The 144,179-nt window shown below is 34.5% G+C and overlaps 1 protein-coding gene across 1 annotated transcript; it reads right to left on the bottom strand.

Moving 5' to 3' along the window:
• Positions 1-50,840: 50,840 nt before the first annotated feature.
• On the bottom strand, positions 50,841-143,232 carry LOC145662050 (uncharacterized). The gene is made up of 7 exons (XM_081727382.1): positions 143,132-143,232; positions 88,371-88,709; positions 77,581-77,841; positions 74,829-75,122; positions 58,349-58,681; positions 55,074-55,394; positions 50,841-51,163 (listed from the first exon to the last, which is right to left on the bottom strand). The coding sequence occupies exons 1-6, from the start codon at positions 143,211-143,213 to the stop codon at positions 55,081-55,083; spliced, it is 1,623 nt and encodes a 540-aa protein (XP_081583508.1). The 5' UTR covers positions 143,214-143,232; the 3' UTR covers positions 50,841-51,163; positions 55,074-55,080.
• Positions 143,233-144,179: the final 947 nt, after the last annotated feature.

The following is a 144,179-nucleotide window of genomic DNA, read 5'->3' as shown; positions in this document are numbered from 1 at the left end:
TTAACACGTGAGTTGAACGCCGTCTGGGATCCTGTGGGTGACCCTGCGACATTTGTTTTTTTTAATTTGACACAGTCTAGGGTTTTTTTACACCTGTCTCGCCGATTCAGATTCTTACGAGTGCCTACAGACTTTGCAATGAAGATTGTGTTGATATTTTGATCCAACCGCTATTTTGCACAGACTTATAGTAGGGAGTCGAGGCTTGGTTTATCTTCTTTCATTTAACACCAACTTTCATACTATATGAAAGTTCGCGCCTTTCTATTTAAAACGTTTTAGTTGGACTCCGTCTGGGACCTTGCAGGGGACCCTGGAACAATTTATTTTACTTTGATACGTTATATTTTTGAAATGATGAACGACTTTTCGGGGTTTCAACGGATTTTATGGACACGCTTAAAGATTTTAATGAAATTGAATAAAGTGCTGCCCCCAAGCAGAATCCATGAGATCTCCCCAATTTTGATAATGTAACCACTTGAGTTCGTGTCGCTGTTCGGGCGGCCATTTATTTGTAACCGCCCTGGAGTTCAAGTCGCTGTTCGTGGTTCGTGGTCCTACCAATAAGTATTCTCCTGATACTTGAACTTACCTGGAGAGGACGATGAAGGACCTCTCCAAGAAGAGTTACAAACTGTTTCCAGATCGCTCGTCGGTTTCAATAATAAGATGAGCATTAGGCGCCGAGAGGTTCGGGTGTCTCGTCTCGAAAACCTCACGGACGATCAGACGGTCATCCAGACCATAACGCACACAAATATCACTCATACAAACAACGAAAACACACTGGATTAAATGGTACCATACTTATTTATTAGAACACTATTATATATATATATATATATATATATATATATATATATATATATATATATATATAAAATAACGAAAAGGAATGAACACAACACTGAATATGGAAAATAATTTTCGTCACTGAAATCACACTTTGCCTTTTCAGTGCACGATAGCCCTTTAAATATATAAGATTATAATTTGGATTTCACTGTAAATGCTTCTCTCACACCATTGACACACTTGGGGGTTAGTACTGGGGAAAAGTTGTCTGGATCGTCCCACGATGAATCCAGTTGCTGCGCCAACAACCATGCAGCGCAAAGATGAGTCTTCAACAAATGAAACAAGAAATCCTCCAAAGTAGAATGCTGATGTTGGAGGGCGCGTATATAACTTTTTAGCGCACTAGGTTTGTGAACCTGGGACTTCACTAGTTGGGGCTAGCCGTAAGAAAACGTCCTTCGCCGGCTAATTAGCTTGTGCCCCTTAACAAAAAGTTATATTTGAAGCTCGACGCGAGATGCGTGGTTACGGCTTCCAGACCTGGAGTCAAACTCTCTGAGCACCCAAGCTCAAGGAACGGGATGTAATGGTTAACCGAAAGTGTTGGCAGTTCATTTCAAAAATCACTCAGTTAACTCACCTGTATGCACATACAAACAGAATACGGAAAATAATTTATGTTAATTTTAGTCAACTGCCTATAACGCACTAGACACGGCCATAACTCTGGCGTGAGAAAGTACAGATAAGGGACTGCAAAACAACGCAGTTGGTGCCACTTTGGTTGCTGAACATCTGGTCAGCCCGTATTTCTCTAATCTATTATAATGTTTCCATAAGCGATTAAAGAAAGCACTTAATTCAGTTCCAATTAACTATAGAATATATACTGTGCATATAATAAGTCAGGAAGAAACACTGAAATGGTTAGTCATTCGCTGAAATGTTCTCACTAAAAACAACGTTTTAAATATATATATGAAAAACGATGAAAGACTTCTTTGTCCAATTGTGTGGGAAAGAAGCAATTCCCACCAAAGAAAGAACTTATATGCGTTGCAGAATAAAGTATAAATCGAAAATAATGATTACTGTCTTTACGAAATATACAGAATGTCCACAAAAAATCCTTCTATAACCTGGTAGCGGTTATAATAACCGGTTTTGATCTTACCTTGACCCAAGCTTTCAGGAGATATATACATCACCTCGACTTTGTGGGTTCAGGTTCAAGTACATCCCTAGCTAGAAAGTGTATTTGATTCTATCAGAAGCGCTCTGTCTTATCGTTTCTCCTGTTCAATATTGAGTCCCTTTTCCAATGTTTCCTTCGCATTGCATCTTATGAGTAACAGTGCTACAATACATCATAAATAATTCTGTATAAAAATGTCCATACGAAATAGTTTACACTTCAGCTGAGTTTTCAACGGTCAATTTTCCCAAAAGTGCACTACAGAAAAGAAATCAGTTTTTTTAAACATACTTTGGACACTTTTAAGAAATGATTTTTGATAATTGTTTAACATACCAAAAGTGTGTAGAAGCGTATCGAAATGTACCTGTGTCCAATGACTATAGATTTAGAAACGATTTTGAATATTGTTGTGACAATCCGATATTAACACTGTTTAAATTAATGGCACATACTGATAACTTTTAGGTACTTGGTCTGACATGACGTAAAGTTTTTCACTTTTAATATTTTTGTGTGTTTTATATTAATGTTAATGTTATACAATTGCACATATGTAAAAGCGAAACTTGAATCGAACCAGGGATCTCATGCATTCTAGGTACCCGCTCTGCCACTTTTCTTAAAAAAAAATCTTCCTACTATTTTACTTTTTGTCAACTGTTCAGGACTACCGAATACGTCAAGGAAATGATCACGGAAATATTGAGGACATATGAAATTCTAAAGTATCTCCTATTGGAATAGAACCGGGTCATGTACAATAAGACAACGAAACGTTTAGACACTAGTATTGTAACGCGCCAAAAGATGTTAGTTTAAAACTGCAAGCACAGGCATTAGGTGCACCACGTTTCGTAAGTCAGTGTGCCAAGAGACATCGTCCTGTGCACATCTGGAACTGTGCTGTTCTCATCACGATGTTACCATGTCTGTTATTTCATTAAGTTAAAACAACGGGGAAAACGTGAAATCCTGTGTGAAACTGGGCAGATTCGCCACAGAGACACATGATACCGCAATTGTACGGAGATACTGCAATGAATCTTTCGTCGAATGATTCCATCAGACGCCTTAAGACGTAGCAGTAGAACTAGCTATTGACAATCTGACCGCTGGAGACGAATTTGTCATCCACAACTTCTTGAATATCGAAGAACACCATATGCATGCATTTGGTCGCCGTGCGGACTTGTCTCGCCTTTTTCGGTTGTGAAGATAATGGGCCCTTCCACTCTGAAAACTGTTGCTTTGTTTCAAGTTCGTACCCGTACACCCAAGTTTTGTCATCGGAAGTGATTGATTAGCCATCCATGTCACGCTGACGAAATTCTTGCCAGATTTCGAGGCCGTTATCCTTCTGTTCTTGAGTCAGCAGCCTGAGGATGAATTTCACAGCAACAGGGCACATGTTTAAATTGCACGTAAGGATTGCCTGCAATGTTCCTTATGAGACACTAATGATGGCAGCAATGTTGTGGATTGTTTTCCAACGATTACCATGCACAAGCCGCAGAATGGTTTCAACATTTTCAGGTGTTATGCTTATTGAAGTTCGTCCTGATGTCTCATCATCTTCTAGTGATGTTCTTCCGCTATAGAAGCGCGCGTGCCACTCCAAACACCTCAAACGAGTAATTGCAACATCGCCATACACTTGCCGAATCATGGCAAGTGCCTCTGTGCCAGAGTTTTCCAGTTTTAGACAGAATTTCACCTTCGTGCGATGTTCAAATTTGCTGTCGTTCATGAAATCATAAAGCACGTAGTCATAATAACATCTTCTACACAAATCGATCCCAATGTACACTCATGTCCAAAATTATTGTCGCATGTCTATAAATATGTTGTTGCAGGAATATAATTTGATAACGAATTCGCCCGATATTTCTTATAATGTTAGTATGTATATAATCGGCAAAGACATGTATGTGACAAACTTCATGTCAAAAGAGCAGTAAATAAGAACAAAAAATGAAAATAAAGCTTTCTTGCTCATGTAACAACATTTTGTTTTACTCATTCTAATTTTCGTATTTATAATTATTTTCCTATGAAATTTATCACAAGTATACATTTTCCGATTATACACATAGTATCAGTGTTAGAAGTATTCTGCAAACCCATCATCAAATTATATTCATACAATAAGACAGTTATAGATATGCGAAAATAATTTTGGACATGAGTGTACATAGGACGATGTCTTTTAGCACACTGACCAAGAAAGATCGGCGATCTTTGTGCCTGTGCCTGTGCCTGCAGCTTTGTCCTGCAATCTGTTGGCGTGTTATAGAACTAGTTCTGAAACTTTTTGATACAACTTCGTACACCAAAACCACGGAACGACTATTGTGTGTTGAAAACTGCTTTCACAGAGACAGAACATATATGCCCCATTCATCGCAGAACTTAATAGCAACGAAGATATCAACTTTAGCATTTTAGTATATTTTTGGGGATTTGCAATATACAAGGTGTAACACACAGAAATAACGGGACGCTTCCAATAAATAAGCGTACTTACAGAATTGGTTCTCTTTGATGTTACCACCTTCTCCTTCATGATTCATTCGATCACCATTATTTCATATACACAATGTATTACAAAACTAAAATTAGAAGTGTTTAACGAATACAATTACGTATGTTGCAGTCTCTAGTGTAAAGTATGAGCAGAAATGTTATTAATTTCAGAAGAGTAGAACAACCCGGTTTTTTAAACTATACAACAAAAAGGGCGTCACTATAAACAAATAGGGAATCTCATGCTGTAATAAGAATATTGAGAAGTAACTAACTTCCGTATGATAAATAGCTGGAGACAAATATACAATACACACTTTTGTAGACTCATTACTCTTTCACTTAATTTGTATTTAAAATTCACATATAATATATCAACGTTCTGTCAACACCCACTACATCTCAGACGTTATATTTTAATTACTTGTCTTGAAATTTTATATATATATACAGGTATATATATATATATACAGTATGTGTGTGTGTACAACTGATTTATTTTAATGCAATTATTTTATATAATTATTCATACATTGAAGAATACATGTAAGGTTCCGCATGTCTTCACATCATGCAGTATCTATGTGTGTACTACACGTATTGGCAGTAAACAAATACAACACAGACGACAGTAACGAAGAGGAGTCGCCCACAAATGCCAACAGTCGGCAAGACTGAGATCAACGAAGATAGCCGACATTTTAGGATAAAGGACGGCCGCACACCTCGAACAGCATTAATCTCTCTAGGTTGATCAAACCACCGAAGTCCAAAGGCGCCTTCCATTGGGAACACCTTACCCTCTCACGATGCTTGGTCAATTGAGAGATACATTTCCTAAAAACCCTACGACATTTGGTCATTGGGTTCCTTTCTCTCTCACGACGCCCGGTCACCGAGACACACCTAATCACACAAACTCTCATTCCCTCTCACGACGCCTTGTCAAGGAGAGTAATCTCACCTACAAAGCCCTAAGACGCCTGGTCATTGGGTTCCTTGTACTTTCTTACCTAAAATATTAGAGGAAACTACTTAATGTAATACATATTTCTGTACTCAAGGGGGTTTTATAATAAAAAGGTTACGGGAAAGTCCAAACTCCCGTGTACCATGTTTCCCTCTACCTTACATAAATAGAAAAGTTTACAATATATTATTACGTACCGAAATGTTTGTGCCAAACGTGAATCGAACTCACGATTAGCAGTCCCGCGCTTTACCAGTGACATAACACGAACACCCCTGCTATGTTTCTTTTAAAGAAATTATTTCGATCCAAAATGACATTCATATTCATAGGAAATTTTGTTGTTTCTTTTACTCCTTTGTCTTTTCCTCCTTACTACCTATGCAGGAACTATGTTCGCTATATTCTTGTAAATATTCTTAGAAATATTTTTTTGTATGCAAACATAGGTAAGAAAAGTAGGTTCATGTTAGGGTATAAGATAAAATGAGGCTTAGGGTACTGAATGAGGATAGGCTTGAGTTAGACTTTAGGGCGGAAAGTATTTTAGTGTTTGTACTGTATTGAAAAAAAGCGAGATAGAAGAAGAAGTGCGAATGGTTGCTATATAATTTGGGATATATGAAGTAAGTTGTTTATGTGGTTTGGAGCGATTCAAGTTGATTGTAGTCAGTTTAGATTTTGAGTCAGAATATTGTTGTATGGTTTTAGAGAGAGTAAAGTCAGAGAAATTGGATGTTAATATTGAAGTGTGTAATAAGAGTATCATGAAAAGTAAGATGTTTTTGAATAGGAGTAGTGAACAGAAATGTTATAAGTGGTAAAGGAGGAGTTCATAAGATATTAATAAAAGGTATTGATTGATATTGTAAGATTGATTAAAGCAAGAGTTTACCTTAACTGATTTTAAAGGAGTAACAATTGGGGCAGTCGGTAACAATTGGCGCAGTCGAAAAGGATTTAAAGTTACGCTTCTGAAACAAGATGGCTTCTTTTGGCAATTTCGAGCCCTTTGATATAGAAACAGGGAGAATCCAGATCTACTTAGAACGTTTTGAACAGGTGGTTTTATCATCAGCCTTACCCGAAGACAGAAAGGTTGCTACATTTTTAGCAGTAATGGGTACTCCGGCATACGAAGAGTTACGAAATTTGTGTACACCAAACAAGCCTGCAGAAAAAACGTATGACGAACTAAAGAAACTCTTGTTACTTCACTATGGAGTCAAGACAAATGAAATGGCAGAAAGATTCAAATTCAATCAATTAACACAGTTGGAACATCAAACAGTGGCACAATTTGTTATGACTTTGAAAAATCAAGCTGCCTATTGTAATTTTGGAAGTTGTTTGGATCATTCATTACGTGACCAATTTGTATTTGGTATGAAAAATAATGTTGCTCGTAGACAGATCTTAACTTCACAGTCTCTAAATTTCCAGCAGGTTATGGATATAGCAACAGCTGTTGAAAATACTGAACAACAAATGTCCGTATTCAGTACTACAACTGAGCGCAATCAACATCCGGTCTATCTCATGCAAACTGATAGAGCAAAGATGAAGACAGGCACTCGGTCGGATTATTCCACTAGTATTAGTTCCTCACCCAGAAGTTCAAAGCAAACATCGGCAGGGTCTATGCCGTCAGGTTATTTAAGTGGAAGTGGTAGACAAGTTACACGATGCAAAAGTTGTCATCGTTTGCATGCAAGAAATAAGTGTCCTGCCTTCGGAAAACGATGTTTCAAATGTACAGGATTACATCATTTTGCGTATGCTTGTGTACTACAGGATATAGATGGAGATATTAAAGAATTAAATATAAATGACCAATTTTCGGAGAAGGAGCAAGAATTAGAACAACGACAGCATCAGAATGATGAAAGTTCTTCAATTTTAGCTAAAGAACAAGTCCAAGATTTGTACCAGATGTTAACAATGGACACTATCTTTTATCAAACACCAACAGAATCACTACCAGGTTCCACGTCCAAGGCACAAGGTCATGTTAGTAGTCGTTTAACAGATATTAATAAATCTCAGGATATTGGGAAGCGAAATAAAAAGTTTACTAAGAGGAAATCTACAACTAAAAAAGCATCTGTAACAATACCAACGGATTCTGAGAGTTACCGCTTACTGACGCAGTCTGAAGAAGAAAATATTACAATTGCGGATCAAGTGAAGTACAGTTTACCTAGAAAGGCTAAAACAGACCAGTATGAGGACAAGCATCAAAGGTCACGAAAGTCTAGGAAAATCTACAAGCGATGTCGGACTCTAAAATATAATAAGATAGAAGATATTACTGAATATATTGAGACGTTGAAGCATGAGTTACAGGAGTTCCTTTTAGAACATCTATTGATTTGGCAACAAAAGGTTCTTCAGTGGTATCACATACTAACAGACTTAGAACAAAAATTTAGAAATAAGAACAAGGAACAAAGATTAGCCAAAGACAAGGGCTAGAATTTCAGCAAGTGCTGAAAAGAAAGTTATATGTATGAGGGTCGGTTCTTTTTTTATGATACCCGGGGAGGATGTTAGGGTATAAGATAAAATGAGGCTTAGGGTACGGAATGAGGATAGGCTTGAGTTAGACTTTAGGGCGGAAAGTATTTTAGTGTTTGTACTGTACCGAAAAAAAGCGAGGTAGAAGAAGAAGTGCGAATGGTTGCTATATAATTTGGGATATATGAAGTAAGTTGTTTATGTGGTTTGGAGCGATTCAAGTTGATTGTAGTCAGTTTAGATTTTGAGTCAGAATATTGTTGTATGGTTTTAGAGAGAGTAAAGTCAGAGAAATTGGATGTTAATATTGAAGTGTGTAATAAGAGTATCATGAAAAGTAAGATGTTTTTGAATAGGAGTAGTGAACAGAAATGTTATAAGTTGTAAAGGAGGAGTTCATAAGATATTAATAAAAGGTATTGATTGATATTGTAAGATTGATTAAAGCAAGAGTTTACCTTAACTGATTTTAAAGGAGTAACAATTGGGGCAGTCGGTAACAGTTCACACGTATACTATACATAGTTTCAAAATATTGTGTCATTACACATTTCCATGAATGTTACTTCTTTCTATACTTATTAACATTTCAATATGTCTCATAACACTTTAAAGAAGCAAAACACATTTGCAGAAGTTTCCCATTTGCAAAGGTTTGCTTGGGGTTCGAACGGGACGTCTTTAATTTACAGTTTCTGAAGATACCCGAAGTTGAACTTAGAGAATTTTCAGCTTAAAACAGCCATAATCAATACGGTCATTCGTTTTGGAATATGATGTACGCGCAGAAACAACCACCAGTTATCCCACGTTTTCCCATTATTCTCTCTAGTATGACCTTCACGAATAAGGTTACTTATCCCATATGCGCGATCCTTTCTACTATTGCATTCAATGCATGACTGCGTAATAACTCTTACTTAATGACTCTCGATCTGTTCTATTTCAGTAGGAGGTAATGAACATCACGCTTTCGGTAGAACTTTTCAAACTGGTACTATAAAATGGTTTGACAATGAACTAAATCAGATATTCATGTTTTTCAATATAATATGAAAAAAGATTCTTCCTACAAATTTATATCGAATATCTGGGTAATGCATCCACTTACTTTGGATCATTCACACCAAGCGTGGAATATATTTCTCATCGAAAAGCTTTTATCAATACATGAATTTAATTAACGACTTTATTTGCAAGTTGCCAATTGTCCATTCATAGCAACTCGTCACTTTTTCGTCTTTAACTGCCCGACCATGTAATCTCTCCTGACTTGACCCAATATATATATACGGGAAAGGAGCCTTATTTGGGGAGGGTTTCTAATTTGGGGATATGGTGCTTCTCAGTCGGGACAAAGCATTGTACAAAGGCTCTGTGGAAGTTTCCAGAGCTCAGTAGCCGAATGGCTGCTGTAGTGGAAGAAGTAGTTTGAAGTGTGTATTTTTGGATTGCGCGAAAGTTTTGGACTATCGTCAGTGCTTTTAATTTACAGAGCAGTGATACTTGCTGCGAAGGCGTGACCCTTCGAAGTAAGAAAAGTCTGGAGAATTGTTATATATCGCTCTATTGTAAAGAATTACGGTATGAACGACCATAAATATATGACGAAAGTGAAAATAGGAGAGAGACTTATTTGGGGAGATCGTGCGGTGCCCAATTTGGGGATCCCCAGTTTTAGAAATCATTTGCAACAAAGAGTATTACATGACGTTTTTCCGTTTTCCAGATGGCTCCGAGAAGAGAGTGGGACCTAGGTCGTATGGTTGCGGCCATCAAAGCAGTCAGAAAGAAAGAAACTGGATCGTTTAAAGTAGCACGAGTGTTTGGAGTGCCACAGACTACATTAGAGCGATATATAGCTATGAAGAAAATACCTAAGGAAACGTTTACAACACCAATAGGAAGAAGACCGGTATTCTCTATAGAACTGGAAAAAACTTAGCAAGCTATAGCAAGATAATGGAAGAGTGTTATTGTGGACTCACCAGACGGGATGTCAGATGTCTGCCCTATCAAGTAGTGAAGAGTAATGACATTCCTAATTCGTTTTCACAGAAAGACGTAGCAGCGGGGAAAAGATGGCGGAAAAATTCATCGCTCGAAATCCAACACTTTCCTTTCCAAAACCTGAAGAAAATTGTATTTCACTCGCTATGGCACAACAATCAGGTACAGTAAACAGGGAACGATACAGTACAATTTGTTTGAATTCGCCTGTTCTAAAAGCTTGTGTTCAATTCTAGCTTCCAAATTAGGAACCTCACAATCTACTAACAAAAACTCCTAAACTGCATTCACTCAACATTTTTCACAAAACCTTGGAGCGATGTCACTGATTGGCACTTTGTATTTGTTAGTTAATATAACTACGTACACCATTCATATTTTGCTAGAACGCTGTTACAAATAGGGAACGTTCTATAGCTTCCTGAAAAAATCCTCCCCAAATAAGGCTACTTTTCCCTATATATATATATATATATATATATATATATATATATGTGTGTGTGTGTGTGTGTGTGTGTGTGTGTGTGCGTGCGCATGCGTGTTTGTGTGTGTGTGTATACTGTTTGTATGTTCACCCACAACTTCAACATAGCTGCACCGATTTCGATTATTCGTTTTGCGCGAAAGAGTATATTTTCCCATGGGCTCATAAAAATTACAATAGAACGTAACGAGAGTCTTTGGAGCTAGACTATACATTGATGCACAAAAATGCACTTATGTGCTAATTCACGAATTTCTGCAATTATTACCCTTTTTCTACCATCCTTGGTTAAAATTAGTAATGGAACAGTAGAAAGAATTGCTCCAATAAAAATGTTTCCAAAAATATTAATCTATTATTCATTTATTTATTAACACAACAGGCAGATCCCAATTAAAGTGTTGAAATATTACAAAATATTTTTACAACAGTATTTTAGTGCCTTACAAGACATTATACATATATTATATTTTTGACGTAATTTATTATAGACAAAACATATTGGGACTTCAACATTATGCTGGTTCTAGTCATTTTGGAATAGAAGAGACCTGTATTATTAGTTCTAATTCTCTTAAAAGGAACATGGAAGTTTAGTGTTGAAACAAAGTTTGAGCAATTGAAGATATTTTGAACTACTTTTTGGAGAAATGCCACATTGGCAATATTATACCTTTTTTCTAATGAGAAAATAGTAAAATTGTCTAAAAATGTGCTATAATTTTCAAATGAGGGATAAATTTATGTTATTTTGTATAACAAAATCGTAAGAAAGTTACCTTGAACCTTTTCAATTTGTTGCCACTACTTTTGTTGCAAGAGGGTCCAAGTTACGACAGTATATTCCAACTAGGAGCGTATATATGAATAATACGTTTTCAAGAGTGTTGCAATATTTCTGAATTCCTTAACCACTTTATGAATCCTAATAATTTAAAAGGATCATGAGTAACATTTTTGATGTGATTATTAAACGTTATTTTTTTTATCAAATGTAACACCGAGATCTTCAACTGTAGTAGGTTTGCTTTTAGAAAGATTACTAAACCTATAATCATATTTAAAAGTATTTTTGTCTTTACTGAACGATAATGCGTGAGATTAGTATATGATTACTCGAAGTTTATTGTCTGAATATAAGTTTGCAATACTTTCTAAGTCTTGTTGTAAATCAAGACAATCATGTACGGAATTTATCTTTTCGTATATTTGAGATTATCGGCAAACAACAAATTTTCACTACTGGGTATGTGATCTGGAAGTTCGTTGATAAATAATAAAAATAGTAAACGGCCTAAGTTGGAGCCTTGCGAAACTCCTGATAAAGCAAGAGTTCTCTAATTTAAATTCTTCATAGACAACTACGTGCTTACGTTCATTTTTATGATATAAAGCATTTAGTGAAGTCAGAAAAAAGCTATAATAATTCACTTTGGTTAACAGTATTTTATGACTTTCTTGGTCAAAGGCTTTCACACGGTCAATATATATTACGTCAACTTGACATCCTTCATCTTACGAGTCACCTGTACAGTCAGTGATTATTGCTAGATTAGTTCTTGTTGATTTACGAGTAACAAAGCCATGTTGATAGGTTGAAATTCCTGATGATCAATAATCTGTTTATACAATATCTGTTCAAATACTTTAGCACAATTATATAAAATTGATATTGGTCTAAAATTAATAATTTCATATTTAGTGTTAGATTTAGGTATCGAGCAGACTGACGAGAGTTTCCATTTACCAGGGAAGGTGCAAGTTTTAATGGAAGAGTTAAGAACAATTCATAAAGGATATTTATATATGTTAACACAGCCTTTAATTATGCACGAGGGTGTTTCATCAGGTAATTCTACTGTTAGGGACTTTAATTTTATTATTGTTATTTCATTTTTTCGTATAAATGATTTTCATTAACACAAATTTTCTAGAATTTCATTCCCGTTAGTTGACAAGGCATTTACCATAGTCAAAGTGGTCTGATAAAGAGGACACAAATGTGAAAGCGAAGTGTTGAGCAAAATTCATTAGCTACTTCGTCCCCCTCTTTTAACTTCAATATGCACCCAGAGGGATATTTAGTCATATTTTTAAGTAGTTCTAGTGTTCCTTAAAATTATTGTTAATATTTTCTTCCGAATTTTGGATGAATGAATTACATGCTGCCTTGATGTCTTTCTTAATATCCTTACGCAATTCGTCAATTTTATTATAGAAGTTCAATGAGTTGGTAAATTTATACTTGATATGGTACTTCGCTTTTGTTTTGAGTTTTTTTGAATAATTTCTTTCATGGACCAGCAGGATATTTATAACGTGAACTTTTTTTGGCGAAACATTTCTACCAAATATGTTATAGATAACATTATAAAATTTTCTTAGTAAATCACTAACGTTGTCATACTTTTTAAGCAATTAGAATCTTCCAACGAAAGTTCTTGATACAACTTTAAAACTTTTCTCTTTTCCTTTACTTTTACTGTCGACTCTTGTTTGATGTTTACTACCATTGCCTATCGATGCATGCCTTCTTTAACTAAAGGATATGATTCTCAGCTGATTCCCACTTCTGACATATTTAACAAGACTAAATCTAAGATTCGGTTATTTAATAAATCTAAGTCATAAAATTATGTATTTTTTTACATTTAAACTAACTTTTTTCAAAGTTAAATCACTAGAATTTCTCTCTTAACACATTGAAGTCACAAACCGAGACAAAAACTCAAGCTACCTTGAGAACAGCTATTTTCAAATCGAGCAAATAATTCATTATCACACTCAATGTTTGATTCAGGTAGAAAGTACACTACACAAATAATTAACTCCTGTATCTAAGAGGACTGTAATTTCTGAGTCTGAATTTGCCGAATGTATCGAAACTAGTGATGTGAGGGGGAAAATTGTCCATTTTTCGCTATTCTTACCATTCTACGCAGATATCAATGATCAAGTAACAATTCCTCATTAACCATAAAATTGATTGAAGTCACATATAGAAATGTTAAAAAGACAACGCCACTTTTAATGTTCGGTTACTATATGGCAGAAGCAATCAGACTAGATGTCTGAAATATATATTTTTGTTTTTTCGAGGCATGGAAATATATTTACTATAAGTGTCATTGCTTTCCAGTCATAGCGTTATTGGGCAGACATTATATTCTACATATGTAATATTTTACACTACCTCCGTATGCTGCAGCCACTGGTCACTGCTGTTCCACTGCGCCTGACGTAGTATGGAGACCGACCTAACACACCACCACCAGCGGTCCGGCGCTGCGGGCGCCACGACACCACTGCCAACCCATACATCTGACGTGTTGCCAACTGTATGCCGGATATGCCAGATTTTTTATCTAGATCAAATAGAGTGAGGCAAGATGCGTGAACAGTTATAGTGGTTGGTAATGAGTATAGTAAGACGAAGTAACTCATCGCCACCTTCGTGGAGGCAGCAGATAGGCTAGCGAAGTGTGGGGTTAATTCTCCATGGCGACATTCCAGAGGTGGTCCACTGACTGAGCCTGGGTAGGTCATCGTAAAGACCAATTGCTTGCACAAGCCTTCGCTGTTCTGCACACAAGCGGGTGTAATGGGGTGTAATGAGAATGGCAACGATGTAATGTAATGATTTAGCGGTCGGGCAACCCGTTCGGATAGTTGTCCAGGAGGAGCAGGTGTCTTGCCTCGATCTGTAGAACCAGCTGTCCTTGGCTAGATCAGTCTGACAGACAGAAGTATGATGTGTATATATGATAATCAGTGTCTTATAGTAGATCTTTTGTATTGCAAAAGTACTATTATTATGTATAAAATGTATTAAAAATAACAACTGTTCGATAAAACTGGTATATATATAACAAAAAAGAAATATATTTTTATTTTGTAAATTAAAATGAAATTAATTGTTACCTGTAAATGCAATGCTAATTGCACAGTTTTTTACGTTTTTTAATTACTTTATTGGAAAAACAACTACACAAGTCGGCTTGCTTATTAGTTATATTTAATTTCTCTTCTGAATGAATATATGAATAAATAAATATTTATTTGCCGAAAATGTTCAGTATTTGCTTTCATGACTTACTTAAACTGGAATTTTGGGTAGTCAAACATTTACAGTAGTTACGTTATGTTATCTTCACGTATTTATAAATGTTGCAAGTATGTAAATCCATAAAAGTAGTAGAGCTATGAGAAAACTTCGTCTTACGCTTATTAACCTGACGAAATATGATTTTGTGAGTCCAAAGATGAATTCTGAGGAAAGAATACATTGAAGTTTTTGAAACATGTTTGCAGAAATGAAGAATCATTAGATCTTCACTTCATAAAAATTTTTTCAGACAATATTTAATACAAATAAATTTTATAGCTAAGCAACAATGCAGGAATAAATTGAGTATGATTTTATGAATCGGAAAATTTTCATCACAAATTGAAACTAAGAGTGTAATAAAATTTCGGATACAAAGTATATTCTGCTTGCTATGTACTCATTGATTACTTAATATATCCGACAGAACTACTACACAACAGCAATGTATTTTGTTACTCTCAACAAACATTCAAATATCGAGAATTCAATTCAATTTCCTATTTGTAATAGTGATATCGATAATAGCTGTGGGAAAATGGCAATACGTGAGATTTAGGAAACTCTAGGTTTTAACAATTTCGTGCATAAATTTTGAATAACTTCAATAAAGTATCAACCAAGTGTATTGAAATATATTTTTTGAAACAGGAGATACCTATATGTCTGGCCGTACATTCATTTCATCATCAAGTGCAGGTTGACTTGAAGAAGCAGGGTAAAATCTACGACTTTATTCGTTTTTGAACATTCGATAACATCATGTAGAAATGTTTAAGTAAAATCTATGCAACTTCTGGACTTCAGCAACTGGAAATCTGATTGTTCCTTGTAACTCAAGAAACAAATGTCAAACCGTCCAATGTGTCCGTCTATCAAACCTCACAGCGGATTGAACAGTTCATTGTAGAGTACCTCATACGATGTGTATGCTTCATTAGAAAAAGTGGACTTCCTCGATCAGAAAACTATAAGTAGAAGGATACAGAAAGTCCAGGAGTGCAAGGAGTGTAGAATCAATGAAGTAAACATAGAATTAAGAAACTTGTATCTCTAAGAAAGAAAGTAGACACAAGTTGTGATTCATCTTATCTTGTTCTGTGGATGTTATAAACCTTGTTTAGAAATTAAATTAAATTTTTAAGTATTACGTCCCGCGCTTATCCCAGGTAGGCTAAAGGAAACGGTGATGATGAGAAATGAATGAAATGGTGGAATGAAGAAAGTGAGAGGAAACGGGAGAACCCCGAGAAAACCCACGCACACGGTTCTCATCGTGTCCACCACAAAGTTCACTTGGCGCGAGCTCGGATCGAACCGAGGACACCATGCACCAGAGGTGAACGCTCTACCACTGAGCCACTGTGGTCCCAGATCTTGCGTAGAGGAAAATAATTAAAATGTTCGTAGTAGTTTAAATATAAATCAGTAGCTTAGTTTTATGTGAAACTAATGTAAATAAATATGATTTTATATAGCAACAGAAACGTATCATTTTATATTAAAAAAACTAAATTCTATTGTTATTAGCACCAATGTATCTACCGGATAGACAACTAACGTCAACTCAAGTTAGTTTATTTTGTACAAGAATGTAGAGCCTGTGGTATTTATTTGAGATAAATTTAATTTCTTGGCGTTCTATGCTTTAAAACCAAATCACTTATATTTGATGTACAGATATGCAGGTGTTACATTTTCGGTTATTTATAATTGAAATAATGACTAAATACGTACCATGTTTGAAAAGTTTCATTAAACAAAAATTGAATATCTTCAAAATTTCATAAGTATTACTGTCACAAGAAATGTTATATAATGTCGTTTTCCTATTAAAAAAAAAGAAAAAAGAGAAAGAAGAAAGAAAGAAAGAAAAAGAAAAAGAAAATTGAGTGAATTTCTTGGATTTGCCTTATGGAACGCGTTAAGTGAAGCTACGTTTTCTCTCTCTCTCTCTCTCTCTCTCTCTCTCTTTCAGCACGTTGTTAGTATTTTATATCAAAGTAAGGAGCAAAACTCCAGTAACTCCAGTTATACCCATACAATGATCTATTACTTCTATTTGCGTGGCATACGAATTTCAATATAATTCAATTCATAATGTAAATATAATAGATCTATGTCATCCTAAACATTAGTTAAGAACATAGCCGCGTTTCATTCATTTTCTAGGAATTGTATAAAATGGAGTTAACACTTTTTGGTTTGGTAGGGTAAATTTACATCAATATTAATAATAATAACGATACTAATATAAGAAGAAGAAGAGTAAAGAGTGAGTGAAGACATTAACCCATTAGTGCACAAAGTGTATCAGCTCTTTTATTTCATTTTATTTGGTTTCTTTTCATGCAGGGGGTCCTATGAACAGATTTGGATTAATATGTTTTTGTTACGTCATAATAGGATAATTACGTAACGTCCAATAAATCGGACTATGTGCACGTTAGTCACATGAATCTTAGGACTCCTTTTATACTAATTCTCTATTTTCTTAAAATCTTACAATGAAAACGGCAATGTGCATAGTTTTGTATAACAGAACGTAGAACGCATATATATATATATATATATATATATATATATATATATATATATATATATATATATATATATATAAGTACAAAAAGGACACAAAGAAATCAAGATGTGTATACAATTTACAATTTTCTATTAAAAGAATGTTCTCAAGTCGCTAACAGACTTTCCTCAACGTTTTTCATAAACACATCTTCATCGGGTCGTGTCATACCGATCATGGTTTGTTTACTTACTTTCATTGTAGAGACACTGTTCCGTACTTCGTGAATAATGAAAGAGGAATGTATCTTCTAAAAATGACAAGGGAATCAATGCACTCGTTGAATTGAAGTTTCTTTGCCAATAACCAAGCATTCATAACTGAAACATGTAGGAAATAAGCCAATATTGGCCAGTACCATTTACGCCGCCTGATTTTGTACGATTCCACACACTGGCCTAGTAAATCTACTCCTCCCATTCCTTTATTGTACCTTGATATAGTGTTAGGCTTCTCCACAATTATCCTTGATTTCTTTTCCTGAGACCATCGACTTGTAGAACCCAACGTTTTTCGTAGTTCGTTGCCATCGTTACTACATTCCTTTCGTTCCACCTAAAAGGGTGACTTTTTCGCTAATACGATAGTCGTATGCACCTCTTGGTTCTTTCTTCATTTCTTTGATGTTCCTTAGATTCATCCGTGTTGAATTGTGTCTGTTGCACAAGTATTCATACTTCTCAGATGATTCATGAGATCTATGGAAGTAGAGTAATTGTCCAAGAATATTTCATACCCAGCATTGTGAGGAATGTTTGGTGAAGTTAGCAAAGATAAACGACACTTCCACCCAGTCCACTCTGATATTCTCTCCCTTTTACTTTTGCCGTATACAATAGTAAACCTATTATATAACTTGAAGTAGTGCAAATGGTCCAGTTTTCGTACCCAAAGCGGATGGGTTTTCATCTTATAAATTGTTTGCATAATGCTTGCCATAATAAGGGATCATATGTTCATCAATTGGAATTATTTTCTCAAGATCACCATGCTCTGGGAACGAAGACGAAAGTTTGCCTCGGTATGGTTTAGGCTTGTATAAAGGATCCGTATCAACGACTCATTGGACATTTATGAAGATACAATGTATGAAGATACAAGGAATATGTCTCAAATGAAGATATAATGTATGTGCTGTATAAATACATATAAAAATTAGATGTAATTTCGATATTCTACATAAAAGCAGATACTCTTTTCAAAAAAATAAATGTAAGGCATTTAATGGAAAGTAGTTCTGAAATTAACAAAAGGCTCAATACAAAAAAAATGAAACATACAATGCGTATTACCTGGCCAAAAATTAACCTTGTAGTAAATGCAAAATGTCACACATGCACAGCGTCCGATAAATCGGACGCCTAAAATTTACATCTCACCTACCATGTGCTAATGAAAATCTAAATTAAATATACAGTTAGTAATAAATGATATTTATACTTGTTATCATACAAAATTTAAGGCTTTAAAAACACTTCACTTTCATTTACATGTAAAATCTTACCTCGTACGTGAAACAGTATACTGCCTCCCCGTCATGTTTTCTTTTTCGACAAGTGAATAGATAATAGATTCACAAATTACAAAGAATATAGGGCTAAAAGCATATAGTTTCTTCGAAAAATGAATAAAATCCCGCGTCCGATTTATCGAACGCTGTACAATAATAGGTTAAATGGCGCTGTACACTAGACAATGCTCAAAGAGTTCTTTTCAGTAACGTGACAATTGAAGTTTTTTTGATTGGCAATTGATGTTAATTATTACTTTGGATATGTATAGACATCCATCTAATCTTCACATTGAAACTTATGAAGAATTAAAACGTTATGAAAAAACTAAAAGTCACCAATGCCAAAATTAGTGCTTTTATAAATAGAAATATGATTTTACTGGGTACTAAAATGAGTTTCTAAAAATGTTTTGTAAAAGAAAATTATAGCAAAATAACCAAGCATACAATATTCTGAAAAATATTGATAGAAAAATATGGAAACGTAATCCCTTGTAACAAGTCCAGTCACCCTTCGTTTCAATCGTTGTTGGAGAAATGATGGTTTCTCCTCGATTTCCACTCCGAGGACACGATAGTTCATATCGTAAATCTTATCTTAATTTTAATAATCTAATAATCAGGTGTGTTACCTACAGCACAGAATACTCAGTATTATGAATATTCGAAAATTTGATATGATCTTTAGTTCTCTTATTAGACATGTAGTCATCACGCAAAGACAAAACAGCAATTCACGCACAGTGTCTTACCTGAGCAAACTTGTCACAGTTAAGAAGAAACTAAAACAACATTAACTTTCGTATTATATTGTTTTGGTTCTCATTAATTTTAATATGTTACACAACTCTAAAATTTATATAAATGGTGAAAAAGTAGGAAAGGAAACAGGATTCAATCAAGAGTGAAAATGTTTAATTTCATAGCTCGTCACACTACCGATTACGCGTTGCGAACTCCGCTGAAGAAAATTATATTTAAGCAAACATTGAACTTTCCTAGCCATAGCGTGTCGTTCGACCCTCAAGAAAAAGAAATTAATATATGCGTATATACATCTTTGAGTACAAAATCTTAAATTACGAAAGCGAATATTTGCTTGGAGGAAAACATAGACACTAAGTTCAAAACAAGAAATGCTACATCCCAGTTCACTTCTACTTTAGTATTTTCATTGGTCCTGCTCCTTTACTGGGAACTACGTCTATTTTCCGCTCAATCGGCTACAAACATCCCTCAAAAGAATGATTGTCAGGATATACTCAATCGAGTTTAACTTTGTGTTTTTTGCCTAAAATTTTATTATTTTTAAAATCTTTTTGGGAAGATTTTCATACATGGAATGCTTTCTACTATCTTCACTTACTAATCATTCAACATAACTAAGAACAGAAGGAATGAACACGAATATAAATCTATACATAAAATGTTCCAAACTATTACCTCTCCAGCAGAGAAATTCCGTTTTTTACAAACATGGGAAACCCATGCAGGTTTGTTTCTCTCATAAATTCAAATATGAAATCCATTATGATGAAAGCTGTAAAAAGAAAATAAACATTAAGTTGAAACTTCTACTTTAAACATACCTTTCACATATATATACTTAAAACAAATTATACGCAGTTTTTATCATGTGAACAACAATAATCAAATGATCACAAAATCAAAAACAATAAAAAAAATAACGAACTTTTGATCGATAACTAAAACCAATCATAGACAATAGTTTGTGAAAATTAATGTACGTGTGAGGAGAATGAAATTTATAAACATTTAATACTTTATATACAGGAATGATTATCAATTCAGAAATACACCATATTTCAGTAAAGTAAATTCCCACGTTCAGCGGGCTTGCAAATCCAGACTACTAACCATGCAAACATTTATGAAACCATTTTACACAAAAGTCAAAAGAATGTTTGCGACTTCAAACGAAATGGTCCAGAGGCTTGGGTCAACAATCTTTCAATCAGATGTTTACGTGTTCAAACCCAGTAGGAAGTCTCTTTTTCTACGTGTGTTCCTATTTTCATATGGAGATTGAGAAGACTTCGTTGAACAATTCTTTGGCAATTCCTTTCCTTTCAAATATGATTAGAACGCAACATTATATGAATTGCAAATCTAAAATCCACAACTGAAAACAACATTTTAAGTATGTTCAATATTCCATTATTATCCTCTGATTTGTGGCGAAAAAATCATTTATAAATAGTGCGGATTTGAGAAGATTTTCCCCGAGGAGATTGTTAACATGCAGCGTAGGGAATACTGCTAAAACACTGGTAATCCAGATTGAGCACGATCGAAGATATGGTCCGAAGATTGGAATTTCTAAGCTTGAGAAGGGTCTCAAATTCTCCTTCACGTTATACCCTGAATGTACCACTGTTTCTTAAGAAATAGAATATTACATTTGTTTCTCGTTCTAAATTTTGAAATGGCAAAATCATAACTTATAGACAATTATAAGAAAAGCATAAAGAATGATGCTTAGGTAAATATTATCGCATAAGTTACCGATTTCTGTTCGAATTAGAACTTCAATATTTTTTCGGATTGCACTTTAATGCAAGTCCTCTATATAATCCCAACTGGAAAGGTATGTTTAACTCCACTTAATTAATCAACATTTTTATTAATATGTTTTCGTTGTAATACTTATAATATTCAACGTTTTAAATACTTCATTTCCCAAATCAAAATCTCGCAAAATGTGTACTTTCGATAGTTCATATTCGAAAATAAATTATCATTTAGTTTACGTAAATGCTGGATAGCTACGTTCTGAACTTCATACATTAACCAATAATAATAACAATAAATCATAGTAATATCTTTATCACAAAATTTTGGGCCTAGTCAATAAATGAGTTAAACGAAATAATGTGTTACTTATGTTTTCTACATAGACGATATATCTTTTTTGGTCTCTATTGGAAACTCTATTTAATCTAATCCAACAGGAACACAAACAAAGGCTACAGAGTGAAATATATTTTGTTTTGTCCGAAGTTTAAACCTATTTCCGCCAGATGTAATAAGTCTATTGATTTTTTTTTTATATTTGCGATATTCCTTACTTTGACGAATGATATATGTTATTGATATGGGTTCTATTATGTATTCGTTCATAAATATTATATTATCAAAATTATATACGATCTTTCATGAGATCGGGACCTCCATTTCTGGAACCTCAAGATCAGGGGCCGATTTCTGAATTCACAATGTACTCAAGGGACCTAGACCTTCCCGGTACCACCATCCGTGTCCACTAACTCCACGTCTAACACGGTTGCCCTACCATAGGAGGATTTTAATGGAATTTTCTCCATATTTTTTTATAACAAAAGATGATTGGGAAAGCCCAAAATTCCCGTGTACCACTATTAGCTCTACTCTAAAAAGACACAATTTTGCAATGTATACAGTAGTAAAAGTGCAAAGTTTGCGTGAAATCGATCAACATCTTAGGATGCCACTGACGCGATCTTTAAATCGTAATCCTAACTACATATAAAACTGAATGAACTCACGGACAAAATAACGGCTACTTCCGGTTAACGTGGAAAGTAAATTTGGCATGAATGTGTTTTTTTCGGACTAGCCTATAGGAAAATTGCCAAAAGTGAATTTTTTTTTTTAATTTTCAGGTGGTCTAAAGGGGGGATGAAGAAATTACCAGTATTATTTAAGTGGGCTTTTTCTTTCACATATAATCTCATATTTTAAGTACTTGGAATTGGAATAAAAACTCGAAATTCGGTATGCTTGTATATTTTTGTTACTGTTACCTCAGTAAATCACCTATAAAATAAAAATTTCGAATTTTAGAGTGGTTTTATGGGGAACTGAAAAATATTTTCCATATTATTTATGCAGGACACTTTCTACACCCCAAAATTATTGGGCACTTCTTATATGTCTACAATGATTGAATTTGGCATGATTGTAGCTATGTGGGATTAACTCACAGGAAAATTGATAAAAGTGAATGCTTTTAATTTTAGGAGGTCTAAAAAGGGATGAAAAAATTCTCCATGTTATTTATATTGATCTTTCTTTAACTTATAATCTTATGTTTTAGGTGCTTGAAATTGGAATAAAAACTTTAAATTAGGTGTGCTTGTACGTTTTCTATAGTATTATTTACCAAAATTACGAGAAACTAGAATTTCCAACTTTAGAGTGGTTTTATGGGGGAACTGACTTTCTCATGTTGTTTACATGGGACAACTTCTATACTCCAAAATGGGCTAAGATTGGAATTTCGAATAAGATTGGAGTGATTAAATTTGGCATGTTTGTAGCCTTCCGAGACTGACCCGTGAGAAAATTGCCAAAAGGAAGTATTTTTAATTTTTAGGGGTCTAAAAGGGGGATGTACAGATCTCCCATGTTATTTAAATAGACGTTTTCTTAAGATACAACATTTTATCTGTTAAATAGTTAAAATAGGAAAAGAAGCACGAAATTCGGTAGAATTGTGGGTTTAAGAGTTGCGAGAGCGTAGTCCAATTGAACCGGGAGTCTAGGGCGAAGCCCCGAGGTAGCCAAATTCAGGAAATATTAAGAACCAATGCACAAAATTCACACTTGATGCACAGACTGATACATGACATGCAAAGCCGTAGGCCGAGCCAAGATAGGGGTCTGAGGTTGAGGTGTTGCAAAGGAATTTCTCTCATATGTTCTTTAAACAGAGTTATAAATATGAACAATACATTGAAGCTTCTTGTGAGTCTAAATATTTCATAAAGTAACAGTTTCGAAAGTATTACCATCTAATTAAGTATTACCATCTAAGAATGTATTCTTCCATTATTGCTGTGTTCTTGGAGCAACATTTCTTGTTGCTGTGTTCTTGGAGGCCTACTTGTTGCTTACGCTAGCTGATTTGGTTGGTTTATTTGAATTTTAGCGTCCCGTTAAGCACAGAGGCCATATGAGAGGTGGGTCTACAGCTTAACATTGAATCTAAACCACATGAACTCTTACCGGTAATCGAACTCCGCACTAAATGTGTTTACATTGACCTTAAAGCTATGAGACTGTTCTCGTTTGTATTAGATCTCGCTTAGACTTCTGATTTGAGGAAATAATTCAGAATTCACTTATGATCATTTAATCAGATTATGCACTTGCATGCCACCATGCACGATTAGAAACAATGTAAGTAAAATCTATCTTATGGATTTTATAAGAATCATAAAATTTTCAGTGTTCATGTGTAGTTTTTCTATAGGTTTTTTTTTCTAGAGTTAGTGAGTTTACTTCAAAATGGATAGTGCACCTGAAGAAGGAAGAACAAAGAAAACAATGAAAGCAACATACCCAATTTTGTAACACAAAGGAACATGAATTACTTAACTTTACCGACATGGGAAGACATTATAAGTTATTTCCAATTCGCAGGTGTAGTGTTCTAGATGCAAAGGATCGAGTGTTTAATAAGAAACTACTCGTAGAGTAGCAACAAACAGCGATAAAATCAAGGATTGCATTGCCAATAATATCTCATGAAAGAATCGTGCAGTGATTCCTTATATTATATAAATAAAAAATACATTAAAATGGAAGACCAAGGCTTTTCATTGTTCTGTGGTAACCTTCAAAAGTTAAGCAAGAACATCTTTGACATTTGTAGTTACAGCAAAGATCTGTTCAAGTGCACTAGCGAAATGAATAGGAAGGTTCCAGTAATTGTTCGTGATATTCTTATTGATTCTTATTACGACAGGCTTAGGTAAGTGTAGTATAAGATGATACAAAGATTAAATGCAAAGGAGGGAAGAAATTTGAAAATAATGTGATTCAGTCGCAAATTTGATAAGATGTTGAATCAGTGTACTTTATGACTTCATCTTCCCAATCTCAAACGGAATTGGAAGGTTATCGCATTGTGCTGAATTTAATGAACAGACACTACCAAAAACTCAGAAGGAAATATATAATTGAGAGATTCCTAATGTTACATTTCAAATGCCCATTAGGTTATTTGTATTTGTAAGTGCACGCGACTCGATAGGAGTGTTACCAGTAATCTATCTAAAACTGCAAGTTTCCTGTTAAAATACAGGTGGTTAACAGAGTCCATTCACTAAAGAAGTTCTAACGAAAGTGGATGAAAGAATTAAAGTAATAAGGAGGATGCTGAGAATACGTTCTAAATTTATTGAAAAATAATTTGATGAAATTCTCAGCACGAAAGCTGTCTATTTGGATGGAAGGGGGAGTACAACTAGACGGATAAAAGTTATAGTATTATAAGTCATATTTTCTTGTTTGGCTAACCACTTTTCTTCTAAGCAAAACATTAGTTTCGTTTATCATTAGAACTATCACAGTTATCTCTTGAAATCTGTCATCTTTGAGAATAAAGCTCCTGACTTACTTCACATTTTCTGTTAATAGATTGGCTTATCTAAATCTAAGTTTTACGTCTCAGTTTATTTTCCTAGGCAAAGTGTCTTCGACCATTGTAACTTTCACCCGTCCAACTATTAGACAAGTAAATACTGGAAGAATATGCAGATTGTAATTCAGGAACACGTTCTAATTGCAGAGCCACAGTCAAAACACATTCATCACATTACATCGTTTTCTGTTACATCCATCGGCGTTAAAGACCGTATTATTTACTATTTAAATAATATTAAACCGAAAACTGAAAATTATATAGTTGTTGGCTGTGATGTGCTATAGTAAATACATTATAGGAAATTGCTGCTGTTCGTTATATAGAAGAAGAGATGGAAACCAATACAATGGTATATTGGGTAGGTGTTTGGCAATGAACTTCTACTCCGTCATCTGCTGCATTATCTAAATAGAAATTTAACAGGATTTTACTTATTTTCATATTTTATCGGTAAATACTTTAATTAGTGCTAGAAGTTGCCTGTAGTCAAATTTGAGAAAGTTCAGTTTCATTCCAATCTCAATCTATCTTGGCAAGTTGACGGCGTGACTTCCGAGTTATTAACTCTTACGAAAGATAGTAGTTATCATAGGCGCCGACTTGAAGAAAATATTGGGGGGGGGGCAAAACAATGAATAAATATGTAATCATATTCAGCCGTTTTCTACCAACTGCTTGGTAAAGGCCCCCTTCCCTCCACATCTCGGTCTGCTGCATCCGCTCCTTTGCTAAATTCATGACCTAAGTCAAATTTGTGTAAACGCATTAAAACAAATTCAAGTTAAAATTCTGGGAACTTCACTGCTCCACATTGATCTTCACTTCTCATATCAGTGTTACCATAGTGTTGGTTGAAGCTTCAGTGTTTTATTAACTCTTTTAGGATTTTTGGTAACTTTTGTGGATTTTTGGCATACTAAGATCTTTGACCTCTTATTTAGGTTCTATAACAGGTACTTGAGTCGTGTTTTATTAGTCAAGTCAAGGATAGACCAAAGAACACCCCAGATGCGTTTTGGAACCGGATGGTCAACTTGGCTGCGCCAAGTGGGGGCGGAAGGGCGTGACTTTTTATTTTTTTCTTAAGGCAAATTTCAAAAAATTTTAACGCCTGTAGTTTTCACGATATCAGATTGGAATTGGAAGTACCTTTGGATATTTCTCAAATTTTTCTGAGATCTCGACGTGAAGCCGAGTCCGGGCACGAGGGGCGCGAATGTTCCGAGGTGTTGATTTTTTCAGAAAAAAATTCAGTTTTCCCGATTTTTCCGGTTCAGGAATACGATACGTACATGTGTTTGGCACCGTTGTAAATGGCTTGTTATACTAAAGAAAATAACGTTTAAGCCATGACTCTAGGCTAAATAGTAATGACGCAGTAAATTTTTATAATAAATATATACGTATGTGTGTGTGTGTATATATAGAGAGCTTAAATTCAGACTTTCAAGAATTTTTTCTGCCCTTTGTTTTTAAGATACAAAATTGGAATTTTGCACACGTATTATGTACATAACAATGTTTTTTTTTTTTTTTTAATCAGATCCCTACGTCAACCCAGGCCTAGGCCAGAGGGGCAAAATATTTTGGTTGGATTTGCAAAAATACTTCCGAACCGTTGGAAAGGGCTTATTATCTGAAGAAAATGGCGTTTGAACCATGACTCTAGGCTAAATAGGAATGACGCAGTACATTTTTAAAATATTTTATACCTAGGTATATATAGAGTAAGTTCGGGTATTATGGAATACGGTACCATTTTTGTTTCGCTTGTAACTCAGTTAGTAATTGCACATTGAAACAAAAAGGAAAACAAGTATACGCCAAACCATAACTGATTGTGATTACTTGCAGAAGTCATAAATATAATAATTTGCTTCAGGATCGGCACAGTCATTGTGTGCTAACATTAAACATAATGAACGCTGGAACCAAGCTCACCCTTGTATCATCAGAAAAACTGCTATAATAAAAAATACACTTAGCATTGTTGTCATCATAAATGTATGTTTAATTGCCCAATACCGATAGATATTTTCGTAATCGGAATACCATACGGAATACGGAATACCATGCTTTTCTTGCGGGTATTCCATATTGCCCTCCACGCCACCTTGGAAACGAAAGAGCTGTTAAACGCATTCGAAGGCGTATAGGATAATGAGGCTTATCAAACTACCTCTGTATATCCAACGTCATAGTAAGTAAAGAATTGTTGTTCTATTACATTTCAATAGGAAAATACAGGTTGTAAACCACTCATCTGTAAAAGTATTCCTGAATAAGAAATCAGATTTTCACGTCTACGAACACAACGAATGTCACAATCACATGGAGACTGATTGTAGAGCATCATGAGGACATGAGGTAATAGTTTCTTTCCTCTCCGCTTGGAAGCAACACATCACAGGCGAGATAATGAGGTATTCCATATTATCCGACTATTCCATAATACCCGAACTTCCTCTATTTATATACATATATCAAAAGATGGGTCACCTTCAGACTTTCAAAAATTTCTCCCGACCTCAGTTTTCAAGATACAAGAACGAAATTTTGCGCAAGTATTATGTATATAACAAGATTTTTTAAAAGATTCAGATCCCTACGTGAACCCAGGCCCGCGCCAGAGGGGCACAAAAATTTCGATTTTTTTCGAAAAATTTCATGTTTTTTTTCAATTTTCTTATTTCTGGTGTATAATACGGACAAGAGAGTGGTACCATTGAAAAGTATGAGTTATCTTGAGGAAAACGAGGTATGAACCACGATCCTACGATAAATAGTAAGGTAGCAGTAGCTGCTTGCGTGAAAGTCTAAAATTTACCTCAGAAAGTGGAAATCCTAAAAGGGTTAAATGCCGATTTCAAAACGGTGTTTTTTATCGAATAAGAAGGCTGTTCCTAATATTGAATTAAAGGCACGACGTAATTTACGACAGAAATTCTTGCTCCTCTTTGGTAATTCTTCCTCAACAGGATTATATTGGGGAGCGAGGACCCCACCTTTGAATATTGGGGGGGGCAAAAGTGCGCTGCCCCCCCAAAGTCGGCGCCTATGGTAGTTATCAATAGTAACAAAATATACTTCAGCATGGATCAAGCACAACTGTTAAATGTTTTCAAGTTGTTCAAAGCGAAGATTCAAGCAAAACTCTAGCTGAGATAGGAGTGCTGAAAGGAGGAAATTGGAGAAGTTTGTAGTAGAGAAGAATTACATTGAGACACTGAACTACGAAAATTAAAGATGTGCAAAGCATGAGTGGTTGGACTGGGCATGGGTAGAACTCAAATAACCATCTCTCCATAGTCACTTCTGGATCATGTCTCTTTAGAGACAAGCTAAGATAATCGAACGATCACAGAGAAATTTATCATTTGTGAATAAAAAGTCGTCTTCCTGAACGCATTTGGTTTGATTCAAAACGAAGCTCCTTCGTGGCTAAGCGGTTAGCATGCGCGCCTTTGGCATGCAAGACCCGCGTTCGATTCCTGGTGGGAGTTCATGTGGTTCGGATTCCACATTAACCAGTAGGTCCCCTCTTATATAGCCTCACTGCTGAAAGGGACGTTAAACTCGAAATCAAGCCAGCTTTAAAAATATTTCGACTGAAATAGATGATTTTAAAATAGCAATATTTTTGAAAATATTATGTAATTGAATGTTTCGAACCAGAAAAGGAGATCTTAATGTACCTAGGTAATGCTTATGGGTATGAAGCCGTTTAACGAAAATATGAGTTTCTCTCGCAAAGCCTTAAAATGCCTAATTTATATTGCAAGGATCCCCACATCACAACAGACGCACGTGTCAACTCAACACGTGCTATTATTTATAAACAACATAGCAGACAGCAAGACAACGCGGAGGACACCGAGGAACGCCGAAAGCAGACGGACCTCACGGAAGGACTCGAGGTGGACAAATAAAAGGAGGAAAACCGAGGGACCCAGCACCAGTCGTCCAACTGATCAAATCACCTACACCGCCCTGAGGTCGCACTGGACTAGGGGTACACCCATCCTTCCCGAGGTCGCACTGGACTAGGGATCCTCTCAACAACAAAGCTTTGCGAAGCTGCTTTGAGCTGAGGGGGCTATCCTTTCAAACTCACCGAACCGGCAGGTGCCTTGGAGACTGCTTTGAGAGAAGGGGCACCGTGCAAAACACCTATACTCCTCTACTTGGACATTAACGAGGAAACAACATTATTCTCTTTGTAATCAAAGACGTTTTGTATTTATCAAATTTTATAATAAAATTGATGAAGGGGTAATCTCTGTCCATTATTGACTCTGCCAAAATCATTACAATATGGAGACCAAAAGACGGCGTCAGTGGTGCCTGAAGATGATCGATTTAATCCAAACTTTGCACGTTTGCTATATACACCTGGAAAAAACTTTTCCGTACAAGACGAAAATAATTTCGGGAAAAATGTTGAAAGTGATATTTTAACTCACCCTAACTACCATACCAGATTTATTGTCTTGAAAATTTCCTAAATTTAAGGGTTGTTCAATGCACCCTTCCCTAATATTCAAGTTGTGGACCAACATAACGATTGCAAAAATTTATAGCGGTAATCCTATGTACCCCTGAATCATGGCCTCTTGGGCCAGAGACCCTAATTTGCATCACGTCATGGTATGTGATATGAGCAGGGCAAAAAATACTAATTTTAGCGCTAGGAGAGGAGGTGGTATGGACTAATACTAGGTGCTCCTCTAGCAATCAATCAAATTGCTTTAATTTTTTACTGATATGGCGAGATGAAAGCTATGGAATAGAATGGAAGCGAGATGGAATACTACTCTCGACGAGACAATCGCTCTAACTATCTATTGCAAAACGCAGAGTTCAAAAATTCGCTTTCATCCATGAGTTTTCGTGTAAAGTAATAGACTGACGTATTAACATAAGATCTTGTCATTTCCATTTGCGTGATTCAAATAACGGATATTTACTATAGGGTTCGGTTCCTTCTATATCATATAGACTAACTTAGGAATAAGTGGAAAGTATCATATTAACATACTTACAATATTAAGCATATGTAAGGAAATCCATATACACCTGTATTTTGCTGTTTCGTGAATACTGGATTTCAGCAATGGCGAGATTCGCGTTCCTAACCACGCTGGCGAAATTATCCAGTAATCGAAAAATCCATTTTGAAGTAATGTCTTGCATAAATCCTAATGAGGTGAATTAACTACATACATACTTAGCTAGGGAAGACAATGTTGAAGAGTACTGTTTTTGAAGAACTTATAAATTAAAAATCAGTAATACTACATTTGTATGTCTCTCAAAACTGTTTTGTAACTTATGATAGGAGTTGTATGTGCAGCGAAATAAATAGATACACACCATTTATCACACATTAGTGAATAGAAGCGTTACAAAATTATTTCTTGCCTCATAAAACAGAAAGATTACTACCTATAAGAAAATGCTTAAGCAAAATTACAGCTATACAAGTTAATATGAATGCAGCTATAATTACAGCTATAAAAGTTATAATGAATCGTTTACAACTGATCAACCCGCGTTGCCATGGTAATAATAGAAACAATACATGTAAAGGTCGCAACAAAGTCAGAGTTAGAAACAATGGAAATTACCAGAAGTTCTTATGTATAATAACACACATAATAATAGGATATAATGCACATGATAATCGGATAATCAACTATGATCCTATATCCTTTCCACCAATCCGAATTTCTTATCAAGGACAGATGTTAATGACGAGCACTAAATGCTCGTCGTATTAAAATTCGCTCCTAAATAACTGAAGAATTAAATGTAGAAAACTTTGCTCGTCCTCTCTGGAAGTGAATAAAAGAAATCAAGTGAATCAATATTTGCGTTAGGACTCCGGGTACAAGTACAAATTTCTAAATTTAATTCGCCAGTTCCTTTTTCTTTATTTCCTTAAGTTTCTAACTTTTATTGTAAAATATGTCTCCTGTATGACAGTAGGTCTTCAGCAAAATACAAAAGTATTTACCCTTTCGCTGAAAACTAGGCTGCGTAATGATATTATATAAATTAGTCGTTGGGGGAGTACCCCTCCGAAAAATTCCGCGGGCACCCATCTGTATTTTGTGTGTGTGCGTGAGTATAGAGATACAAACATGGCAACTTTGGCGAATATCTACAGAAGCACTATATTGATTTCTACGGAGCACCGTAAAGAACAATTAGGTAAAATATTATGCTCTAAACTATAAATTTCTTAGAAAGTTTATTTTATATACTACTAGTTTTCCTCAAAGTATTTTATATACAACTAGTTTTTCTCCAAATTTCTTAGAAACTTTATTTTATATACTACTAGTTTTTTCCGCTATAGGTACCCTACTAACTTCCAGTTACACCAAATAATAATGTTCAAATGAAAATATGGTTGCAGTTTGTTAATGGTAGTATGCTTCATGTAGATTGTGGTAAAGCTTGTTAAATAGTGTTCTGTAATAAAAGTAAATGGTAATAACTGTCTGTGGTTTATGTACTGCGTTCACGTTACCCATGCATCATTACTTCGGAAAATCCATTGCGTTGACGAAAATCACATGCCGTCAGCTCATGTACTAAACGCACTTTGTAAGGTTTAAAATTACTGTGCACAAGGATTCGTTACACTAAACTCTGATAAATCACCTCATGTTAGCAACGTTGGATGTAAATGTTTGCGGAGTTTCCACAAAAGGTTGTAAGATATCCAAAGAAACTGTCTCATTGCTAGAGAATTTCAGTCTTCCTGAACACACACGGTCTATATCACTTCCACATTCTGCAAAATGTCGAATAGTTCTTTCGACAGTTGACTTCGACAACGTGTTACCTACGGGGAAATTAATTTAAATTACTGTCTCATCTCCATATACAATCGCTTGTGATCTCCTTAGCCGCACATCATTAGTAACATAGTACTTTCTCGTTCACTTCGCTCCATTCTGACTACTGATAAGGACACAATTGTACTTCCTTTCACACAAATCTCACCAACACTAGTACCTACATGCAGAATGTTCGCAAGTAGATAACAAGAGCAACCCGACAGTTATATTTTATAAAGGTAACCAAGAAAGTTTATGCCCTTTTTGTGGAAGTCTGTGTTCCATTTTCCCTCACGCCGTGAGTTGAACGCGAATGGAGATAAGGCGAAGGTCAGTTGTTAGTGTCGGTACATCCAACATGCTACCTGGTTGTGGCAGTTCAGTTACACCGTGAACTTGTATAAGAACAGAGTAAATATGAGACCTATATAGACTGTCATAAGGGCATATATGCTGTATGAGTTCAAACTGGGGTCAAACTCTGCTAAAAGTGTCGTGACTACGCGAACAGTGCAATGGTGGTTTAACAAGCTTAAGAACGGTGATGAAACACTCGAAGACGCACCACGTGCCGGAAGACCAACACATGTACAAAATGGAAATCTTCAGGAAGTAATTGAGGCGAACAGTGGCTAGACACGAGTTAATGGGACTACAATTCAGTGTGAGTTGAGAAACCATTCGGTAGCACCTCCATCAACTTGCAAAGTACTACAAGTGGAGTCGATGGGTCCCACATGATTTGACTCCGGGGAAGAAGGCAACGGGAGCAGACACCTGTGTTTCTATACTGTCTCGTCTGACGAAAGAGCTGTTTCTGACAGGGTGTCGACATGTGATGAGAAGTGGGTCCTGTATTCCATCGACGGCGCCGTCATAATTGGTTAGCATCCCATGAACCGGTTTCAAAACCGAAACAAGCACTACACCAGAAGCAGATCCTCCTGTGTGTTTGGTGGACTCTTCGCGGCATCGTGCATCGGGACCTGTTACCAGCTGATCAGAACATCAATGTAACTGTGTATTGTGAGTAGTTGAGCCGTGTTCAAGAAAAGCTCAAAACTCTGGAGCCAGCACTTCTGAATCGCAAAGAAGTCGTCCTGTTACAGAACAAAGCTAAACCCCACATGGCTAGGACGACCCGGGACACCATTTTATGCCTTGGATGGGAAACACTATTGCATCCGCCATACTCCCCGGGCACTGTACCGTTTGATTATCACCTGTTCCATTTCTTGGACAATAACTTTGGAGGACACCAGTATAAATTCCTAGTAGAGGTGCAAAATGAACTTGATGCCTTCTTCGCTTCACGGTCCACTAAGTTCTACCGTGATGAAATCCATTGCCTTCCATAACGTTGGTAGAAGGTCATCGATACTGATGGGGACTATTTTTAATCTTCCAGGTATTTCTTAAATGACATATCGATGTTCAAAAGTGGTGAGTGAAAAAGTGAAAGTACTTTCTTGATTACCTTTATAGTATTACCTAACGTTGCAGTCATTATGAGCTAGTTGATCTAATAAATAACCGTCTTTTCGCCTACTAGTAAGAACTTCTGATCCATGAACAAGAAGGAATTATTATTTCAGTTTCCTTTATTTAGGTTCTTCCTTAAACCTACGCACAGCTACATATAACCACTAAGGCTCCTTTACACTAATATTTCAATAACTGTCAATGGAATTACTCACTAAGAATACTCATTGTCACATGTGTTAAAATATAACGTTATACAACTAAAATCACTCAATTCTCTGATCTAGCTCACACAGCATAAACCATAGCAACTCCTAATCTCAAGGCATATGCCAACATTCTCAAACATTTTCCTTCTGATAGGGTGACCATAATTTTAACAGATAAAAACGGGACAACTAAAAACAAAGAAAAACCTTAGTGGTAGACCACTGTGTGTATATATATATTCTGGAAACCGAAACGTTCATATATACCTACAAACATATTTCGTGGAAACGAAGTTATTGTCTAAATTCAGAGTATAAACGAACACAACAGTAAATCCATAAATCGTATTGTATGCAAGTTTTCTGGTTAACAAAAACTCAAAGCTCGTTACACCACATAGGAATAAAACTATACAATAAACTACCAAAATCTGTTAAACAAATACTAAATTTGCAGTCTAAAATTTATATTCAATTATTATAACATAATCACCTATTATGTAGCATAGAGGAGTAGTTTAATGAGACTTTTTTTATAAGACAAAAATTAAAATTTACTTTCTGTGTCGAGCAAATATATATTACATACAAACGGCAGTTATTGAATCGTTGTGAATCGCGTGACGAAGATATGAACTCAAGACTTCCTAAGACGGATAATTAATTGAATACATCAATTACTCCAATCGTACTTGCTTGAAGTTCCTATTGCATATAGTAAGTCAAGTTTACTAACCTGGGAGGTCCAATGTTGCCATCTTTTCAAGGTAATCATTATGGTGGTGAGAAAGGGAGCCAATTAAGCCGTAGCTAACGATCACTAATTTTAAAATATACGCGTGATGCCCTTCGTCTACACGTCTGGAGACAAATACACGATTGTTGTGTCCATGCTTAAATTGCACAAGAGACTGCTTGGAACGCACACGATTCTCAGAAGGAAACACCCTTCTGAAGACAACGAACAATTTCTTGAGTTTTACTGACTTTTCCAGTGTTGCCAACACCCAACCAACACTCTCGCCCGCCGCGTGCCAAGCTATCAGCATTTCTCGTCATACCCGTAAGGTCTAGGTTTCTTATTTACTTCTTTCACTTGCAGAAAACGGTGGAAATACTACTTTTTCCCCTGCTGACTGGACGTCCGGGACACCCCGAAAACGGGACTGTCCGTGTCAAAACGGAGCGTATGGTCGCCCTACTTCTAATTATAACTACACTTCCAGCATTGGCTTTCGGACTTTAGCAGCTGACTGTTACATACATTATAACTGTTACAACAAAACTGAAATATGTATTTGTGACACTTATAAAAATCATTCAATCAATACATAAAGCATAAGATAAGATACACACTACATATACCAAATGAATTTTGCATCTGTCAATCTGTGTTTGCTTCATCACATTAATATTCAGATATAATGAAACAAACTACCGTAAGTCGGGGTTACTTTGCACTAGTTTAAGGAATTTTAAAGAAAATTTCATGTAACTTACAAACGTAATGATTTAGAAGACTGTATTTTAAATATACACTAGCTAGATATATGCATAAGGAAAACATTTGGGCAAGTGCATTAGTATACATTTAGTATGACCTAGGGTTATTGATATACAAACTTTGGTACAAAGTTACCCCATCGGTGGGGATACTTTACACAACATACAAAGAAGTATGTTCAACATACGAACATAGTGTTCCTGTGCAATGTTTTCACTTCGGTATTTATACATTTCACTTCCTACTCAAAACTGCATGCAGTCTACAAGTATTGTATTAGAATGATAGTACAGGTGTCAGTACTTAGTATGAATTATCGATATTTGTAAAGAAAATTATGTGTTTTCTGGTACTAGCACAGGAACCACATTCTGATAATTTAGCATATGCCCAACAAAAATGCCAACTCAGGAACATTAAAAAGTTCCCTTGAACTAATTTGCCTTGGTTGCTCTTTATGTCCAGGAATATCATCCCAAACGTAATCAGTGGAATATTTACGGGCTTTGGGGCTTTCAGGCTAAAGCGCGCCCAAATTGTATTATTTCTTTTTAAAAACATCTAATGTTAGTCATTTCTTTGCTTATAAATTTCACGCCCCTCCCAAAAAAAAGTCTAGTGATTAAAAAAACAAGCCTTTCTGAGTGAAGTCCCTCTCAAACTATTTACTGGGTCCGCCACTGTTCATAAATTATTTTCCAACAAGAAATCCATTCCAACTCTATCTAAGTAAGAAATTTAACTAAAATTAGAAGGCAGGAGGTACCAGCTGTAGTGATTTCATATCTAAGGGGTTACTATTGACCGCATAGGCGGCGATTAGGGGGCAAGACGGGGCAGTTGTCCCCCCACTTTTTTGAAGTGACCACTTAACTCTTTTAAATTATATTATCCATTTTTCGGTGATAGGCTAGAATCTTCATTATTCAATTGAAAAAAAGTACCAAAAAAGCTTTTTACTTATTTTTTTCTCAAGCCTGGAAGCATTGTGGAACACGTTACATATGCTTCCACGCCTTTCTGCGTCGAGACGTAGAGTGTGATGACGTTATAACTAAAAATATATTTTTTGTTATGACTTTTTTATTACTTTTTGCAGGGCTTACTTTTGCACCTAGAAGATTGAAATTTTGCACACACATTCAGTGCACCCTTAATATTTTCCAGATCCTTTTCAGATTTCTGCGATAAAACAGAGGAGCCCAGAGGGGCAAAAAGGTTAAAAAAAAAAAAGACATCTTTTTAACGAAGGTTCCTTTTTTCGCGATTTTTCCTCCTCAAATACATGATGTAGACATGTCAATGGTACCGTTTGAAAGGTTGTTTTATTCTAAAAAGAATGATTTACAAACCATGATCCTAGTATAAATAGGGATCTCAGGGAATTTTTACCTGAGATTCTTTTTTATACGGGAATCTGAAGTATTTGTTTCAGATCTCTGCGTTAAATCAGGGGAGTACAGAGGGGCAATAAAAGTACAAACAAGGAATATTTTTTAAACAAATAATCCAATTTTTCATGATTTTCCCACCTCAGATACATGATGGACACATGTGAGTGGTACCGTTTGAAAGTATGTTCTATTCTGAAGGGAGCAATGATCCTAGTATAAATAGGGATGTTTCAGGAAAATTTTATATTACAGCCGGGTCATCTGGGGCATTGTGGGAATGTTCTTAGCTCATTGATAAACATTTTCCCGCACTTAGTTTTCAAGATAGAAGCTTGAAATTTTTTATACACATTTAGTACACCCCTTCGTATTTTTCAGTTGATTTTGAGATCTGTGCATTAACATGGGGGGTCCAGAGGGGATCAAAGTTTGAAAAAGTCAGAAAAATCCAAATTTCCCTCAAAATTTCCCGCCTTAGGAACATGATGTTTAAAACGTAAATGGAACCGTTTGAAAGGTTGTTCTATTCTGAAGAGAATGAGGTACTAACCATGATCCTAGGATAAATGGGATGATGCTGTAACTGATTGACTGAAATTCAATAATTTACCTTTAAAAAGCTAGAATTTAAAATGGGTAATGTATATAGTTTCATTTGGAAATGTAAAGTTTTTGCATATATTACTGGTTCATAGAAAAAAATGATACCACATAATATTTGTCGTTGCTTAAGTGTGTTTTGGTTATTTGTCTTCCCGTGGAGTTAAGATAGCTACAGGAATTGCGTTTTAATTGCAATTCAAAGCAATTAATATTACAATTGCGTCGTAGCATATGCTTGTAGTATTTACTGCCTTTCATTTTCTAAGAGTAATAACATACATTTAATGGCAAGTGTGGAATTAAAAATGTAAGTTGTTCATTAATCCCCAGTTTCAATATAACTTCTACAAAACAAACCTTATTATTCACTAGTATGACTAATAATATCCTTTCTATTTATTTGTTTTGCAAATATGTTATTAAATAATCTGAACACAATTTTCCAGACAGAATTTTAAGATGTTCATGAGCAAGGAATCAAGGGTTAGTACCTAATGTGCGTCGCTCTTGTCAATTTACTTAATTAAATATGAAACACGATATACGGTATTTTAACTCAAAAAGATAGTATCCTATTAGTTATACAATCTTTTGTCAAACATAGTGTTAGAAGCAACCAAGAAAACTAACATTGATATACAAATATTCAGATCATATCTTGCCCCCCCCCCACTTTTAACGTCCAAACGCCGCCACTAATTGACAGGTGCAAAGTAACTCCGGTTAGAGGCTGAAACCGGCTTCTCCCAGTTTTATTCTTTTTATGACTTAAAAACGTTTCACACTTCAATTTCAACTATTGCTTCAAAATCCCATTATATGCAATAGTATTCTACGAAAGTGACTTAACTTTGACGGAAATTCTTGTAGGTGACATTTCAAATCTTGTCGGCCTTTACAGTGACTGCTTTCCATACCTCTACAACAACAAACCCTCCGGATAATTAGAAGTGAAGTTAACCGCCAACATTATAATCAAAATACAATTAGATGTTCTATCTTACGGTGGCAGTTGAAACTTCCCCTTTACAGTTCATGTTTTACCGACAGAGAATTGTGCAACTCTTTTCATAGTTTGTGCAAAGTTACCCCTGAAGTGCAAAGTCTTACGGTACTATAAAATGTTCTCAAAAGTCATTTCCTCCCTCTAAGTTAATACAGTTAATATTTAATAACAATTTATAACTTCCTTTAAGCGTTATAGCATGGTTGTTAACAATTTTCTTGGTTTAGTGTGAAAAATTATTCTACGCTGTGCGTAATGTTTTCTGAAACTTTCTTTCGCCGTTACGTGTATATTAAAACCTAAATCCACTGACTGACTGCTGATTCACTCATCAACAGAACTCCCAAACTATTACGCTTAGAACTCTTAAATTTTGTATAACTGTTCTCATTAGACTCTAGGCTGTATTTGAAGACAGAACTTTTTGAAGTATGGCCCTTAAGAGAAGATAAGGAGATTTCAATGATTGTGCTTCACCATACCTTCTAAACTATTAGGTGAAGAGTCTTGAAACTTCTCTTAAATTTTGTTTAGTAGTCTACGCTGCAATTAAAATGAAACATTTTAAGTGCTATCCATAAAGCGGATAAAGGGGCTTGAATAATTTACTGTCGTTTACCAGATCTCCGAAACTATTATGCGTAGAATCTTGAAATTTTGCAGAAACGTTTTACTTGCACTCTATGCTGTACATAAGATCGAAATTCTTAAATGCCCTAAGGTGGTATGAGGGGATTGAATGATTTTCTTGCTGTTCGCCAGATCCTCGAAACTATTAAGCGTAGAACCTTCAAATTTTGTACAATGATCTCCTTACATTTTAAGTTGTAGATGATATGGAATTTTTCGAAATGCAGATCCTAAGTGGGAATAAGAAGTTTAAATAATTATATGTTGTTCGACATATCTTCGAAACTGTTTGGCGTGGAATCTTGAAAATTTTGTGTAAATGTTTTCCTTGCACTCTGGGCTGTAGATAATATCAGCTTTTTCTAAATTCCACCCCTAGTGAGTTCGAATGGCTTCTTACCGTTCGCCAGTTCTTCGAAACTATTAGGTGTAGAGTATTTAAATTAAATATTAATGTCCTCCTTGCTCCTAAAGTTATAGGAAAATCAGAAAGTTTTGCTTTGCAGACTCTAAGGGAAATAAGAGATTTGAATTTATTTTTTTATTTTTTTATTTTTATTTATTTACTTATTTGTTGTCGTTCCATAGATTTCCAAAACTACTACGCGTAGGGTATTCAAATTTTGTACAAGTAATTTCGTGCACTCTAGACTGTAGATAAGCTGGACTTTTTAAATGTATCCACTAAGGAGATATAGGTAAGAGGGGATTGAATGATTTTAACTATTCACCAGATAACGAAAAGTATTAAAGGTATAATATTGATATTAACTTTTAACAGATTTTCAGAAATCTTGGGAATATGGACTTGACATTCGGTACAAATATTCTTCTGAACTTTAGGCCGAGGTTGAAGAGAGTAATGCAAAATGGTCTTCTAGTGGAAAGAAGGAGCCCTTAACATTTTCCTTCAATTTATGGAATATCATTGGAACATTTGCGTACAGAACTTGAATTTTTTCTTACAAATTTGCTCATTGAATCCTAAGTTGAAGATATAGCGGAGTTTTGGGAAAAAACGAAAAAGCGTTTTTGAACTGTTTTACGCTGTTCAGTAGATCTCTAAAATAGTTGAACGTAGGTAGTTGAAAGTTTCGTAGAATGTTTTTCTCAGACTCTCGACTACGACTAAAATAGAAATTTCTGAAATTCAAGGTCTAAAAAGGTTTAAAGGAGGGATTCACCTATTCATAGTCAAAGGAGTTGAAATTTTCTAACAAGGACTTTTGAGTATTTCTGCTCCGATGCGTAGATAGGTTTATTGAAATGTTTTATATCATTATGACGAATTCCTTTTGAAACGTTCATTATACAGCCATGAAATTTTATATACTTTATATTTTGACATACACAATGCAAATATCTCATACAAGGAGATAATTTTCATAAATATTGGCACTGGGAAAACTTTTGACATTGATGTTTTTGGAAAATTCAGTTTGATGGATACAAATTTTGAGTAACAATTTACACGTTGCTGAGAACATCTTCAGACTTCAGAAGACTTCATATGTAAGAAAATTATTTACGTTAGTTACAACTTGGACAAAAATTATTAATAGCTGCCTCTGAAAATACATGTATTGTAGTGACTAAACTTGACTACACATTTGCCTAGCGATTTCTATGGATTGTTTTCACATGCGAAAATATTATTTGACTCGGTTTTGATGTTGTGAAAAGTTATTTAGGGGAAGATCTTGTTTATGTAATTTCAAAGAAATTGAAATTGTATTAATAAGTACAGTATTTTGAATCCAGAAAAATGAATAAATGTTTCAAATATAATCCATAGTCCTTATTCTTACTGTGAGAAGAACAGGAATTCTACTAGAGAGTGATAAATGATTCCTCCCAGCTCCACGCACGCCTTCACTTTGAAATTATCAAGGTGATTTATTAATACTATAGGTAAAGATGATTTCCTTCAGTCGGTATTTCGTTTAGTCAAATAACTTAGGAAAGTGGACAATGGTAATTTGCAGATATATCCCAGATATTTTATAATAAAATTAGACTGATACAGCTTTTGTCAAATACTCGGAAGTAATTTAAATAATTATAGTTCCAATTTGACAAAGATCATAGTAAGTTATTTGGTGATAGAACTTATCCCTACCATTAATAACAACTAGGAAGTTAAAATAATACTATCTGGTGTACATGCAAAATAGAATTCTGTAGTACTGAACAGTGCTGAATATGTTAGTTATACATATTATTATGAAAAATATATTTAACAGTATTGAACAATTCAATAAAATTTGATTAGTTATTATGCAATTTATTATGTATGCTGATCGAAACAACTATAAGCAAAATCAATTAGTACCCAGACAACATGTACGTGTACGACACATGTGCTCTATCCATGCATAAACTGTACATGTGCACATGTGCATTTGTATAGATGATGAACACATACATAACACGTGCATAAGCCGCACACGTGAATTTGCGTGGATGAAGCACACATTCATAACTCGTGTATGTGCACATGTGCATTTGTGTGGATCATGCACACGTACATAACCAGTGACTAAGTCGTGCATGTGCACATGTGTGTTTGAACGGATAAAGCACACATTTATATAACCCGTGCCAAAGCCGTTACGTGCACATCTACATTTGAATGGATGAAGCGCACGTACGTAACCCGTGCTTAAGCCGTTATGTGCATATGTGCATTTGCATGGATGAAGCACACATTTATATAACCCGTGCTTAAGTCGTTATGCAGATGTGCATTTGCATGGATGCAGGACACGTATTTACCCCTGCTTAAGCCATTACGTGTACATGCGCGTTTGCATGGATGAAGCACACATTTATATAACCCGTGCTTAACCCGTTATGTACACATGTGCATTTGCATGGATGCAGCGCACGTACGTAACCGTGCTAAAGCCGTTATGTGCACATGTGCATTTGCATGGATGAAGCACACATTTATATAACCCGTGCTTACGCCGTTACGTACACATGTGCATTTGCGTGGATGCAGCGCACGTACATAACCCATGCTTGAGCCGGCATGCACATATGTGCACTTACGTAGATGAAGCACATTTAAATTACCGGTGGTTAAGCCGTTGTGTGCACATGTTCATTTGCACGGCTACTGCACGTGTGTATGATACGTCCATAATACCGTGCAAGTATATACTTTTACTTTCATTCTTTTACTGTCATTCTCATCAACAATATAAAGCAACCTACATTTTTGGTAGGTGTCGTTTTCCCTTCAGGCGGTGTTATAGAGACTTTTCGACGAATGATTGCTGAATGATTGTAAAAACTGCATAACGTCCGCTGAGCTAGAATACAAGATCAACAGGTGGCAGCACCGTACTGTTGTAACTACTGTCAGACAGTTCATAGGTTTACAAAATTATTTTCGTGACCGATTACAGCAGAATATGTTGCGTTATTTGTTACTTGTCAAACATGTCAAAGATACTACTTAAAGCTTTGCTCGTTGCAAATAATAAACTCTAAAAGTAAACCTCTCACTTACAATTATTAGTTACATGTGTTATACTTTGAAGGTGATGTCTTTGGTGTTAAACGTCGATTCTTTCCTGGTATCAAGCAGCCTAACCTCTCTTGTGTCAGTTAGTGTGCTAGCTAAGACCAAGTATTGCAATACGCATTTGTGAGCTAAAGCACACATACAGCACTTAGAGGGTGGACGGAAGTTTTCACTTTCGAAGGGCAAACTTGCTTTTTGAACCTCATCATTATTATCTTTTCATTCATTTTCATCTTCCTTTGGGCTTCGGCCCCAGGCTATTCCATAGTGATGGCGGACTCTGGCAATGCTGACGGACAATCAGTTCTCGGTCGACATACAGGAGTACCAGTTTCTCTTCCGACAAATATAGGAACTTCGCGTGCCCAAGCTGCACCCACTGGTACTACTAGTCGAACTCGACATTTCTCATGGGGTAGTCAACCTGTAGCGAGTACGTCCAAAGAAAGATATCCATCCACTGACTCAACCCAATCTGCAAAGAGATTTCGCGGTGGATCTCAATTTTCTAACGTCCAACCAATGGACATTGGATCGCTACCTTCAGAATCATCCTCTGTAATTCCAGAACCTGTTTACAATTTTCTCCTCACCGACTTTGACACTAAATAGACCCATCCTAAGATGATCTTTCTCCAGATCATTAAATACGTTCCTCGCGCTAATGTTGAACAAATAGTCCAGACTAGAAATGGATACATTATAAAATCCAAAGATCCTAATTTCGGAACCTATTTACGAAATAAAGCATCTTACGAAATCTTTGGGGAAAACGCAAAACTAACAAAAAAGTCAGATTCTAGGCCGAAACAACCACCACCACCTAAGAAATCGCCAATGTTATCTGTCGTTATTCGTGGTGTTCTCCCAGAGTTCACGGACGACGAAGTGCGCGAAGAACTTGTTCAAGAGGGCATCAACATTGACAAATGCATACGCATAAAAAACAATAACGGACCGACATATATGGTTCGCGTTTTATCACAAAACCAACAGGCTATTGATTACCTTCTGGCACATGGCGCCCCTATTTATAAGAAAATCCATAGAGTTGAGCCTTCTAAAACTCCTGGGCCAGTACCTCTTAGGTGCGAGAGATGTCAATCCTACAACTCTTATTTCACTAACAACTGTCCTAATCAACCGCGATGCGGATATTGTGGCAGCCAACATGAAACTAGGTTGTGTCAAAATCAACAACAACCTCCCAAGTGTTCCACTTGCGGAGAGGCGCACCCTACTTACAGCTACCGTTGCAAGGCTAAGCCCTCAGCAGAACCTACTCGCCCGGAGTTTACTGCACCTATTCGAAGTAGCGATAAAACAACACCTCCAGCCCAATCTACCCTACATCCGCTCAGTATCGAAGATTTTCTTCGCTATCTCACCATAGTGCTCCAGAACGTGATGCCATTTCAACGCGATCATATACTTCGCACCATTACTGCCACTGCAAAATCGTTCTTTAACATCAATATGCATGGTACATATTCAAGACAATATGCTCATTTTCAAATCGCGCCTCTTGAAACTATTGTTTAAATCTATGTCGTTATTGCTTGTAGTCATGAATTTCTTATTTATTAATATACGATCTTCCCAGCAACACAAACTCCTCTTAGAGCATATTTTACTAGAGGAACAAATTGATATTTTTGCTCTCAATGAAACTTCACTCAAACCTGATATCACAGCACGCCTAACAGGTTATCTCCTTCACCGACATGACTATAGAGAACCTGCTGTCAGAGCTCAAGGCGGAGTTGCAATAGGTTTCTCACCAAAATTACCATTTAGACAATATCACTTACAGGCTTGTATCAATCATCCAGAACACCTTCTTTTCTCCGTTTACTTTCCCTCCATCGTCATAAACGTTGCTACAATTTATATTCGGCCGAGACATCCAATTCCATTCGACTTTTTCAATTATATTGCCCAAAACTTTCGAAATGTCGTCATTATGGCTGATGTCAATATCCATAGTCGAAGCGACCGGGAACAACAACATTTTAGGAACTACAGAACTCAACAGTTAAATTTGCATATCCATGACTTACCTAGTCATACCCGGCCAAGTACTCAAACAACACCTGATGTTGTAATTACATCACTTAATCTAGTCGGTGACTGTACAATACAGGTTCTTGACGCAATTGGTAGTGATCATTGCCCAGTAAAACTAACACTGAACAAGGGGCATCTTTGTCACACTACTCCAGTGTTTAGGACTGTTAAACGTTATGATAAAGCTGATTGGAATACATATAGAACAATCATTGAAAAAGACATCAGACCTCTCACAGCACCAAGTACCGAACCTGAATTGTATCACACTATTTCACGGCTTACAGATACCTTAACTACAACTGCCCAAATATCTATTCCGGAGGACAAAATCCACCCACACAGACCAAAGTTACCGCCTCAATAGCTGGCCATTGTAAAACGTGCAAGGCAGCACATTCGAGAGTTCATCGTACTGGAAAGAGATCCATCTTCAGTGTCACAGACAATGGCAACGGGCAATTAAAAACTATCTCATTGCATATAAACGGAGGCACTGGATAAGTGCGTGCAATAAGCTGAGAGATGAGGCACATCCTACCCGCTACTGGAAGAAATTTCATCAATTAACGGGAAAAAACACTGTTACAACATATCCGCTCCATGTTAATAACATTCCGCTTCTTTCAGATGCAGATAAAGCTAATGCTTTTGCAGACCAACTGCAAACAGTTTTCACTCCAACCGAGTCTCCATGACAGAGCGAACGCATTGATATTTCAAGAATACATTCTTTACAACCTTCTACATCACATCAAACAGACATTAATCATCCTCTTACCAGACCAATCACTGCTCCCGAATTACATTCCGCTCTCCGACGGAAACGTAACACAGCACCAGGAATTGATAGTGTCTCGTATAGGATGCTGAAAGAATCTCCACCTCTATTTATTTCTTTGCTAGTATCTATTTATAATTTCATACTCAACACCGGTTATTATCCACTAGATTGGAAAGTCTCAAAGGTGTGCATGTTTCATAAACCAAACAAGCCTATTCATGATGTTTCTTCCTACAGGCCCATTCAGTTAACTTCTGTCTTCAGTAAATTGTTTGAAAAGATTCTCGTCAACAGACTACATGTTTATCTTAATGAACACAATCTGTTACCAATACATCAAGCAGGTTTCAGGTCTACCTTTTCTATTAACGACCAATTGCTACGCCTAACTACTGTCCTTACTAACCAGTACAATAAGGCTCTTCCATCATGTCTAGTCCTTATGGATTTAGAAAAAAAGCATTTGATAAGGTATGGCACTATGGCTTGCTGCGCAAACTACAGTCACTCCAACTACCCACTTGTTACATCCGTCTCATTTACTCTTTTCTAAGTAATCGAATAGCGTATGTTTCAATAGGAAGTGCCCTCTCTAGACCTATTTTTCCTCATACAGGCGTACCTCAGGGCTCCGCACTTAGCCCATTATTATATATCTTATATGCCTCAGATATGCCTAAACCACCGCCTAATGTCTATATTTTCCAATATGCTGACGACACAGCATTTTTATCAGTTGGGAAAACTATGCTTCAGATCAGCAGAAGCCTAAAATTGACACTCGACAATTTTCTTATCTGGTGCAGGAAGTGGAAATTAACTGTAAATTCGGAGAAAACACAAGCCCTTGTTTTCCTTGCACCTAAACGTAGAACTAAAGTACGCCGAAATCCTACTAATCTTTGTGTATCGGTTGACGGGCATTTTCTTCGACCAACCGCCTCTGCAACATATCTTGGTGTGGTATTCGATACCAAACTCACCTGGAAACCTCACTTTAAGAAACTGGCGCAAAAAGCATCAAGTCGATTAAATCTTCTACGCCGCCTTACGGGCACGACCTGGGGACTAAGTGCGGATGTCTTACTAAAGACATACAAAGTTTTTCTTCGACCTCTTCTCACATTTGGTCACATTGCCTGGTGTCATGCTTCACCTCAACTGTACGAGAAGTTAGCAATTATGGAACGCCATGTTATTCGCCTGGCATATCGGATTCGACTACCATATCCAAATTACATGACCTACGAACATATAGACTTTCCAACTATTTTCGAACATCTTGCTACACTTCGGACAAGATACATTCAATCCCGCGTTACAAATGCTCATCCACTATATCTTGATACGTTAAGAGTTGATGCCCGTACAGATGCTCCATCTCGATATCAGCACTCACCGCTCAACATCCTCACCACACTATATGTTCAGACAACTAATTTGGACGCCGCAGAGAGAGCAATATTTTGCATTTACATCGTCAGAGATCATCTACCTCATATTTTTCCATCTTAGCACATGTTCTTCACTCATCACTAACATTGGGCTATCATTACGTCTTACATCAGTCTCGAGTCGCCCCGAGACAGAAGATCTAACCTTCATGTGTCTCAACTAATGTTCCCAATGTGATTGTGACGTCAATGCACTTCATATCATTATCATACTTGTTTATATATGATATATCCAATTACGTTTATTCTTTAATTATATATATATTTGTATTTTTGCACCATTAATATGATACCTTGCACTATATTACATATTGTTCATTTCTCCAGACTAATTTTACGTTTTTTTTCTTTTTTTCAATTTCTTTTTTTTTTCTTTTTTTTTTGCACTGCACTTAGACCACCTAATGTATATGTATTAGCACCACCAACGTGTTTTTTTGAAAACCTTCGCCAACGAGAGGGCGTAACCCTCTAATGGCTGGGGTTAGATTGTTTTAATATGAAACCAAATATGATGGAATAAACAGAATAGATGATTAAAGAAATTTCACAAACCTAATTCCTTACCTTAAAAAAAAAAATTTGGTGTTAAAGATGGTGTTACCACTGTTTCCAATCTTAGCGACTTGTCGCTAAATCTAGCGGATTTGCAAAGGCGTCTGGCGACATAATTTTTACGAAAGCGGCTAACGACTTTTTTCAGCGACTTTTGAAGTGTCTTGGCGACAAAACTGGCGAATTTTTTTAAAGCGATTTTGCTTTTAAGAAAAATTAATATACATGATGAGCGATTGCCTCAAGATTGATGAATAAAACGAACTTGAGCGCAAAATTCGGGAATAACCCGTGTGGTCCATGACATCGAATCGCCACCTGCATACATAGCCCTACGAATGTGTGAAAAATTAGGGAAATTCCCGGTAGATTGCGACACCTGACAACGCAACCGCTCAATTGAAACTTCGCAGTTCTCGGGTCGGGATAGAGCGAGTGAATATTATTTGCGTGTAAATATTTTGAATATATCTAGTTGAAGTGTCTAGTGTATAGTGCATAGTGCTGTGTAAATGATAAATTAAAGTGTATTCTGTGTTGTTTTTCTCCCTTAAAAGTGTGGTGTTCTTTAATTAAGCATGGGTAAACCCCAATACCAACAACATTATCGAAAAGAATGGGAGAAAGAAACAGTATGAATGGTTGCGGCCAGTTGATTCCGATCGATCGAAAGCGTTTTGTGTCTACTGCAAAAGTGAGATTTATGCAAAGGCTACTGATCTGAAGAAAACATTCTGAAACAAAGAAACATAAGTTAAGATCCGATCCTTTTATCTCGCATAAACAGCAAAAAATTCCATTTAGGAAAGAAAGTTTGAAAACACACGCAGCTGAAGGTAGATTCGCTTTATTCATTGCTGAACATTGTTCAATATTAACTGTTGACCATTTGTCCGAACTTTGTAGAACACCTTCCACGATAGTGACACAGCAAAAGACTTACACATACATAGAACAAAATGTACAGACATTTTGAAAAATGTTCTGGCACCATATTTTCTCGAGAATTTGGTACTTCACGTTGGTGCACAGGGTTACAGCCTTATAATTGATGAGTGAACGGACATCTCGGTGTCAAAACTTTTGGGGGTAATTATACGATACTTCAGTGTTAGTTTAAAATGAGTAGTATCTAGGTTTTTGGCTTTGTTGGAATTAAGAAATGGCACTGCACAAGTAATCACAGAGACAATTATATCACTTCTACACAATCTCAAATTGAATCCGTCCAAACTGTTAGGTTTAGGAGTTGATAATGCAAGCGTTAACACTGGTGTTATCAATGGTGTTTTCGAAATTCTAAAAAGAGAGTTAAATCTTCTTCATTTAGTTCTGATAAGATGTGTGTGTCACTCATTACAATTGGCAGTGTCGCATGCAACTAAGGACACTTTGCCTCGAAACATTGAATTTTTATTGCGTGAAACTTATAATTGGTTTGCCCACTCTAGTAAAAGACAAAATATGTACCGGGATATTTATGTTACGATTAACGATGAAGAACCACAGGAAATTTTAAAAGTGTGTGATGTCAGGTGGATATCTCTAGAACCGGCCGTTCGCCGCATTTTGCAGCAATGGGAGGAGTTGAAGTTGCACTTCGAAGTGGTTCGATCCGCTGAAAGCTGCTATACGGCTGAAATGTTATTTCAGATGTATTCAGATGTGTTCAATAAATTATATCTAATTTATCTGAAAAGTGTTCTCAGCGAAGTATAAAAGACAACCAAAGCATTTGAAGCTGAAAACGTTGATCCCACACGACTGCTTGATGACTTAACTAACCTTATACATTTCACAAGCAGAAAGATTTTAAATCCAACAGCCGAGGTAGACCCTCTGTCTAACACGTGCGAAATAGATAATTTTGTTGACTCCAAACCCTACTTAGGATATGAATTTGAAAAACTGGCAGAGTCAATGGGTTCAAACCAAACAATTGAAACTGTACGTAAACGATGCGTAGATTTTACATAGAAACTGGTTAGAGAATTGAAACATAGGCTCCCTACTAATTTTCAACTCCTACAAAGCATGTCACAGCTCCCTGTAAATAATTGTTTGAATGTCGTTAAAAATCCAATCACCGATTTAGCGGAAGAGATGGGTTGTTCCCCATTGGAGATAGGTAACATCGAAAACCAGTGGCGCAATCTGACTGTGATTAAGTGGAAAAATACTGCGACAACAGTTGACTTTTGGATGGAGGTCTATGAGTACAGAGATTCAGCGGGGGTTAATTCATTTCAAGATTTAGCTAATTTCGCTATGGCAGTGCTATCTCTTCCTCATTCAAACGCTGAAGTTGAAAGACTTTTTAGCCAATTAAATATTGTAAAAACCAAACTGAGAAATCGGTTGAAAGTGGAAACTGTGTCGGCTATACTTCAAGTTCGAAATTCACTTAGAATCTCTGGAAAGAGCTGCCATTCCTATGAGATACCAGAGGCTGTCATTAAAAAATTGGAGTCAAAGCAGCGTACTCGCAGCCGTCGTCTACTGTGATATCCCAGCCTTCAACATCGGTAGCAGTAGAAGAGGATCTAGAAGAGGAGACAGTATATCTTTTCGAATAGGTAAGTCATTTCACTTGGTCTCTGCCTTTATTGATTATGTTTAGCCTATTTATATATGTTTACTTTATATTGTTCCAGAAAAACATTCTTTTTAGGTTTAAATTCGATAAATATCTGTTTTAGCGACCTTCTAGCGACTTCTGGACCTGAATTTAGCGACATTTTGTCAGTAAGAGTTGGCAACAGTGGGTGTTACTGCGTAAGGCATTAAATACATAAACTCTTTTTTCCATTGCTTCTCGAATATGCTTTTACATCACCTCTGCACTACGAGGAAATCACCTGTGTCTTACATGTAAATCACCTAGGGTACTGCCTGTAAATCGTCTCTGTCCTACATGTAAATCACCTGGGTACTGCGTGTAAATCACCTCTGTCGTACATGTAAATTATCTGGGTACTACGTGTAAATCACCTATGTGCTACGTGTAAATCACCTCTGTCCTACATGTAAATCATCTGGGTACTGCGTGTAAATCACCTGTGTGTTACGTGTAAATCATCTCTGTTCTACCTGTAAATCACCTGTGAGCTACATGTAAATCACCTGTCCTACAGGTAAATCACCTGTGTGCTACGTGTAAATCACCGCTGTCCTACATGTAAATCACCTGTGTGCAACGTGTAAATAGAAAATACGTGCTACTTGTAAATCATCTACGCAGTAGGTGTAAATCACTTGTGCAAGACGTGTACGTGTGAATTGCACATGTCCTGTGCACGTGAAGATGTTGAATAGGACTTGTTACGTATATGTGCATCACATGTACAGGCGTGCATTTATACAGATGATGCACATGTTGCATCCGTGCAATTGTACATATACTATACGGATACTGTACGTGCATTGTGCTGTCTGGGTATATACTGGAACAACAAATTGCATAGCATATAGTAGGTAATAACAGCAACGTTATCATAGAACTAATATTGCTAACACTTCCTGATACCTAATTCCAACGTTCATCTTTAAAATGAATATATCTTAACTTGTGTCATAAACTATTCCAACAACCACCACAAAAAATAATACACATAAAGAGATCTTTTATCATCGTCTTTTTAATCCCCACGTTAAATGACTCAACAATAACTATATACAAATAATTTCTGTTTGTCTAAAATAGAGTCCAAAGTAACTTAGGTCCAGCAATGTTTTCCTTTTTATAATATTTCAAAATCCTTAAATAGTATCCACTAATTTCTTTTATTCGATGCCTGCTATCAGATTTCACAAAAGTTAAAACATTTTTCTTTTATTAGTCGTATATGGGCTTAACTATATATAGTGAGTATAAATATGAATTCCAGAGGTCATGACTATATGTTTGCTGTAGAAGAGCGGCAAAAAATGAAAGTATAGATATTATCCATAAACCAACTTAGTCTGAAAGAAAAAAATAACACAATGAGCCACATTAGGTGACAAGTATCAAACAAAACACTGTATTTACGAAATACATTCTAATCGTAATTAGACAGTGATAACATATAGGCTTATCTAAGATAAGATAAGGTACGTGCCTTTAAGTAAAGTAACAACGAAGTCAATAGAAGTGTTAAATAAGAAATTTAAGAAGGGCAATAGAATATAATTTGTTTTGCTTGATTTAAATGAATTAAAGATTATTTAAATTAACACTCTAATATGCATCAAAGTTTAGTTCATGTGTACGCACAGATAGTAATGTTAGTAATTGTTTAATAATTCGGCAAGGATGTTATAAAATAGAGAGTCTGTTCACAGGTATCTTCATCCTATAAATATTAAATCTTTGAAACAAAAAAAAAAAACATCTGCACGTCTGATTAGCTGCTTTCGTTTTCCCCATCGTCTGATTGACTACTTTCGTTTCCGCCAAAATGTCGGATCAAAACATTGCTATCTTATTGGGCAGAGTGTACAGAGTAGGGATGACGTGACTGTGACGTATGGCTTCAAGATTTTGTTGCAAGGGCAGATCCTCTATTTTATAACATCGTTGTAATTCGGAACGTAAAGGGGAAATATATATATAGTTTCTTCCTTTTCTAAGTATGAAGTTCTTATTTTCAGATCCTATATTTAGTTGTAGGTTTATAAGTTCTGATAACTGTTCATCAGATTTTTACATTTACCATATTACCAATTATCACAAATGCTCATTCTTAAGCAAAGCAAAACTATCAATTTCCAAATAATATTAGCTAACGTTCCTTATTTGTAGGTTAAAAAGTTCTGATAACTGTTCATCAGAGTTTTACATTCACCATACTGCCAATTATCACAATTGCTCATTTTAAGCAAAAGCAAAATTATTTATGAATTTCCGAATAAAATTAGCTAACGTTCCGCATTTGTGGGTGCCCATTGTCTAACATTGATCAACTCTGAAGTATTGAAGAGTCACTTTAATATTATGAAAACCAATAGTCATAATAATTATGAATGGAAGGATCATTTTTCAGACTTCTCAGTCATCATAGTCTCAAATAAAATACGAACAATTCTCAAATAAGACTTTTTAATACACTAAACGTTATCACTAACTTTTAAAATGTATTTTTCAAATCATCTGCAGAGTGTAAAGAAGCTTATATTCAAACACAAGCATGCATTAGAATGAACTACTAATATTCTGCTGTCAGTTTTATGAGCAGTTTGTATTTTCTTATTTACATTAGGTATAGGTTTCAATAGATGTTAACCATTATTGCAGAAGGAATAAGAAAGGAAATTCAGGTATGATACTAAAGTAGCATTAAATCTGTTGGTATTTTATTATAAATTCATAATGGTAAAACATTATATTCAAGTAACGTTTAAGTCATCAGGTTTCATATGCTTCCTGCTGTTGCGACCCAAATAGGAAATCATATCTTAATACTCACTAGTCCAACTCTTTACCCTATAACACAGGAGACGTGGTGGCTCAGTGGTAGAGCGTTCACCTACGGTGCTTGGGGTCCCTGGTTCGATTCCAGCTCGCGCTGTGTGGGCTTTGTGGTGGACTAACACCGTGCTCGTAGGTTTTCTCGGAGTTTTCCCGTTTCCTCCCACTTTCTTCATTCCACCATTTCATTCATTTCTCCTGATCGCCGTCTCCTTTAGCCTCACCGGCATAACCGTTGGACGTAAAACTTGAAAGATTTCATTTCATTTCATTTACCCTATAATACATCTGGACTGATAAACATATCGTTCTTAACAATATTCCTACGATAATTGTTGGTATTTAAGAGAAGTATCGACTACTTTCTTGGTTTACAAAATTATATGCTTACAGTAACAAATTTATATTATTATGAGTGCAACAGCAAATCTAAGTATACGTGCAATAGTTGCTTTTCAGATAATTTTGTTTTGAATATTCAAAAGATCACTATATATTACGAGTTTCCTCTTTTTCTTTTTTAATGTTTTTCAAAATTAGAAAATAGTAAAAGAGTACATCAAAATTTTGTTCCTACAGGCATAGTTCTTAGAATTTAGTTCATGGTTCATCTGCCATGTATCATTTGTCTTTATGACTAAACAGCTCGTTACCCGACATCTTAAATGAGGGAGGGAAATCAACTCAGTATCTGAAATAAACTAATGGCCTTGTTCCTATCTTGCTTATCTTATTTTCTTCCCTACTACATTGTTTACTCCATGAAAGGAATCTTTAATTCGGTCACTGTTGGCAAACTGAATATGACCAGCCTAACAAACGTTTCTTTAGAGGTTAAAGTTTTTCCCTTTCCTTTTTATTTTTTTAATAATTTGGAAATGAATTGGCCTATAGAAGCAAATTGTTTGTTTTTGAGACATGAGACGTGGATCTACAGTTTAACATGAAATCCAAATCAAACGAGTTCCACCAGGAATCGAACTCATATGCCCTGTGCAGAATACATGCAAGTTTTGTGTAATAATTATGTCATCTCGAAGTCAATACAAATTGTATTAAAATCGATCACCTTCTTGCACGTTCTTAAGTAAAACAATCTTTTGAAATAGTCCTTTGCTCTTCATTGCACGCAATAAAATTAGTCACAATCACCAGTACTGTAGGTACTTGTACATAAGCGTTTTTCTTTTTCTACGCAATACAGTACTATAATTCTGTCGTGCATCAATCTACCACTGGTAGCCTTTTTTTTTTTTTTTAGCTGAAAGCAAGTTAAAAATATCGCAATTTACCTGAAAGAACCCAAGAACAACTGAAAATTTAAATAGATTACTAGCGGATAAGATGGCCACCTGAAATTATCTTTAAAGACAGTAATGGACACATTGCAGTAGACAATAATAATTTTAAAATAAGTGTTACATATACGTTGTTATTTGTGTCTTAAGTTAACCAGAACACTTTCTTGACATGTTCAGTCAGTCACATGAAGACAGAGTCAGTTTGCGAAATCATTTTTCACTTTAAGTGCAAGTCCAAAGACAAATAAAACTTTTTCTAACAAAAATGAGTGTTAGTCCTATCTCGTTTAATAATTAGTGTGCATGCAGTTTATACTAACTAACCTGCAGCAGTAAATCTCTGTGGATTAGAGACGTTTCTACAGCTTGTTCAAAAAGTTATGCAACCTTATGGGGAATCTCATGATTTATTGTTTTCTTATTCGTAAAAAATAATTGAGCAGCCATGGACTATAACAGCGCATGGTCACTCTAAAAGAATGAATCTGCTTCAACAATTATGCTTTAATCCAGGGTTTAAAGAAAGAATTGGGGAATAGGTGCTCCAAACAAATCTCCATAATGCCACTGTACAATAACTTCCAGGAAATAAGTAATGTAGTGGATGTACGGAGAAACAGTCGACCAAGGTTGTTAACAGAAGATCACTTGATATTCTGCGTTCGGAAAAATCAATGCCACAACTGTATCATTGATACTGGACTTATGAGGAAAGGTTCTATCTGGATGTATATTCAAAAGTCTCGAGTTTGGGCTAATGGCAATCCATATGTGGTGAAGAAGTTGTCTTTACATTTACTTAAATTCGTGTTTCGTGTGTGAGGAATAAAAAGGCAGCCGTTTCCAGCACGTAATGTAGAACATGTAAAAAAAAATAATAAGAAAAATTGTTTTCCCATAAGGTTGTGTAACTTTTTAAACACTGTCTAACTATTAAAGCCGTCCGTAGATGTTACGGTTATTATGATAATTTATAATAAAGAATACAGACAGCCTTGTAAGAAAGTTATGTTACTTTTATGTTAATTTATGTTACTTTTATGAAAAGTGAGAGCCAGATGATTTTTTCAATAGATTTATTTTGATCATTTTCCTTTTTCTTAATGAATAGCGTTATACTTACTTGCACATTAAGATCGCTTGTTAACATGAATATTAGTAGAGAATTCGACGTTGTTGTCCAAAAGTAACATAGAACATTTCCATGTTCCGAAATCTGTGTTGCTGACTGCAGTGATAGTTAATTCGCAATAGCCGTCCTTCCTATTCAACTCAAATATGTGAGTACTGTTGGTTCTTTCAGGGACCACATTCAGTCTTAATCCGTCGGGTCTTTGTAGTCGACAACGCTTTACTGATCTTGATGTTGATAAATTACACTGTATAGAAGCTTTCTTCCCTTCTGTAGTGTTCACATTTGCTTGACTAGAGTTTAATTGAAGCTCTATAAACAAAAAAATATTAGAAATATAAAATGTTATTAGAATCACATTATCAGTATATCAATAGTGATTAGAATCTTATAAATAACGGCTACGCAAATCAGATGATTCAAATACATGTACTAGTAATTAGGACAACACTATTAATGAAATTTATTTAACTCTTGGAGATACTTGTTGGTGAAGTTCCATTTCACTTCGTACTGCACTATTAATTTTTATTGTTCTTTTACAGTATGTTACCTTATTCCAGCCGCTTATAAATGATCTACTAGTGAAAGAAATCTCCATTACGAAATAATTGTTTTTCATGTCCTGAAATGATATTTTCTAAAAGAAATTATAAGTGTACTCTTGGATTGTGAATTCTTCGTAGTATACAAAAAACTATAAATGATGGAGAAACATTTCCTTACTCTGTCAAATCTTGTTCTTATATGTTTCTACCGTTATATTGATATAAAACATGCTCAGTTTGTAAAAAGAAAAAGAAAGCATGGAGAATCTAAATGGTGCATCTTCTCCAATAATGTCTTATTTTCTACCTCTACGTGGTTTTAATTATGTGGAGTTAGTTATAATTGTAGGTTGGTCTCCAGTAAGAACAATCAGTGGAATAACGTGGACGAGTTTGATTTGCTACAGTGTATACAACGTAAAGGTCGAAGTTTTCATTTTTGCTTTCCACCTCAAATTTTATTCGTCACTCTAAAGCTTTAGTAAGATGGTTTAATATTCGATAAAAGAAAATATTTAATTGCTTAGATTTGTTGAACATAAAGTCAGTTTAATTTTTTTGCTGTATTCCACAGACATAATAATTAGTAGTTCTAACCCTGAAGTTTATATCTAGGTACTAACCCGTTAATCCTAACAACATTGTGAATATTCTATATAGCAACAATGCTATCCATAATTTCTCTTATAGAAATACACATGGTGCGGTTTTTTTTATTATTCATATCTAAGGATAAACTGAGTAAGTCAAGTACATGGACATACTCGACTTCTTACTTTTGACCCTCTGCATCACAGCCCAAAATTGATGATTCATGAAGTAGTTCGTGAGATTTTGTTTCTTGGATGAACATAGTATATACGGGTACATAAAAGTACCGATATGTAAAAAAGATTTTATGAATCGAACTCTTTACAGATTCGCTCAATCAAAATCTATTTAAATTACACTGAAGCATGGTCAACTGTTGATAAGCTGCCATCCTTCATATTTCTTGTTAAATTTGCTTATTTTAGACTATTTGGATATTGGAGCACAATTAGTTACAGCTAATTACAAATTACTCTTCTCCCTCATCTTCAAATAAATCAGTGTTTGACACTGAGCAAAGAAATTTAAAAGGTTAAACCAGACATTATTATATGCACTTTGTAAGCAGAAATAGAACATGTTCCCAACCTATTACAGACCAAATCTCGACACACCCTTTAGACTATATTTTCTCATCTTTAAATAATGTTTTATTATTCCTAGATTGTATATATGCTACACTGCAAAGTCTACTTTACTTTGGTATGGAAAGTAACTCTGCACACGCTGAGAGTAGTTGCAAAGGCATGTTACCGATACTTATTTCATTCAAATATTTACTTCTAAAATGTGAAATACATATTTAGTCACATAACTCATGATATGATTATTATTTTCTTCTATTGTTTTATTTCTATTTTATTTATTTATTTATTTATTTATTTATTTTACTTTTCAAGTTTTCAATTATTTTTGTCTTCAAAATAATCGCAGAAAGTTGGTCGTTTGATTTGGAACTTTAGCGCCACCTTCAGCAATGAGAATGCATGCGAAGTGGATTCCACATTCCATAGCTTAATATGAGGTTCGAACCACATTAGTTCCCACCGTATATTATTAAACATGGGTATCCCGTGCTGAAAACGTGTAACGTACCTATATAGTCACATGAGGGTTCAATTACGGATAGATGATGAGCTTATAAAGTCCCTTTGGTGCAAAGTAAAGACACTTGTTTCCTACATTTAAGCTACTCATACAACATAACTGCCCATGGGTCAGTCTTTGGATGTCCCACAGGTCCCTTTCCCGCTCTTGAATATTTAAGCTTTTTTTAAATACGTTTTATAATGGAGATATTCATGGAATTTCCATTCAATTTCAATGCAATGTGCCAATCACGAGACAATATTAGGATGCCCGAAAGTCGTCGTTTGATTATTTCACAAATATGGGGAACGAATTCCTGATTAAGATTCCGAAGCATAAGCGGACATTTGGATTTCTAAGATGTTCATTTAGAAAAAATGAACTCTTGTGAGCATACAGGGATGTCTGTATGATACTCATCAAATGGTAGTCCAGGCAACGTCTTTATGCTATGTGGATTGAATAGCATTAGAAATATCCCTATCACACTTTCCCATAACGTTGAACGAAAATTTCTTCCGATATATTTTATTTTAAAATATCGTTGGGCTATTTTAACAGATGTGATTGATCTGTTTGTGTATAATACTGTAACATGTGAGAGTAATATAATGATCTGCAATGGTTAGAAACTCAAGTTTTTGATATGTGTTTGCGACAAAAATGTTTACTAAATTTAACTTCAAACTATCAATTCGTATTTTACGCTATCAATCTCTCCTAAGTTATCAATTTAGCTCAAAATATTTCTTATATATCACTGTAATCGTACTGTAGTATTTACAGAAGATTTTCGTATATTCTATACAATAGATTATTGTAAGAAATATTTTATTTTAATAAAATCGAGAATATAATGATCAGCATACACTGATAATATTATATATCCTTTCAATTCCATGTAGATAACTGTAAAGAATGGACACTTAACGAAAATGTAACTCAGGACTATGCGAGGATTCATTCTCATACTCTAGTATACGACAAAATATGGTTTCACAGCGTTTCATGTTAACACGATTTTTTGTTTTCTTTTACCTTTTACAGTAACGGTGTCCATTAGTTCTTCGCTTTGAGTTGTAAGCCCAGCGTAACATTTCCATTTTCCTGCAATTTTTTCTGATACATTGAAGAGCGTAATACCACATTCCCCAGCGTTCAGTCCCTCTCCACTGACTAAGTACTTATACTTAATCCCGTTAATAGTGTGATTACTTCCATCTTCTATCACATCAAACTCCTGGTCATTAGGAGTTGAAATTCGACAGTACTGGATATGAGATAATACTCTACACGCAATGTTCACGTTCTCTCCAACCACAAAATCTATGAAATTCTCAACTGCTTTCAATTCGATGGGGATATCTTTACCTAAAAAGAAAGAAAATCAGAGTCAAATTAATTCTCTATGTTTGGATACGAACTAAACACTTCAGAAGTCTATTATGTTTGACTTCAAATAGTGATGTCACCCAGAATTTAAATTAAAAACGGGGTAATATCAGGTTGCCTAAAAGTATTGAGTCTTTTGAGGACAAAATTAAGAACACACTTATTGTGATTTGAAAATAATGTATTTAAAATACATATGCACATTTTTTTCGATGATATGCAATTTCTGCGGCAACACCATAATCATCCTGCTGTAGAGTTTCTCTGGTTTCTGGTCAAAATCCAGAGAACAAGCAGACTTAACCTCTTGAAACAGACTTAACACCATTCAAGGAATTCTGGAGGGACCTATAAAAATGATAGTGCAAGGGCATAAAGTCTAAGCTATAGGTGAATGCATTAAAACCTTCTAGCAAAGTTTGTTCAATTTTTGAGAGTCTTTAAAGGTTGTGTGGTCTAGCGTTGTCAGCGTAGTACACGACACACTCTCTGTTCAACGGTTCTTTTCTAGCCAGTTTTTTTTTTTTTTTTTTTTTTTTTTATTGCTAGGTGCACTCGTGCTAATTGTCGGCTTTATATATTCAAATTTATCGTTTTGCTCGGCAGCAACAGCTCACGATGTACGATGCTCTTCAAATCCCAGCAAACGTATAGCATAACAATCTTGAGCGTCAATGTGGGGTTTGTCTCAGATTATGGAGACTTTGCTCCCTTCGACCACTATCATTTTTGCACATTGTTGTCTTAGACTATCTACATTTCATCACTCGTGATCAACTGTTTCAGAAATGACTCGAGTTTATTACGTTTAGTAAAGATTTGCAGATGGAGACTTGGTGGAGTGTGTTTTTGAGCCAAATCATGTGGCATTCAAAGGTCGATTTTTTTGTAGCCAACTTTTTCCAAATGGCTTAACACTGTTTGGTGATGAATGTTTAGGTTATTGGCAATTCTATGGCTACTTAATGCTGGTCTTGCTCCACTTTTGTGAAAATATCGTCGACTTTTGCTGAGATTGGCCTCACAATACAAGAAGCATCATGACCATCGAAATTCTTGGAACGATAGTGACTGAATCCTCTTTTAGGTGTTGTTTTGCTAACGTACCTTGCCCATACATAGGAAAACATTTTTCACAGCCCTACACGGCACTTGGACCTTTATCGAAATAAAAGTGCAAAAGTAGCGAAGTTCTCTGGAACATTTACTCATCTTCACAGCATAATAGCTTGCGTCTCTTCTAATAATTTCAACACTTTTCAAACATTTACTGCCTTCAACTGTTATCTGTGAAATGACGTTATGTTTGACCTGCTGCGACTCACATATCCTGCGATTTGAAACAATAACGTCATCTCGTGTCCAAGAGATTCAATTAATTTTAGACTACTTGGTATACAGCAAGATAAGAAGTTCCTAAATAAAAATAATCCACCTAGATAATGACTGTAATAATAATAAAAACAATGCTAATACTACTACTAATAATAAATATCAGAGAATTGTGCAGTACGCAAGTTAATACCTTCGTCAACGTGTTAAAATAGATTCAAATTGATTTTAAAACAAAAATTCAAGTAAAATAAATAGTCAATATTCTAAAATATCACTTTCAAAACAATGTAATTAAAGTTCCATTTAAAAATATATATTGCTACTTTTCAAGTATCATTATCTGCAAGTTGAATGTATATAATTCTGTTGTCATGTTGTTTAAAACATATGCTAGATATAAATATATCAATATTATCATTATTATTCCATTGACCCAACATCTTCGGAGAATTGAGAAGCTACGTGAATCAAGGAGTAGGTCAAAATATCTAGAAGTTATGGCGACAGGAGTCCATATCCTGGCCATGTATCAACCAATTAAAGACATCGGACTGGTCAAACCCCTTCGTATGTTGTAACGTCTGGGTTCCGACTTTAATAATAATAGTTAGAAAATTGCTATGCTCAATTATTGCCTCACATATTTTTAAAAGTACAGTATTGTAATGACTAGGAAATTATAGAATTGCAGAAACTATTTCTATACAGAAATTAATTTGATTTTCAATGACACTTTTTCATACAATCATTAAAAAGATTTGAATATGATTTTTTAAAACCATCACTTTAAAACTTTGTTTGAATATTTGGAAGTAGCTTCACCCCTTATATGCTCCCAATATATTATCTGCAGCGTATGTAGGGTGTCTCAAAAGTCTCTAACATAAGGTAACTTTGTTATTATCGGAGTTACAACAAAATGTAAGTGGACAAGCCGTCTCCGTCTCCAAATGTGATGTTTTCAATTTGAAGTGAAGGACGTTTTTAAATCAGACGAGCCGTTTGAGCTGTACAGTCTTTATGGGCCCAATTTTAAATTAAAATGTAATGTTTTCATTACCTTGATCCACATGATAAGTGAAAGAAATTACTCTCTTTTAGGCTAACGTGTCGATGGCCAGCCCATATTTCAAACATGAACTATTCATTTTATGTTGTGAGTCCAAGTAAATGGCAACGGTGCATTTTCGTTTAATATTGGGCCCATAAAGAGTGTACAGTAGGGTTAGCCGAATTTCAACTTTTTTCGAAAATCGATTCGATGAAGCCGTTATAGAGTGTCTTTTAGTGGGCAAAGTGTGCCAGGTTTCTTAAGAATTTTTAGGCATTGTCTTCATGTGCCGCATCGAGGTTTTATGGAAAATGTATGCAACCCTCACTACACGGTACAATATTTCACGTGTTTGGCTATGTAAAACACATATATTCCCGTTTTCTTTTTTTCTTTTCTTTTTTTCTTTTCTTTTTTTCTTTTCTTTTTTCTTTCTTTCTTTTTTTTTTTAGATTCAGCTTTAGAGGCAGCTTGAACTATAACTAATGCATCATTCCAAAGCCCACTTATGTGCAGTTCTTCGCTTAAATTAGCCAAATTTCAACGCTAAATCAAGAAGATTGCTTTCTTTGTTTGTATGTACAAAAAGTTGATTTATTTTGGTTTAGCCTAAGGGTAGAGTTTATTTACTTATTTATTTATTTACTTATTTATTTATCTTTTGATGTAATGCAATTCAATATCAACACTCTCTATCATTTATTCTTTGTCCAAAATAACCCAGAACTCACCACGAGGAGGTGACTGCACTTCGAGTTTCACCCACTTTTAGTTAAGCCCTGTCTAATTTTCTGCCATGTCCTCACTTACTTGCTTTACTTTTCTAGATGGCATAGTCTTTTCCTCGATCCGAGTGTTGGCATTTCCTTGCTGGAAATCAAAACAAAGCGTATGAATCCGTCGCGACTTGCCGGCCCACACACGTATTGAGAAGCTTGCGTCACCAAACGCACCATTCGCTCTACTGCTTGGATATAACATGGACACGCATTTATTTCTTCTCTGGGCAGTTTCACTAATCGCTATTGCAGCAATTCAAGATGCAGGAGACATTTAAACGGAGCACAAAACCTTGTTATTGATAAAAATATGATTAGGAGGGAAAAGAATAAATTCAGCGCAGCTGTTCAAGAAAGTAACGACATAGCCGGAAAGTCTGTTAGAAGAGTCTTCTTCGGTGGAAGAAAAGATTAGACTCTAACGCAAGCGAAAATAGGAAAACATTGGTATCGACGGCAGATCGAACAACACTTAACAATAGTGGAAGAACCAAGTTCGACATATTTGGGCAACGTCGTGCCGAAGTCTCGTAGTGGAGGGGACATCGCCGCGTCTGCGTACGAATCTCTGGAGGAAAACGGAACTGATCTGTCAACGGTGGTAGCAGCTGGTTATGGCGGTACACCAATCAACACGGGAAGATTTAAAGGGGCTCTACATTGTTTAAAAAACTAAATCGAGAACTTTAATGGACCGTTTATCTTCTTCACGGAAATGAACTATCGCTCCGTTAATTAATATGACATCTCGCCGGGGGAGCATCGGGTCCAAAAAACTTCCGGCATCCATCTGAAGAAAGCTTGACAAGTGCGAGGAAGCGCCCTTGGTAAAATACCAAACAATAAATCTTGACTGGATGGATGAATTTACAAAAGTTGAAGACCTCAGTGCGGACCAACAGTATTTACTAGCAATCTGCAGAGCAATTCACTCAGGATACTGTTCTTCAAACTTGGCAAACAAGAAACCCGGTCCAGTGGTACACTCACGTTGGCTCAACAAGGCATGTAGTATTCTTCGTTTGTACGTTACACAGCGAGACCTTGCGAGGCATTCATGTGTCTTGTACAATACATGTCATGGTGTATCCCCGGGTTTGATTTGCCATCCAGCAAAAGCCATCATGCTGTGAAGGACCGCGGCTTTATGGAATTTGGGAATCTAGCCCAATTTCTACCCATGGAATCTAAGCAGATAGTATTCTCTGTATTTTTCAATAATTCGCAGTTTTTAAAATAAATGTTGATGCGGACGATTACTACGACATGGTGGAGTGGATGACCTTGTCCCCCGCAGAACCTTCGCTCACCAAGATGCCCTCCGACGACGAGATTGAAGAAAATATTTACTCAGTTGCAATGCTCGGAGAAGAAATAACTACGTTACCCTGCCATGCCAAAGCAGTAGAGTGAATGGTAGGTTTGGTGACGCAAGCTTCTCAATCCGTGTGTCGGTCGGCAGGTTGTGAGGGATTCATACGCTGTGCCTTGGTTTCTAGCAAGAAAATGCCAACACTCGGATCGAGAAAAATACTATGCCATCTAGAAAGGTAAGGCAAGTAAGTGAGGAGGCAAGCAAATAAGGCAATGGCAGAAAATTAGACATTGCTTAACTAAAAGTGGGTGGAACTCGAAGTGCTGTCACCTCCTCGTGGTGAGTTCTGGGTTATTTTGGACAAAGAATAAATGATCGTAAATGTTGATAATGAATTGCATTACAACAAAAGATAAATAAATAAGTAAATAAACTCTATTCTTAGCCTAAACAAAAACAAATCAATTTTTGTGCATACAAGTAAAACAAAACACAATCTTCTTGCCTTAAGCGTTGAAATTTGGCCAATTTAAGCGAACAACTGCACTGCGAGGAACTAAGTGAGCTTTGGGAAGGTGAATTAGGTATAGTTCAAGCTGCCCGTAATCTGAATCTAAAGAAAAAAAAAACGAGAATATATGGGTTTTACAGAGCCAAAAATATGAAATATTGTACCGTGTAGTACGGGTAGCATACATTTTCCATAAAACCTCGATACGTCACATGAAGGCGTTGACTAAAAATTCTGATAAAAACCTGGGACACTTTGCCCACTAGAAGACACTGTTTAATCCCTTCGCCGGATCGATTTTCGAAAAAGAGTTGAAATTCGGCCCACCCTAGTGTACAGCCCAAACGAATCCTGCGATTTAAAAAATTCGTTCACTTTAGATTGAAAATGTCATATTTGGAGACGGTTTCACCTGTTGCATTGTAACTCTGATAGTAACAAACTTATCGTATATCATGGGAGTTTTGAAACACCTTATAGATAGATAGATAGATAGATAGATAGATAGATAGATAGATAGATAGATAGATAGATAGTAATCTGCAAGTGGTCTAGTTGCGGAAATTTGTCAGCAAAAAGACCACTTTCCATTCTCTACTTTTATAAAAGTGGCCTATTTGCTGATTGAGGTGGTCTATTGGCGGAATCTTGGTGGTCTATTTGCTGACTTGAGAAATTGGTGGTCTAAATACGTAATAAGGCTTGCCAACCTCTGCATTTTCTACAATATAACTATGTTCATTGCTTGGCAATCATGGGATTTAAAGTTTACCGCTAGTCGGCTATCTGGGTAAATCCCATTTCAGGGGTAGACATACATATCATTTCCATCAGAATATATACTTCTTCTCTAAAAATTTCCACCTTACTAGGTCATCACATTTTAATTTTCCTACGCTAGTGACTACGCCTTCTTCTACCCATTTGACAAAGTTCTTATCAGCTTAAGCCGCTAAGCGGTAAGAGTTAAATTCTTTTCAGGGGTATACATTTTCTAAATGAAAATAAAAAAGTTATATCGCTTTTTCACCCACCACCTTCTAACATCAATATGTCACCTAAGACGTACCTCGAAGATCAAAAATGAACCCCCAAAACATCGAAGAGCTTGCCAACCTTTCGGATAACCATGGATTCCATCGCGGTGAGCCCTGAAGAAAAGAAGGTATAAAGTGCATTCTGCAGCTCTACTAGGAATTTGAACTGGCGTCCTCTAAGGTGATTGTCCAAGGAATGTAATAGGTAATAATCTGAGGTGCAATGTCCGGGGAGTGTGGCGGATGCAATAGGGTTTTCAATCCAAGGCGTAGAATGGTGTTCTGGATCATCCTAGCCACGTGGGGCTGAGAGTTGTCCTGTTGTTCCTTTGCGATTCAGAAGTGGTGGCTCCAGAGTTTTGAGTTTTTCTTGAACACGGTTCAACTGCTTGTAACAGATCTCGATGCAAGATGCCGCGAGCAGTCCTTCTAAAACACAGGAGGACGTTCTTCGGTGCAGTGCTGGTTCGGCTGTTTTGGAACCGGTTCATGGGATGCTAACCAATGATGATGGTACCGTGGAGCTTCGTACAGGACCTACTTCTCATCACATGTCAACACCCTGTCCAGAAATGGGCCCTTCCTCAGACGAGAAAACAAACAAACACATGTGTCTGCTCGTGTTGCTTTCTTTCCCGGAGTCAATTCATGTGGAACCCATCTCCCCAACTCGTAGTGCTTCCCAAGTTGATGGAGGTGCTGCCGAATGGTTTATCCACTTACACAGAATTGTAGTTCCAGTACCTCGTATGTCTGGAAACCATTCGCCTGAATTGCTGGCTGACGATCTTAATTTTGTACATGTCTTCTAGCACGTGGTGCGTCTTCCAGTGTTTCTTCACCGTCCTTAAACTTGTTAAACCATCGTTGCACTGTCCGCGTAGTCACGACAATCTCACCAAAGGCCTTGCATATCTTCCGCCCCGCTGCAGCTGCGTTTAACCCGAGTTTGAATTCGTACACGCACTTATGACGTTCTGTGGAGGTCCCATGCTCACTCTGCCCTTAAGCAAGTTCACGGTGTAAGTGAACTGCCACAACCAGATAGTATGTTGGATATACCCACAACAACAACTGACCTTGGCATTATCTCCATCCGCGTTCAACTCACGGTGTGGGAGCCAATTGAACACAGATCTCCACAAAAAGCGACAGAATTTTCTTGGTTACCTTTATAATAAGTTGTCGTGGAAGCCCGTCAATACAGCTTTGTTAATATAGTCATCTTTTAATACTCTCAAAGTTATAGGACATTGATATTCTTGGATTGGATTTCTAAATGACGACAGTTTATGTTAGTGAAACTTTTTGCTTATTAATTCTATGAATTAAAGATACGCTGATTTTTTTTTTAAATTGAGATAAGAAATTAACAGTGATGCTTAGATAATTAGAAAATTCAAGTGCACTACAACGTGCTACAATCACTCTAAAAAAATATGCATAATTCAAGTACATTTCACATCATGATGTTCATTTTAAACGTGTGACTATAAGAAATACTGTATTCAGAAATTTTGCTGTATTTTTTTAATGTAACATATTTATCAATATACATATTTAAGTTATGTAAAATTTATTACATTTATAGAAAACATAAACTCAGATTTCTAATACAGTACTTTAATTCATTTTTCGTTAAATAGGTAAAGAACTCAACTATAGATGCTTAATGGTAAAGCGCTTATCTATGGTGCGTAAGGTCCCCGGTTCGATCCCGGTTTTCATTAAGTTGTTTTTGTGGTGGCAAACCGTGTGTGCATCGAAATTTCAAGAGGTTCTCCTGTTCTCTCTCGTCTTTATTCCACAATTTCGTTGATTATCATCATCACCGTCTCCTTTAATTTAGATGCATAACGTGAGACGTTAACTAAAGAAAACATTGTGTTCGTGGTTTCTCTCTTTCCTTCCATATTCTTCCTCTACACCTCTACGAGTAAGTCTATAATCTCGAACAAAATATACACTATGTTTTATAAAAATAGGAGACCTATGAAATTGCCATGGAAATATTTACAATCAGGAGGGAGAACACTTATTTATTTGAACACCAGGGAAATGAGATAATTTCAATGTCTAGTTCTAGATTGATTTTAAATTCACGTAGTAGAGATGATTGTGAAGCCTCAAAGAAATGCGCCATATTGAGTCAAATTTATTATTATTATTATTATTACGAAGTTATAGTGTAGCTTATCCTGCAAAATTGTTTTGAATGTTTACAACATGGGGTTGCTTTGATCCACCTTTCACCCCTTTAGGGGGAATTTACCCTTTACTAGGGGTAAAGCCATCGATTTATTCCTGATTGATCCCAAGCATTAAAGACTGTGAAGAATCTTAAAAGAAAATAGTAACTAAAAAAACTTTTATCAAAATCGATTAACATTTACCTGATGGATTTTTTAAAAATCATCGGACAGGATGTAATCAATCTCTTTATACTTCACTGATTTCAGTTCCTCCCAGAGGGGCTCAAAGAAAATATACGTCATATTGCGTCAATATTTTTTAAAACGAAAGTTATCCTAGAACATATTTATTTAAATGAGGTATAAATTCACCCTTCCATTCTTGGCAAATTTTCGTGGCGAACTGGGATATCATTGGAATCCCCTAAAAGAATTTTACATTGTGTTTTCTCAAAATCGAATAATTATTAATAATATTAATAGAATATATATGCAATTATTAATATATATACATTTATAACTAATGTAATGTACTGAACAAAAAGGAGAATGTCGTAAAATAAGTTACTAAATGTTTTATAAAATGAAGTACGTTACATTGTGTTTTTGCAGGGAAGAATTTGCTATTAATATTATTCCTAACATGAATATTTTGTTCTATGAACTATTATAGCTTTCATTCCTGTATACACTGAAATTGATGGATGTAACTAAAGGAAATTTTACAGTAATTTATTCATGTAATAATCTACTTCTACACTTAAGGTTTATAAGATGTTCGTGTATTAATATACTTCTAAAACAACTACTTATATTATCTCTTTAAATTCGACAATAGATTATTGTACAATAATTGTCCAAAGATAAGATATGCATATCAATCGATAAAGCTAGTTGAACCTAAGAAACTGACATCCGGGGGAATAAAACCTTATGTGTACTTTTCGAGAAACTTTGCAAAAATAAATATTTATGGTGGCCAAAAATGTTATTAGTGCCCAAAAATAGCAGACTCAGTAACATTACACCTATTAAAGTTAAATATATATATAAAAAGAAACTTCATAAATCATTTCATTATGACACCAGCAAGACGTCAGTACACTCTTTGGTTAAAAATCCAATAACTTAAAATTATCATTAACTTTAATTTTAATAGAATATATCAAAAATCCAGGATTGTAATTGTAATAATGTATCCCCTTTAACTAGGACCATATGAGTCTTTCCGCCTCGGACAAGGCGCTGATAACAACTATAGCAAATATATGAAAGACTTTGTGAATTGCCCACCCGCCACTTTCTAATTTTGATTCGGAACCGAAGCCATACATTCAGTTCCGTATTTACGTAAGTGCTATTCTGTACTCGAGCACAGGGCGGTGGACTTTAGTGAACTGCAAAACTTTGGACTTTTTTACGATTCACAATAAAGTAAAATTTAAAACTAGCAACTCGCAAAGTCCCGCGCAAGCGCGAGAAAATATCTCAATCTGTATAATTCGCTCTCACTACAATAGTTACTAATAAGCTAGGTTATCTGATTATTTTAAAGAAGTCATTTTCTCCCACACTCACCCCAAGGGGTGAGGACGAACTTGAACATAATGAAAACTGATACCGTTAAACTCAGCGGTCTCGAAAACTATGAATTCAACACTAATATCTGTTGCTTTATATTACCTTTAAAATCTCGCTCCTTCCCTGGGGTGTGAAGTAAGACCTTAAAGTTGAATTGGACTAAAACTGCCAGTATTCATCTCATTGATCTCAAAAGCTATGGTCGTTTTCGATTATTTCTAAAATGCTCCATCTTATTCTTATGGGTACTTTGCACCCCCATATCTCAGCTCAAGTGTGACCTAAGAACCTGGAACAGTCATTTGGATCATTTCTCTTAGAGCTTTAAAACATGGTTCTCGAGTTGAAACGCGCTACAGACAGACAGGCAGACAAACAGCTTATTGTATCATTAATATGGATGCTATTAAACCATTGCCGATGGTGAATAATGCAAAAGTTATTTTTCTTATAAGTTATCACCAATAATTATTGGTGTCTCAGTGATGGATGTCAGCCAATCCCAGCTTCAAAATCACTTCCATTAGATCTCTAGTAGGCTACTCTCTCTCTTTAGAAATTAATAAAATGTATTTTCTCCAGACAGTAAATTAAAACATAAATAAATAAATTACATGCCAGTATTGAGAGAATGTGTCACCAATGAATGAGCGGTTAAGCTCATTGCCTTGTAATCAAAGAGTTCTGCGTTAGATTTCCGGTGGGAAGACAAGAGGTTCGGATCCCAAGTTAAGCTGTAGATCCCGTCCTTGGTACGTCATCATCATACCATGGAAGACAATGGCACTATCCATGGGTTCAGCTTGTCTAGGAACCTTCGGGTCAAACACCTACCTTTGGACAGAATACCACATCGTAGTCATCATTGAGAGAATTAGGCTATTTAAAATTACGTTGTAACGTTTGTAATACCTAAACTGCTACTTAACAAGAGCTGGTATGTTTGCAAAATCAGAGCTCCTTCGTGGCTAAGCGGTTAGCGTACGCGCCTATGGCGTTTGATTCCCGGCGGGAGCTCGTGTGGTTCGGATTTCACGATACTCAGTAGGTCCACGTCTCATATAGCCTCGCTGCTGAACGGGACGTTAGACTCAATATCATAATCATCAATCATAAGGATGTGTGGTAGGGGGCGGCAAATTATGTAGAACACAGGGGCGCACAATTAATAAATACGGGGCTGCAAGCCTTTGCTTTCCGTTTGTTATTGATTATCTTGAATAATAAATCGTTTGTTTTGAAAACATAAAGATATATACAAAATTAAGTTAGTGTGGGTAGTGTGAAGTGGCCCTCTACGAAATTTCGATTCAAAACCAAAATCAATAACATTTTTTGTTGGTTATCGATTCTTTTGAAGAGAAATATTTTGTTTCAAAAACCTTCAAGAGATATTTATAAATAATAAAGTTGGGGGCAACTTCACACTGCCCACCCACTTTCAAATTTGTTTCAAAACCGATCTCAATCGTTTGTTTCTTGTTTGTTATTGATTGTTTAAAAAAAGAATTGTTTGTTTCGATAAACGTACTGAGATATTTACAAACCTTACTGTAGTTAATTTTCGGATTGGGGTGTAGCTAACTTTACTTTCGACTCTCGCATTTCAATTTTGATTCAAAATCCAAGTCAATCGTTTGTTTTTCGTTTGTTATTGATTCTTTTGAAGAAAAACTAGTTACCTTCAAAAATTATGAAGAGATATTTACTCTTTCACTGTAATTTCCCTACTTTTAAATTTTGATCCAAACCCAAAGCCAATCGTTTGTATTTGATTGTTTTGAAGAAAAAAATATTTATTTCGAAAATCATAAAGATATATTTACAAAACAAATTTTGAATATGGACAGATTTGTCCTTGTCCCTCTACTTACAAATTTCGATTGAAAACTAAAATCAGTCGTTTGATATGGGTTTGTTGTTGATTATTTTGAAGAAAGGCAGTTTGTTTCGAAAACATAAGAATATATTTACGATGTGGTTTGGATGAAAGTGGTTTGTTTCTCGATCGTTGTTGATTGTTTTGAAGAAAAAAATTAAAAAAACAACTAGAGATATTTACAGAATACATTTGACGGGCCACTTCACACCGCTTATTCTACTTTTAAATTTCGATTTAAAGCTCAAGTCAAGTTTGCTTTTCGTTTCTTATTGATTAGTTTAAGAGAAAACAGTTTGTCTCGAAAAATACGGTATTAAGAGCCATTTACGAAATAAAGTTGGGTGGCTCAACTTCATACTAGTCGTTTAAATTTCAAATTACAGTTTTAAGAAACTCAATCATTTGTTTTTTGCGTGTTATTGATTGTTTTGAAGAAAAATCGAAAAGCATTAAAATAATTTGATAATAAAGTTGGTGGTCATCTTCACGGTTGCCTTGCACTTCCAAATTGTATTCAAAGCAGAAAGTAGTAAAAAATGTGAAGAGGAACACAATCAGTAGCGTACGCAGAAATTCATCAAGGGGAGTAAAGACTTCGAAGTTCATATAATTTCAAGTGTTTATATATATGACAGAGTAATTAATATCAATTGAAAGTAGCACATATTTTTATGATAACCTTTAAAAAGGAAAAGGCCAAATAATAATACCCGATACGATACAGATTCCTTAAGAAACCAGTACGGTATTTCATTACTTTCTTTTATACTTTGATAGTAAGAAGTGAAACACAATGAATACAGATTAGATAATAACGCTTTAAAATTGCTTTATTTATTACAAGTTGAGAAGAAAGAAAGTAATACTATTTGATGGAACAAAAACTGAATAAAAATAGTGCTACATTCTCCCTTTATACATTAAACAAGTGTCACATACGAGGCACGTCCAGAAAGTAAGTTCCGTTTGGTAATAAAATTAAATTGTGTACAGATACAGAAAAATTATTTATTGCACAAAATTATACAACTCTTAAACTACTTTTCCACATAACTGCTGAAATTTTGCAGGCATTTGTCATAGCGTGGCACAAGGTTTTGTATACCTTCTTCCTTTGCCGCCTGTGTCTTCAACCAGTTGGTAACAGTTTCTTTCGGCTCGTCGTCATTGTTGAAGTGTTGACCGCTAAGGAAAGACTTGAGATGTAAGAACAGATGAAAGTCGCCGGTTTTCCTGGATCTTGTCATCAATCGCGTGAACCAGTTCTTCTGTAACCAAAGATGGATGCCCACTTCGTTCTTCATCTTGCACGTCACTACGTCCTTCATTGAATTGTCGGACCCATCTTCTCACCATTGAATCACTCATCGCATTTTGTCCCTAAACATCGCAAATTTGCCGATAAATTTCACTTGGTTTCACTTTCCTCGCATTCAGAAAACGAATCACCGCTCTGATTTCACAAGCGGCGGGATTTTCAATCAACACCGAAATTGTAAACAAGCACAACAAAGCCCACGTGACTGACAGCGATCTCCAAATGGCGCACGTTTCCTCTCCTTGATACAGAGCGTCTACCGCGCATGTGCGGAACTGCAATCGCAGCGCTGCAGAAGAGATAAATTGAAACGGAACTTACTTTCTGGACGTGCTATGTATACACCACGTGATGGTGTTTAGTTTTAATGGCATGATGTTTTTTCAATTATTATTGAAATCATAAGGGGTTAAAATTTATATCACTTCTAGTTTTAGTAGAGATATTACAGTGGAGAACCAACATATTCTTGGGATGCTTAATTGATTAAAGATGACCGCGTCTTGCTATATAATACCGTTTTCATTTTATGACTATCAACGTTGGAAGCAGACTCATATTGTTTTTTGTGATATGTACAGCAATACTTAATAATTTTCGAAATAAACTATTTCTTTAAATAGAATCAGTAACAACTGAAAAACTAACGATTGGCTTTGGTTTCGAATCAAAATTTGAAAATGGGGTCAGTGTGAAGTTAGTCCCAGATTTAGTTTTAAATATCTCTTAAAGTTTTTCGAAATAATTTTTTTCTTTATTCAAAACAATCAATAACAAATGAAAAGAAAACGATTGATTTTGGTTTCGAGTCGGATTTTGAAACTGAAGGACAATGTAAAGAAGCCCCGAACTTTATTTTCCAAATATCTCCTGAAGTTTTTCGAAACAAACTATTTTTTGTTCAAAATAATCAAAAACAAAAGATTGATTTTGGTTTTGAATCAAAATTTGAAAGTGAGGGAGTTAGTGTGAATTTGCCCCAACTTTGTTTTGTATATATCTCTTAATGTTTATCGAAACAAACGATTGTTTCTTCCAAAGAGTCAACAACACACAAAAGCAAACGGTTGATTTTAGTTTCAAGTCGAAATTTGAAAGTCCAGGGGGAGGGGGCAAAGCAACTTTATAGATGTATGTGAAAGTAGTGTCACAAATATCAAGTATGACTAACTTGTAAGATAAGAAAATTCTGTCTCTGTCGGTGTAATTTTCTGCATCTCCTCCCTAATGTTCGTAAATAATTTTTGCTTTTTGGCAATATAATTGTATTTTTCCATATTTAAACGATCGAAATCTAGTTTTCATTTCGTGAAAAAAAACAATGTGTGGCAAGTAAAATTCATTTTCGACATTAGAAAATTTTATCTATTGTGTATCGTTATATTGTAGTTTATCTACTTTGCAAGGTTGGCAGCCTTACTCCGCATTTAGACCACAAAAATACAATGTTGCAAACTAAATAGCACGTAATAAAACATTAATTTGTCAAGAAAATTAATCATGAGATGATTGAAAGGAACTCAATGTCAATTAGGAATTCATGTTCAGAAGTTGAATGTCACCATTAACTTACACTCGGTTTTAAGTATTTGATTTAAAACACCGGTCAAATGACATTGAAGTTTTCAGATAGGAGATGGTGACACTGAATTCTGCAAATAGACCACAAGCAGCTTTAATTATTGTATGTGTATTATTAAGCATTTTAATAAAAATATTGAAGTAAAAATTGCCATGTACAATCTCACCCTAAAGGGAAATATGTTTCAAACCTTATTTTCCTTAAACGTTTACGGAAAATTAGATTATTCCGGTTTTTCGCAAAATCTGGACCTTTTTTCCGCATATAGACCACTTTTTTCGGTTTATAATAAATATTTGCATATTAACCGCTCAATTAAGATGGAAAACCTATTTTAATGGCTAATAATGGCACATTAAACAATTACAGATACTCACAATAGTTAATATCATAAATTTTAAAAATTCATTTTTTTTCACTTTTCCCTCTAATGACCGAACATTATTCTTGACTAACACATTGACTTTTTTGTCCCAAAAATACAAACTTTTTTTATTTGAAGGTTGATAATATAGTTGATAAAGATTTAATTGTTCCTTTCAGCTCTCTAATGCCTATCAAACATCAACATTCTAAAAATAAAACACTTTTCTTTGTGATTTTCATAGTCGGCAAATAGACCACTTTGGGACATGTTTTTTTCAGTTGATAGCAAAATTTTGCAATGAAACGCTAGTCGGCTTTTACTTTTTTGGTTAATTCTAGGCAATTCACTGTACCTACTATAATTTATTATGCCGTAGTCCTATTTTTAGATCTATAAATTACGAGTCCGCAAATAAACCACTTTCAAGCAGCTATAGATAGATAGATAGATAGATAGATAGATAGATAGATAGATAGATAGATAGATAGATAGATAGATAGATAGATAGATATAGATATAGATATAGATATAGATATAGATATAGATATAGATATAGATAGATGTATACATATAGATATATAGGAAAATTACTTTAATAGTTAAATTCGATTTATAGTTCCTTAATTCTTTTTTCTCACTGGATTAATACAACATATATAACCTTACACAAATTAAGTAAAATATGTCTGGATGCTTAAGAAATTCAAAATTTCATTTCCATTCAAACGAACGCTGCGTATTGAATCCTATCCTATGTGAAGTTACACAACTCACTGTTATTGCCACTCATCTATATACACAATTGTGTTTTATATTATTCCTTTAATTTCTAGTTGCCGAGGAAACAAGATGAGACAATATGTTCATGATACGAGACAAGACGGAGGTATTCCAATAGAAATATATATTTTTGAGACGAGACAGGAGTTTCGTAGTACCTTTTGGAGAGGAAGCAGCCCAAATCTTGTTTTATTCGCAACAATACAAGTTACTGAATGGTGTCGTATGCGCTTCATATGTCTCATGATAAGAAAGTGTCTGGACCATTTAGGTTCCTATCCTATAATATCCCGTCACTTCAACCTATTCTGAAGCTCCATATAATAAAAAAAAGTTAGAAAATAATATGTTGAAACTACTAGTAATGGTAATTAGATGCTACGATTTAATACTTACCATTAGGTGTTTTGGTTACCATTGGATAAGCGACATATATTGGGATAGTAAAAGCACATTTCCAACGACCAATGTGCTCCTCTGTGTAATTTACAACTGTGATACCACATTGTCCTTTACTCAAAGTAGTACCAAATGGTCTAGTGTTATTGTTACCAATTCCATCCTTTACATCGTATCCTTTCCCACTAGGGTCCATGATAGTACAGTATTTGAAACTTGTTGTCCATCTTGGTTCGCAAAGAATGTGCAAATCCTTCGATGAATACGTTACACTATACACAACTGGTTCCTCTAATAAATAAATAAAAATATCGAAACATAACATTATAAGACATTTATTACTGTGTTTTATCTAATTAACAGTTGAAATATCCGTTCTTTGCACAGAGAGAATAGATTTATGGAAAATATTTCAATCTCGTTCTCCCTTACCTTAAGTATTTCAATAAAAATGTAGTGATAAAGATCAATAAGATACTCCACTTTTGACATAAATTCTGAAACACCCTATCGTCCTTGGGTATGCTCTTTAATCAAAGCGAAATAATAAAAAAAACATCTTGAGGTGATATTAACTGTATTCCAACAGCCATTTCACACTTGTTAACAGTTTTCCTGACTCTAAAAGATTCCACACTAATCTCGGTTGTTTGGGACACTGTTTTTCACTGCTTCCTACCGTCCGTGTCAATGAGGGCTGAACTTGAATTTAAACGGCATTGGAAGCAATAGTATCCATTTCAGTGACCCACAAAACTGTAGATTAAAAGTAATATCGATCATTTTCTACACTTAATTTTACCCCTTCTTAAGGACTTATATAAGAGTAGGGACAGACTGTGCGGTGTAGATGTTGGAGTAGAAAATGAAGTAGAGGTGATAAAGGGTTTACTATTCTTCGGTATGAGTTTGAAACAGCTATATCCGAGATTAGGAATGGAAAGGCAATCGGGATAGTTAATATCGAATCTCAATGGAATTCATTAAGAATATTGTAGGCAAGGGCAACAAAAATTTTTTTCGACTTTGTAATAAACATATGAGACAGGAAAGTGGCCAAAAGATTTCCCGAAGACGATCATGATACTAATGGCTAGCAAAGTCGAACTCAGAGAGATGTAAGCATTATAGAACTATTAGTCTCATACCTCATGCAGCAAATACTTTGCTTCGAATTCTGAACAGAAGGTTGTATTTAAGAAAAATGAAAATGTTGAGGAGGAATAGTTCGGTTTCAGGAGTGGTAAGGGCACAATAGACGCAATTGGATTATTAATGATAATCAGTAAGAGGTTTATAGAAAAAGGGAAAGTGATGTACATGGTATTTATTGATATAGGACAGACTTTTGATCGTGTGAATTGGGAATTGGTCTTGGAAGTTCTAAAGAAATTGAGTTGGAATGGGAAGATCGAAGACTCATAAAAATATATATGAACCAACAAGTAAGTATTAGAATACGGAAGGAAATGACCGAAAAGATCGCAATTAATATTTAGTATCTATCTAGAAAAGATAGTGAAAAAGGGTCTACAGAATGAAGAGTGCATTTCGATAGAAGTTAAAATGACTAAATGTATACGATTTGAGGATGATATGGCATTTGTTGTGAAATCCGAAAAGAAAATCAATAAGATGTTAAAAACTTGAGAAAAGAATAATATGCAGACTATGGGGAAGAAAATAAATGTTAGAAACACAAAAGCCATGGACATTGGAACGAAGTGTTTGGTGTCAAAATAAAAGTAGAGGGGAACAAATAGATGACTAGTTTTCGATTTCTGAGTAATATTACTATTGATGATATGAAGTGCGAATGTGAAATAAAGGCAAGAACAGGAATGGCAAAAGAACTTTTAAGAAAAAGAAAAGCCTATTTTTCTCAGACCTTGAATAAATAGTTGAGAAAAAGACTCATAAAATGTTTTGTGTGGAGTATTGCATTGTATGGGGCAGAAACATGGACATTACACAAAAAGCTCGAAGTTTCGAAATGTGAGTGTGAAGAAGAGTGGAGAGAATTAGGTAGGTCGAGTAGAAAAAACGAATGAGAGGGTGTTTTGAACAATTTTAGATATTATTCATAAGAGGGAAAAAACTGGTTAGCACGTTGGCTAAGAAGGAATTGTATCATGAGAGACATGCTAGATGGTATGGTGGCAGGAAAGAGAAGAAAGGGGCGAAGGAAACTACAATTAATGAACGATATAAAGGCATAAAAATCGTAGAAGATGAAGATGTTAGCAGAAGATCGTGAAGCATGGAAGCTTCTCAGTTGCGTCAAGTGACTTGTCAATAATTGCAGAATATCTATAATGATGACACCTCCTATAACTATGGGGCCGAAGCTGGACTTTAGTGGTATCTGGAGTGTAACTATCCATCTCAGCGATCCCGAAAACTATGGATTCATCACAAATATTAATCATTTTCAATTACTTTTACATATCACCACCTTCCTACCTCGTAGAGGAGTAAGTGAGGGTAAATTTGGACTTGTACAGCATCGAAAGTGCCACTATTCATATTATAGCCCCGAAAACTATGAATTCAGCATTAATATCGTTCTTTTCCGATTATTTTTATGCCACTCTCTTCCAACATAATCTTGGAAACTCTAGGAAGATAGGGTGTAGACAATGATGAATTTTTTCCTTTTATTCTCTATCAAAATAATTAGTTATTAATAAGTTAGAAATTGTAAAGCATAAAGTCATATTTTTTAAACTTAATTTATTTAATTACTCACCATAGAAAGTCACCTTTCCTTGTACAACATCTTCTTCTATTTTGTACTCCCTCCCTACATAGGCAGTATAAGTATAATCTCCAGGCAAAGCATCAAACGAATTAATCTCGACCTCACACTGGTCAGATATCACTGGGACAATCACCTCATTTGAATTAGGCAAATGGAATCTACAGTAAGAAGCATCTTTGGCCTTAATTATGGCTTTCCCAGATTGACCAGCCAAATATCCATCATTTACTAAACTAGGAGGGATTGGATCTTTCGGAAATCAAAGAATAGAAATGACATTATAAGTGAGTGAAATACAAATATTAATACAAAATTAGAACTGTTCATTTTTAATGACTTAACAACGTCAAGTATATTCTGTAAAACTACCTTATAGATGTATAGATTGCAGTTGATTTAGACATGTTCAAAGATAATACTACTTGTTCATTCATTTAACCTATATATGGAATACAATTGTTTGCAAAATATTTTATTCGTAAACAGTCGCTTCAATAATGATTTGATAACGTCACTGATTTTAGTTATTGATAGTGTTCAACATAAAACTCAGATTGACAATTACTCAAAAGAAACAAGATATATAGAACAACGAAACATACAAAATACTATATACAACAAAATAATAAGCATACATGCAATAAGGTTTCTCTACTATATTTCTAAAAGTCTTTTCAGAATAAATGAAAGACCAGACGACAGTAGCAAATTATGTTATTTCAAATGTCTAGAAAGAATTGTTTTAGAGAAGTTTGACCTCTGATTTATATTTGTATTTATAGCAATATATGATTGTAAAAATATGTAAATAAGTTTCGGAGATATAGCGTATAGTATGTAGTATTTAGAAACAATGGATAACAATATAATATATATATAAAATTTCTCCGAACAGTTGATATATTATTTTTATTATTCTATTGTTCGCTTGTTTCTGTTGCACTAGAAAAGAAACACCTCCTCCAGTTCCCTTCCAGGTGGCAACGTACCAAGAACTGACGAAACGTTGCCACGTTGGACCGCAATGGATATACGTTGGAATAAGAAGGATGCTGAACGAACATCTCCAGAAACGATAGATATGCGTCTGCCTACCTCTCTGATAAAATCAAGGCTTCTAGAACCCCATGCTCCACTGGTCTCGATAGCTATTGGAGCAAATATAAATTTATCGAGGACATTATTGTATTTCTCTTCCTTTTCTGCCTCTCTACGTCTAGCAACTTCTCCAGCATTCACAACGGTCAACGGCAGGCTTGAATAGGCGAATGTGTCCGAACATGTAAAATCACATACTAGAGATTTGCCTCTCATCCAAGGTATTAATGTCATGCCATCAGGTCGTTTACCATCGGAACGACAACAGCCCGACGGTTCCCGAATCGAAGGAATTTCTGCAGTCGTGAGGGCTCGCAAAATGATGTCATTAACAGATGAATGTCTGGTGTTTCTGCCTATGCTCTTCATACATGAGAGGCCATGCAGGCCGCGTTGGGTAACTTGATCCCCGCAAGCTGGACAGCGATGTGGCTCACAAACAGCTGAACCTAGTCTTAGGGCTACTGCGATTCGAAAGGTTTCATTAGACATGTGAAGACCTAATTGGGGAGAAGGTAACGCATTTAACCATGCACCAGCATGGGGAGATGACGCAGCAAGAAGTCTAGCTTTATCCTCTGGAACAGCAACGGATTGTAAAAGAAGTTTATGGAAATGTACTGCTATTGGTGTGTACCAAGTTGCCTGAAAACCTATTTTTCTGATTTCTGGAAGGTCCGTATATGTTATATTTATCCATTTGGTAGAGCCTTCTTCAACTATCCCATCTGGGTCCAGGTGGTAGACTTGAGGAAGGAGAGCCTCGATTAAACGTGGGGATCCGTGGTAGGACGCTACAAAGGTAGGAATCCACATATCAACGGTTCGTCGAATACCAAGGCCTCCTAATCCAACAGGTAAGAATGATTGCATCCAAGATTCGTCACTCAAGGAGCAGTTCAAAATTGACTCCAGACCCATTTTGAAGATATGATCATATTTCTTCAGCAGTGGAGTCTCATTCCAAAATGGAAAGCACCGTAGAAAGTAGTTTAGGCGAGGAATTGACAATGAAGTACATAAGTAGAATGGGGACACCTGATACCCGGTAGCTGAAAAATCGCCTTTTTTCCAGGGTCTCCTGAGAGCAAGGACTCAATTTTCCAGTGTCTCACGATACGCTATGACCCGCACACCGTCCACCCATGGTCTTTTAAGGCCTCCATTTTAGGGGTGTATTTGTTCCCTGGTATGAGCACTTTTAGGGGGTGTACTCGTTCCCTTTTATGAGCACGTTTTAGGGGTGAATTCGTTCCCTTTCATGTCCACTTTTTCCACCCCTACTTTAACATAGTAGATAACACATAAGATTACGAACACATAAAAGAGCAGATAACACATAAGACTCGTTCCCTTTTATGAGCATATTTGCCACCCCTAATTGAACATAGCAGATAACACATAAGATTACCAACACATAACACACCAGAGAATACATAGCAGAGACTACGTAACATAGCAAGGGTGAACTCGTTCCCTTTTATGAGCATATTTGCCACCCCTAATTGAACATAGCAGATAACACATAAGATTATAAACACATAACAGACCAGAGAATACATAGCAGAGACTATGTAACATAGCAAGGGTGAACTCGTGCACTTTTATGAGCATATTTTCCAACCCCTATTTTAACATACCAGGAATGACATAAGACTATGTAACACAGCAGAGCTAATACAAGAGTATGGCTTATTTTCCAACCCCTATTTTAACATAGCACAGAATAAATAATATTCATTCTCTTTTATGAGCACTTTCTCAACCCCTATTTTAATATAACAGAAATGACAAAAGAATACGTAACATAGTAGAGCTAATAAAAGATTATGGCTTGTTTTTCAACCCTTATTTTAACATAACAGAAATTACATAAGAATACGAACACATAGAAGAGCAGATAACACAGTTTTTCAACCCCTATTTGAACATTTTACCATAGCAGAGAATACATGGAGACTACGAACACATAGCAGGGATGTACTCATTCCCTTTTATGATCATTTTATGGGTGTATTCGTTCTCTTTTATGACCATTTTTCCAACCCCTATTTGAACATAGCAGATAATACACAGACATTGCGAACAAATATTTTAACAGCACTCATATGTAATAAGCGGGTGTACTCGTTTCCTTTTATCAACCCCTGTGTAAGATAGCATTCGTCAATTACTGAATGTCCCAAAAGCACTGACCATCGAGGTCAAAAGTCAAAATACTTAAAAACCAATAACTCGAAAACGGAGCCACATTTAGTAATTGGTAATCAGGTACTACAAGTTCCAAAATTAATGACCATCGAGGTCAAAGGTCAAAATACTTAAAAACCAATAACTCGAAAATGGAGCCAAATATTGAAGTGGTGTTTCCAAATCTAGTAATTGGTCATCAACTACTACAAGTTCCAAAAGCACTGACCATCCAGGTCAAAAGTCAAAATACTTAAAACCTAATAACTCGGAAACGGAGCCACATATTCAGATGGTGTTTCCCCATTTAGTAATTCGTCATCAACTACTAGGGTTCCAAAATAATGACCATCGACATCAAAGGTCAAAACACTTAAAACCTAATAACTCGAAAACGGAGCTAAATATTGAGGTGCTGTTTCCACATTTAGTAATTGGTCATCAACCACTGCAAGTTTTAAATAATGACCATCGAGGTCAAAGGTCAAAATACTTAAAACCCAATAACTCGAAAACGGATCCGCGTATTGAGATGGTGTTTCCACATTTAGTAATAGGTCATTAACTACTACAAGTTCCAAAAATAATGACCATCGAGGTCAAAGGTCAATCTCGAAAACGGAGCCAAAAATTGAGGTGCTGTTGCCATATTTAGTAATAGTTCATCAACCACTACAAGTTCCAAAATAATGACCATCCAGGTTAAAGGTCAATCTCGTAAACGAAGTCACATATTGAGATGACGTTTCCTCATATAGTAAAATTGTGTGATCTATTCAATTTTGTACCAAGCAGAAAAAAGTGAAGAATGAATAAATTAATTTGGGTGGACTAACAAGAAAGAAAGCAAAGATATACCATATTAACTAGCTGAGAATTTTATATCATCTTGTATTATTTAAACAAAACGAAGGGCTAAATTTGAGAAAGCGAACATGGACCATTTTACTCAAATTTGGATGGAGTATTTAGCTTTCTTTGAACCAGAAAAAAGTGAAGAAGGTCTATTTTAACTAGTTCAATATTTCTGTACAATTTTGTACTACACAAGTTTTATTTTTTACCAATCATAGAAAGTCAAAGAAGGGCCATTTTAACTAGCTCAGCATTTTATACCTTTTTGTGGTATTCAAATAATAGAGGGAACAAATTTCAGTGGTCTATTTTATTTTTGTACGAATCAGAAGAAAAGCAAAGATATGCCATTTTAACTATCTAAACAAACGAAAAGATAAATTTGAGTTGTCTATTAAATTTTGTATCAATGAGAAATGCCATTTTTATCTAACTCAGAAATTCTAGAGCATGTTGTATTATTTAAACAAACGAAGGGACAAATTTGTACTAACCAGAAAAAGCGAAAACGGACTCAGAATTTATGTATAACCTTTGTACTGCTCAAATAAACGACCGAATAAATTTCCAAAAGTACTTACCATCGAGGTCAAAGGTCAAATATTGGAACCCGAATAACTCGTAAACGGAGCCAGCAAGAGATTTCTGTGACCTATTCAATTTTTGTACCAAGCAGAAAAAGTGAAGAAGGAATAACGTCATTTTAACTAGCTCAGAATTTCTGTACCTTTCGGGTTATGAAACAAATGATCGAGTATTTATTTTTGTACTAACGAGAAAGAAAGGAAAGATATGCCATTTTAAATAGCTAATAATTTTATATCATCACGTAAGGGATAAATTTAATTGACCTATTCAATTTTCTACCAACTACAACTGTCATTTTAACTAGCTCAAAATTTATGTACCTTTTTGTACTAAATTAAAAAAGGCGAAGAAGGACGATTTTAACTTCTGAGAATTTTGTGTCGTCTTGTACTATTTAAATAAACGAAGGAATATATTTGAGTGATCTATTCAATTTTGTAATAACGAGAAATACCATTTTAACTAGCTGAGTATTTTAAACCATTTTGTACTATTTAAATAAAAAACAGATACATTTGTACTAACCAGGAAAAGCGAAGAACTCAGAATTTATCTATAACTTTTGTACTGCTCAACTTTTGTTCTTGATTGGTATTAAAATAAAATTTGGGTAGTACAAAATTTTACAGAAATATTGAACTAGTTAAAATGGACCTTCTTCACTTTTTTCTGGTTCATACTAAGCTAAATACTCCATCCAAATTTGATTAAGATGGTCCATGTTCGCTTTCTTAAATTTAGCCCTTCGTTTTGTTTAAATAATACAAGATGATATAAAATTTTCAGCTAGTTAATATGGTATATCTTTGCTTTCTTTCTTGTTAGTCCATCCAAATTAATTTTTGCGTTTTGTTTAAATAATACAAGATGATATAAAATTCTCAGCTAGTTAATATGGTATATCTTTGCTTTCTTTCTCGAAGTAAGCCACTCAAATTTATTCATTCTTCACTTTTTTCTGCTTGGTACAAAATTGAATAGATCACACAAATTTACTAAATGAGGAAACGTCATCTCAATATGTGACTTCATTTACGAGATTGACCTTTGACCTGAATGGTCATTATTTTGGAACTTGCAGTGGTTGATGAACTATTACTAAATATGGCAACAGCACCTAAATTTTTGGCTCCGTTTTCGAGATTGACCTTTGACCTCGATGATCATTAGTTTGGAACTTCTAGTAGTTGATGACCTCTTACGAAATGTGGAAACACCACCTCAATATGTTAGTTCGTTTCCGAGTTATTAGGTTTTAAGTATTTTGACCTTTGACCTCGATGGTCATTATTTTGGAACTTGTAGTAGTTGATGACCAATTACTAAATGTGGAAACAGCACCTCAATATTTGGCTCCGTTTTCGAGTTATTAGATTTTAAGCATTTTGACCTTTGAGCTCGATGGTCATTATTTTGGAACTTGCAGTGGTTGATGACCAATTACGAAATGTGGAAACAGCACCTCAATATTTAGCTCCGTTTTCGAGTTATTAAGTTTTAAGTATTTTGACCTTTGACCTCGATGGTCATTATTTTTGAAACTTGTAGTAGTTGATAACCAATTACTGAATGTGCAACAGCACCTCAAATTTTGGCTCCGTTTTCGAATTATTAGGTTTTAAGTATTTTGACCTTTGACCTTGATGGTCGTTGTTTTTGGAACTTGCAGTGGTTGATAACCAATTACTGAATGTGGCAACAGCACCTCAAATTTTGGCTCCGTTTTCGAGTTATTAGGTTTTAGTATTTTGACCTTTGATCGTGGGTGGACGGTGCGTGGGTCATAGAGTAACGTGAGACACTGGAAAATTGAGTCCTTGCTCTCAGGTGACCCTGGACAAAAAGGCGATTTTTCAGCTACCGGATGTCAGGTGTCCCCACTCTACTCACATAGAAGGAAGAAAGCTCCGTGTGCTGAAATCGAGTCAAGACGAGACAGAAAATATTCTAATTTGGCAGAGTTGTAAATGCTTCCTTTCTGAGAGCAGAATCCAGAAGACAAGCATCCTGTTTGGTTAGGAGACGTATTCCTGATGCAACTTCTCCAAATATTCTGAATAATTGTTCGGATGTGACTTCATCTGTTCCAAGAAAACCACTTCGCATTTTGAGAAATTCAAATGTAAGCCCACATCTGACGCTTTCTCATTTACATGTGTTAACGTTGAAAGGACTGCCTCAGATGTGTCAGCAATAGTCCCATCATCCAAATACCAGATGTTTAGTTCGGTATTAATCGAATGTACTGAAGAATGTATTGTTATGGCAAAAAGTGCTGGGCCCAAGGGATCACTTTGTTGTACTCCTCTCTGGGATGAAATAGTATTCTTAGATTGTCAATAGGTGTCTTGGTCATAAGAAAACCTGATGGCATTACATTTTCCAAATATACTCTTGATCATACTAGAATCGTACTGAAAAAACATGGTCAACCCTTAGCTGTTTCTCGCGTTTTCCCATTCTATTGAACAAGTGGACATTATTTGGGACATGTAGTTCTGTCGTGGCTAAATGGTTTGTATAATTGCATGGGATACGACAGGTTCTGGTTCGATTCTCGGTTTAATCCTATGTCATCTAAAGGCTTATCAACCACTAATTTCACTAAGATGAGAATTTCCGGCATTTTAAACGACACTAAATTCCCGTCTTGGCTAATTCCATTTCGCCTAAAATTGTGACGAGGTAATTTCTGTACTAAATTATTAACCATCAGCATTACAAAATTATGAAGTTAAATATGTTTGAAAAAATTTACACTTTTTATTGATCTCTAACAGAGATTGAACATATGAAAATTAATAACCTATATTTAAATAATGGTAATTCTGACAGCTACACTATCAATATCAAAGAATATTTTCTAAAATAAAGTTATTAAAGTTGTTCCCATGTAAATCGAATATTGATTTTTACTTTACACTATATTAGACTTATTGTTGGAGAAACGCTGAAAATCGTAAAGCACACCCTGTAGAATCTCAACGATGTCCTAAAATTTAGCATCTAGCACGTATACATACCAATGGACGAACAGGAAAATTGTCCACAGACCAACAGACAGACGTCAACATCATGAACTACGATATATGTAAAGCGCTTGATATTACCAATTCAATTTTGTTCACTATCACTATTTTCGTTCAAAAGTAACCAGTAAGAAATTCGCAATGTCCTGATTGATATTTAACAAATCTTGTAAAGATTAACGGTGATGCTGGAAAAATCATTGAGGACTGTACTTTTCTGATTTTTAGGACTGGCTAATTCTGTAGCCTTTTGCTGGAGATGGGTATAATTTATGAAATTCTGAGGTTCATTTTACCATTGCGATGCTTTATACTATAGCAGTTCGTTTCTTCTTCTTCTTCTTCTTATTATTATTATTATTATTATTATTATTATTATTATTATTATTATTATTATTATTATTATTATTATTGGAGATTTTCATTGACTTCCGTTTACAAATTTTACAATGGCTCATACAAAGCAGACATTTTATACGAAGATTCCATGGAACATTTTTCAATAGCAAAGGAGAAGAGAAATTATTCTCCGATTATTGTCTGAGTAGAACACCAAACAGTAGGGATTATGGGAAAGTATGATGAAACATATACATTACATTCTAACAAAATCGAATATTTTTTACGAAAGCTATCGAGGAAAGTAGTTTCTAGATCTCGAGGGTGGGAATGAATTTATTCTCTCACTCTCGACTGATTTCAAACAAAAGCACTGAGTGTATTTGGGGAGTCTCAGAGAAATAGATGTCATATTTAAAAAGAAATCGAATATTTTTTTTTACTTAAGTTATCATGGAACATACTTTTTAATAGTAGAGTTAAATCTCCCTGTTTGTTTTCCACTCATTTAAACTTCATTCGATGTGAATCGTCGGGAAAACCTGAGAGGAAATGTGTGCCATATTGCTTCAAATTATATATATATGTATATATATATATATATGTGTGTGTGTGTGTGTGTGTTTTACTTAGATTATCTTACGTTTATGCTTATCTTGGAGAAATCCTTGGCTGATAACCTATTAAGAGGAATGGTTTATGCGAGACGAAAAATGGATTCCCGTTAGATGTTACTATGATTCTGATGACACGTTAAGTTGTAGATATGCATTTGGCATAGTTTCGTTGGTGAAAAGAGCCATTGAACTCTGAAACCGCCAACCATTATTCGAGATAGATAAATGGGGCATTCAGGGCCGAAATGGTTTAAATTCATTTACCAAATTGTGAGAAAAAGAAATATTGAAACATTTTCAGAAACGTTTTGATGTTTTATTAGCGCCCTACTAAGGGTTTACCTCACGCGTGGTTATAATTTACGTTTACAGAAGCATGTTTGTGATATTATTAACGACTTGTATCAAAAGGTACAAACCACGACTTTTCCGTAAGGATTTCCAAATACATTAATAAAGAAAGTAAGGTAATATTTCATTTTCAGTATTACCTTTTCCTGTAATCAAAATAAGAAGTGCAAAATATTTTTTTTAAATAAATCTTTCCGCTACTAGATCCTGTTTACGTTTGTAGTTTTCACCTCTTTTTGCAACCCATCCATGAGTTCCGTATCCCAGATCGAGAAAGAGAGAAACCTTTGGAAAAGTCATAGAATGTTTTTTTTTATGTAAGTCGTGGATAAGATAATAAAATATGTTGCTCAATGTGGAAATATAATCACGCGTTAGTCAAAACGCTTTGTATGATGCTATCACACATTAAATCCTCTTTAAATATGTCCCATAAGATTTGTACGCTCCGCTTAAGAACATAAAATGTTAACACTTACTTCGACAATTAACACATTAAATTTATCTTTTCATTACAAGAGTTATTTACAATAGTCATTTACAATATCTAGATATGATTCTTTTAAGCACTGAAATGAGATTTAAGTAAAAGACATATACATATGTCCTAAATGACCAAAATTGAACTTGAAACCCAAATGCACCCAGCGCACCATATAGCGGTATAAATTCATAAGAGATTTGAATAAATGCTGTTACTGTACAACGGGGTCCGGAAGTGGGCGTGCCCCTAATTGGTGTTTTCTGACGGTTTTAGGTTTTACCCACATTTGCTTGGTAACATTGCTTGGCATTGTCTGGTAACATTGCTCGGATTATCTGACAACTTTGCTATCAATGTTCATTTGTTTCCTGCTGTTTTCTGTTTGGTAACAGTTATTTGCAGTGAATTTGGAGTAATCAACCATGTGTGATCAAAGTCCCTTTGCCTGGCCTCCAAGAAGTCCCGATCTGCCGACACCAGACAATGTTCTTTGGGGTTTCATAAAGCAACAAGTAAGAAATACTCGATATCACACAACGCAGGAATTACGAGCAGCTTTGGAACATGCCTTCACCCTCATGACTCCGGAGTCTCTCCACAAAACATCTGTGAGAACTTGACGCAGAATTAAGCTGTGTTACGACATGGATGGTGATTATACCAATGCTTATGACTCTTAAGACACTTAAGACTTCAAGGTAAGTGTGTACAGACATTCTAACACAACTAACACTATACTGTTGGAACTAAAGGGGGTACGCCCACTTCCGGACCACCCTGTATATTATATGACCTGACCTTCACTTAAGAACAAGACTAATATTATAAGTTTTAGGTACTTTAAGTGTTCTCGAGTATTGTGTCCCGGTAACTTTAATTTAGTAATTTTAAAGAGAGGAATTTTCCGTTGGTCAACTTCTCATACTCTCAGGAAACGTACGACAGAATCAGCTAAATTATAGTCTGATCTACTAAACCTATTGTAAGAAAAACTGATTCGTTAAGAGTAAACATTGTATATGTATATACAAAGTTTAAGCTCGATTAGAAATTGGAGTTTCTTGAGAAACTATACTAGAACAATGCACCTCATTTCCCATCAGACCAAACATTTGTTCATGGTTCTTCATCTCATTAACAACATACTATAACACGCTACATACTTAAGAAACATAAAAAACACTAATTGATTATTTTTTTAACTCTCAATATATAAAAGTGACTCACTAAGCACACTGATATATCGTGAAATTGGGATGCCAGATCCAACAGGCTTTGATAGAACCATTATCCATTCTCCACTGAAACTGCTGTCTTGAATGTAAATGCTGATGCCACAGGTGTTGTTTTCCTTTAAACATTCGACTGGTGCAAGGGAAGTTGAAGAAGCTATGTCCACAGTCTTAGTCACAACATAACCGTCACAGGAACCCGTTGCCGAGGGCTTTGCAGGGTTCGTATAATTGCAGCTTATTGTGGTGCCATTTTTAACACCAGAAAGCACAAACTTTAAAATAAACCTTTCTCCTACTCCTAATTCAATAGTACCTTTCGGAAACAAAATGTCTGCAAAAAGACAAAAAATGAACAAGTTATTATAACATTATTTCTTAAAACTAGTATTTTCATTAGCTTAAAAACATATTGAAAATAAACAAATCTTTCATCCTAACGGTATTACGAGTAAATGACATCCTGTAGTAAATAACACTGCCTGAAATGATCTTGATTTTATTATACTATAATATAATCAGCGACGATTTCTCCATGGAACAAACGGACAGTCTGTTTCCTCCCTTTTGTGCATTTCCAAGTAGGATTTACGTTATTTTAAAACCTGTATTTTCTACAGAGAAAAGTCCCTCTGCTGTCTTACTGCATACAAGCTCCATATCGTTTGTTCTGCAAGGGCGTAACGCCGTCGGTGGTGCGAGGAATGTTTTCTTTCGAATAAAGCCAAATGGACACGAATATATCGAGTAACGGAGGAATCGAAAGAAACTGTGTGTTTGACCTATTCCACCCACTGCATTGAGCGTAATGGAACTTAGCGCTTCATAAAGTTCAGTATGTTTGTGTAATTTTAATTTACTAAGGAATAAATCAATTTTTGGATCCTTTCATGTAACGTTGTGTGTGGTATTGTATCATTATTTTGAACAAAATAAGGAAAGTTTAGGTTTCACACACCTAGCTAAATTTAAATCTGTGCAAATACGACAATAAATGAACAGGTGAGTACTAACTGTTTCAGGTTTACGAATTCGGAATTTAAATGGCAGGTCTATCCCTCACTGTACAATATTTGAAGCGAAAACAACATCTTATAGTAGGCATTTCTAAAGCAGTCGCCGTAATTCTACGAATCGGTTAGTTGAGTGTTCATTAAATAATAAATTGTCATATTAGACATGTTTGTTTTGTTACTGAAAAAGAGTTCGCAATTCAATTGTATAAATATTTCTTATGTAAATACTGGGCATCTTGAATAAATTCTAGACCATCTCCATTCAACAAATGCCTTAAAGACATTCGATTACATAAGGATTGATACTCACGTGAATGAGCAATATCATTATGAGATAGTTAGACATAATGGACAGGTGAAAAAAATGAGAATGAATGTATGATTATTTCCACACATTTTCTTAAGCAAAGCAGGAATGGGAACATAGAAGACCATAAGGTAGAAAGTCAATGAACGAAAGCAACCATATTGAACTGTTAAATATGCAAAAAACATACATGAAACTTTCAAACCCTTTAAGAAAGAAACTACGTTTTATGGAACTTCCAGTATAATTCAGAATGATCTAAACAGTTTTGTAGCAGAGGAAATATCTAATGAAGTTGTATGAAATTTTCAGTCCTCCCCTTCTGCAATATTACTTGAGAAAATAACAGACATAGCAACTTTGAATACTGTTACAACATGGGAGTCAATTCCTGTATAACTTTCGGAGGGAAGATAAGGGTTTTCTTGTCACATATCCAAGCAAAGATCCAAACAAATATATTCAGGATCATAGAGGTGTGGTCCCCATGGATTCTTACGATCCGTGGTAGTAAAGTGAAAAATGATTACCATGATTAACAAACAATAGTAGGAAACGATCAACTGAAATATTAATCGGACACATTTAAAATGGAATGAGATCTTTAACGTTCCAAGATTATGTCATTAGGCTAAACAACATTGATGAATATTAAATAATATTTGAAGTGATAATGAGGTACGAAGCGGATTAACCTCGAAAAGATCTATTTGAAGGGTGTGAGGCAAGAACATGGTAACTCACAATTTTACTATTTTATGAAATTAGAGGTTTTCTGCTGCACAATTCATTTCAAAAGTCAGAAAGCTGACTTTTTACATAAGACTATACATGATGGATTAAAATAATTGCATCAAATCAAAATAGCGAGTTTCTAATTCTGCATGCTGCTCTATGGGTTATCATGTTTTAACATTTAAGCCAAAAGTGATACAAACATTATTTTCTGAAGCGTGTGTGTTTATTTTGCGTCATGGCTTACATTTTGCATTAGATTTTCACATCAGAAACAATATTTGTTGATTCATTCATACATAATATGAGTATTACAGAAATCTACCTAACGACATAAAAAAGCTCGAACGAGTTGAGCTTTAATTCAGCTAATGCAAATATTACAAACTTTGTGAAAAATCATATTATCTAAAGAAATCGATTATAAATTAAGAAGAAAATCTAATATAAAAACGAATTGTTTTCACAATATGCAAACAAGTTCAAACAAAAATCAATCTTGGATATCTTTAAATTTTACGTCCCACGGTTATGCCGGAGGGGCTAAAGGAGCTGAAATGAACCTTGGAGTATATTTACTGCATGACGTGTTGGTCTTCCTATGTATCATCATGTTCTCCTATGTTAATTTGATACACACGTTAGAATATTAATATTGGCGCTATTTCCGTTTTTCACCCCAAAGAGACATTTCTAACTTAACTTAACCCAACCCTAACGGTAGTTCAGTTCCACTCCGTCAACCTTGAGTATTTGTCACAATTAGTTTTTTTTTTCTACATCAAACGAAAATTATAGTTATTCAGGATTCGAAAAGTGGGATGTAGGCCCTTGTACTTCACTAAAGTAAAGCAGTATTAATAAAGGAAAATCATGTTAGGCAAAAAAAAACAATAATAGTTCTTTCGTTTTTTAAGTACAAGGGCCACATGTTCACTTGTTTGCCCAAGTTACAAAATCTTGCTGGACCAGCCACAACAAGCGTGAGTTTCCAATAACACAGTGAGGATTCCGGAAGAGTGTTTGTGAATACATACTGTGCTAATGGAAGCTTGCTGCTGAGAAAAATGGTTTTGCTAGATTTGTATTGGAGCATTAACGGATCTTCGTAAATTTGTAGAAGACACACAGTGTTGCTGGAACTACATACTGGATTCTTGCATCTGGGTGCAAAAACATCTGGGTGAGATATACTGAAATTACTAAAATGCAATACTTGATATCCCACAGCAACTACTACAATGCAAAACTTGATATCCCACATTAACCGCTTATTATTGAAAATACAGCATGATTAACGCAACACAATTGACCCAGTTGGTAACCTTTATCCGAAAACAAAAATGGATTATGCAAATGCATATGGAAAGTACCCAGATGAAATACTGCAAAATCATGAAAAGAAAACACAGTGCAATTTACCTCTTTATTTCCCCATGACGATCCAGCTGTGTCATCTTCGGGACAATATTCACTTCCCGAGTTACTCAACAATAAATCATTTTCATTGAATTAGCTGTAAGAAACATCTAATGTGCTAACTCTTTTCTTTTTAGATGGGAAGGTGTTACACGAATCCACATTGCCCACCATCTTAACTGTGGGTTACCATCTTATGCATTCCAAAAAGTTACAAAGAATCTTACCATAAGTGAATATTACTGCGATCTATTGAGGACAATTTGATCTCAGACAATATTAAACGAAGCAGTATGCTCTGCTGTCTATCGGGAGGTGCATAATTCAGAAATTAAAAATTTGTGAGTTACGATGTTCTTGCCTCACACCCTTCATTTAATGGAGATGGTGATATTCACCTTATTCCAGAAACAATTTAAGCGCATTGATTATGCCTGTTTTCGGGCAAAAATTTTCCTAAGTTCATATTCGGTTATTTTCGGAATATTGTTAACCAAAGATGCCAGGTTCGAACCTCCAAGCCTTACTTCACAATATGGAAAAATTGTGCAGATGCTTTCTTCTATTAACTATAATAAGTCATATTAAAATGTTATTAAATGTACAAAAAGGTAACATTGATTGAAATACTTAATGATACAATATTTCGAAAGTATGTATTCACATGCACGTTTTGTAATTTGTGTTTCTATACGTTAAAGGTTATTTCCATATGTAAAAGAACATTTCCAATGAAAGGAAAGACATCGAACATAGTTCTCTCATTCAGAGTAAAACAAAAAAGGCAAAGCAGAAACACAAGACATTTACCATTTACAACGAGCTTGAATGTCTTTTTTTTTTTAATTCAGTTATATTTTGTTAAAAGGAGACTCGCCAGAGTGGTCATATTAGCTCAGTGGTATACCGAGGAAGTTCAAAATGCAAGGTCTTTAGTCCGATTTCTATTTGGGTCAAAACTTTTTGTAATTCTATTTTCCTTAATTCTTGAATAATTATATAAAATAATCACATTAAAATAAATCAGTTTATATATATATATATATATATATATATATATATATATATATATATATATATATATATATATATATATATATATATATATAACGCTAGTATATATCTATTAAAATGCTACAATAGCAATTAAAAGCGACTGACATCGAACCTATAACTTTGGCTTTCAAATCTTTCATTTACGGTTATGTGTGATTTCACGTTTATCAGAGACAAACATAACATTTTGAGTATGTGTATTTTAAATAAATTACTTAAATACATAATTTTCATAGAGTTTATGTTTTAAAATTATTGTTCAAAGCCTTTTCTAAAATTAACGCAGGTGAATTGTGCTGCCTTCTTCCGAGTTCTTTTAAACTATATGTTGTGGACGTTTATATATTTGTGGTCAATCCTTTCGACAATGAGATCTCGGAAACTACAGGCTCTAGAAAGATGACGTTTTCACTGACCGATTGCAAATTTCATGTCGATTGTCCAGTTCTAATTGAATATTAAAAAAAACATGTCCACTAGTTCTTTATTACATTTTTACGGGTACATTGGAAGTGTTGAATTTTTTTAAAAAAAAAACTAAAGCATCACATCCTGCGCATTATGCATTCCAACACCACATTGTTGTATATATGGGTTGTATATGTCTCAGTCGTTTCTTTCATGGCCAAATAATAATGAAAAAGGAAGGATAACCATTTCTCCAGTCTAAGATGGCATTTATTTTTGGAGTGTTTAGCCCAATGAACACCATATATAACTGGCATTATAATTTATTGTCTATGTAATGTATTTGCTTATTACATACTGCATGCAAGAAGAAAGAAAACACTGGTCATACATGAATTAGAAACTCCAACCGGAAGTAGGCTCAAATCTTGCAAACTTTGCGAGATATTGAGAAAAAATAATCGAAAAAAGTCTCCCCTTTATGATACCCCTTGGCTTTTTTTAATCAATACGTTTTTCACTTGTGTCTGTAAAGGGGCATGTACAGATGCTGTGAGGAATGAGAAGGAGATTTATGCTCATATGCGAATGATGCGCTGTGTAGAGAGCGCAGGTTAAGCTAGTATAATATGTAAATGTTAAATACAAATTAAAAGATCATGTAGTAGCTATAAATAAGTTGTATAGTATATTTATCTTTAGGTATCTGTCATATAGAGGTTACGTCTCAATATTCTCATTACAGCATGTAATTTACGTTCTTGAAATATATTCAGAGGCATAAAGAGAACATGCCTTTATAAACAGAGAATATCCAAAATCGAATCTTGCTTCCAGAGAAAAAACTCGCTGGCTCCAAACCCTTACAAGAAATACATAATCCCGAAAGGTCGCTTTAAGAGACTGAAATAGTGTTTTAGTAGGGAAGGAAGGACGGAACTTTACATAAGTTTTCAGTTCAATCCTCTGAAATGCTTTTGTACATGAAAGCAGTGGTGCTTTTGTTATTCTCTGTCTCATATATACGGTATATATATGTATATATATATCTATATCTATATCTATATCTATATCTATATCTATCTATCTATCTATCTATCTATATATATATATATATAAACGGCACCTCAAGTTTATTCTGACACGAACTTAATGACAAAGTCCTGTTGGCTACGCATAGATACACATTTTGTGAGATATCTGCACCTGTCAAACTGTTGTCTACACTTGGTATATTATAGATAAATACAGTTTTGGAAGATTTATACTGTGCAGTATAGTTTTTCTCATTTTTCTCAAAATTTGTTTTTTTTTTTTTCTGACATGTGTCGTTTTATAAAAAAGCGATTCAATTCTGGTGTGCCTGGAATAATTTTGTCCAAACGTCTTACACATACTAGTTACAGTTTGGAAAAGAGGCCTGTTGGGGTAAGCAACGGGGAGTGGGAGGGTAGATACTATAAAAATGATAGGAAACGATCGATATTAGTGTGGGGATCCAAAGTTTTTGGGGTCGCTGAGATAGTGTTACTTCCGATTTTTTAAAACTTCGTTATAAACTCCCACTTGCACCCAAGGAATAACGCAATGACAAAATTATTGAAATTGACCGATATTAGTATCGAATTATAAGTTTTCGGAGCAGCTAATTTAATTGGTATCAATTTTAATGTCGTTTAAGTCCCAATTCAACCACACTGGTGGCATTACTCTCTTAGCCCTCCTAGGGGAATGGGAGGGACAGACATAAAAATGAAAGGAAAAACGATATCTGTGTCGAATACAATATTGAGAATCGATTAAATAAAAAATGACACTCCATATGCCATTTAAGTTCAACTGCCAATAGCATCCCTTAAGTGGTGTGTGAAATTGACATGTAAAAATATTTGACAATGACCGACGTTAGAGTAAACACGATAGTGCACGGCTACACACATCAGCGAAAACTTTAGAATTTCTACAAGAAGCTGTCTTCCACCGTATTCGGCTTACTTTCCAGATTTATCTCCATGTGACTTTCTCATCTTCCCAAAGCTCAAAAATGCAATCTTTAATAGTGGGAAGCAACAAGTGGGAGGAAACGGGAGAACCTCAAGAAAACCCAAGCACACGTTGTTTGTCCACCACAAAGCTTACTTGTCGCGATCTTGTATCGAATCAAGGAACACATGCATCAGACGTGAACACTTTACCACTGAGCCACCGAGGCCCACCCAAAGCTCAAGACAAAGCTTCGAGGATGGTGTTTTCAAACAACGGAAGAGACTATCCCAGCTTATAATATAAAATTTCTAATATTACAAAAAATTCTGATTTTGACTTTTAAGAAGCAGAAGTGTGTTGATGCTTATAGGGACTATTTTCAGAAAATTTAAAAGGAGTTATGTAAATAAATTGATTTTTCAAAGAGTATGTAAAACGTTTGGCATCTCCCTCGCATGTAGTCGTTTCACATTATCATCAATCTCTGCTCATCCTGAAAGGAATCTGTGTTCCTGACGATGACTCCTACTAATTGTGGTAAACTTAGCTTCGAACCACAATGTTAAATTCAAACCCCTACGAAATTTTAACTTCGGTCCACGCTCACTTTAAAAAAAGGGCAAGAAGTATTTAAATTGGAAAATCTACAACCGTTCTTTGCTGTTTCAACGTTATTTCTTTATGTATGTCAGCGTGAGAGTCACAAGGACTGAAACATACCAATAAATGGAGTATGATTGAGATGTGACCTCGTGATTCTGAGTCCATAAACAGAACTCTAATCAGCTTTAGCGTCACTAGACTTTAATCGATATTCAAGGTGACTGAACTGAAATTTGAAATCAGTTTCTCTTAGTCTTTCAATTAGGTGCTAGGATAAATTCTTAAAATGGAGAAAGCTAACCAAACGGAAGAGACCTACTAGTTTCAGAGTGATTATATTAAAAGTGAAATCATAAATTAAGGTAGTGAAACAGATACGTCTCACACTAAACCAGAACAAGAACAGACAAGCTGTATTGTTCCTCATTATGCATTTTCTTAAGGGTGTTGTGTTGGATATCTGATAGAGACACAAGTGTATTCACCCTAAATTATGGTTCTAAACTTAGGAGCTCAAGCTTCCTTTAGAACAGAACATTCGTCATCATCCCATTATTTGCACAATAAATTTCTATGTTAAGCATTGTGTTGTTTCGCTAATGTAAATTTTTAAGCGCCTCCATTGGATAATTGGTTACTGTCCACCACACGCTACAAATGCATTTATTTCAGCAAATATTAGCCGGAGTGCCGCGGCACACTAGTGAGTTTGAATGATTAATCAGAGCCAAGAATCTAAAGAAATTAATTTTCAGTATCCTCTGATCGAGCATGAGCACACCGTTGAGAATTCTCGATCTTTTCTACCATGCAAATAGTTCTTAAGAACATTGGCAGATATAACAGAAATTTCTTGAAGATTATACTGTTTCGAGGATACTACTTTCGAGATATCTTCTCTTTTACAAGTTGCGATGATTCCCCTCAGGATTACTTGTGAGCCTGGAAACAAAGGTAAGAGCGTGAGGAGCGCTGCGAGACAAAATATTATGAGAGCAACTTCTCGATTTTACACCAAATCTAGGATATTCAACGCTACATCTAAATCGGATATTCCTGGAATAATCCGTGCTATGTGTGTAGTTAAGATATCATCCTAGAAAATGTCAGTCAAGACGACAGACAGACAGTAATATTAATTCTGAGGAGTTAGACACTAGACCATAGGGTCAGGATAATGCAGTTTGACGTTTTAATGTATATACGATTTATTGAAGTTTCAACATTTCTGTAGCTGAGTTTTTTCTAATGGGTGGTTCGTTACATATTTGTTTCAGTTACAGACTCATGCAGCTTTAAAACTGCTGAACCGATTCCGAACCTAACCGGAATCGTAGAAGTTGCATTTAATTAGTATGTCTGTTAGGCAACTTTAGCTCAGGCCGGAAAGATAATGAATGAATGATTTGGTGAAATGAAGCGAGTTAGCGAAAACTGGAAGATTTTGAGAAAACCCAAGCTCACAGTGTTTATCTACCACAAAATCCATATAGCATGACCTGGATAAAAGTGATAACCCATAGTACCGAGAGTGAGCTCTGCCATTGATCCACTACAGCAATACACAGAAATCGTCTAAGATCGTATCATTACTGATAGAATGTTGAATGTATTTATGGCCTTATTATTCTTTGATTGACTAGTAAGAAAAAGCAGTTAAGCCGATCAGGTCTCGATCGGTGAGACTTTGTTTCCGAGGCATGGTTGAAGGTAGAGGAAGGGGATAGATTTATCATCTATGTAATACATTTCATATCCAGAAGAATGGAACGTGTAATAAATTCAGAAAGATCTTGCCTAATATTAGTGTCCCCTTAAAATATTTCTAGGAATAACCACTTCTTGCATAATATTTTTGTGCACTTCTACTAATAAAAAAGGATCTGCAGAACTTGAACTTAAGACCTCGCGTTCGTAATCTCGCGTTCTATCAGTGATCTAGAAAAACACACATACCCAATCTGAAGAAACATGAATTCGAATTTCCGTTGTTCGATGAAAATAATACTTATATCCGTTGTAAATTTTTTATGAAACTTTGGATAATCCGAAACGCTCGGAGTCTCTATGTAGCAAATGTTTGAACACAAAGAACAAATATACAATGAATATATTTCAATTCACTTCCGTTATTCAATTAATAAAAGTGTGGATTTATTCTTTTTCTTTCCTACAACCCTGTCAAATTATTCTATGTTATGTTTGATATATTCGATTACGACATATTTACTTTCTACAATTGACAAATTTATAAATTTAGAAATTTCGACATTCTTTAATTCGGAAATTGATTTAATGATTTCTTAATTCTTCCTAGTCAACCACCGCTGATTCTTATCAAGATATGTCACAAAACCTCAGGTTGAACGAAAAACAATCACGTACGTTTCAGTCTCTCGCGTATAGTGTAGGGAAGCAAATTAATAAGTTCAGAAAAGTAGAACATCCCGCTTTACTCAAATTAAACAATAAATAGTGTGTTTTATTCTGTATCACTGTGGTAACGCTTAAGACCAGTGGTTTCCAACGTTGAGGAGCGCTTTCTCGAGTGGCGTGAAGAGCTAGCAGGGGAGGCACAAGCTATTACACAAATAAAATGTGATATGAAAAAAAAGAACTTGTAATGAGCATTTACACTTTAGCTTTAGCATTTACATTGTCTCTTTCGTATTTCTCTTCAAGATTTCTATATTATTAGAAACTAAACAATTATTCAAATTCTTGTTTGTTTTACAAAATTTTCAAACATAAGTACAAAATACTATTTCAGTGTTTAAGTTGAAGTCAGAAACTTATCAAGTAAGGACAGTGGAAAAACCCATCCTGATTGTTGACATTGCTTTCACTTCATAAATTTTCTGAACGTGATACATTCGGTGATAAATTCGAGAAAGATAAGTATGTTTGTGCTTCTACCTTCGATTATGAGATTGGTATTATTTAATATTTCAAAAAAGTCAGCAAGATATGAAAGAGATAATACAAATATGTCGTTAGTAAAAGAAGTATAAAATTCATCCTTCCTTACACTTAGTAGAAATATTTCCACATCTGGCTTACTCTCGTACACCCTACTTAACATATTACCTTTCGGCAACTAGCGAACTTCGGTATGGAAAATTGAATTTTCATTTTATGCACAGAACTACTCACACAAAGCAGGCATGTAGCCAGAATTTCGTAATAGGGGGAGTCCGTGACGAAACACTATGGTCATCACACCAGGGGCTGGATCGTTCTAAACTATTTTACTGGCAACATATATTAGTTCGTTCAGCCAGGATTTTGTAAGGGGGGAGTTGACATGATATTTTGTGATTACACACCAGTGGCTTGATCAATCTAAACTATTTTACTGGCAACATACCCATATTGGTTTATTAGGACAATAAACGGAGGATATGTTAGGATTTTAATAACAAACTATAAAGAAATCTTCAGTAAAAGAATATTTTTAAAAATATTGAAAGAGATATAGTCTTTCAAGGTCATTCGAACTCGGTTTGTCTTGTCTTCTTTCTTCTTTTTCTTATCTTCGTTTAATGCCGTCAAGGATAGCAACGAGATCTTTTTGGCAGTAAGGACATCTCATAAAATGGGTTAGTGTTGCTGCGAAAATGAAAATGTTGGCATGCTCGTATTATAGATGATCATTTCTTAAGTTCTACCTGAGAGTCTATCTGATCGAACCGGTTTATCAATTGTCATTTGTAGTCCATAGGATTAACATGGAGCTAGATGGAAATCGGAATGTTCCAATAATGTCCATTTTAAACTTGAACCCCTTCCGTTTCCTCCACACAAAGCTCCTCATAAACGAAACGTATGCTGTAGTTTCATATTTTTAACGCTGACTCTTTTTTCTCGTTTCTTTTTGTTTCATCGTTTGTTAATTTTTTTATTTATGGTTTCGAAGGGGGGTCCGGACCCCCCCCCACGGACCCACCCCTTGGCTACGTCCCTGCACAAAGTCTCAAACAGACGAGTATTTAGAGCACTTGACTTTACAAAATTAACAACTTTAATAGCCAATGGTAATGCCTGCTTCAGGATTTCTGGTAAAAATGTTGCAGCTAAGACTTGCCTCTGAATTAAACCGTACAAACCAATAATTGTAAGATTTCTGTAATTTGCTAGAGCCTATCTTTATAAATTCAGACCGCGAATCCAACATTGCTGGAGCTCCGTCAGTGCATAATTCTACAACTCTGTCCCAAGGCAAATCATTTTCAACAAAGATGGGATATCAATGGAAATAAAAGAGAATGGAGAGTAAAAAAAATGATTATGACGGAAACAAATCAAAGAGAAGATTGAGTCACTGATGGACCCTAGCGACGAATATACAATTTCAAGTGCTGCACGTGCATTAAAAGTGAGTCGTGATGTGAAAAAGTGGCTATTGGAACTGGAGTTAAAAAGTAAGATAAAAAAGAATGATCCATATGGAGATGTGAAACAAAAAGTTATTCTGAACAAAATTCCATTGACGCGTTTCGTGCTTCTAATGATGATAGGGACGTAATAATTGGATGATGAAACATATATTGATGAGAATGGGTAAGAGTTTAGTGGAAACATGTCGTACTTTGAATCTGGTCACATTCCTGTTCCTTAATCCGTAAAATTTAAATTCAAAACTAAATTTTCACAGAAATTACTCATCTCGATGGCAATAAGTAGAAAAGGTCATTCTCCATCATATTTTCATAGGCAATCAATGGGGGCAATTAATCAAAATATATATCAAAATGAAGACATAGGCGCAGATGGGAGGACAATATTAAGATGGATCTCGCAGAGATAGGAATAGAAAGTAGAAACTGCATCCAATTGGCTACGAATAGAAGTCAGTGGAGAGCTTTTGTGAACGATGCATTGAACCTCCGGTTTCCATAGGCCATAGAGTTTGGTATATATCAAAATGAATGAATTCTAAAGAAACATATCTTATCTATCAATGAAAACTATCCGAATGGTGATTACACCTCTTGGCCTGATTTAGTTTCTTCTTACTATGCAATAGGGACGTAGCACCTGCTGGTCCGGGAGAATGTGAAGACACAAAGATGCTGGACCGTGATACACAAATCTGTCCCATTGAGAAATTCTGGGCTCATTTAAGAGCAAAAATATTCCAGCCATCGTATAAACCAAAAATATTCATCAAGTTTGGAGAAACGAGCCCGAAAAATAATACATCAATTCATGCAAACTACTTCGAACAGCTGATGGGGAATGTGGGTCCAAAAGTCAGAGCGGCTGCTAATCAGAGTGTTTTTTTCTGTCATTAACTGATTTCGTATGATTGTAGAATGTCTGTTGTGTCATCAGTACAAAAACTATAACTTTTCATGTGCAAGTAAAGAAAATACTGCAAATCGAAAATATGTCTCATTTGAATCCACAGCAGGTTAGCAGTAAATAAACACCAGATGCAAAGGTTCATATTTAACTCTTATAATTCTGTATTTAAGAACGTAGTTCTCAGTATGTAAAGAGAATATTGAAGAGCAATTTCGGTATGACAAACAGCTGGAGACAAATTATACAACATATGCTTATGTATTGACATTATACCGACGTTCTGTTAACACCCACCCCATATCATATGTTATATTTTAAACAATATTTACTTACGTCTTGAAATGACTGTATGAATACATACGACTGATTATTTTGAAGTAATTATTTAATGTATACGCTTCTAAACAAATGGATATGATTAAAAATCCCGACTTGAAGTGTGTACAAACTACTTTCCAAAAATTATTAAAAACGTCTTCCTGATCACGAAAACTATTGATTGGACAAGTATTTCAGTATTATTTTGTTGGGCATTAATTTTTAGATTTCCTATCCCCTCATCCTGTGCCGATGAGGATGAATTTCGACTTAAACGCCATTGGAAGCATCATTATTCATTTCAGCGTCCCAGAAAATTACTAAGACCAGTTATTTTACATTATTTTTACATATCACTCCTCCCAACTTCTATCCCTTAGGATGTGTTACTACCACAATATTCTTCTCTTAGATTGAAACTGATGCCTACCAAGTTTGGTAAAAGTTCTTCCAGACGTTTCGGAGCTGCGCTGAATATACAATTACACACACATGCATCCAAATATTTATAGCTGTGCAAGCAATGCTTTCGATGCTACCCACATAAATTCAAAAACCAACTGATATGCTCCTTCATGCCTAAATGTGGGATTAAATGTCCTTACGATTGTAATCTAATACTTTGACAAACCCAAATTATAAGTTCGACACTATTCTGTCCGTTAAGACATTTTATTTTTAATCCCCTCTCACCCAAACTAATATCGGTCATTTTCTACCCTTTTTACATGCCAATCCCTTCATACCAACCCAGAGTACTAATGGAGGTAAACTTAAATGGTAGAGGAAGTGTCCACAATCAACTTAGAGACCCCGAAAACTAAGGATTCGATACTAATGCCAGTTTATTTTAATTATTTTTCCATGTCACAATTCCCGCAACAACACTGTACTAATGGGTTGAACTTGAACTTAAGTAGCATCAGAAGTATCCTGTTCATCTTAGTGATCCCGAAACTAAGTTTTTTATATGATACTATCTGTCGTTTTGAATCATTTTATATGCTACTCCCTTCCACTCTCCTTATTTGTGGTAAAGAGTTTTGCCCCTACTGAAAGCTGAACTTCAAAGACATCTAAACTGTTCCCAAAGAACTTGAAGGCCCTGAAAGCTTTTGATTGGACTCTAATGTCGGTCATTATCAATTATTTTTACATTCAAAATTTCACAACCCTTTAAAGGGTGTTAATGGAGACTGAACTTAAATTGCATCTGGAGTGTCACTCTTTATTTAAACGATTCTCAAAATTATGGAATATCGATCATTTTTTATTATTTTTACTTCTCGCACCCATTCAATTTCCCATAGCATGGCTAAGAGCGTAGTCACCACTGGAGATGAATGTGGACTTTGAAGGCATTACAATCCTTCCAATTAATTTAGCGACGCTGGAAACTATGGATCCCACACTAATATCGATCTTTTTTTTTTTTTACCATTTTTATATGTATCCCCTTTCCACTCCCCGTAGGATACCCTACAGCACTTTTTTCCAGACTAAGTAGTATGTTGTTGAGTTGATTTTAGTTTAGCGTCCCTTTCAGCAGCGAGGCTATATGAGACGTGGACCTACTGATTAACTGGAATCCGAACCACATGAGCTCCAGCCGGGAATCGAACCCGGGTCTCCCACTAAGTAGTATGTATAGCAAGTTTAGTTAAAATTGCTCCATGCATACTAGAATTATGTTGGAACACACGCACAGACACGCACGCATATATATATATATATATATATATATATATATATATATATATATATATATATATATATATATATATATATATATATAACAGACAAAAAATAACAAAAGCGTCACCACTTCCATATACAAAAGCATTTCAGAGTATTGAACTGAAAACCTATGTAAAGAAGTTACGTTTTGTGTTCCTTACTAAAGAACGATTTCAGTCTCTTAAACTGACATTTGGGGATCTTGAACTTCTTATGACAGTTTCAAGCTAGCGAGTTTCTTGTCTGGAACCATAATCCGATTTTTTTGTATTCTCTGTTTATACCGGCATGTTCTCTTTACGCCTCTGATAACATTTCAAGAACGTAAATTGCATGTTGTAATGAGAATATTGAGAAGTATCCTCCGTATGACAAATAACTGAAGATAAATACACTACACAACTTATTTATTGCTGTTACACGATTTTGTTAATTTCCATTTAACTTTTATATATTATATATTGACGTTTCGTCAACACCTACCACATCTCAGATCTAATGCATCAAACATATTAACCATTTATGTCTATATATAACTGATTTATTTTAGTGTAATTATTTTAAATAATTATTCATACATTGAGGAAAATAGAATTGCATACCAATAGTTTTGACCCAAACGGAAATTTGAACTCACGACCTTACACTTTTAACTACCACGGTTTACCACTGAGCTAACCTGGCCACTGACTGAGTTCTTTCTAACGAAATATAACTGAATTTCCAAGACAATGACATTCATATGAGTTGCAAATGCTGCTGATGTTGTTTTTCCTCCTTTTTCTTTTTTATTTTACCATAAAAGAGATAACTATGTTCGCTGTCTTTACTTTCATTGGAAATTCCTTTTACATATGGAAACTTGAAAGATAAACCGAGCATGTGCTGACATGAATATAGTTTCGAAATATTATATCATTAAGTATTTCAATCAATGTTATTTTTCAACATTTAGTAACATTTGAACATGTCTTATTATTCTTAACCCTCGGATGCATGTAGCTTTTTTTCTACACTTTTACATATGTGGGGTCAATTTGACCCCACGCAATATTTGGTTGATAATAATATAACATAGTATGCATGTTAGGTTAATTAGATTACGTTAGGTTTGGTTAAGTTAGGTAATGCGGAGGTATGTTAAGTTTGTTTAGATTAGGTTACATTAGGCAAGGTATATAGTTCAGGTTATCGCGTTTTATTCATTAATATAAGGAATAAACCAATTACAAATATTGTTCAGATATTTTAACTGTTTTCCTCTTCCTCGCTTTCCGAATAGTTAAAAATAGTTCACTCTTCTTCATATTAATATGAGTAACAGTTCACTTACACTTATCCGAGCTGCAATTCAGCACCATAATCTTACTTGAAACAAAAGATTTCTTGAGCAAGGAAAACAACACTAAATATGAAGAAAGTACCCATGTTTTGGCTTTGTCACATCAATACACATCACTGACATTCAGAACACACTACTAACACACTACTGTGAAATTTGCACACATACTTCTCACATCTGCTGCAACGCTGTGATGTCTTCCTGTCCTCTTCCCTTGTACAGATCTGACATCTTACTCTCTTGTTCGAAGATGTAGGAGCCAATGCCTTTGTTTCCCTCTCTACACCGCAGAGTTTCATCGCATCAATCACTGGTTTCTTTAGGTTCAAACTGTGGCACCTCAGCCTGATGTGAGGAAGAATCAGTTCGTTCGCCAACTCAGTTAGAAAGACACGGCGCTTGTGACTGATCCCTGAATGATAATCCGGATGTTGTGATAAGTAGCATGTGTATGCATTGAGAGCGCCTACGTTGATTACATTATAAAAGAGGGCCATTGGCCAGCGACGCGTCTGTCTCCTACAGGTGTATGTTTGAACCAATTTGTCCATGGCGTCAACTCCACTCTTTGTTTGGTTGTAAAATTTTATGATTTCTGGCTTCTTCTTGGAATCTTCCTCATCCACGCCTGTGTCATGATGCATGGTGCTGAGTAGAATGACGTTCTTATTCTTTTTCGGTACGTAGCTTACTAGGGTAACATCTTTATTGAAGACGAATTGTGATGTGCTAGGCTGTCTTGACTTAACATTGACCAGCGCAGGTGGAATTTCACGTCTGTTTTTCTTTATTGTACCAACAATAGTTACATTTTGTACCAACAGTTCCTTAGCTAAATCATAACTTGTGAAAAACTGATCAGTTGTGATATTACTGCCGGAGTTCCGCAGCGTGTAGCACAATGTCTTCACGACGTTGCTGGCGAGGTTAGTTTGAACTGGTTCCCCTGGCTGTCGTCCCAAGTACACTAAACCGTCTTTTGCGTAAAAGTTCTCAGCATCACACAACCAGAAGATCTTAATGCCGTATTTACCTGGTTTACTTGGCATATACTGCACAAACTTGCATCTCCCACGGAAAGGCACTAACTGTTCATCAATCGTGAGGAAAACTCCGGGAACCATAACTTTTCGACAATTTTCTATGAAAAGTGTCCAGATATATCGAAATGCAGCCATGTGATCAGTTTCCAGACGCAAAGCGCGGGTTCGCTTGTCATCGAACCGGAGCAGTCTTCTGATATCTTCGAAACGATTCACGCCAAAAGTTGCTTTGTATTTCGGATTAGCGAATTTGTTGAGAAAAAGTTCGCGAATAGGAACATCCCAACTTCTCTCAGTACCTGCGATAAGAAGGATGCCAATAAAAGCCTGAAGCTCTTCTAATGTTAGGTCAGTCCACTTTTTCACTGATTTCACTGCCACTCTTCTTCCTTCTAAATTCGTGCACTGCACAATTTCCTCCAAAATGTTACGGGAAATGAACAAATCAAAGGCATCTTTGGGTGACGTCAAGACAAAGCCCCGCGGGAGACCTTGTACATTCCTTACGATGTTGTGCCTAGCAGTCTGGTGAACACCGGGTGGTTTGCTTTTCCACTCAATTCCATTCTTCGAAATCATACCGAAAGACGCTTGCTCATCCCTTGCATCTTCTTCTTCTTCTTCATCATCATCACCACCATTATCCATTTCAAAATCACTGTCTTCCCTCGGAATGTTTTCCTCCTCTGAAACTCCATCATCTTCGTCAAAACTGTCCAAGTTGCTGGCAACACCATTATCATCCTCCTCCGTAAGCAGTTCGTTTATTTCATTTAGAGACAATCCTCTTTTTGTCATTACTGTCTATGGCACTTTCAGTCTAATAAACAGGATTTTATAAAATCACGTAAAAGCAATAAGCATGCACTTGTTCAAACCTAAAATGCGGCGTTCTTTCACACACGGTGTGCAATTGTTTCTGCAACACAAACAAACATGAGAGCGAAGCACTGTAGAAATTTCGTCCGACTATACACGCGGTCTGTCAACAACAACTGATTGCAGTGTTGTCAGGTTACAGTGGAAAAAAATATTTTCAAATAAGATAAAACAACCTTTTATTCGCGACAAATTTTTACTATACTTGCAGCAATATGCGAATTTATGGAAATTTTACAAGAGCATAAGTTTATTCCCAGAGAAAATAAGATCTCGAAATCAAAACTTATAAAAAATATCCAGTTTTACAAAAAGATTCATCATCATCCCTCGATAATTCGAATGATGATGATTGTTGTTCTGCCCTAAGGCAGGTCTTTGACCCGAAGGTCCCTGGGCAAGATGAGCCCATGGTGGTTTTTCATTGCCTTCCATGGGATGATGATGACGTCCTAAGGACGGGACCTACAGTTTAACGTGGGATCCGAATCACATGTGTCCCCACCGGGAATCGAACCCGGGACCCCTTGATTACAAGGCGGTGAGAGTAACCACTTATCCACCGGGGAATACTGATTTTAAAAGATTTTCTCTACTTTGGGTATAGCTGAACATTATATCCAGGCCAAACTTTTTATTTTGAACGTTTCTAAACTATTTTGAAACTGGGGTCAAATTGACCCCACATATGTAATAGATGGGTAATGATAAAAAATGGTAAAAAAAATAAATAATAATAACTTGCAAAACAAATGTGTTTACATTCTTTTGTAGTTGAAGCATCCTGCTTAGATGTCACAGAACATCAGGATTTTTCAGTGAGATTTCCTTGTAATACTAGGAAATAAAAGCATGTTGGGGTCAAAATGACCCCACACATGCATCTGAGGGTTAAAAGAAGAAAAAGAAATGTGCACACTTTTTCCCGATTGCGAAAATTATCTTGGATTTGCGAACCTGGCATCTTTGGTTTGTTGTTTTCCGAAGATTGCCGAAGTTGAATTTAGCAAAGTATTGCGTCAAAAGAGGCATAATCAATGCACTAAACCTTTTTATAATAAGGTGTACATGTTACTATCGCGCGCAATTGGATACTGTCGCTCAATGCTAATACGCTTACTTCTAGCCTGGAGTTCCTGTTTGTTCACGTTGAAGTGTATTGTGGTGAACACCATTGTGTCTGTGGGTTTCCGAATGGATTCTCTCTACTTTCCCACATTTTCATCACACCGATCTTTCTATCACCATTCACTTGCCTTAATCATTCATGGGGCCGCGGTGGCTCAGTGGTAGAGCGTTCACCTCTGGTGCTTGGGGTCCCGGGTTCGATCCCAGCCCCCGCCAAGTGAACTTTGTGGTGGACAAACACCGTGTGCGTGGGTTTTCTCGGGGTTCTCCCGTTTCCTCCCACTTTCTTCATTCCACCATTTCATTCATTACTCATCATCACCGTCTCCTTTAGCCTAACCGGCATAACCGTGGGACGTAAAACTCAAAGATTTCATTTCATTTTAATCATTCATATCCCTTAGGTTAAAAGGCCATAATCATTGGGCGTTAAACTGAAAGAATTCATTTGATTTGTTCACTATCGCGTGATAATTTAACTTTAATGCTTGTCAGCGGCGAGGGTGTTTTGGCACTCATAACCTGTTCTTCAATCGCAAACAGTACCGCGTGCCACTGAATATACTACAAAAAGTTACCAATTGAGTAGTATAGTGTCCTTTTTTCACGAGAATTGGAGAAAAGTGCAAATTTCTCACGAGAATTGGTATAATTTCGCCTTATTTCTTACGAAAATTGATACAAATTTCCTTTATTTTCACGAGAATTAATGTATAGTGCAAAAATCTCACGAAAATGAGGCTAAAATCCGCCATTTTGTACCAAAAATTTACCCATGTTCCCAAAATCTCACGAAAATGGATGCAAATTTCCTCTTGAATGTTTTATCATATATTTTAATACAATTTTATATTAATTTATACAATTTATGCTGATTACTTACCGTTTTTCCCCAAGCCTTTAAGAAACTTGTTTCTTGCTTCCTTACTCCTCCTTCAAATGCTGAAAATACCTAAAGGAACTACAGAACATGTTCACACAAGTCTTTTTCGTTAATCTTGAACGCAGTTGGTCTTGGTATTCAAGAAACTAATTCTAAAGAAAGAAGGCACCTATAATGAAATAATGGCATGTCGTAAGATGAGGTAACTAAAGGGGGAAAAGCACAGGAGGAGGGAAAATGGAGTAGTATTTGGTGGAGAATGTCCACATACCATTGGGGCAGGGGGTCCATTGTTCAATGTATAGCAAAGGCTTGTATATGTAACAGATGGTCTTATGTAGGTGTCACATAATTCCATCATTTTGTCAATTAAAGAAAGAAGAAAACTGTCAATTTAATGTGACATATGGGTGTCTGAGAAAGTTTAACTGTTGGAAGTCAGAAAGACATGTCAAATAATTTAGAAAACATGGGAAACTCTGGATAAAGAACAATTGTTAAAAGACATTGCCTGTTTAAGATAGAAGGCGTAGGAGAAAGAGAACCCTTTCATAGGGAGTAACGAAAGGAACATAGACACAGCTGCGCTGTAATTTTGGGTGGTCCAGGGTGATGGAGTTGGGGGAGCGAAGTATACTGCCCATGGAATAAAAGACATTGTTTAATTGATGCTGTGACTTGCAACCTAGGGAAAGATACCGCTCATTATTCTAAGGACAAAGATTTTAAGAATGAGATAGTTACGTGTCACTTTTTAAAAGTTAATGTATTGCTCCCCATAATGAGAGACCGCACGTAGGATTGCATGAGGGGAACTGTGTTGTTATTTTGAGCAAAGAACCAGTTTAAATTAACTTGTGAGATGTTACGCATTTTGTTAAGACCTTGCCACATACGTAGAGGGGAAGAGAAAGAGTGGCCCTTCCTATCTGAGTTCCAAAGAGGAAAAAAGACTGAATGAATTGTGTACGTAAGGGAACTTTCACTTTTGTGCTTTTTGGAAGAAGTCTTCAAACAAGATTTCTTTTTAAGGTATTTCCGCATAAATGATTTTATCCTTTTAAAAACTAGATTATTGAATTAATTATTTATGAATATTAATGAAATGATAATGAATATTAATGAGATGGTAATGAATATTAATGAGGGGGTATTTTATGTATTGATATTGTATTTTCAGTAGCTGAAATGTGATTTTAGCATAGAATATCATGTTTTGGATACTGTATGGGTCTAATGGTGTAAGAAACTTAGACGAATGACAAATTGCATGTATTTGTGATTAGTTTGTAAGTGGGTACATGTATGTGTAGCTGATATGTGATTTTAACATAGAATATCATCTTTTGGATACTGTATGGGTCTAATGGTGTACGAAGCTTAGACGAATGACAAATTGCATGTATATGTGATTAGTTTGTAAGTGGATACATGTATGTGTAGCTGATATGGGATTTTTAACATAGAATATCATGTTTGGATACTGTATGGGTCTAAGGGTGTACGAAACTTAGACGAATGACAAATTGCATGTATATATGATTAGTTTGTAAGTGGTTACATGTATGTGTAGCTGATATGGGATTTTTAACATAGAATATCATGTTTGGATACTGTATGGGTCTAAGGGTGTACGAAGCTTAGACGAATGACAAATTGCATGTATATATGATTAGTTTGTAAGTGGGTACATGTATGTGTAGCTGATATGGGATTTTTAACATAGAATATCATGTTTGGATACTGTATGGGTCTACGGGTGTACGAAGCTTAGACGAATGACAAATTGCATGTATATATGATTAGTTTGTAAGTGGGTACATGTATGTGTAGCTGATATGGGATTTTTAACATAGAATATCATGTTTGGATACTGTATGGGTCTAAGGGTGTACGAAGCTTAGACGAATGACAAATTGCATGTATATATGATTAGTTTGTAAGTGGGTACATGTATGTGTAGCTGATATGGGATTTTTAACATAGAATATCATGTTTTGGATACTGTATGGGTCTAATGGTGTACGAAGCTTAGACGAATGACAAATTGCATGTATATATGAATAGTTTGTAAGTGGGTAGATGTATGTATGTATGTATATTGGTTTTTGATATCGGGACAGGAATATATGTATCATATTGTAGACATATTATCTTTCGTTTGCATGTAAGTGTTTTAAGCATGTGTTGTTGGCTTGCATAGCTTTAGGGGCTATACTAGGCTGGATGCAAACACCCAAAGTGTTTCTATTGTATTAATTTTGGATTGTAGCCTTATTTTATCGTATTGTAGAGCTGTATATGTTGTTTTGGTGATATGCTATGTGAATGCAAACACATGAACTGATTATATTGTAGCCTTATAATTTGATTGCTTATGTATATAGATTACCTTGAATACCATGTTAGAATGTATATAATGTGATTTTTTACGTACGCAGATAGTTGTTAGACATGTTGTACGGATATTTTAACCACAAAGGATATCACTGTGCTATAACCCATTTACATATAGATATGTTTTCACTACAGTATTCTAATGCCATATATTTATACTTTTACTTACTTTTAAGATGCTTGTTCACCTTATAGAAGACATTATGACATCAACATGGTTTCCAACTTAGAGTCACTTATTGTAGGAACATAAAATACGTATAAATAACCTTATATGAAGCATAGGTATTCTTCCTTTATCTTATATAGAATACATATACTTCATATTATATCAATATTTGTTGGAGAAATAAAACATAATATTATAAATTGTAACGCTTTATTGTATTTTCAATATTGGCATATTGATATACATATATAGATATATTTAAATAAGATATTTACTATACTTAGAATATTCTTAATAACTTATTGATATATTTACATTATATATACGTACAAGTACCAACTGATAGGAAAACTTATGGACATATTTGATGATATTATGACCATGTTACTCCATGATGCTACCTTTAGACAGTTTACTATTTACATATACATAGAATACCAATCATTTAACACAGTTATTACTTTGATAACCATATGGCAATGTTCTATAGTCAGTAATACTGTTATGATTTAATCGTCGTCTTTTATTTTGAACTTTCTGATGTGTTTTAGTTTCAGACTTGGATACGATGACAAACCCAGGCTTACGAACAATTCTTCCTGGATTGTGTAACTGTTTTTTTTTCAGCTTTATCCCGAACTAGCTGATAAAAATGATCAAAGTTAATTTCTTGTCGTGTACGATGATTTAAAGTTATTCCTCTAATTTTAAATACATAATCTACTTTCCCTGTTTGAACTTCTTTCATCCTATAGGCATAATTTTTTGGCCCTAAGCCTATAAATGCATTAATTTCCCACCCATCAGGAACTTCATTAGTTAACTCACCTAAATAGGAACCCAAAGAAAGTGGAGGCTTTTCATTACGTTGCTGCACAAACATAATACTATCAGTGTCGCAGTACAATACACGCTCAGGATCTATAGCTGTTAGTAATTCGTAAAGTTTTAGACGCGCCCAAGAGGTGATGAAGGCTGCAAGCACGACATTTGAAAACTTCCATGGCTTGTTTTTGTTCTCAATGTTTTTATATGATAGAATGAGATGTCGCTCTCCAATAGGCAATACAGTTTGTACCTCATATTGGGGTGCCCATAGATAACTTAAAAATTTTTCTGGAGTATCCACAATTACAGATTGAGATAAATCTGTTCTTTGTCCCCATTTCCCATACAAGGAATTGAGAAATATTTTGGAAATATATCTTAGACCTGGATTTGATTCAATGTTATTTTCCGTTAACTGAATGCATTCATGTTCATAATAATCTGCAATATATTTTTCTTGATCTTGTTTACTTTTGCACCAGCTAGGAAATCCTGAAGACTCCTGTTTCATTTTTAAGAAGGAATTGACATAATCTTTAAACAGATTATCTTCTGATCCAGATAATTTGAATTCCCAAATTTCGATAATTTGTAGAATTTTGTATCCGAGATCTAAAGCTATATGAAGTTCAGGAGTACAGTATGTACCAATAAGGACACGCTCGGTATCATTGTGCATGCAATTGTTGTTACTTTGTTCCATACACGTACGACATAACCCAAACAAAAGGCGCTCATTACATGTATATGGTAAAATTGGAAAATTAAGTCTTTGGGAGGTAAGATACTACATTTCACTAATCCATGAATACTTTGCACTTGTGGAAAGTCAGGCCCCTTGTATATTATAGGTTTTCCTATAGGCAACGGCTTACGTGCCATCACCCAGGGGTAAAGACTGGTAATATCATAATATGACACAAACTCTTCGCTGGTACATTCGTACAAGGCATTAAAACATTCTGTACGCCCACCATGAAAACTATCTTTAGGTACCAGATGGTCGACAAGATCATGACACTGTGTTTGAATAAACTGTTGTAATTTTTTATCATTTTTTACCATGTGGTCCCATTCGCATTCCCACATTTGAATGACATTAAGATTTAATTTTTTAAGAAATGCTATTTTTGTAGTGGTGTTTTCATACCGATCTTGTAGCGATGTACATTGCTTAGAAGTAGAATCTAGGGACACGTGTCGTAGTGTAGGATAACAGTTTAAACACCCGTGATAGTAACATCCATGAAATTCGTAAACTGTATTTGTTTTAGTTTCAAATCCATCAACCTTATACCTCCCAAATCGTTTTTCCAAACCATTTCCAGAATGAAGAATTTTATTACCAGTAGTACGGTCTAAGTACCGTAGCCAGTACATTGCCTTCAGACTTTGACGATCACGATGGTCAAATCCATAAGGTGGAATAATTGGAATAATTTCTTTGGGTAAATATAAGGTACGATATGTTAGTATTGCCAAACTAGCAATAGTTGGTGCAGCGATAAAACATTGGATACCACTTGTTTTGTCTTCAATTAAGTTTGAAAATTTAATGACAGCCTCTGCTAAAATTTTAACATCATTCCGACAATATTCAATCATTTCCTTTTGGAGACTATACTCCTTATTACTTGCAACACGTTCTTTGTGCCATATAATAAGTTGCTCTCGATCTTCACTGCTCCTTGAATCAGGATCAAAATATTTTAGATCAGGAATTTTGCCTATATAATTTTGGTTTTCTAATGTATTAAACAAGTACGGAAAATCTCCCTTTCGTAAATTTGCAGAAAGACCTAACGTCTTAGGTAATTTAGATAATTTAACTCCCATATACAAATATGTGTCACGAAAGTAAATCTTTTGTCCTAAACGCATTTCAATAATTTTTTGCCCTGACATTATTACTTCAGGTGTAAAATGATGGTTTATGATCAAAGTTTTAGCACAGAATTGCATATCATAATTACTGCCATTATGGGAAAGCACAACGATTTTTTTAAACATTGGTCGAGTTATTAATACATGATTAACAAATTCTTCAATGTTGTAAAAATCAAACGAACGGAACCCATTTTTATCACCGCATACAAAGCATGTATCATCAAGTTTCATGTCCTTACACTTGTAACAAGCATGAATACAATTTACAAAATTTACATGATGTTCTTGTTCTCCCTGTTCATTTTTAGGAAGCAACATTGTTTCTACATCAAAGATAATGTACAAAAAGGTATCTACATGTTGCATTATAGCCGTTTGAACAAAACAAATATGGTCATCGCTTACATATGTGTAACATGTTTTACAATAACGTTCACCACATTCATGTTGAGACTTGCGTGAACGCATATCATTCATAGTACCACAACGGACACAAATTTTCTTTGTTTCGCATAAACTTTTTCCGCAAACATTTATTGTTTTATGATTAGCAAAACATTGTTCTGAAGAAAACAGTCTATGACAATCAAGGCATTCAACTTTAATATTATTATCATTATTAGAAACATTATGATACTTTTCGCACATTGGACATTTGAAGTTACACTTATGATTTTGTATATGATGATAACCTTTCAAACAATACTGACAATATTTCCGTTTGTTTAATAGTGTTGTAATGTTGGTAATTAATTCGTAGTGTCCTTCACTGTACAAAATCAAAATTTTCTTTGATGCATGTATTCCAGGATAAATTACATTATAGTTTCGAGTGAATCCGTTCTTTTCGTAAACAACAATTTGATAATGAGGCGCTAGCTTATTTTGAAACTTTTTTACATCATCAATAGTACACCCATTACGGATTTCAATGTCAACTTTAGCATTGACACACAATTGCTTTGCTTGTTTCATCAATCGTTCAGAATGATTTTTCAATTCATATACGTAGTTATAACGATGATCAGCCTTACCCATTCCAAGAATAATACTCTTGGCAAGACAATACACATCCTTTTCTACAGGAATAGTACATTGTTCCAGGTGTGTTACAAGATCAACAAATTTTGATGAACCCCTTGTTCGTCCCCTACCTTTACGTGAATCAACAATATGAATTTTGAAATTTACTTTTTCACCTAATAAATAATTTTCATTACTATTTAAAACATTTTCAATTTTACGAAATAGAATGTCGGAGCTTAAATTTGACTTTTGACGCCACGAAATGTATATTGGTTTATTAATCGTAGAAGCAGAACTTTCTATTGTTATACCAACATACATATTATCATCGGCATCATTTAAAACGTGATCCTTTACAAATTCAAATAACAACTGAATATATTTTTCAGGATCATCTATTCCGCTAGTTTGCATACGTTCAATTGTAACTTCCTTTCCTGTAAGTCCAAAATAAGTATATTGTTTGGTTCTACTATTAACAATACGAAAATATTCATTTGTTTTACCACTCCCATATATGTTAGGCTGTGATACAGTATTAGTATTGGGACTTGGAAAGTTTATAAAATTTTCCATGAACACGCTAAAGTCATCTGTAGTTAAACTATTAGCTTTTCCTTCAGACACAAGTTCCATAAACTTTTCACGAGCTAAATTCTTTATATTATCATGACGAAAGAAGCCTACATGATATAAATCAATAATATCTTTAGCAGACTTACATTTTTTCAAAACAACATGAGGATCAGAACCAAAATGTATAAACAACGCTTGCAATAACTTGGAATAAGCTTCATTGCTTATCCTTGCACCCGTAGCATGACATTGTGTTATCACTTCCCATGTAAATAAAACTTCGTTTGGATTTTCATATCCACGTGCTTCTTGTGCTGACAACATGGTACAGATGACAGACTGTCCTTCCATTGTATTATTGACACACGAAATATGTAATTGCAATTTGAATTATTGTGTTTTATACAGTAAATATTTTACACAATGATGTACACAGAACTTTGATAATTGTTTTCACAGTTTTTTAAATGACAAGGTTTCGTAAGTAGACTTTTATGATATGATTCACAATGTGTTAACCAAAGATACACTTTTTAAGAATTTTACACTTATCAGTAAGTATAATAATAAAACTTTCCCGAACTTGTTTCAGTTCACAACAGATTTAGTTGTAAGTTTACCGACAGCACACTTCAAAGCTTGTCGGCAATTGCACTAACACTTGCCGTTAACTACAATCATAAAACTTCCCGTAACTTTTTCAGTTTAGTATTGATGAACTACCACTTGTCACTCACTAACTATATTTTAGTTCACCAAAGATATACTTTTAAGTTTATCGGTTAATCCTTTAGCACTTTCCGATAATTGTAATTTACAAAGTGCCGTAATAAAATTGTTTTAGACTAATTACAGCACGCAAAGTACAAACAGGAAGTGTGTTTACTTTTATTGATTGTTTATTATCAACACTAATAAATGGAAATTTCAAGAACTCCACACGAAGATTCCCGAAGATTGCCGAAGGTTCCCGAAGTTTCCCGAAGTTTTCCGAACATTGCCGAACCTAACCGAAGATGAACATGAGAGTTTATCCACAATTCCTGTACATGTTGGTTAATGTATCACACGAATGGTTCCGAAAATTGCCGAATTTAACCGAAGATGAACATAAGAATGTATGAACAATTCCTGTACACGTTTAGTAAATGTAACTTCCAAAAGACTTGTAACTTTAAGATATACTTCAAAGTTTATTACTAGATGTAACTTTGTAACAAAATTGGTATTTTAAAATAAATGATTTAACAACACAGAGTATACCAATGATTGGCTTTACTTTAACAGTAGTAATTTTATAGTGCGCGGCGGGGCTTGCTGTGCTGGATTTATACTTTCAAAATTTAATCTCGTACCCAAACGCATTTTGTTTGTAGTCTCGTAACCAAAAGCAAATAGTTTGTAGTCTCGTACGCGGGTGCTTTAACATATTTTAAATTAGTAACAGTAATATTACACAATGTGATGTAATTTGTAAATGCACTATTAAAGTTTGCAACACTTGAAACAATTTTAGGTGCTTATCTTTTTAATAGAACACTCATAGAGTGTGATCGTATTTAAATTGCGGTGCAAACTCCTTATTTATTTAACATTTCGTAATAAATTACTCGAACACTACGTGTGAGCATACCAAAGATAATTTGAAAATATTTAAAAATTGCTGTTCATTGTGTTACTGGATTAAAAATTCCTTTGTTATTAACCCTACGAATTTGTTTTGTTTGCCTTGCTGTAGGTGCTTAAACCGGTTTAAACTAGTTTTATTGTTTTTCTTTGTGAAACACCCATTTGCTGTGCAAACTCTGAAGAGAAATTGCGTTTCGAAAATATTAAAAGTTGTGTCAACCTACAAATAATTCCAATAGAAACTAAAAGTAACATAGTTGCAATTATTTTATTTGTTCGCTTCATTACAAGCTCAGAGGAATTAAATTCCGAAAATATTAAAATTATCAAAACATAAACTTGAACATAACAAAGTTATTTTAACACAACACAAGACGATTAAACTTAAAATTTATTACATGAAACTCATTGATTGTTAAATGGAGAAGTAAAATTTAAGTCAGTGTTGCAATTCAATACACGAACTAAAAGTAAAAGAACAAGTTAAGAAATAAAAGTGCAGAAACATAACTTAAAACACAATGTTGCAATCTAAATTGCAAAAGAAAATTAAAAGTATAAGTTCCGAAAGAAAAAACGTAAACTGGAATAAAAAGGGCACAAACAAAATTAAAAACAATGTTGCAATCTAACATACAAAACGGAAAATAAAAAAATATAGAAGCAAAACTTAAAACACAATGTTGCAATTAAAAATGCAAAGCTAAAAAATACAGAACCAAAACTTAAAGCAGTGTTATCATCAAAAATACAGGAGCAAAAGTTTAAAATACAATGTTGCAATCCAAATTGCAAAAGAAAAAATTAAAAATACAAGTTTAAAAATTCAAACATTCAAAACTAAAAATACAGAATCAAAATACAATGTTGCAATCCAAATTGCAAAAGAATATTAAAAGTACAACTTTAAAACACAATGTTACATTACAAAATCGGAAACAAACTTAAAATTACAAGTTAAGAAATAGAATTGGAAACTGAAAAAATACAGAAACAAAAAATTTTAAAGAACACAATGTTGCAATCCAAATTGCAAAAAAGAAAAATTAAAAGTACAAGTTAAAATTTAAAAATGTAAAGTTAAAATAAAAATACATAAGCAAAATTAAAAACAATGCTGCAACCAAAAATACAAAAAAGGAAAAAATACAATCATGAGACATACGAACATTAATTAGTAGTATACGGACCTTATTTCCCCAAAATGTGTTGCAAACTCATGTCATTAAAATAATGACGGTAAAAGTGCAGGTCCGTATACTACTAATTAATGTTCGTATGTCTCATGATTGTATTTTTTCCTTTTTTGTATTTTTGGTTGCAGCATTGTTTTTAATTTTGCTTATGTATTTTTATTTTAACTTTACATTTTTCAAATTTTCACTTGTACTTTTAATTTTTCTTTTTTGCAATTTGGATTGCAACATTGTGTTCTTTAAAATTTTTTGTTTCTGTATTTTTTTCAGTTTCCAATTCTATTTCTTAACTTGTAATTTTAATTTTGTTTCCGATTTTGTAATGTAACATTGTGTTTTAAAGTTGTACTTTTAATATTCTTTTGCAATTTGGATTGCAACATTGTATTTTGATTCTGTATTTTTAGTTTTGAATGTTTGAATTTTTAAACTTGTATTTTTAATTTTTTCTTTTGCAATTTGGATTGCAACATTGTATTTTAAACTTTTGCTCCTGTATTTTTGATGATAACACTGCTTTAAGTTTTGGTTCTGTATTTTTTAGCTTTGCATTTTTAATTGCAACATTGTGTTTTAAGTTTTGCTTCTATATTTTTTTTATTTTCCGTTTTGTATGTTAGATTGCAACATTGTTTTTAATTTTGTTTGTGCCCTTTTTATTCCAGTTTACGTTTTTTCTTTCGGAACTTATACTTTTAATTTTCTTTTGCAATTTAGATTGCAACATTGTGTTTTAAGTTATGTTTCTGCACTTTTATTTCTTAACTTGTTCTTTTACTTTTAGTTCGTGTATTGAATTGCAACACTGACTTAAATTTTACTTCTCCATTTAACAATCAATGAGTTTCATGTAATAAATTTTAAGTTTAATCGTCTTGTGTTGTGTTAAAATAACTTTGTTATGTTCAAGTTTATGTTTTGATAATTTTAATATTTTCGGAATTTAATTCCTCTGAGCTTGTAATGAAGCGAACAAATAAAATAATTGCAACTATGTTACTTTTAGTTTCTATTGGAATTATTTGTAGGTTGACACAACTTTTAATATTTTCGAAACGCAATTTCTCTTCAGAGTTTGCACAGCAAATGGGTGTTTCACAAAGAAAAACAATAAAACTAGTTTAAACCGGTTTAAGCACCTACAGCAAGGCAAACAAAACAAATTCGTAGGGTTAATAACAAAGGAATTTTTAATCCAGTAACACAATGAACAGCAATTTTTAAATATTTTCAAATTATCTTTGGTATGCTCACACGTAGTGTTCGAGTAATTTATTACGAAATGTTAAATAAATAAGGAGTTTGCACCGCAATTTAAATACGATCACACTCTATGAGTGTTCTATTAAAAAGATAAGCACCTAAAATTGTTTCAAGTGTTGCAAACCTTAATAGTGCATTTACAAATTACATCACATTGTGTAATATTACTGTTACTAATTTAAAATATGTTAAAGCACCTGCGTACGAGACTACAAACTATTTGCTTTTGGTTACGAGACTACAAACAAAATGCGTTTGGGTACGAGATTAAATTTTGAAAGTATAAATCCAGCACAGCAAGCCGCGCCGCGCACTATAAAATTACTACTGTTAAAGTAAAGCCAATCATTGGTATACTCTGTGTTGTTAAATCATTTATTTTAAAATACCAATTTTGTTACAAAGTTACATCTAGTAATAAACTTTGAAGTATATCTTAAAGTTACAAGTCTTTTGGAAGTTACATTTACTAAACGTGTACAGGAATTGTTCATACATTCTTATGTTCATCTTCGGTTAAATTCGGCAATTTTCGGAACCATTCGTGTGATACATTAACCAACATGTACAGGAATTGTGGATAAACTCTCATGTTCATCTTCGGTTAGGTTCGGCAATGTTCGGAAAACTTCGGGAAACTTCGGGAACCTTCGGCAATCTTCGGGAATCTTCGTGTGGAGTTCTTGAAATTTCCATTTATTAGTGTTGATAATAAACAATCAATAAAAGTAAACACACTTCCTGTTTGTACTTTGCGTGCTGTAATTAGTCTAAAACAATTTTATTACGGCACTTTGTAAATTACAATTATCGGAAAGTGCTAAAGGATTAACCGATAAACTTAAAAGTGTATCTTTGGTGAACTAAAATATAGTTAGTGAGTGACAAGTGGTAGTTCATCAATACTAAACTGAAAAAGTTACGGGAAGTTTTATGATTGTAGTTAACGGCAAGTGTTAGTGCAATTGCCGACAAGCTTTGAAGTGTGCTGTCGGTAAACTTACAACTAAATCTGTTGTGAACTGAAACAAGTTCGGGAAAGTTTTATTATTATACTTACTGATAAGTGTAAAATTCTTAAAAAGTGTATCTTTGGTTAACACATTGTGAATCATATCATAAAAGTCTACTTACGAAACCTTATCATTTAAAAAACTGTGAAAACAATTATCAAAGTTCTGTGTACATCATTGTGTAAAATATTTACTGTATAAAACACAATAATTCAAATTGCAATTACATATTTCGTGTGTCAATAATACAATGGAAGGACAGTCTGTCATCTGTACCATGTTGTCAGCACAAGAAGCACGTGGATATGAAAATCCAAACGAAGTTTTATTTACATGGGAAGTGATAACACAATGTCATGCTACGGGTGCAAGGATAAGCAATGAAGCTTATTCCAAGTTATTGCAAGCGTTGTTTATACATTTTGGTTCTGATCCTCATGTTGTTTTGAAAAATGTAAGTCTGCTAAAGATATTATTGATTTATATCATGTAGGCTTCTTTCGTCATGATAATATAAAGAATTTAGCTCGTGAAAAGTTTATGGAACTTGTGTCTGAAGGAAAAGCTAATAGTTTAACTACAGATGACTTTAGCGTGTTCATGGAAAATTTTATAAACTTTCCAAGTCCCAATACTAATACTGTATCACAGCCTAACATATATGGGAGTGGTAAAACAAATGAATATTTTCGTATTGTTAATAGTAGAACCAAACAATATACTTATTTTGGACTTACAGGAAAGGAAGTTACAATTGAACGTATGCAAACTAGCGGAATAGATGATCCTGAAAAATATATTCAGTTGTTATTTGAATTTGTAAAGGATCACGTTTTAAATGATGCCGATGATAATATGTATGTTGGTATAACAATAGAAAGTTCTGCTTCTACGATTAATAAACCAATATACATTTCGTGGCGTCAAAAGTCAAATTTAAGCTCCGACATTCTATTTCGTAAAATTGAAAATGTTTTAAATAGTAATGAAAATTATTTATTAGGTGAAAAAGTAAATTTCAAAATTCATATTGTTGATTCACGTAAAGGTAGGGGACGAACAAGGGGTTCATCAAAATTTGTTGATCTTGTAACACACCTGGAACAATGTACTATTCCTGTAGAAAAGGATGTGTATTGTCTTGCCAAGAGTATTATTCTTGGAATGGGTAAGGCTGATCATCGTTATAACTACGTATATGAATTGAAAAATCATTCTGAACGATTGATGAAACAAGCAAAGCAATTGTGTGTCAATGCTAAAGTTGACATTGAAATCCGTAATGGGTGTACTATTGATGATGTAAAAAAGTTTCAAAATAAGCTAGCGCCTCATTATCAAATTGTTGTTTACGAAAAGAACGGATTCACTCGAAACTATAATGTAATTTATCCTGGAATACATGCATCAAAGAAAATTTTGATTTTGTACAGTGAAGGACACTACGAATTAATTACCAACATTACAACACTATTAAACAAACGGAAATATTGTCAGTATTGTTTGAAAGGTTATCATTATACACAAAATCATAAGTGTAACTTCAAATGTCCAATGTGCGAAAAGTATCATAATGTTTCTAATAATGATAATAATATTAAAGTTGAATGCCTTGATTGTCATAGACTGTTTTCTTCAGAACAATGTTTTGCTAATCATAAAACAATAAATGTTTGCGGAAAAAGTTTATGCGAAACAAAGAAAATTTGTGTCCGTTGTGGTACTATGAATGATATGCGTTCACGCAAGTCTCAACATGAATGTGGTGAACGTTATTGTAAAACATGTTACACATATGTAAGCGATGACCATATTTGTTTTGTTCAAACGGCTATAATGCAACATGTAGATACCTTTTTGTACATTATCTTTGATGTAGAAACAATGTTGCTTCCTAAAAATGAACAGGGAGAACAAGAACATCATGTAAATTTTGTAAATTGTATTCATGCTTGTTACAAGTGTAAGGACATGAAACTTGATGATACATGCTTTGTATGCGGTGATAAAAATGGGTTCCGTTCGTTTGATTTTTACAACATTGAAGAATTTGTTAATCATGTATTAATAACTCGACCAATGTTTAAAAAAATCGTTGTGCTTTCCCATAATGGCAGTAATTATGATATGCAATTCTGTGCTAAAACTTTGATCATAAACCATCATTTTACACCTGAAGTAATAATGTCAGGGCAAAAAATTATTGAAATGCGTTTAGGACAAAAGATTTACTTTCGTGACACATATTTGTATATGGGAGTTAAATTATCTAAATTACCTAAGACGTTAGGTCTTTCTGGAAATTTACGAAAGGGAGATTTTCCGTACTTGTTTAATACATTAGAAAACCAAAATTATATAGGCAAAATTCCTGATCTAAAATATTTTGATCCTGATTCAAGGAGCAGTGAAGATCGAGAGCAACTTATTATATGGCACAAAGAACGTGTTGCAAGTAATAAGGAGTATAATCTCCAAAAGGAAATGATTGAATATTGTCGGAATGATGTTAAAATTTTAGCAGAGGCTGTCATTAAATTTTCAAACTTAATTGAAGACAAAACAAGTGGTATCCAATGTTTTATCGCTGCACCAACTATTGCTAGTTTGGCAATACTAACATATCGTACCTTATATTTACCCAAAGAAATTATTCCAATTATTCCACCTTATGGATTTGACCATCGTGATCGTCAAAGTCTGAAGGCAATGTACTGGCTACGGTACTTAGACCGTACTACTGGTAATAAAATTCTTCATTCTGGAAATGGTTTGGAAAAACGATTTGGGAGGTATAAGGTTGATGGATTTGAAACTAAAACAAATACAGTTTACGAATTTCATGGATGTTACTATCACGGGTGTTTAAACTGTTATCCTACACTACGACACGTGTCCCTAGATTCTACTTCTAAGCAATGTACATCGCTACAAGATCGGTATGAAAACACCACTACAAAAATAGCATTTCTTAAAAAATTAAATCTTAATGTCATTCAAATGTGGGAATGCGAATGGGACCACATGGTAAAAAATGATAAAAAATTACAACAGTTTATTCAAACACAGTGTCATGATCTTGTCGACCACCTGGTACCTAAAGATAGTTTTCATGGTGGGCGTACAGAATGTTTTAATGCCTTGTACGAATGTACCAGCGAAGAGTTTGTGTCATATTATGATATTACCAGTCTTTACCCCTGGGTGATGGCACGTAAGCCGTTGCCTATAGGAAAACCTATAATATACAAGGGGCCTGACTTTCCACAAGTGCAAAGTATTCATGGATTAGTGAAATGTAGTATCTTACCTCCCAAAGACTTATATTTTCCAATTTTACCATATACATGTAATGAGCGCCTTTTGTTTGGGTTATGTCGTACGTGTATGGAACAAAGTAACAACAATTGCATGCACAATGATACCGAGCGTGTCCTTATTGGTACATACTGTACTCCTGAACTTCATATAGCTTTAGATCTCGGATACAAAATTCTACAAATTATCGAAATTTGGGAATTCAAATTATCTGGATCAGAAGATAATCTGTTTAAAGATTATGTCAATTCCTTCTTAAAAATGAAACAGGAGTCTTCAGGATTTCCTAGCTGGTGCAAAAGTAAACAAGATCAAGAAAAATATATTGCAGACTATTATGAACATGAATGCATTCAGTTAACGGAAAATAACATTGAATCAAATCCAGGTCTAAGATATATTTCCAAAATATTTCTCAATTCCTTGTATGGGAAATGGGGACAAAGAACAGATTTATCTCAATCTGTAATTGTGGATACTCCAGAAAAATTTTTAAGTTATCTATGGGCACCCCAATATGAGGTACAAACTGTATTGCCTATTGGAGAGCGACATCTCATTCTATCATATAAAAACATTGAGAACACAAACAAGCCATGGAAGTTTTCAAATGTCGTGCTTGCAGCCTTCATCACCACTTGGGCGCGTCTAAAACTTTACGAATTACTAACAGCTATAGATCCTGAGCGTGTATTGTACTGCGACACTGATAGTATTATGTTTGTGCAGCAACGTAATGAAAAGCCTCCACTTTCTTTGGGTTCCTATTTAGGTGAGTTAACTAATGAAGTTCCTGATGGGTGGGAAATTAATGCATTTATAGGCTTAGGGCCAAAAAATTATGCCTATAGGATGAAAGAAGTTCAAACAGGGAAAGTAGATTATGAATTTAAAATTAGAGGAATAACTTTAAATCATCGTACACGACAAGAAATTAACTTTGATCATTTTTATCAGCTAGTTCGGGATAAAGCTCAAAAAAACAGTTACACAATCCAGGAAGAATTGTTCGTAAGCCTGGGTTTGTCATCGTATCCAAGTCTGAAACTAAAACACATCAGAAAGTTCAAAATAAAAGACGACGATTAAATCATAACAGTATTACTGACTATAGAACATTGCCATATGGTTATCAAAGTAATAACTGTGTTAAATGATTGGTATTCTATGTATATGTAAATAGTAAACTGTCTAAAGGTAGCATCATGGAGTAACATGGTCATAATATCATCAAATATGTCCATAAGTTTTCCTATCAGTTGGTACTTGTACGTATATATAATGTAAATATATCAATAAGTTATTAAGAATATTCTAAGTATAGTAAATATCTTATTTAAATATATCTATATATGTATATCAATATGCCAATATTGAAAATACAATAAAGCGTTACAATTTATAATATTATGTTTTATTTCTCCAACAAATATTGATATAATATGAAGTATATGTATTCTATATAAGATAAAGGAAGAATACCTATGCTTCATATAAGGTTATTTATACGTATTTTATGTTCCTACAATAAGTGACTCTAAGTTGGAAACCATGTTGATGTCATAATGTCTTCTATAAGGTGAACAAGCATCTTAAAAGTAAGTAAAAGTATAAATATATGGCATTAGAATACTGTAGTGAAAACATATCTATATGTAAATGGGTTATAGCACAGTGATATCCTTTGTGGTTAAAATATCCGTACAACATGTCTAACAACTATCTGCGTACGTAAAAAATCACATTATATACATTCTAACATGGTATTCAAGGTAATCTATATACATAAGCAATCAAATTATAAGGCTACAATATAATCAGTTCATGTGTTTGCATTCACATAGCATATCACCACAACAACATATACAGCTCTACAATACGATAAAATAAGGCTACAATCCAAAATTAATACAATAGAAACACTTTGGGTGTTTGCATCCAGCCTAGTATAGCCCCTAAAGCTATGTAAGCCACAACACATGCTTAAAACACTTACATGCAAACGAAAGATAATATGTCTACAATATGATACATATATTCCTGTCCCGATATCAAAAACCAATATACATACATACATACATCTACCCACTTACAAACTATTCATATATACATGCAATTTGTCATTCGTCTAAGCTTCGTACACCATTAGACCCATACAGTATCCAAAACATGATATTCTATGTTAAAAATCCCATATCAGCTACAACATACATGTACCCACTTACAAACTAATCATATATACATGCAATTTGTCATTCGTCTAAGCTTCGTACACCCTTAGACCCATACAGTATCCAAACATGATATTCTATGTTAAAAATCCCATATCAGCTACACATACATGTACCCACTTACAAACTAATCATATATACATGCAATTTGTCATTCGTCTAAGCTTCGTACACCCTTAGACCCATACAGTATCCAAACATGATATTCTATGTTAAAAATCCCCATATCAGCTACACATACATGTATCCACTTACAAACTAATCACATACACATGCAATTTGTCATTCGTCTAAGCTTCGTACACCATTAGACCCATACAGTATCCAAAAGATGATATTCTATGTTAAAATCACATATCAGCTACACATACATGTACCCACTTACAAACTAATCACAAATACATGCAATTTGTCATTCGTCTAAGTTTCGTACACCATTAGACCCATACAGTATCCAAAACATGATATTCTATGCTAAAATCACATTTCAGCTACTGAAAATACAATATCAATACATAAAATACCCCCTCATTAATATTCATTACCATCTCATTAATATTCATTATCATTTCATTAATATTCATAAATAATTAATTCAATAATCCAGTTTTTAAAAGGATAAAATCATTTATGCGGAAATACCTTAAAAAGAAATCTTGTTTGAAGACTTCTTCCAAAAAGCACAAAAGTGAAAGTTCCCTTACGTACACAATTCATTCAGTCTTTTTTCCTCTTTGGAACTCAGGTAGGAAGGGCCACTCTTTCTCTCCCCCTCTACGTATGTGGCAAGGTCTTAACAAAATGCGTAACATCTCACAAGTTAATTTAAACTGGTTCTTTGCTCAAAATAACAACACAGTTCCCCTCATGCAATCCTACGTGCGGTCTCTCATTATGGGGAGCAATACATTAACTTTTAAAAAGTGACACGTAACTATCTCATTCTTAAAATCTTTGTCCTTAGAATAATGAGCGGTATCTTTCCCTAGGTTGCAAGTCACAGCATCAATTAAACAATGTCTTTTATTCCATGGGCAGTATACTTCGCTCCCCCAACTCCATCACCCTGGACCACCCAAAATTACAGCGCAGCTGTGTCTATGTTCCTTTCGTTACTCCCTATGAAAGGGTTCTCTTTCTCCTACGCCTTCTATCTTAAACAGGCAATGTCTTTTAACAATTGTTCTTTATCCAGAGTTTCCCATGTTTTCTAAATTATTTGACATGTCTTTCTGACTTCCAACAGTTAAACTTTCTCAGACACCCATATGTCACATTAAATTGACAGTTTTCTTCTTTCTTTAATTGACAAAATGATGGAATTATGTGACACCTACATAAGACCATCTGTTACATATACAAGCCTTTGCTATACATTGAACAATGGACCCCCTGCCCCAATGGTATGTGGACATTCTCCACCAAATACTACTCCATTTTCCCTCCTCCTGTGCTTTTCCCCCTTTAGTTACCTCATCTTACGACATGCCATTATTTCATTATAGGTGCCTTCTTTCTTTAGAATTAGTTTCTTGAATACCAAGACCAACTGCGTTCAAGATTAACGAAAAAGACTTGTGTGAACATGTTCTGTAGTTCCTTTAGGTATTTTCAGCATTTGAAGGAGGAGTAAGGAAGCAAGAAACAAGTTTCTTAAAGGCTTGGGGAAAAACGGTAAGTAATCAGCATAAATTGTATAAATTAATATAAAATTGTATTAAAATATATGATAAAACATTCAAGAGGAAATTTGCATCCATTTTCGTGAGATTTTGGGAACATGGGTAAATTTTTGGTACAAAATGGCGGATTTTAGCCTCATTTTCGTGAGATTTTTGCACTATACATTAATTCTCGTGAAAATAAAGGAAATTTGTATCAATTTTCGTAAGAAATAAGGCGAAATTATACCAATTCTCGTGAGAAATTTGCACTTTTCTCCAATTCTCGTGAAAAAAGGACACTATACTACTCAATTGTTGTTTCAATTAAATATCCACCATGAATATCCAATTGAATATCTAGATGGATTCACCCCTTTCTTCCAAAAAGTGGTTATAGCTGTGATGACTAAATGCCGGCCAGGGAATAAAAGCTAAAAATATTATATTTTCTTTCCTTTCGAACCTCATATGTAACAGAAAAAGTATACTTGGCAATCGATACTTTTATATAGAGATGCAAGGGCTCGGAAAAAAACCGGCTTTTTTGGAAAAAACTCGGTTTTTTCTGCTTTGCTTTTTTGCTTCGGAAATTTTGGGCTTTTTTCAAAATACTGCTTTAAATTGATAAAACAGACTTTGTATCGCTTCTCTATAACACAAAAAATCATTTAATTAGTGGTTGATGCTGATAATAATATAAAACATCGAAAATAAACTATGAATTTCGAAAAAATATTTCAAACAATTTTTCTTCAACATATTTACATTATGAATTCCACAGGATTAACCAATGTATATAATAAGAATTTTTTAACCTCCTATATACAAAAGTAAGCAGAGTTGGCAAGAACCGTGGTTGTTTTTGAAAATGCCAAAAACCCGTTTTTTGGGGGGTGTTTAAACCAGGCTTTTTTGGTTTAAACCAGGCTTTTTTGACTTACGAGGAAGGTCCATAAACCGTGAGAGTTGAATTTTGATGAAAATTTGTGAAAAGATTCAGATAGAGATGCTAAGTAACGTAGTAATAGTCACTCGATGCGCAAATGCTTCGTTGAGCTGCTATACCGACGCCATCTTGAAATTCAGTAGGCAATGTCCAAGAATACCCTTTTGGCACAAAAATGAAAAACCTTTTGATAGATCTGACTTCAGTATTGTAAACCAAGGTAGAATATCTATATGTGGTAGTACTTCCAGTGCATGATCGCCATTTTGAAAGGCGCCATATTGAATCGCCGTCAAATATGATAAATGGCAAGGGGGACATGTGGGATATCAAATAGAACTGGAATTTTCTCCTGAATCCATTTCCATAACCAAAGTTTACATATCTGTTTTCACTTCAGAGTTAAGAGCTCTCTTACCCACAGGAACATATAAAAACTGTGCGAGTTAGACTTGTGTTATGAAACACGGTCGTGCGAGCTCTTGCAGGATTTTAACTAATGCAGTAGTTAATGCAGTACAAAAGCCACTATACCAATCAAATCTTGAGACTAGTAAGATAAATCGTTAATTAAATTGAAATGCCTGAAATGAAAAATGGAATAGCAGCATGCTACAAGTTATAACTATTTCAAAGTGCGATGGAATAGATTGCTGGTCGATAAAACACATGCCGAATAGTGCTGACGAGCAGAGAATACCAAAGGGATTGTTCGGATATATATTAGAAAAAATGATATAAACTGGTGCATATTAGTTGAACGACCAAAATGGTTCGGATTCCACTATAATCAGTAGGTCCACGTCTCCTTTAGCGTAGCAGACATAAGTGTGGGACGTTGAACTGAATCTAACCAACAATCTATTTTAGGCAATTTTACATGGTCCATTATATTGTGTTTTCTTCTCCAATCTTGAAACCTTACGCAAAGACGTTCATTGTTGCAGAATATTGCATTCTTTTGCACTCATACTTGACTCATACTTGACAACCTATAATTTACCGTGCATATTACGAAGTTAAAATACTTTAATGTATTTATTGCCAGTTTGTCTAAATACAATCTATTTATTGCTGCCGCATTGGACAATGAAGGGTATTTAAATTATCAGTTCACAGCCAATTTTTAGAAGATACACCTGGAAACTTAGAATTCACTGTTCTTGTGTCTGTTCTGCTATTAGTGATAAGAGAATGCATACACACCTGCTAAGAATAGATGGCAATAAAGATTAAGATTCAAAACCAAGTTGCAATCCATAAAACAAGTCTCTTTCTTGCTTTTTCCTTCAATATTAAATAATTAAATATCTGCATCTTTCCACCTTTAACGATAAAACACTTGCTTATAATAAGGGCAAGACTTTTCATATCAAAACTGTGATAAATAACTAACTGTAGCAGGTGTTCACTTGTTCGGTGTACAAGTTATATGTCAGAATTTTCGTAAAGAAAATGAATTCTGTTGTGTATCATCAATTTTATGCGCCAGTCCTAAAGGACATGCTTGCATATGCATGGCAGAAATGTGGGTACGTAACAGGAGCAATAGTTAGTTCATTTACAAATGTTCTGGAGACGAGTAGAAAATAGTGTCTGTGGTCATGAAGATTGTGACGAAAGTGCATTTGTTCAGTGTTTGCACTGCTCCATGTCGCTGTGTGCTAATCACTTCGTTTTTGATCTCCATCATCACAACTGAAGAGCAAAAGGTTAGTAGGTTCATATTTGCTTATGTGCACCAGTTTATATTATCTTTCTATTAATTGTCTAATAACTTCAAGACATATTCTTGTAAAGTCATATGTGCCGTTGCACGTAGCTTATATTACAGCAATTAAATGCTATGCATAATCTTAACACGCACAGACTCATATATAGAGCACACTTTGAAATAGGTATAATTTGTTACAGTGCTGCTATTCCATTTTTCACTACAGGCATTTCAATTTAATTAATGATTTCTCTTACTAGTTTCAAGATCTGATTGGTATAGTGGCTATTGTACTGCATTAGTTAAAGGTATTGCAAGTGCTCGCACGACCGTGTTTCATAACAAATGTTACTTGCTCAGTTTTTATATCGTCCTGTGAGCTAGAAAGCTCTTAACTCTGAAATGAAAACAGATATGTAAACTTTGGTTATGGAAATGGATTCAGAAGAAAATTCCAGTGTTATTTGATACCCCACATGTACCCTTGTCATTTATCATATTTGACTGCGATTCAATATGGCGCCCTTCAAGATGGCGATCATGCACTGGAAATACTCCCACATATAGATACTTTACCTTGGTTTACAATACTGAAGTAAAATCTATCAAAAGGTCTTTCATTTTTGTGCCAAAAGGGTATTCTTGGACATTGCCTACTGGATTTCAAGATGGCGTCGGTGTAGCAGCTCAACGAGGCGTTTGCGCATCGTGTGACTATTACTACGTTACTTAGCATCTCTATCTGAATCTTTTCACAAATTTTCATCAAAATTCAACTCTCACGGTTTATGGACCTTCCTCGTTAGATTTTTTGCTTTATGTATTTATATTACATATTCACAGAAATAAGTTTGTTTCGCCTTGATGTTATTATGCAACAGCGGGGTTATGCCGGAAGAACTCCCATAAGTTTAAAGAAGTGCGGTCAGTAAATTTCTTAAGTTGAGAATCTCCCGCCCTAGCCATTGGGAAAATCCCGTCATTACTTGAAATGTAAGACAATAACGGGAAAATCCGGTTATTGCTTTGCATGTAAAATTTAAAGGTCAACGTACCATAATCAGTACGCTAAAACTGAGGTATTAAATTACAAATTTAGTACCGGTACGTAGATATTGAAAGTCCAATCCAAGCTAATGTTGGAAGCTACGTAGGCAATCGATAAATTTTGCCAATTTCTATCAATATATTTAAGCAATATTGGCTTCTTTATAAAACAACACGCATTTAGGCATGCAGAAATATACAATTTGGTTTGTTTCGTATATTTAGGCTTAACATCCTTACGAAATACCGAGGTTATCAAGGAGAAGACTTTCGCTTAAACTGACATCCGAACCGCTACTTGGGTTACGCATGAAAGAAGGTTTGTGGTTCGACCGAGAATTGAACATGGGACACCTTGATTAAAAGGTGAAAGGGAAATAAAACTATTGCAGGTGGTTTGATATCTGGAAACGTACCATGGAGTTCACACGATTCGCATTTTTCTTTCTTTTTATTTTTGTGGTTTAAACCAGTTATTAAAAAAAAAAAAAGTTGGTGTAAACCAGTCAACCCTAAAAGTAAACACTTCTTTTTAAAGAATACACAAATAACTAGCAAAATAGTATGTAGTATTTTTACTTCAAAATATTCCATACCCTCTTTTTGAAACAAAATAAAATTAAAATAAAACATAAGAGAAATACTTAGATTTATATGATACACTTAAAGGCTGCACATCTAGAGCTTTTGGTTCTGTATATTCTTGAAATTCTACAGTTAAGTTTTATAGAACCACCATCACAGTTTACCCAATCCTCAAGTTTTCCGAATTTTTAACAAGAGGGATTCAACATATCATTACGGAACTCCCCCCCAAAAAAAAGACTACGGAATATATTTAAGTTAAGCTAAATACAACTGCACAACAAACATGACTGAGTGATTAGCTTTTGCGCTTCTATCGGGAAGTCCGGGATTCAACCAGCATTCGACCATTCTGACAAAGCTTTTCTTCATTCCATCTGTGAATGTAGAAATAGTGCGTGTACTGTGAGTTGGGCGACTTCCTTTTTTATTGTTTTTAAATCGTTATTATTACTAATTACCAGCAGTGACGGTTTTGCGAAGATTAGGGGGGCGGTCTTTCGGACTGAAGCCCGTTCCCCAAAGTTACGGAATGTCTGCAACAAACGAAATATCTATTATTTATGCCTTTACTCATAAACTTTAAGATCCCGTCAAATAAAAATTACGAATGTTTTAAAAAACTAAACATTAGTAAGAAACCCTTCCCAAAATACTTTTCTAAATCCGCCACTGATTCTCAGTATAAAATGATTTTTAAAGTTGTATCCGGAAGATTATTGCTAAACATATAAACGAAACGAAATATTAGTTATGCCTGTACTCATAAACTTCAAGCACTTCCCAAATAAAGTTAGGACTTTTTAGGAAACGAAACAATCAGAAAAAACCCTCCTAAAGTACTTTTCTAAATCCGCTACTGATTATTTGTATTAATTGGTATTCAAGGTTGTGTCCGGAAAATTATTGCTAAATCACTTCACAGCTACAGTATAACAGAAATGTGGAAGTACGGTTTGACGGATATATTGAAAAATGTACGCTTTGACGGATAAATAGAAAAACAGGCAAGTTTAACTTTTGCGCTAGAAGCTAGAGTACTAAAAGCTCTTAGAAATGAAACACGGATGACAAACTAGAGAAGAAAAAAGATGTCGATAACTCAAAAGTTAAAATAAAGTTAAATAGCCTCTAAAATTACCCTCAAATACTACATTCTTCATGTTAGCTTTAAGTCGTAAAACATGTGCTCCATCCATCTTGATGGTGAATTTCAGAGCGAAATATCACATTCAGGTCATGGAATTCTTATCTAACTATAGAATATACTATAAGAAAGCTATTTAGATAGAAAAATCATGAAGTTGAAAAAAGCCAAAATTTCCAAAATTCTCGTTTTTTTCCCAAAAAAGCCGGCTTTTTATGTGAAAAAAACCATCGATTCAAAAAAGCCGGCTATTTTGCATCTCTACTTTTATATATATTCTTTAGTTCTTCCTTACCAAGTCTGTTCTGTAAGCCCAATTTTAAAAAAGCCAGAGTTGCTTTCAAATGTCCTTAGCTCAGGTTCAAGACAAATGAAACAAGAAACAAGATATGCAGAATAGAAAAGATTCAAAAAAATGTATGACCTACTAATATTCAGACGACCATCACCTCAGTATAAGGATCAAGAAAATGTAAAATAGTACCGAAATTTGGTTTTTATTTTGTCCAGGCTCGTAGTACGTTATAAACTATACATAACCGGTTTTCACGTATTAGCATAAAATTTAATGAAATCTCGTTTTCCATCAAAAAGGAAGGGTTTTAGGCGAGTTTTAACTTTGAAAAGCATTTTTAAAAATGTCCGTTTAAAAAAACCGAGTGCGATTAATATTTATAACTTTAAACCAGCAATACTGAATTTTACAAAATTTACTGAAAACTTGCGTTAAGGTATGTGAAACAGCTAACATATGGCATTTAGGGACCATGGTTGCCAGCGATAACACAAAAATACTTAACTTTATAGTAGTTTAAATAACTCACAACAATATTTCAAAAGAATGTTAATAAAAATAATATATTCGTTTGCTCTTCTTGATTGGATAAATACGAGAGTCAATCAAGAGTGTTGTTACCGACAAGAAGAATTGTAACAACATACTTCGTAGAGGATATTGACTTCTACATCATTTCATCTATATTATCTTCTTCTATCATATAATTGATCTGTCGTCAGTCAAAACATGACGCCTACTCAAGAGCCCAATTTCTGATCAGCTGAACTGTAACAACCTTACTTGCTTTCAAAGCGGTACGACAGCCTCCACACCTTTCTTGTGCATGTTTGTCGACTGTTTGGAGTGACAGACAGAATCGCTCAATACGATAGCTTGTTTCTGATGTGACAAGGAATAGTGAACGACACTTGTTGACACTGTAATCTATCTCGGTAAAGAATCGACACCTGGAATTACAGTACAAATAGTCTACATCGAAGAGATAAATTTGCATGTAGATGTTAGTTAATGGTTGCTGCTATTGTGGTCTGTGATTAGCCTAAAAATAAATATTTTTGTGAGTAATGACCAGTAATTCCTTACACTACTCACGTCACGCCGCTAATAAATAGATTTAAGCTGGAAATTGGAAGTGAAAAATGCATTAAGTATGTAGAAAATTGTTGCACTGGATCGTATCAAATACATATTTAATTCAGCCCTAACACTTTGTGGAAACCCTATTTAGAAGCATCTATGGCAAAAATCAATTTGCTTGAGTTGTAATACGAGGAAAAGAGTTATTGGTTAATTGTAAGTTCTAACTTCAGAAGGACAGCTGTTATTATAAAACCTTGTATAAACATATTTTCACATAAGTAAGCGACTTTGACAATACTCGTTTAGAAGTGTTTGTAGAAATCTTCATATCATGTATTTTAAATTTCAATATTTTGCAAGCAATTCCAAATGAATTTTCATTAAATGTGAAACATTTTTCTGAGATATACACAGCGATTTAAGAAGGTGTTGACTTTGTGTGAACTTATTTATATTGTCTAGAGAAATCATTTGATGCAGATAAATATTTTGCTAGAGTATATTTACCAGTTTGGTTTCTAATATGAGAGAAAAGTATTGTCTCGACTTGGTGAAAAGTGAATCAGTGTCGAATCTGTGAAAATTTAATTGTTCTGTTAAATGGAATGAATATATATACAAATTTCGTTGCTGCAAAGTGCTTTAACCCCAGAGCTGATAAGGCACTCAATTTTGCTCACGAGTTCAAATTTTCAATTTTTTGAGAAATAAATTGCTCTTAATTTTTTACACTGTGAGTATGAATGTAATGTCCACTTTTGTTCGTTTTGTATCATAATATCACTGACTTTTCTAAAAAACGATACGTCTGTCTCTACATACAAAGCTTACAAGAGCGTGATAAATTTTATTTTAAAAGTAAACGTAAGTTTTTAGCTACACCGCCAATACAAAACGAAAGTTCAGATTGTATAACATGTGCCCGAGATTAATAATGTAAACAACGCCATATATGTAACCATTTCTTCAGTGATTGATCATATATCTTACGATATGTTGCACAACTCGAGCTATTCACAGTTTGCGTTATTGCCACTGTTTTATCGTGTCTGGTAGGGGCAGACGTTCCCACCTCAGTGAGACCTTGGTGCTTAGAATCTTGAAATCAGAGTAAGTGGCAATAAAACCCACTTGGTAAGTCCCATTGCTCTTAGGAGCTGTGTCGATAAGTTTCTTAAGAGTATATTAAACAAGTGTCTCATTAGGTGTCTAGAATCAAACTCTCTGTTGAGCAAATTTCAGTGCGGCTTTCTATCCTTCCGATCCACTACAATCAATATTGGTAACTTGAAAGTCAGGTTCAAGAAGCCTTCTTCCATTGTCAGCACCTCGTTGCTGTACTTTTTGATTTATAAAAGGCTTTTGACACAGCTTGGCCCAGCGGAACCTTGAAACAACTATGATTGTGGTCTTGATGGCCACATAGCAACATTTATAAACAGCTTGTTGGATGGACATTATTTCAAGGTACGTATGAGCAGTAATGTTTCAGGGTGATTTCTACAGGAAGACGATGCCCCTCAAGGCTATGTTTTCAATGTCACACTGTCCCCGTTAACAATATTCTTTCTCCATACAAGCTTCTGTGACTTGCCTGATCTACGTTAAAGATCTAGATATTTGTAGCCATTCCAGATACCTTCCCGGTATTACTCGACAGCTTGAATTTACTTTAAATCGTGCTGTTCACTGGTAGAGTGAGACAAAATGTCGGTTTTCTGGCTAGAAATTTCCATGTTTGCACTTATTCCTGCTATCGAATTGCTTTGTTAACACGTGTCGCATTTGTTGACAAGGTGCAGTTTCTGGGTTTGATCATCGATCTTGACTTAAGGCGGACATAACTCATTCAGAATCATAAGTACTCATGTCTCCGAACTATGAACTTGCTTTGAGTGCTTTCAAACTGCATATGTCTTTTCGCGTATCTTTATTAAAAAGAAAGCCTAACACTACACATCATCAGAGCATTCAACTGACAACTGGTGCTTTCCATAATAGTCCTGTTGTTAGTCTTTGTGGAGAAGCAAAAGAACCAGAATTAGGCTATTGTCGTGAGAGAGAGGTATCTTAAATTATACAGTCCATGTCCGCATATTTCTGACCACCCATGCAGCTTTCCCTTGCATCGTCAGAAAATCGTCCAAAAACACCTTCCCCCTAACAAATAAATTACCATTTTACGACCTTTGGCAAGAAATTAGATGTACCACATTGTCAGACTACTAATTGAATATTTATGTAAGAAATGCAAATAAAATCTTCCTAATCTTTCCTGAGAAACACGTCTAAAATTTAAAAAAATATACTAAAAATGAACTACTCTTTCTGGAATATCTCTTAGAGAAATGACTTATACCATATTAAAGAGATATTATTGGAACATAGATTTATAGGGAAAAACCATTGTATTTGTTTTCAAAATATTGCGAATTTTGATTTTCACTCTTCAGTAGACTACTCTTCTTTTATGGTGCAGGAACAAATTCCAAAAATCACTCCTACGGCATCTCATGCAACACTTTAAGTCTTAAATTGGGTCTTGTTACATTGTTGGTATGGTCTGTAGGAGAATAAATATTTCGACATCCGGACAGACATATATAAAAAAATTCAGTTTTTTGACATGTAGTTGCTATGAAACATGTAAATTCGCTGAAATATCTAATTCACGTTTCCTCATGATCACCATACTTTCTTCTCTCCTGTCATTACTCAAAAGTAAAAATGGACATAAGGAGTCATTATTACTTTTTCCGGCAATTCAAAATTATCATGCAAAAATGCAAGATTGTAAATGAATTATTAGTAGCACAATGATACATTGAAACTTAACGATCAAATATTCATCATTCATTAAATATTCACTATTTTCAAAAAAGATCCTGTAAAAAATAAAATGTAAGCAAACTAGAATTAAAAAAAGAAATCTCCGAAGCTTTCGCCTCCAAATTCTAACTTATAAAGAGAAAGTGTTTATAAAGAGAGGGAATTTTATGCTTTACTAGAAATACAATTTATGCTTTATTAGAAATTAGAATATCTCATAATGTTAGTTAATATACATATTGAAGAGTCTTAATATGCATAGTTATTGATCATTGTACCTGTAAACAAAGGAATTACTAGAAATAAGCTACAAAATATGCGAAGTGGTAAGGCAATTGGTGTTAGTATTTTCTTCGCAAACTTTTAGCAAGTAGCTAGTTGGTTAGTTTTTGACGTTAGTTCACTTCGTTGTTCAATTATCATAAGTTCAAGTCTCTTAGTCTCTAGTGATTTATTTTACTCTTCTTTCTGACATTTTGTTAAAACAATTATTGTTTGTTCCAAAATGTTTCCTAATATTCTTCACTTCATTCTAGTTTATTTAAATATTTATAAATAATTCAGAATTATGTCTTTATCAGATGTAAAAATTATCAAAAATTTTATAAAAACAGGAAACTTCATTTCTAGTTATTGTCTTCGTCTGAAAAAAAAATTTAATATATGAAACTTTAATTAAGATGTGATAAAAAAAGGCAGTGATTAACGTTAGGGATAATCAAGTGTTCCTTGTTTGCTATTGCAAGCTATTTAGAACCAGTACAGTAACATCGACAAAGAGCTCCGTAGTATAGAAAGATAGTTATTGACTTGGAAAAAATATTGCGATAGTATTGAATTTCTTGTACAACTAAAAGAATAGTAAAGTTTTAAAAAGGAAGTAATATTTCCATTAATGTGTATGGCTATAACGAGAAATTTAATATTTGTCTACTTCAAATCACACACAACAAGTAAGAAAACGTGTTAATTTATTACATGTATAAGATAAAAAGTGGTTATTTTTATTGGATAAAGGATTTATCAAAGTTAACAAGAAATCAGATTATGAGTCATCAATAGAAATTATAAATTTGTAATGGACGGTTAACAAGACATTTTAGAAATGAGAAGCAGTTACAAAAACATGAACAATATTGTAAGGATCATGAGGCTGTTACAATAGAACTCCTAAACCATACGACAAACAAATTGAGCTCCAAAACTAGAATCATTAAGCGTTTCATTTGCAATATACATTGATTTTGAATGCTTGTTATGTAAAATGATAATTGTGTATAATTGTTCTAAAACTACTAAATATCGAAATCATGATCCAATGAAATTTTGTGTTCTAAAACTACAAAATATCAAAATCATGTTCCAATGAGTTTGTTATTATATTAAATATTCAAATGGTAATTATAAAAATCTTGTTAATTATATTAGTTTGAATGCTGAGAAAATATTTCTTAGAATGTTACAAGAAGAAGCAATAGAAATAAAGAGTATGTCAACTGAAGAGGTGGATTCAATATGTAACAGTTACGATATTTGTCATATATGTGAGAGAAATTTGAATGTTTTACCACCATCAATTAGGAAACAAATAAACACATTAAAGAATAAAACACAATTCTTCAAAGGTAAAGATGATATAGGAAATAATTTGAAGGAATAGAAAGATTAGTTAAGGAAATGTCTATATAAGATAAATATAGCTAAAATGAAAGTAAAAGATCATTTAACTGGAAGTTTAATGTGAAGGTCGCAATGTAATTTAAAGCATAAAATTCCTAATTTTGTTTAAATATTTCTTCACAACTATACTGGTTATGATTCACACTTCTTTATTAAAGAGCTAGTCTATGATACAAATATAATTAATTGATAATTGCAAATAATAATAATAATATATATATATATATATATATATATATATATATATATATATATATATATATATATATATCTTTAGATTGAATTCTCTACAAACTTGTTAAATGATAATTATGTTATAAAATATTTATTTCTTTTCCTGATAATCCGTTTCTAAATTTCACTCTAGATAATGAAACAGGTTCTTCAAGAGAGTATACTGAACAGTACAACAAAACAAATGTTCTTCAATTAGCAGTTATAGTTGAAATTTTTAGAGAAATTTAAAAGCTTATGGTTTAGATCCCGCATGGTATTATACAGCTCAGGTTTATATCATAAGATTCAGTGTTAAAACTAACAAAAATTAAATTAGAAATGTTACTGCTTATGATAACATATATTTTAATAGAAAAGGGTATGAGAGGTGGAATCTAGCAATGTACTAAAAGTTATGTAAAATCAGATAACAAATATATGCATGATTACAATTAATATGAGTGTTCAATATATTTGACATATCTACACGAGAATAAATTATGTGGTTGGGCTAAGAGTCATAAATGCCTTCAACAGACTTTAAATAGTTTAAAAATTACATCTATATATTGAATATTTCAAACGATTCTGAAACAGGTTACATAATAGAACTAGATATAAAATAACCTATACATTTACATAACAAGCACTCAAATTTGCCATTAGTTCAAGAAAACATTTATCCACGGGAATGAAATCATTTAATATCACAACACTTTTTAACAAAGTATAGAAACTTAATATTATATATGAAACTTGGACTGTCATTAAAGAATGTTCTTAGAATATTAGAGTTTAAGCAATCAGATTAGTTAAAAATATATAAATACGGAGATGATGGTAACGCCTAAAAATGAGTTAGAAAGACTTTTATAAGCTCATGACTAACTCAGTGTTTCGAAAGAAAATGGAAAATATTCAACCTATTGAATTAGAATGTGATACTAAAAGAGTAAAAAAAAATTAAATGCAAAACCTAGTTTTGATTATTGAACGATATTTAAAGGAAACCTTGTGCTATACATATGAAAAAGAAAACCTATCATTTAATAAGTCAATATATGTAGGAATGAGTATATTAGAATTATCAAAACTATTGTAGTTATTGTATGATTTTCACTAAAATATTAGGAAATCAAAGTATGGAAAAATACAGTAATATGTTACCTGGATACTAATAGTTTTATATACGAAATTGAGATAAATTATTTCCACAAATATTTAAAAGAAATGGTTGCTCAATTCGACACACGTAAACGAATTAATATCTGTAAAATACAACTCAAGTATAAGAAAGTGCTGGATAAGATTAAAGATAAGAATAAGGGGAAGACAATTTTAATTTGTTGCATTTAAATCAAAAATGTACACCTTTAAAATAGAGAATAGAGGAAAGAAAATGCAAAGGGGCTGAATAAACCAGTAGTAGCAAAAGAAATTAAATTTGATTATTATAAGAAATGTATGTTCAAAAACAATAAAACATATAAAGGTATAAACCATTCGAATTCATAAGCATAAAACTTATACCATAACTATCAATAAGTTAGCAATAGATTCTTTAGATGATATAAGATATATATTACAGGATAGAGTAGAAACTTTAGCTTGGAATCACTACGAAATAGAATAAAATTATATATAATTTGTAGATTAAATTTAAATATAGTTAGATATGTATTTTTATAGTCAAAAGATATAAAATTCTAATAAGTTAATATCTTTCTCTAAAAACATGTGCGCTATGTCGTATATGCTATATATGTAAGTACTGCCCTAAATAATATTGTTTAAAGTGAAATTACACTTCAATCACTTTACTAGATACTTTACATTTAGATCGTCGTGATATCAACTACCAAAAATCAGGCTTCCGTTTGCTTTCTACTAGAATGTTTTGGGGGGATGTATTTTTAATAGCGAAAATTTATTTGTAATATATGGTCAAATTGAAATTTTGTTTCAATATATTTGTACACTACTAACTAGGTTGAGGACCTATTAATTTCATACTCTTCTGCTCTTCCACACGAAAGTAAACATTATTCTGTAAATTTGCTTCCGAAAATTTATTCTTCTCTCTTCGATGATAGAAGAAGTTCAGGAAGGCCAACTGCGATAACTTTACAAATTGTATAACTAAAGTCCAGGTAATCTGCGAGCAAACCAAATGCTCTCATATAGTTGTTCATAGTATGAAGTGACTCGATACTAAACATGAAATTGTAATACCTATGACACATTTAAACCACAAAATTCAAAATATACCTGGTAAAAACATAATATTCTTTATCAACTGCGTTAAGAACATGATAGGCTCTAGTTGGAAACGTAATATTTTTCAGAAATAGTTATATATCTGTATTTTTCTGGACAATATTTAACACTCATTTGTTAATTTAGAAACAATGTTGATAATTATCTTTCAAGATTTCCAATTATTTGGCTGTGGAAACACTTTTATTTCTTTTGATATAAACCTTGTAGGCTCTGGAGTAGATTATAACTCTAACTTCAGAATAAGGTTGTGTAAAACTTAAACTAAGCAGCATATTGGCAGTTTAATTTAGTTGAACTCCTTCTACGATTCAAATAACAGAATCTTAAATTAGGATTTACTAATTGGCTTCAATTGAAAAATATTGTTTTATGAGAGAAGAAGTTTCAATGTTACAGCATATGGGAAACTCCAGTAACTCATGTAAATTTTATTGTGCTTTTTTGCAAAGTCAATAAGTTGTAATTTCATCTTTTTCCCTAGTTATGTATTGATTTCTCGTTGTTTCCTTCTACTGTTCTTTCTTATTTCAGTCCTTCATACTTTCTTGTCCCATAATCTTTATCCTTTTCCAAGAAGTCGAAACGTTGCCATTGTGCCCGTTAGAATTCATTTTCTTGTTGGATGTGTATTGGTTTTGTAGCATTAATTCAAGGTCATACTACAAGGTGTTATGAAATATTTATTTTTGTAATATGAATAAAGTATCCTAAGAAGATCTTTTCTAGAAAAACGACCAGAAACCTAGGATAGAATCTAATCCATCAAATTGTTTTCAGGAGAAGTAGTCTATACTACATGCTAGTGTTATTAATGTAATATTTATTTGTGAAATATAAACAAAATCGAAGAGTTGTTTTCGAGAAAATTGTTAACTCCCGTAAACTTCCCTTATTTCTGGTTATTGGAGGAAAATTCGAATCATTTCCCGTAGAGAATATTATAAAAGACTTAATTATTCGCTCCCTGTAAAGAATTTGATAAAAGTTTTAAGTGAAAGATTTAATCTGGATATGTGGAACAGTTTGGCATCTAATTGATATACATAGGTCAGAGGAACCGAACGAACGAACAAACGAAAAGAAATTCAAAGTTTACTTTCTCAGCACGTAGTAAATATTTGGAAACTCGAATTCAATAATTTTTCCTGATTACTGTATTTTCTTCTCTCTTATCTTTGCCCTAAACAAGAGTCATGATTTCTACAATTGCTATAAATAACATAAATTAATATTCATTTTAGAATATTTGTTGCTTTAAGTGAATAGACTTCACTTTCGGCAACTAGAAGCAACTATACTCTAGAAATTACTTTGTCTCATTTGGTTAAATGTTGAACACCATCAAATGTAAACCGACCAATAAGAAATTTAACATATATGTGGAAAAAGATACAATCTGTATTGATATAAGTGCAGCAATCACTGTAATATATTATTGGTCTACTGTAAGAAAGCACTTTCAGTATTCGCTCGTTTTAGTATATTCGTAGTATATACAAACACAATTCACTACAGCTGTATAGGCGGAAACAAGCAAAGTAAATGTAAAGACAAAGTTAAACATATTTACCAGCATCAGGTATAGTTGACACACCCTGAAGAATTAAGATTATCAGAATAAATGAAATTAAAGTTTTGTGAGCGTACACCATTTCGTCCTTCCCCTGTAGACTTTACGTAACTATCAATATTATCAATGAAGTTAATATCAGTGTTTATAAATCCTTGAAATCGCAACCTTATCTCGACTTTTTATCTATTTCTTACTCATGAATCACATTTCTGTTTTTCGTGCTTTTTTCTTTTCTTTGTTTTTTTTTTGTTTGTTTGTTTTTTTTTTGTTTGTTTGTTTTGAGAATTTATCCTCAATTACTTCAATTGTGAAACGCCTCCTTTCTATCAATTGGAATGAGTGAAAAAAGGGACTCTAAATCGTGTTTGTAAATGTATTCGGAATACAATATTCCTAGAAGTTTCGTGATAAGAACTAATATGTTATTCATTCCATAATACTTCTTATTACACAAATATCTAATCCCCACTCAGCTCAAGCCCACCTAATACTAGCACAATACTGATAATTGATTCACTTTGTTTATTTTAGTACAGAGCATAATATGCAAAAATAAGTTACGGTTAGCTACCAGAGTTGAAGACTCGTCATCTTTACGAAATTAACACTATAGTGTTTATAGTTTCCATAGTCTTCAATGTGATAATATCCAACCACCATCATAAGGAAAGTGTCAAGTTATTTGAAAAAAGTAGTTCTATGTATAACACAGTGAAACTTAAATTAAAATTACAGGATCTAATTTTAATATTTCAACATCTAGAGATCTTCAACAACACTCCCTAACAAAGTTCAAATAAATGCTGTCAGTCCTAGGTGAACAAACAACTAACTAATAGTCTCTCACAAGCAGTGTTATACTGCATATTTCACGTAGTAAAATCTTGCCGTTTTTCAAAGAGCTGTTCTATAAATACATTTCTATAGGCATCTACCTTTATCTTTTTAAGTTTTAAATGTTATCTTGAATTAAGACAATTGTGATTTAATTTTGTGAACATTCATTTCATAATTCATTTCTTATTTGACTTGACTAAAATTTTAG

The sequence above is a fragment of the Thermobia domestica genome, chromosome 10 (assembly GCF_964235325.1).
Source record: "Thermobia domestica chromosome 10, izTheDome1.hap1.1, whole genome shotgun sequence".
Classification (NCBI taxonomy): Eukaryota; Metazoa; Arthropoda; class Insecta; order Zygentoma; family Lepismatidae; genus Thermobia; species Thermobia domestica.
This window is presented reverse-complemented; position numbering and strand designations above follow the sequence as displayed.

Excerpts from the sequence above, each read along its gene's own strand:
- LOC145662050 (XM_081727382.1), bottom strand. The coding sequence starts at position 143,213 with ATGGTGTACGCTCACAAAACTTTAATTTCATTTATTCTGATAATCTTA. Across the intron at positions 75,123-77,580 it reads AGGAAAGGTGACTTTCTATG|AGGAACCAGTTGTGTATAGT; the intron begins GTGAGTAATTAA and ends TTTATTTATTAG. Across the intron at positions 58,682-74,828 it reads GGTAACCAAAACACCTAATG|GTAAAGATATCCCCATCGAA; the intron begins GTAAGTATTAAA and ends CTTTCTTTTTAG.